We start from the raw sequence: 144,179 nt of genomic DNA on the forward strand, positions 1-144,179 counted from the left end.
TCTTGAGATTTGGAAGGGAGTTGGTGATGGTTCTTGTAATTTGTGTTGTTGCAGAGGAATTCACGTTGCTTATTGATGTTTTTGGATCATGTTCTATTCTTGTTGCTAGTCAGCATTGATCGTTGTGCGCGTTATTAAAGATTTCATTGGTTTGGTGGTGTTCTTTGTGTTATGCAACATATTCGAGGTGTAGTGTTTTGTGGATTATCTTGGCGAGTTATTTGGTGGTGTTGTGTATTTGAGGTTTTGGTCTAGGTCCATACTATGTCCTTGTTGACATTGTATTGGTCTGGTTATTGATTTATGTATCATGTGATGTAATTTTGTAATTACGTCTTATGAGTTGAGTTGACCTTGAGGTTAAGGTTGATGATTTGTATAAATAAGTGTAATATCCATGAAAGTTGGATATCTACATTATTAGAGAGTATTGTATGTGTGAACAAGCAAATTGATATTTCAGTAGTGTGAAGTGAAGAGCAAATAAGTGTTGCAAAGCAAACAAGTGTGCTTAACTGAAACTATGATTTGGCATTTGGAGATGCTATTCTTTTCGTTCATGTAATCTGATTGGTGTCTAATCTTTGTAAGGCAATGGGAATTCCCTGGGTTTTATCCCTCTTGTTATTTTGAGTAGTGAGCTCTAGGCAGTGTGCCTGAATGCATGTGCATTCCTCATTGTAACATTTTCACATACTAGTGTAGAGTATCACCAAATTGTGGGTAGGCTCCCATCGTGGTTTTTCCCTTAACCGGGTTTTCCACATCAAAATATATGTGTTATGTGTCTTGTTGTTGTGGTGTTCATCTTTGTTCTTGTTATTGATGATTAGATCTAAAGTTGTGTTTAATATGTTTAAGTTTGATGAAAAATGATTCACCCCCCCTCTCAGCTTTCCTTCATTGTTGTTGTCAACAGATATGTTATGGATCGTCTCCCCTGATGTATTTGGTTATTCTAATCTCTCTGTGCATTTTGGATTCTCTCACCCTTTGACATCAATGGAAAAAGGATACTTAGATCCTTCCTATAAGACTTTCTCTCCCCTTGCCTAGTACAAACCATGCTCTATAACATATTATTATTTATTGCAAGACCTTCTTTTCTACTTGTGGTAGGGAGTCAATAGTACCAATGAATATATACTTTATTTTGAAATAAGAGTAGGGATGTATCACTCCCAAATTATACCCAGGAGGTATTCAAATATTTCCTTTGAAAGGGGTTTTGTGAAGATATCCACAATTTGTTCCTTTATCTCAACATACTCCATCTTCAATTATTTATTTGTTACTTTCTCTCTTATTCATTATCCTTGAATGCATCACTAGATTCATATAAATAAGTGTAATATCCATGTAAGTTGGATGTCTGCATGGTGTCTGCATTATTAGAGAGTATTGTATGTGCGAACAAGCGAATTGATCTTTCAGTAGTGTGAAGTGAAGAGCAAAGAAGTGTTGCAAAGAAAACAAGTGTGCTTAACCAAAATTGTGATCAGGCATTTGGAGATGCTATTCTTTCAGTTCATGTAATCTAGATTGGTGTTCGATCTTTGTAAGGCAATGGGCCTTCCCTAAGTTGTATCCCTCTTGTTGTTTTGAGTAGTAAGCTCTAGGCAGTGTGCCTGAATGCATGTGCATTCCCCGTTGTAACATTTTCACATACTACTATAGAGTATCATTAAATTGTGGGTAGGTTCCCATCGTGTTTTTTCCCTTAACCAGGTTTTCCACATCAAAATATGAGTTTTATGTGTCTTGTTGTTGTGGTGTTAATCTTTGTTCTTGATGTTGATGATCAGATCTAAAGTTGTGTTTAATCTGTTTAAGTTTGATGAAAAATGATTCACCCCCCCTCTTAGTTTTCCTTCATTATTGTTGTCAACAGATATGTTATGGATCGTCTCCCCTGATGTATTTGAGTATTCTAATCTCTTTGTGCATTTTGGATTCTCTCACCCTTTGACATCAATCAAAAACGGATACTTAGATCCTTCCTCTAAGACCTTCTCTCCCCTCCCCTAGTACAAAACATGCTCTATAACATATTATTATTTATTGCAAGACCTTCTTTTCTACTTGTGGTAGGGAGTCAATAGTACCCCTGAACCTATACTTTCTTTTGAAATACGGGTCGGGAGGTATCACTCCCAACTTCTACCGAGGAGGTATTCAAATATTTCCTTTGAAAGGGGTTTTGTGAAGATATTCATAATTTGTTCCTTTGTCTCAACATACTCCATCTTAACTTCTATTGTACATAAGAACATTGGGGCCTACTTCTTGCTCAACTATGACACAATACTATCACCAGGAAAGAATGCATCATCACCTGTGCTCTTCTGATCATCAACACTTTTGGCCTAGTCAACATCTATGTAAGTTGTCAAAACGAAAATTATTTCTTTTTGCATGTCACAAATCACAATTCAAAGTGGCTTTCAGATATTTGAGTATTCTTTTTACTACCTTCATATGAGTTTCATTCGGTGTAGCTTGAAATATTGCAACCATACATGTTACTTGCATTATATATGGTCCATAAATAGTCACATACAACATATTTCCAATCATTGATCTATAAATAGTTTTATTTTCTAGAGATTATTTACCATCCTTACTCAACTCACACCCTATAACCATAGGCATGTAAACCAGTTTGCAATTTTCCATCTTGAACTTCTTCAACATCTCTTTTGCATACTTGGTTTGTAATATGAATATGCCTTTATTAGATTGAGAGATTTGTAAACTAAGGAAAAATGAAAATTCAACAAGCAATGACAATTCAAAAAAAATTGGCATTTCATCAACAAAATCCTTACACATTTGATTACTACCACCTCCAAAAATAATGTCATAAACATAAACAACAACAATTAACTAATGAGCACCTTTAGTTTTTTTTGTAGAGGTTACTATTTGTAATGCCTTTGTTCAATCCTTGTTGTTGAAGATGCATTCCAATCTTGAATACCACACCCTAAGGGCTTGTTTGAGTCCATAAAAGGCTTTCTTTGATCTATGTGCACATTTTAGATCTTTTGACAACTAAAATCCTTCTAGTTACTCATTGTATACTTCTTCCAATTAGTCATTCAAAAATATTGACTTAACATCCTTTTGATGTATCTTAAAGTTCTTAAATGTTCATAAGGCTAAAAACATTATGACTTCTTCCAATCTGGCTACCAAAGCAAAATGTCTCTTCAAAATAAATACCTTCTTACACACAACCCTTGCATACTAGCATGTTCTTATTTCTAATTACCTTTCCATCTTCATTCAATTTGTTTCTAAAAACCCACTTTGTAACAATAGCATTCTTGTCTTTGGGTATTGGAACAAGTTACCAAGTGTAATTCTTTCATTCCCCCCAATTGATTCTCATCTTTTCAATCTTTCATAAAATCTCCTAACTTGATCTTAGATAATAATGCAAAATACACCTATTCATTATTTCTTGCTAACTTCCTCCTATTTTGGACTTTGCTATCTTTGTCTCCAAGGATTTGTTTTTGAGAATTATTTCTCTAAACATACCTCATCAAAGCCTTTGCAACTATCCTATCCAGTTCACTTTCATAGTATTATTAATTATAAAGATATGATCCATCATTGTCATCATCATCATCATCTGAAGCTTCATGATAACTTGCAATGTTTAATCAATCTTCACATTAGAACTTTTGACAATTCTCCACAACCTTTTCTCATCACATTTACATGGGCCTTGATTCTTGTAGAATAACAAATAAATATACCTTCATATAATATTGAGTCAAACTTACCCAATTTTTCTTCATCTCTTTTGATACAACGTTTTCTTCGAGAAATTATAAAGTGTCCAACTGATGTTGATCTACCTTTTCAAAATTCATATGGTTTCTTACCCTATAGATTGGAACATGGACAAGTTGGTGATATTAGTACAACATAATAAAGTGGTAGCAGTTGTGGGCCTATTTTTTAGAAGATCTTTCCACCAAAAGTTCACCCATCCAAACAGCCTGAACCCAGACCTATAAGAGGAAACATACAAAAATATTTCATACATTATGAAACCTTACACGAAAAATATGCTTCAAGACAACCCCCAGATGGATCTACACCCCTCTGCATCAATCCATGGTGCTTCATCATCTATTTTGGGCTGACACACATGCTTCATTGGACATTGGGCTTGTGACTAGGTTGAGGCTAAAACAAACTATTCCTAATGCTTAGAGCTATTATATATTCATTCTCTTGAGTCACTAGATGGTAGCTAAGTATTTATGGGCCTAAGACCTAGTGAATTGGACTCTATAACTAATTTTGCATGCAGTAAACATTAAGCCTATGGTAGCATGTGAGCCTGCATGTGTGGCCAATGGGTCTTGTTGTAATCTACATATGATAAGGCTTATGGGAATTTATGGTTCCTATTTTTAATTAATAAAATTGCATATTTCATTCATTTATTTGTGTTGTATTGAATTATAGTGCAACACTAGATAATCCATTTTGGACCCTCCATCTTGCACTACATCATGTGGTATCAGAGAAAGATGTGAATCCTTGGGGAGAGCGAGAGAGTCTCGAAAGGCCCTTGTGTAGTAATGTCTTGCATATTTGCAACCCTCTAGACAAACAACCAACATGAGGTAGTTGCACTAGATATGAAGGGAATATTTCATCGAGGAGGATGCCTATAATGGCCAATTTCATTGAAAGAGTAGAGGAAATTATGGACATAATGAGGGAAGTAAAGAATTGGTTAGATGTTGTTGAACATAGGTGGAAGGGCCTAACACTAGATGAGAAGAGGAGACTGATGATGAGGAGTTGAGGATCCCCAAGCAGAATGGAGATAACCATGAAAACAAGAAGTCAAACTAGATCAAGATGATGAAGGCTATCACAAAGATTGGAAAAAGACCAAGGATAGAGATCTTTAGTTATGTTGATAGTTTGATTCTAGAGGAACTAATCAATTGGATAAATGAGATGGAGGAATAATTTGAATATGAAGAAGAAGAAGATTTGGAGTGAGTCAAGTTTGCAAAAACCAAATTGAAAGGGGAATGTTGCTATTTGGTGGAAATAAGTTCAATTGGAGAGGAAACTAAGAGGAAAGGAGCAAATCACAAAATGGGAGAGGATGGTGGTAATATTGAAGAATCAATTCATACCTATTTACTATAAGTTGGAAATACTAAAGAAACTTCAAAACTTGAGGTAAATTAGAAATCAATGAAAGAGTACATAGAGGATTTCCAGAAGATGATCATAAGAGCTGGGGTATGGATCTAGTTGGATGTAATAGTAACTATTCATGGTTTCTATTTCAGCTATGGCGATTATTTCTCCATAATTATTGATGCATAATTGTCACCATTAGATTGAGTGTTTATGTTTTAAGATATCAATCTGAGGCAAAAATTATGCTTGCATGTGATAATTCTAGTGTGGCATTCTCTTTGGATGATTTTTTTATCTTTGTGCATTGAAGTGATAGAGGATGTTCTTTAATTGTCTAATATCTATGTCTCTATTGCTCTTCAATCACATGCATGCTTTAAATTACTCTCTTGTTTTTCCTTTCACTCATTTGTAACCAATTATTAAATAACTTCAAGGCATGGCATAAATGTTTCAATTTACATAGAAAATAGGTAAGTTAAAAACCCACATTTGGATTAAGTGGCAATCCTTTCCCTTGTTAGATCCATCATATACTAATCATATCAACTCAAATAATATTTATTATTTGCATAGAGCATGGCAAGCAATAATTCTTATATGTTCTACCATTTCCATACTCAACTTACAATTTCAACATTCTCATTAGGACTGATCACATTTACATCTTTCAATGAGTAATTTCAATATGGAAACTATTCTCCTCACTTGCTTGATTTAGTGTTCCCCTTATTATTAGCTGCTAAATGAGTAGTGGAATCTTTGTACACATCGAAGCCATTTTTAACATGTGAATAGAGACCAAGCTCAATAAGTTGTTTATTTCATAGTGCAATTACCACTATGCTATCACATGTAGTGGATATCAAATCTATCAAAATATATCACATATTATATTGTTTCAATTTTAGAATTAATTTTAGGATAGGTCTCATGGACTTCATTAAAATCTCCAATGTTAAATAGCTACGTCTCTCTTTAAATTTTGACTATAAATTTAATCCATATATTTACTGTGCTTTGAGAAAATTGAACGAGATTGTTTTTGTGTTGAACTTATCTCTTCTTATAAATCATTTGTATTATTACATATAATTTGGGTCTTTAATCATGAAACATAACTTGATATAGGCCAATCAATGTCCTTATATTCAATTTAATACCTTGTGGTACTTGATATATACTTGTTGATGCTCTGCGAAATGGACAAGGTTAGCAAATGACAAACAACACAAGACACAAGAAATCGTTAGTGTTAGTCAATCAAAAACTAATCTAAACAAGCATATCAAAAGAGATACTAAAATCATGCTAATATATCTAACAAATGAAACAAATATAATAAGGCATCTCCAAATGCCTCTTAGCATGCTCTTAGCTCCTTTTCCCTTGTTCCTCTCCTCTCCAAGTTCCAAAATAGTGTAGCTCTCAGCAGCTTTTGCACTATGGATGCTTATGGAGGATTGAGATTTTAGTATTGTGCTCCAAATGTAAAATGAAAAGCTAAAATACTAGATGCTATAAAATGATTGATTTTAACCAAAATAACAAGATTTTAGTTTGCTATGCTAAATGCTCTCTAAAATGCCTATAGGTTAAATGCATACAAGTTTTCAGGATCTGGATTATGAAGAAATGAGCTCTATTTATAGGAAAAATGGAGCAATGGATGGTTGAGATTGAGTAATCTCAACAAGGGTCAGGATTGAATGGTATTCAATCCATGTGAGGACTTTCAACCCAATCCCATGTTGACAAGTGTCACCATGAGGAGGCTTGAGAGGAGAGATAAGGAGCATTAAATGCTTGAGGGGACATGATGGTTACCCTAGTCAAAGAAATAAATGCTTTGAAGAGACACATGGGTTACATGAGGGTTAAGTTAGGGGTCAAAGTCCTTAACCATGGGTGCAAGTGGAATTAACCATTAATGGTCATGTAAGAGCCATAAGTGGTTTGGAAGACTTTAGAGGTTAATTTGTTGAACACACAAAGCATTAATTGCTTTTCAAAGACTTTGGAGTCTTTGAGAAGTGACTCCAATTTGCTTAGGAATGTGACAATATTTAGGGGATGGATTAGGTTAATTAGGAAGGGTTTAGAAGAATCTAGAAGGGGTTTAGGCATGCAAGTGGATTTTGTAGGAAAATGCAAGTGGGAGGAATTTTGGTATTTTCAATTAAAATAAAATCATTTATTTCAATTAAATGGTGTAAGTTGCATTTGGATAAATATTTAAATAAATATTAATTTATTTACATGAGAAAAAGAAGATAAAACATTAAATGCTTGAAGACTTTGAGGGAAACCATTAAAGGCTTAAGAAGAATATTAATTTATTTAAATGTGAGAGAAAATTTAATTAAATAAATATGATTTATTTATTTAATTAATGATCTGAATTTGGTTAAGTGAATTAAATCAAATAAATTGATTAATTTATTTAATTAATAGGAGAAGAGGGTTAAGATGAATTAATTAAATATATTAATTTAATTAATTATTGATTGATGGTTAAATAATCAAATGAATACTAAATATTCATTTAATTAAGTGGACAAATTTATGTGACTACACTTGCATTCACAATTGGAATCTTTGTTCTATAGATATACTTTGGTAGGAAAACAACAACATCTACGAGTTAACGAACCCCCCCCCCCCCCCCCCCCGTCCAATAAAATTTAAACCTCTCACTATAAAAGAAGAAATAAATATTTTTTGATGATTTAATTGTTGAATGGTAGATCGCATCTATGCTCCATTAAGAACCCTTGTATATTAGTTATCCAAATATTATTATTTAATTTTGATACTTATCTCAAATTAGAAAGCAATACATTTTTTTAAAATCTCTTATAGTGATATTTTTATAATTCATATGTTTTTTTTTCACCAAACATGTCACTTATCAAACACGCCCTTCATAGGAAATCATAAGGTACCCAAACTCATTTTTCTATGCAACACTATATACAGGTAAAATACATGCATTGAAAAAAAAATCAAGAAACTCTTGCATATCATAATTAAGAAGTTAAATGGACTAATGCATGCATCACCATTAAGTGAGTGTGCTGAGAATGAGAAAGTATCTATTAGGTCATTAATAATCATCCTTAATAAAAAAAGACTCCAATCATAAACTACCACACATGGTTGAAGGCAAATCATAACCTTGCCAAGATTTACTAAGAAAATATAAAATTTTCTTATCAATCTAGATAGACCTCTATCATGAATCTATCAACTAGCAATAACATCTTGATAGTTGAATTTTCTAAAAAGATTAGAATCAATGATTTGAATTCCAAGGTGAAAATTCTACTTATACACTTGGATGTCATTGTCGAATCTTGTAGGCATTTCTATACACATTGGGTCATGTTGGAAATTTAAGGTTTTGATGAATAGAATAAACAAGAAATTTAGTACTGGCAGAAGGAGAAAAATAAACCAGCGTTTTCAAATCTTTAAATGATAGAGAAAAGCATAACAAGGTCTGAACTTTCATTTATTTAAAAAGTAATTAAGAGTGTTTATTATATAATACAATTGTAGAATAGGGAATCTAAATACTTTACATTATTTACCCACAATAGGAGCTTGAGTTGGTTTATAATGGTTTCACCATTGAGTGTAACAAAGAGGGCGGAAGAGGAAAATAAAGGGTGGCGATCGTAGTGATAGTGTTTCAAAATTCTTTTAATGGAATTTTCATGTTCTGGCTTGACTGAAGTAAATGTTGCTAAAGTGGCATCACCAAAGGCTGTAAGGGGTTGTAAACCCTAAACCCTAACCCTAACCCTATATGTAAACCCTATCCTCAACCCTAAACCCTATCCTCAACCCTAAACCCTAACCCTCAGCCTAAAATTTACGGTTTAGGGTTTAGGGTAGATTTTGTGTTTAGGATTTAAGGTTAGGGTTTAGAGTTTTAGGGTGAGGGTTAGGGTTTAGGGTTTATGATTCAGGGTTATAGTTTATGTAGCGTTTAGCTTTAAGGTTTTGAGTTAAGGGTAGGGTTTATGTTTAGGATTTAGGGTTGGGTTAATGTTTAGGCTTTTTAGCATTTAGGGTTAGGGTTAGGGTTGAGGATAGGGTTTACATATAGGGTTAGGGTTTAGGATTTATGATTGGGATTAGGGTTTATGGTTATGATTAGGGTTTACATCATGGTTTACCCTAAACTCTAAACCTTAACCCTAACCCTATATGTAAACCCTATCCTAGCCCTTAAACCCTAACCCTAACCCTAAATGCTAAAAAGTGTCAACATTAACCCAACCCTAACATGGTTTACCCTAAACTCTAAACCCTAACCCTAACCCTAACCCTATATGTAAACCCTATCCTAGCCCTTAAACCCTAACCCTAACCCTAAATGTTAAAAAGCATCAACATTAACCCAACTCTAAACCCTAAACCATAACCCTCATACTAAAACTCTAAACCCTAATCCTAAACCCTAAACCCTAACCCTCATACTAAAACTCTAAACCCTAACCCTAAACCCTAAAACTATATCCTAACCCTAAACCTTAAATATTTAAACCCTACCCTAAACTTGAAACCCTAAGCCTGAACTATAAACCCTAAACCCTAAAAGACTAAACCCTAACCCTCACTCTAAAACTCTAAACCCTAACCCTAATCCTAACCCCTAAACATAAATGTATACCATAAACCCTAAACCCTAAACCCTAAAATTTAACTCAGAACCCTAAACCCTAAAACTCTAAACCCTGAACCTAAACCCTAAACCCTAAAACACTAAACCCTAAACCCTAACCCTAAACCCTACATAACAATAACCCTCAACCATAAACCCTAAAACTCTAAACCCTAACCATGACGTAAATACTAACCCTAATCCTGAACCCTAAAACTCTAAATCCTGACCCTAATCCTATTCTAAACCCTAAACCCTATATGTAAACCCTAACCTAAACCTTAAACCCTAAAACTCTAAACCCTAACCCTAAACCCTGCATAATCATAACATTAAACCCTAAACACAACCCTAACTGTAAAATCTAAACCCTAAGCCTAAACCCTATACTCTATATGTAAACCCTAAACCCTAACCTTAACCATAAACTCCAAACTCTAAACCCTAACCCTAAAACTCTAAACCCTAACTAACCATGATGTAAACCTTAACCATAAACCCTAAACCATGACCCTAAATCCTAACCTTAACCCTAAACCCCAATAATAATCATAAAGCTATATCTTAAACCTAAACGAGTTAGGGTTAGAGTTAAGATTGGATTTAAACCCTAATAATGCTTAGTATTAAGGTATGGTTTAGAGACATAATTAGGCTTAGGGTTGGGGTTAAGATTATTATACTTTGTTTAAAAGAAGCTCCATAACAATACCAAACAATTTAAGGAAACACAATATTTTAACATATAAAAAACATTATTTAGAAATATATGTTTCTAGTTTAAAAAATATTATTTATTTTGCCTTTGCAATCACAAATTTCTTTTTACTTAGAGAATTTCAACATGCAATTAACTACCTTGACTTTATAAAATACGATTTATTTTAAATTAAAATATTTACAAATAAGCTTCTCTTAGTTTCAAGAATATTTATTAAAGTATGGGATTTAGGGTTACAATTAGGGTTAAGGTATAGAGTATTAAGGTTTATAAATTTAGGTTTTTGGGTTAGGGTTAGGGTTACGATTCAGAATTTTAGGGTTTATGATTTAGGGTTAAGGTTTACATTTAGGGTTTAGGGTTAAGGAGAGTGTTAAGGGTTAGGGTTGAGGGTTGAGGGTTATGATTAGGGTTTACATCTTGATTGGGGGTTTAGGGCAGTTAGGGTTGATATCTAGGATTTAGGTTTAGGGTTTAGAGTTTTAAGGTTTAGATTTTAGGGTTGTTATGGTTTAGACTTTTAGGGTTATTGTTTAGAGTTTAGGGTAGGGTTAGGGTTTCCAATTTTGTCATCAACCCTAAACCTAAACCTAAACCCTAAGCCCTACCCTAAACCTTAAACCTAACCATGAACCTTTAACCATAAAACTCTAAACCCTAACCATACCCTAACCATGATGCATGATGTAAACCCTAAACCCTAAATCCTAACCTTAGCCCTAAAATTATAAACCCTAACCATAAACACTAAACCCCCTAACCGTAAACACTAAACCCTAACCCTAAACCCTAAGCCCTAAGCTTAACCCTAAAACTCAACCTAGTCTTAGTTAGGGTTTAAGGTTTAGGATCAAGGTTAGAGTTTACATTGATGTTTAGGATTAGGTTATAGAGTTCTAGGGTTTAGGGTTAGGGTTAGGATTTAGATTTTTAGGGTAAGGGTTCAATTTTTTAGGGTTTAAGCTTAGGTTTTAGGGTTTAGGGTATAGGGTTAGGGTGGGGTTTAGATTTCTAGAATTTAGGGTGAGGGTTAGGGTTTAGAATTTAGGATTAGGGTCTATATATAAGGTTAGGGTTAGATATTATATTTTTAGGGTTTAGGGTGAGGGTTAGGGTTTAAAGTTTTAGGGTTGAGGGTTAGGGTTTAGGGTTAGAGTTTACATTTATTTTTAGGGTTTAGGGTTAGGATATAGAGTTTTAGAATTTAGGGTTAGGGTTAGTATTTAGATTTTTATGATTTAGGGTTTTGGGTTTAGGGTTTAGGGTTTAGGGTAGAGTTTGTGTTTAGGGTTTAGGGTTAGGATTTAGAGTTTTCAGGTGAGGGTTAGGGTTTAGGGTTTATAATTCTGGGTTATAATTTATGTAGCTTTTAGGGTTAGGGTTTTGAGTTTAGGGTAGAGTTTATGTTTAGGATTTAGAGTTTTAGGGTTAGGGTTAGGGTTTAGGGTTGAGGATAGGGTTTACATATAGGGTTAGGGTTAGGGTTTAGGGTTTATGATTGGGGTTAGGGTTTATAGTTATGATTAGGGTTTACATCATGGTTTACCCTAAACTCTAAACCCTAACCCTACCCTAACCCTATATGTAAACCCTCTCCTCAACCCTAAACCCTAAACCTAACTCTAAACGCTAAAAAGCACATTAACTTAGCCCTAAACCCTAACCCTCCTCCTAAAACCTAAAATTGTACCCTAACCCTAAAACTCTAAACCCTTACCCTAAACCCTACCTTAAACTTGAAACCCTAACCCTAAACCCCAAATCCTAACCCTGAACACAAAACCCTAAACCCTAATCTTAAAACTCTAAACTCTAACCCTACCCTTAAACTCTAAACCTTAAACCCTAAACCCTAACCCTCACCCTAAAACTCTAAACCCTAACCTTACTCCTAACCCCTAAACATAAATGCAAACCCTAAACCCTAAAACTCTACACCCTAAACCTTAAACCCTAAAACTCTAAACCCTAACCCTAAACCTAATGATGATGTAAACCCTATCTCTACTCTAAACCCTAAACCTTATATGTAAACCCTAACCCTCAACCCTAAACCCTAAAACTCTATACTCTAACACTAAAGATAAATGTAAACTCTAACCCTGACCCTAAAACCCTGAACCCTAACTCTCAACTCTAAAACCCTAACCCTATACCCTATACCCTATATGTAAACCCTAACCATAAACCCTATAATATGAACCCTGAACCCCAAACCCTAAAACTATAACCCTAAAACTCTAAACCCTAAACCCTAACCCTACCCTAAACCCTATATGTAAACCCTAAGCCTAAAACTCTAAACCCTAACCCTAAACCCCACATAACCATAACCCTCAACCATAAACCCTAAAACTCTAACTAAACCCTAAACCCTACATAACCATAAACACAACCCTAACTATAAACTCTAATCCCTAAGCCTAAACCCTATACTCTATATGTAAACCCTAACTCAAAACCCTAAACCCTAACCCTCCCTAAACCCTAAAACTCTAAACCCTAACCCTAAACCCTAAAAGTCTAAACCCTAACCCTAAACCTCTAAACCCTAACTAACCATGATATAAACGGTAACCATAAACCCTAAACCATAATCCTAAATCCTAACCTTAACCCTAAACCCTTATAATAATCATAAACCCTAATAATGCTTAGTATTAAGGTATGGTTTAGAGACATAGTTAGGCTTAGGGTTGGGGTTAAGATTATTATACTTTGTTTAAAACAAGCTCCATAACAATACCAAGCAATTTAAGGAAACACAATATTTTAACATATGGAAAACATTATTTAGAAATATATGTTTCTAGTTTAAAAAATATTATTTATTTTGCCTTTGCAATCACAAATTTCTTTTTACTCAAAGAATTTCAACATGCAATTAACTACCTTGAATTTATAAAATATGATTTATTTTAAATTAAAATATTTACAAATAAGCTTCTCTTAGTTTCAAGAATATTTATTAAAACGTTCTCTACTAGCAAGGCCAACCACGTGAAGGTGGAAGCTTGTATGGCCTCCCCTAATTGACCTAAGCCTAATTGACCTAAGACAACCACAAGACAACACCACACAAAACAACACAACACAATGTCACAACACTACCACATAAAACAACAAAATACATACATTGTATTTTATTTATAATACAAATTATTTACATAACTTTAAATGTGATGATTATAATGACTAGATTAAATATCGAGTGGTCATATTTTATGATTTGTTGCGGTGCATTAATAAAACTTACAAATTATTAAAAGCTCTAAAAGCAAATAGTTATGCAAATAATGTTTAAATGTGATGATTGAATAGGGCAATGCCTTTGGTGATGAGCACATAGGCACATATGTTAGCATGTGACAAGTCAAAATACACATTTTATAATTATGGTGACATGCTTATGTGGATGGTTATGTAGTGTTAACTTCATTTATAAAGCGAGTAAATTATATTTTAAAAAGGGCAATTTATAATTATCCTTTTTGAACTATGAAGGGGGATTTGTATTGTGATTCATAATTTTCAAATTTGTGTTTTCTAACTTTAATGTTGAGATCAAAATTAATAATTTTTGAAATAAAAATTAAAAATTAATCAAGATAAGTAAAAAAATGTAAAGAAAACGAGAAATAGATCTTAAAGAATGGCATTGGCCTACCAACCATTCTTTAAGTTGCCACACAAACACACGACCTTAAGGAATAACCATGGCCATTGGCTATTCCCTTTGGTCTTTGGAAGGGTTTTTCATCCCCTTCCAATAATTTTTTTTATTAATCATTATTTTTTTACATATTACAATGCTATTGGGTCAATAATACCTTGACCCTGTTACAATGCCATTACGTCGATACCATTGACCATGTTACACTGCTATTAGGTCAATACCCTTGACCAAAATGTTACTAAAGAAATGATCTAATCACATCCCTTACTACTCTTCTTGTTGTCAAACTGACACCCATTGTTGGGAACTTGGGTGAGTGGCCTTCAACCCACCTGTTCCAAAAGCAACATGTAATTTGTTTTTGCCTGCAACATACTGTGAACTTGAGTCTATCTTTGAAAACATAAACAAATACAAATAATAAATAGATTATACCCAAGAGGAACTCTGAAATATTGGATATAAAACACTTCAGAAATCATTTCAAAATATGATGCATACGTTCTTAACTCTCCGTGCCCCTACACTGCTCATTTCAAAACAATAGTACAATTGTTACTTAAATTTCAGAATGAAAATGTTTCAGGCAACAACTATACATAAACAGTGACGGAAAGCAATTTGCATGCCTTAAACTGCTACCCTTGAAATGATGAAAATGGGCATCCAGTTTTCTATAATCCACCAGCTCCTTATTCCTGCATTTTATCATGAAATCATTATATAAGCCATCATCTATCTTCCCCATCTTTACTAAAAAAAAAAAAAAATCATTCAGTATTTGATACTCAAAATTATTCTAATTTTTTTCGAAAATAATGTGAAGCATATTGAAGAACAAGTATAAAGAACATACAGTGTCATCAGAAAAACAAGGAAAGCACTTCTTCCACAAAACGAGGACTGCTTTCATCCTATCAGTCTTATTTTTTTTACAATTCATTTCTTTTCAAAGAAAAAATGCAATGAAATGCATACCTTCATTTGACCACATCCAACATCCAATGTCTAGAAAACGTCCTTCCTTTTGTACCTACAAAAACTCCAGAGATTGACGCTTGAATTTTACATGACTGATCTAATAACACAACACATGCTCATAAAAGAGAGACAACACAATACATGTCTCTATTTTCAATCAAATAATGGTATCAAAGATCAAAAGACAAATTTGATAGAGATCAAGGAGGGCATTCACTGTTTCTACATGTTTTATTTTCATATTTCGTTTTGCTTACAATCACGGAGTGCTTAGAAGGAAATAGTGGATTTCAAGTGCTTGATACTGATAATAAGAATTGCAAGATGACAGCCCATGTAGCAGCCCTCAGTGGTCATAGTGATTTGATTTTATACTGAAAATATTCATCAAGATAGAACAGACCAAAAAATGTCTGGACCAGACCTCATAATAACAGTGATATCAACATTTATGGCATTCATCAAAGTTTTATAAATAACAACGATATGGAACAGTGACAACCTTTATAAGCCAATTTGAAGACAAACAAAGCACTCTACTGCCATGAACAACCCATGATGTTTCAAAGACAGATGTCAAAGAAAGGCCACATGCCTACAATGTTGCAGTGAAAGCATCAAAAGTTAAGTAGGCAATAACTTTTAAGTAAGTTGCCACCATTAAAGCATCAAAAGTTAAGTAGGCAATAACTTTTCAAAAGTTATAAGTAAGGCCACCATTGAAGTTTAGTGGCTAAGAATTCTAAGGATAGTGCAACATCAACACGAATCAAGGTCCCCATTATTTCTGGTATGTGAGTTATATTTCTGAGAGCCCAACTGTACTAGAACAGTCCCTTACAACCTTCGGTGATGCCACTTTAGCAATATTTACTTCAGTCAAGCCAGAAAATGAAAATTCCATTAAAAGCAACTGGAAACATGATAAATTACAAAGAGTGTTAAAGAATTAAAAAAGAATGACAAATCACAAAATTTAAGAACGAAAGCAAAAAGATGATAAATATTTGACTATTTTTAAAGTTTGCGGCACAATAGCTCAATTACAAAGAGTGTTAAAGAATTAAAAAAGAATGACAAAATGGAAACATGTGATGCCCAAATCACAACTGCTAGTATGGTATTTTGGAGTTTTACATAGTAAGTAAAACAATCATGTTGGAGTGAAATTGATACAAAGAATGGGATATCCAGGTGGCAGATTCTGTAAATATCAATGAGGATTTATTCAGCCACATATTTGAACTAAAAACTAGCAATGCAGGAGATCAGGACAGAAACACAACTTGTTAAACAGAAGAGCAAACCTTACCATCATCAAACTTTTTGAAAATAGTATTGATGGAAAACTATTTACACAGCTGTTAAGGAGATAATAAATTTTATTGACACTGCTGAAATTAGAGGGATAAATATTGCCTTCTGAGGAGATATTATAGAGCATGGTATCAAGATGTACTATTTCTTAACATGAGGAATAGTTATAATCACAAGATTATATGAAGTCAAAGGAAGTGGCAAACATGTCTAAAGAGGCACTAAACAAAAGGTATATTGCACACAGTCTTATGTGGCAATAAGGCATAATCAAGATCCCTGATTTATCCTGTGACAATGTCATGAAAATACCAATGGCTTATTATTACTTATCTCAAATAAAAAAAAGCTAAAGAACAGTTTCAGCATCATACTAGAACCAGGACGACAGGGTATGCACAAATGAATGTATAACAAAGGAAAAAGAGACTTCCTATCTGCATCATGAGTATTCCTAACGATGTCTTTCAATATGTCAAACATAAGAAAATATGGATATTTTGTTGCAGATTTTGATTTTGCTAAAGGGGTTGACAAAAGATCATTTAAAAGATCATTTACTCTATGTGGTGAGGGCATTTGTACCGTAGAATAATGCATTTTTAAATATAACTCACTTTAACAGTAAACATTCATAAAAAAAACAATTTCCTACATAGTTCAATAATACTCTGATGATGTATTATAGAACATGATCTCAAAAAAGTTATGAAATTGATACTTACACACTCAAATTCATAAACTTCATTGGTATTGAGATGTTCAAAGACATTCAATATCTGATTTTATTTTGTATTGAGCATCTTAAGAACACTAGACTACTTGGCACCTGAAATTCTCTTGAATAAAGGCCATGGCAAACCTGTTGACTGGTAATATTTTAAGTGCTACCTTGAATAATGATTGATTCTTACCTGTAAAGACTTGAAAGTTAACAGGACATGATTTGCAGGTGGACATTTGGTGTTCTTGTGTATGAAATGCTTGCAGGATTTACTCCATTTCAGGACAGTGGTTGGTTTGCAGGATTTACTCCATTAAAGGCTGTAGGTTTTTCAAGACTGATTTTTCATGTTTTTGTGATAGTTTTTAACTGATTTTTCGTGGTTGGGTGATGGTAGATACATTCGGTACCTACCAGAAGATATTGAAATGCAAGCTTCGTTTCCCAACCCATTTCTCCTATAAGCAAGAGATCCTTTCATTTTTTTTTCTCAATAATTTAGATTAAACTCTGATTCATCATCATTTTACTTCTCCCGCTTTTAACTGCGGGAAACTAGATGTCTGATATATATTAGTCTTGCAATATATCATAATTTATTTTTGCTTTTACATTTTGGATTGTACAGTGCAAGAGACTTAATCAACAAACTCTTGACTGCAGATCTCACTAAAAGGTTTTGGAAAGAGATAACCTACCATGTTTCTTTAATTTTTAAAACATGAACTAGTTCTAGACCAAAGTTTGTGATTAATGTTGTGCTTAATTATCAGGCTAGGCTTCTTTGCATTTTGCATTTTATGATGTAATTCTTGGTTCCATATCAAGTTTGACAGCATTAAAATGTGATCAGGATTGGATGTCTGAAAGGAGTAGTGAGGGACATTAAGTCACATCCTTTCTTTGAACATGTTGATTGGGACTGGCTGCTTCAAAAGAGAGAAACACCACCTTATAAGCCCATATGTAATGTAAGTGTAATACAGGAAACTCGTAGATACCATTACTAGCTTTTGTGACTTCCTCTGCAAGTGTTGTTTTGTTGATTACATATTTTAAAGGAACGGCAGAATGAGAGATGTAGACTTAGACTTCGTACAGATTTTTGGATAAAATTGTGTGAATATTTTTATTCAATGTTTTGAATCATTCTCTCTAAACATCGAATAAAAATATTCACACAGTTTTATCCAGAAGATTATATCTACATTTCATAGACTGTTGACCTTCATTAGTATGAGACATATCATCCTCCTGAGATTTTTGTGCCACACTAACTGAACTAGTGCCTCAATCAAAAGGCTACAACCCAATATAGGTTAACAGAACTAATTGTGCATGAACCAAAATTAGATTAATAGACCTAATAAATTAACTTAAAATAGGTTAAACCCCATGCAAAGTTAAAGCTTTTTCAGGCATTATAACTAGTTTGCTCATGACTGATTTGCAGGGAAAAGAAGATGTAAACAATTTTGAAGATTATTCCTAACGATGTCTTTAGGAACATTCAAATGTAAAATGCACAGATATTTCCAAACGCTAATGAATTACCAAACACAAGTAGCTGCGAATATTTCCCCAGAAATTCTTATGTATAAGTTTTACACTAAAAGCTCATTACCCATGTTTGAATATGAAAAGTTAAATGCACCTCTGCACAAGCACATTTGCACTTTGGTAGACTTTGTACAGCACGAAGTGGAAACATCAAAAGCACCCACTCTCTTAAAGATGCAGGGTATATCTAAAACTGAAATCTAGGGAAAACATGTGCATACAAGCAAAATGAGATAAACATTATTTCAACCATTAAACTAATCTTATCAAGCAAAACCCATGATTAATCTCACAAAAAATAAGAAGTAAATATTACAGAAAATATGAAAATATTGCAGCATTTGATTTGAATTGATGATGGAAGAAAAATTTGGATAGATAACATATATTGGGGTTGGTTAGGCAGAGAGGCCGACATAGAGATGAAACCCTGAATTCTAAGAGCCCTCTCGGCCTGACCTGTGCTATTACTGCCCTCTGGAGAAAAATAGAAGAAGAGAAATCGAAAAAAGCTAATGCCCTTAAAAGGGCAAAAACTGATTTAATAGCATCGTGAGGGAGAAAATCTGCAAACAACCTAACTTAATAGCATTGCACAAGTGGTGACAGCAGATAATTTTATTTGAATTGATGAAATTGAATTGCAGTACCTGGAAGAAGAAATTGCCCTTGGTTGCTCTACCTCTGCCTCTTCCTCTGTTCTGTCTCTTCCTCCGCTCTGCCACAAAAATTAACACTAAAACAAACAAAAAATTTGAAAAAACACTGAACACCACCAAACAAAACAAACACCTGAAAATAAGATGGACAGAAAAACCAGCGTACGCTGTACACCACCAAATAAAACAAACACCTGAGCAAAAAACAATGTCTAACAGAATTTCAAATTTAAAAACAATCTTAATTTGAAATGCCGCTCCCATTCTCCTTTCAACGGCTATTTTGAAATTTTCATTAATTTAAACAAATTTAAATTAATTAATTAATACTTTAGGTTTCTTTAACTAGGAACTAAGTGATTGGTATCTAAGTTAAACAAATAAATAGTTTTTAGCATACTTATAACATTTGATTAAAATTTATATTTTTTAATTTTTTAAGTAAATGTAATTTAGGTCTTGCTATACTTTTCTCTATCATTTAAAGATTTGAAAACATCGGTTTATTTTTCTCCTTCTACCTGAACTCAGTTTCTTGTTTCTTCTACTCATCAAAACCTCACATTTCCAACATGGTCCAATGTGTATAGAAATGCCTACAAGATTTGTCAATGACTTCCAAGTGTATAAATAGAATTTTCGCCTTGGAGTTCATCATTGATTGCAATCTTTTTGGAAATATCAATTATTAGGGTGTTATTGCTTGTTGTTACATTCATGATAGATTGATTGATAAGAGAATTTTATATTTTCTTAGTAAATCTTGGCAAGGTTATGAATTTCGTTCAACCATGTGTGGTATTTTATGATTGGGGTCTTTTTTTTACTAAGAATTATTATTAATGGCCTAATAGATACTTTCTCATTCTCAACACACTCACTCAATGCTAACGCATACATTAGTCCATTCAACTTCTTTATTATGACATGCAAGAGTTTCTTGATTTTCTTTTTTAAATGCATGCATTTTACCTATATGTAGTGATGCATACAAAAATGAGTTTTGGTACCTTATGGTTTGGTGTGAAGGGTGTGTTTGGTGAAAAAAATGTTTAGATGTGACACTTAACATATGAATTATAAAAAAATCCTTATAAGAGGTTTTAGAAAATGTGTATTGTCTTCTAATTTGAAATAAAGTATCAAAATTAAATAATAATATCTAGATAACCACTATACATGGGTCCTTAATGGAGCATAAATGTCATCTACCATTCAACAATTAAATCATCAATAATTATTTATTCCTTCTTTTATGGCTAGAGGTTTAAATTTTGTGGGAGGGGAGGTTCGTTCACTCGTAGATGTTGTTGTTTTCCTACCAGATTATATCTATAGAACAAAGATTTTGATTGTGAATGCAAGTATTTATCAAGTATCACAAGGTATTTAATTGAATATAAGGTCACTTATTGACCTATATCAAGTTATATTTCATGATAAATGACCCAAATTATATGTAATAATACAAATGAATTGTAAGAAGAATTAAGTTTAACACAAACATTAAAACAATCTCATTTAATTTTCTCAAAGCATAGTAAAGATACGAATTAAATTTATAGACAAAATTTAAAGAGAGACATAGCTATTTGGAATTGGAGATTTTAATAAAATCCATGAGACCTACCTTGAAATTAATTCTAAAATTGAAACAAAATAATATGTGTTATATTTTGATATATTTGATATCCACTACATGTGACAACGTAGTGGTAATTGCACTATGAAATAAACAAAGATGACCTTGGTCTCTATTCATATATTATACAATTAAAGAACATCCTCTATCATTTCAATGCACAACGATAAGAAATCATCCAAAGAGAATGCCACACTAGAACTATCACATACAAGCATAATTTTTGTCTCAAATTTATATCCGAAAACATAAGCACTCAATCCAATGGTGACAATTATGCATTAATAATTATGGAGAAACAATGGCCATAGCTGAAATAGAGACCGTGGCTAGTTGCTATCACATCCAACTATCCATACCACAATTCTTATGATCATCTTATGGAAATCCTCTATGTACTCTTTCATCGATTTCTAGAAAACATGGCATCAATTTGATTACCATGACTTACATCAACAAAATGTTTGTAGTGGACATTATTTTTATTAGAGTCTAAGGGAATGGCATCAATAGTCTAAGGAGGAGATGATACCTACGAAAACAAAAATCATTATTGAAATACCACTCCTAATTCATTTGGTGGAAAAAGGGATTAAAATAAAACAAATGAACTAAATGGACTCGAGTGGGTATTTAAAATCCAAATTCTAACTTGAAAAGAGCTAGAGCTTTCTAGTAATAAACCAAGAGAAATTAGGAGGGTGAAACATAGTTGCTAAGTCAAACATTACAAAGTAGAGAAATGGAGACCTCTATTAGAATGACTTCAACCAAAAGACAAATGGATTCTCTAGGGGAGGTAGGGGACAAAAAGATAAAAGCCATCATGAGGCATAATTGCCCATTAGTTCTTCATATAGCGAGGGTCATTTTGGGAGATGAGTTTTTATCTGCAGATCATAAATATCAAGTCCATAGATATATTATCCACATTTCTAGCGATTTCTCTAGACTTGGGATTTAGCAAAGAAAAGATAAGATTGTTATGTGAGAGGATCTTCAAAGATCGGGTTCTGGAGGGCATTGAAGATGTGTTAATGAATATAGATGCTCAAAATCGTATTCCCATGCCAAAAGATTTTCTACAAAATGCATCTCAATGTCCCCAAATTCCCTTTAGTCCTAATTGAAGATGAGGAGAAGTATGAAGATAATTGGCATGTGGCGAGTAGAGGAGTGAAGTTTTTATGAATTAGATGTAGATTGAGATGAATGAAGACCCTAAATTGATAAAATCATATGTCCAGTTGGAGGGGCTTAAGTGGGAAATGCAAGTAAATGATATTCTTCCAAGCAATATGGTTGAGGGGATAAATGGATGACTTCAAGATTTTGACATAGGTCAGATAATATTTGTTATAGGATGTTAGGTTTATGTTTAAGATGCAATGGTTTTCACTTGTGAATGTCCAGTCGGGGTTTGGTTGATAATAGTTTCAACTTTGTATTGCTGGGAACTTTTTCTTGTTTTGCAAGACTTATGATATATGGACTCTATAAATTTTATTCAAATTAATATAATGGGATCTGGCCTAGCTAGCAATTTATTTACCAAAAAAAATAAAATGATCACTTGTAGGATTTAATAAGAATAAACATATAATCTTATAGTTAGACTTAATTTATAGATGTATAAATTAAGATAATACATATAAATAGTCAAATTAAACATAATCAATTGAATTATACAAAAGTATTTAATAATATCCCAAAGAATCAAGATATCACCTCAAGATTTTATTTTAAATTATTATGGGTACATTCTAATATAAAAATATTAAAAAAAATAAAAACAATTTCAAAATTACTTTGTAACCACTTAAAAAAAAAATTCAATTCAATTCAATTATACATCTCTATTAAACCTTAAGCATTCTCCTAATATGATCTTGAAATATGTGGTGCATTTATATTCTTTGAACTTTTTATCTATTGGTGGATTGAAATTCTAAAAATATCAACATAAGATCTAAGATCCGAAAAGAAATGGAGGTCAAATAAGCATGATATTAATGGTGCCCCATTTTATTTTAATTCTTTTGTGCTTTTCAATGTTGTTAACTACTAGTGAGTCTCATTGACAATTTGACCAGTAAACATTATTAGAAACCCTCATTCATTCATATCCACTAAAATTATTTTGAAAACCTTATCGGCCATGGAGTTGTGATTATGTAATATTCTAAACAAATCTATTTATTGTCGATTTTGAAAAGTTTGAAACTAGTTTATTCACCAAAAATGTTGTTTGCTACTAATATAAGTGTTTTTTCAATCTATCAAAACTTTTCAGCAAGATTGGTCACCCTTAAACATATAAAAGAAGGAAAACTTGGGGTTTAAGCAGTACACATTGCATGTATTGGTTGGTGAAGTTTGTTTTTCCATCTACGAAAAATGTGTATAAGTAGAATTTTCCTTATAAGAGGTTTTAGAAAATGTGTATTGTTTTCGAATTTGAAATAAAGTATCAAAATTAAATAATAATATCTAGATATCCACTATACATGGGTCCTTAATGGAGCATAAATTCCATCTACCATTCAACAATTAAATCATCAATAATTATTTATTTCTTCTTTTATGGCTAGAGGTTTAAATTTTGTGGGTGGGGAGGTTCGTTCACTCGTAGATGTTGTTGTTTTCCTACCAAAGTATATCTATAGAACAAATATTTTGATTGTGAATACAAGTATTTATCAATTACCACAAGGTATTTAATTGAATATAAGGACACTTATTGACCTATATCAAGTTATATTTCATGATAAAAGACCCAAATTATATGTAATAATACAAATGAATTATAAGAAGAATTAAGTTTAACACAAACATTAAAACAATCTCATTTAATTTTCTCAAAGCATAGTAAAGATACAAATTAAATTTATAAACAAAATTTAAAGAGAGACATAGCTATTTGGAATTGGAGATTTTAATAAAATCCATGAGACCTACCTTGAAATTAATTCTAAAATTGAAACAAGATAGTATGTGTTATATTTGGATACATTTGATATCCACTACATGTGACAACCTAGTGGTAATTGCACTATGAAATAAACAAAGATCACCTTGGTCTCTATTCACATGTTAAAAATGGCTTTGTCGTGTACAAAGATTCCACTACTCATTTAGTAGCTAATAACAAGGGGAACACAACTTATTAAGAAAGGAAGGAGGATAGTTTCCATATTGAAATTACTCATTGAGAGATAGAAAAATGATCAATTATTATGAGAATGTTGAAATTGTAAGTCAAGTAGGGAAATGGTGGAACATGTAGGAATTATTGCTTACCATGCTCTATGAAAATCATAAATAGTATTTGAGTTGATATGAAGAGCAATAAAGACAGATATTATACAATTAAAGAACATCCTCTATCATTTCAATGCACAACAATAAGAAATCATCCAAAGAGAATGTCACACTAAAACTACCACATACAAGCATAATTTCTGCCTCAAATTTATATCCCAAAACATAAGCACTCAGTCCAATGGTGACAATTATGCATTAATAATTATAGAGAAACATAATGACCATAATTGAAATAGAGACCATGGCTAGTTGCTATCACATCCAAATATCCTTACCACTATAATTATGATTATCTTATGGAAATCCTCTATGTAGTCTTCCATTGATTTCTAATTTACCTCAAGTTTTGAATTTTCTTCAGTATTTCCAACTCATAGTAAATAGGTATGAATTGATTCTTTGATTTCACCACCATCCTCTCCCATTTTGTGATTTGCTCCTTTCCTCTCTATTTTCTATCCAATTGAACTTCTTTCCACCAAATAACAAGATGTTCCTTCAATTTGGTTTTTGCAAACTTGACTCACTCTAGATCTTCAACTTCTTCATATTCAAATTATTCTTCCATATCATTTATCCAATTGATCAGGTCCTCAAGAATTCAGACTATCAATATAACTAAAGATCTCTACCCTTGGTCTTTTCCCCATCTTGGTGATATCCTTCATCATCTTGATTTGGTTCTCTTTTTTAATAGTCTCAATATTGATCAATACAATGTATTAATAATAATTTATAGTATCTCCTAAAGGGATGCAATTTACCCTCTTAGCATAAAAAAAAATCAAGGTACTATGTGTGTGTGTGTGTGTGTGTGTGTGTGTGTGTGTGTGTGTGTGTGTGTGTGTGTGAGAGAGAGAGAGAGAGACCATAGTAGATTCACGATCATTATACATAAAATAGAGCAAACAATCTAAAGCCCTACAAATTGATTACATCCTTGTATAAAAAAAATTTTGACTTATGAGAGACGTGATTAAAAGAATTAGAAAATATGGCATCACTTTGCTTACCATGACTTACATCAACAAAGTTTTTGTATTTGACATTATTTTTATTAGAGTCTAAGGAAACATCTTTGTTGAAAAAGACAAAAAAAAAGTTTTGAATATATATTGTGAGACTAAGAATCATAATGGTTGCGTCTCCTTTCCAAGGCTACATAAAGACAATAATATATATCACCATATTAAAGAAAAGTAAGTCTATTTTATCAAGACTGACCTTAAACTTATTAAAATATTAAAGTAATATCTAAAGGAAATGAAGTATAACTTGCAATAATATGACTGCTTGTCCCCCTGCCAATGGAGTAGAGGCTATTGAGCATCTCATTGGTGTTAGGAAAGATGTTGAATGACAAGCCATAGATCTAGGATGGATTAAATAAATTTTGATGGGGAGGCAAAGGGCAATCTAGGTCCAGGGGCTATGGGATGTGTGGCTAGGGACTCGAGTGGAACCATCATTGCTGAAAGATCTTTGGTCCTTTGGTAAAATTCTAATAATTCGACAGAATTCAGAGTAGGGCTTTTAAGGTTTCAATTGGCGATGGAAATAGGTGTCAAGAAAATTCATCTAGAAGGAAATGCATCGATCACCATCAATGCATTTAGAAAAAATCAAACAAATACCATCAAACTCCATAACCCAGAGATTTCACTTGGAAGCATCTACCAAAAAGATAATCACTAGGACTTGGAAGGATGAAAAAGATAAACAAGAGCTGAAGCAAACATTGAGGTTAATGGTTGAATACATTAAAGTAATTCATAATCCCAACCCTCAACCAATAACTCAACTTCCTACGTCTTTTGACCCCAAATCCCCAATCAATCAAAAGATACTGGATTAGATTCAAAGAAGCAAAATGGTAATTGAGGTATTTCTTGATTGGTTAGGAGTGATTCAAGTAGGTATAAAATACATTCGAGATTTGAGCCAAGTATATGAAGATATTGTGGTGGTGATCAAAGAGTTGGAAACATAAATGGCCTCATGAAAAAAGGAAGAAACCAAATTGATGACAGTGATCGCTCAGATGAGAGAAATTCAAAAGTATGGTGTAATTAAATTTTTGGCAGAGAAGGTTGTGCCTGGCTTAGATGATAATGTGTTATATGTATGCAAGAAAAGCATATAATGTAGGAATTCAATTATGAAATAGGGACATGAGGAATTTGTTAAGTTGTTGAAATAATTAACAGAACTCACTTTGTCAATGAAGAATGATATAAAATATATTGATGTCAAATGTTTCAAAGATGATGGTAAAACCATAGAGGCTACAGATACCATAATTCAATCTTTTAAAGAAAAGATTGATTATGTAAAAGAGGCAAAAATATTAACAACAAAAGATTTCTCCAGGGTGGAAAAAATAGAATCTCTGTTAACCCTCTGCATCAATTACCTGGACAATCATGCGAACAAGGTGGCACAAGTTAGGTGGGATAAGGAAGTATGGAAGCAACAGATTTCTCATATTAGGCTTCCTAACTTTGTGATCATTCAAAACTTATCCACAGCTCATCTGGAGTGGAACCGTTTCATTTCCGCAGCACAGAACCAACCTGGAGGTTTCACATCACAACACCAACCCTAATCGTGCCAGCAGATTTCGGCCTCTTGTTTAGTTTCTTTAGATATGTTCTTAAAAAGTTTTAGCTATGCAAAAACTAAATTTTAGTTAGGGCAAAGTTAAGTGACTTCGTGTTTCAAAGACAGTTAGCCTATGATTGGCTATATATATGTTTTAAAATGACTTTGAAAAGGTCTGAGAGTTTTTGGGGGGCTTATAGAGTTAGTAATTATATTTTGATATATGATGTTTTTAGAAAGACTTTTTATTTGTGAATAGAATAAATGGATGATTATCACAAGCTTAAATGTGTGTGCTTAAGTTGATGGAAATAAATTTTTGTGTGGATTTATCTTCCAGTGTAATAATTGTTTATTGCTTTGGAAATGCATCATATATCTGAGTGCAGTTGGCTGGTTTATAAGCTCATTTTTATGAATTTTATCAGAAGTTAGACAAAGTCTGTGTGCTTGTTTATTGAGATTGATTTCATGAATGATCACATTCATAATATGTCTATGTATGAATGGTAGTTTGACTTTAGTACTTTCTAGTAAAATGTATGCTTGCAAGTTTATTTTTAGTTTAAAATCATTCATTGGATATCATAAAAAGAGAGTTTTACCTTAATTCAAGGGAAACTGTTTCAACTTTACCCAACTACTTGTTATTGATTTGATGCTTAGAAAGGGGTATAGTGTCAAAAAATCTCATTATTGAGGACAAATCTGTTAACCAGCAAATTTTTGGAAACTCTGTTGGGAACATTATCTTGCATATTGTTAAGATCAGCCGCCTGAACATGGGGAAAATAAGTAATTTCCCATGAGATCATCTTCTCTGTTGTGCAACTTAATCTTGAATTGTAAGACAAATAGGAAGATATAGTTGTCTTTTATGCTTCAGCAGACTGGAGTCTAGAAGGTACACCATATCTTTGAGGAGAGGAGTAGTAGATCTTGTTTTTCAAGCATTACAAAATCTTTTTTTTTTTCATTTAACCCTACTAGTTCTAAACAGGCAAGAAGTAGACTTCCTCCCCCTCCCACACTTTTTACATCTCCCACCTGCCAAGCCCTCATTTTGCACGGTTTATCCTGCCCATTGTCATCAATCTCACACCTTTTACTTTTCCATTGGCTTAGTCGTGGGGAGTTGCTATAGGACGCCTAAACCTAGGAGCTAATTTGAATCATTTACCTAAAGGAGCAAGGGAAGATTTACCTAAATTTAATGGTGATGGGAAAACATCAATAGATGAGCATCTGAGTGCTTTCAGCGTAGCATGTGGTGTATTAGGTGTTCAACATGAAGATGTGGCAATGAGACTCTTTGTACAATCTTTTAATTGATGTCGCAGCAGAATGGTTCTATCATTTACCCAATGGTTCAATCACCAATTGGAATGATATGAAAACAAAATTTGAAACCAGGTTCAAAAGTGCAGAAGATGAGCACCCTCTTCTTGCTCAACTAACTCAGTTAAAGAAAGAAATGCATGAACCTATGAGGGAGTTCATGGCCAAATATAATAAGATTATTAATAAGATCCGAATATACAAAACACCTTCTAATGACAATAAAAAATGTTTCTTTCTGATGACAATAAAAAATTTAATAAGATTATCTCAGGGACCAGTCCATCATTAGTAGCATAAGATGACGAAAATCACAGTAAAAGGCCTCATAGAAGCAGTACATCCTCTAATGATCAGCCTTATGCATGTATGACATAATTTTATAATGAAGTTAAACATTCTTTTCAAAAACCCCAAAATTTCCTTTCAAAAAGCAAAGATACAGAGGAAATTACAGATTTTCATTTTTAGTTTTCTCAGCTTGACAGGGAAAAGTTCCAAATTTTTCCAGAAGATGCAGGGAAGAACCCACAAATTATAGATATAGCAGAGATGCACAAATAAAAATCAGAGTTTTTCCTGCTTTGGAAATATTAAAAATTTCATCTATTCTGCCCAATTAGCAAAGAACCCAGGAGAAGTTCCAGAATTTTCATTTTTCGTGCCAAAATTCTTTTCAAAAAAGCCCAGAAAATTCTCTGCATTAAAAACCTCTTCAACAGATTTTTCATCTAAAGAAATTTATAGTTTTTTCATTTCCAGAAAGGTGTAGAGGTAACGTAACAAGTGAATTCTTTTCCAGAAAAACGCAAAAGCCCAATTTTTCCTTTTCGGAAAAAGCAGAAATTTTAGAAATTTGCAGAATGTCATACCTAAACAATATTTCTTATGCGAAATGCTATAGAGGGTTCTTATTTTAAGTTTCAAAATGCAGATTTTCAAAGAAAAAACGAAGTTTACAGAATTCTTTTTTCTGGAAAATAAAAAATAAAAAAAACCTCACTATCAGAGCTCATGCCAAAGAAAAAGAAATGGCGAGTTCACATAGTTTCAAAGTGCAGAAGATAGCAGAGTTTTCTAAAGGAAAAGATAGGCGATTACCAAAAATGCCAAAATTCGCAGTTTGAATGCGATAAAAATACCTCATTTTCTGCCAAAATGGGTGATGTCGCAGTTTTAAGAAAAACCCCTGTGTTTTCCAAAGAGAAGCAGACTAGCTAAGCCGTGAATAGCTGCCATAGAAGGACGAATCAACGTAGTTCCAAGTTTCTATCAGCAAACTGAAAACCCTAGTGGCTCGGCATTTCTTCCTCGGCAAGTTTCAAAGTGCAAAATGAATATCATTTTAGGGTTTTTGCATCTCTTTATGTCCCCCTTTCATTTCTCCTTTTTCCTATGTAATGAGATCGCATTTTATTAAAACAAGGAGATTAAATGCATGGTGGTCGAAGTTTTTTATAAACTCCCACTTACATCTTTATTAATAAACTTTGCCTAGCCGTGGGGAGGCTCTAAAACCCTTAAGTTTTATAAACTTATCATAGTTTAAAAGATGAACAATTAATTAAATATTTAGTGATTATATCAATGTTGAAATAAAACTATTATTATTTAACAACATTTTTATAATTAATAAATATTTAAATTAATTACTTTTTGCATGTTAAAAATTTCCTAACAATATACTCTTAAAGGAAATTATAATTTTTTGCATCTTTTAAACTTAGGATTCAATACTTTCTTCCACATACACTGGAAAATGTAAAATGAATATTTAATTGGATGGTTTATAAATCCAATTGATATTTATTAAAATTGTGTCTTAAGGAAGATATTGAACCTTAGATAGGTGAAGTTGTCACATAAATTTGGGGGTCGAATTTGGGCTTAGAATGCAGTTATTCATGAGTTTGGGCTAGTTCTCCAGTAGTTAGAACCTGATTTTGAGTATTTCATGGGTCAACCTTCAGTTGACCAAGAGTTTACACCTGATTTCACACATTCATGCAAAGTTTGAAGCCTTTTTGTGGGGGTTTCTTTCCCTATTCGGAAATGGAGATATTTTTCACTTACAGATGACTCATGGAGACTTTCAGTTGAACACTAGTCATCTCTTCCTTGCCTTTGCAAGGCTTTTTTGCATAAAGGAAGAAAGGTTTTCAGTTTCAAGGAGGTTTTGGATTTTTTCTCAAGCCTAGCTGAGTTATTGTATCTTGTAACCCATTTTGCAGTTTTGACAGAAGATTTGAATAAAATATCAGTTCATGCCTTATCATTTTCTGAGTTATTTTTCATTGTGTGATTGAGAGTAACTTTCAATTTTGTGTTATTTGTGAAATAACCTTTCTTGAATTTTTCTGTCTCATGCATGAATCACAGGTCATGCATTGTAGTTTTTTTTTTTATCAGCAAAAAATTTGTTTGTGAATGTCATTTCCTTTCAAGTTTTTGAGCAAGAAACCTTTGTATGAAACACTTTTTGTGATATGAATTCAAAGATTGTCATATGTGTAGAACAGGTGCTTTAAAAGAGTTTTTTTGTTATCTTTCAGATATTTTGGTGTATCACCTTGTTTATGTTGTAGCATTCCTTTCATCCTTATTTTCTTTTTCTCTCTCCCTTTTCCTCAAAGGTTTTCTTAAGGTCTTGTTAGAGTAGATGATCCATCAACATCAGGAACCGGCCTAATCCGGAGGTCCAATCATAATAATAGTTTACCCACAGACTCATGATTGTTCCCATGTTAACCAAAAGTGCTAGGTTTTAATAGCTTAGTTTTTGGGTGCACTTTTGGGCCTTAACAGTTTTGGCACGCCCGGTGGGACCTTTTCTTTAAGGTCAGAGATTTTTATTGTTCTTATTGATATATTTTTATATCTGGCGACTCTATTTGTTAAAAGAGTGGAGAAGATCAATGTTTCTCATATTTTATGAGACAGATCCAGACTAGGAGCTCAAGTTCTTTTGAGTATTTGCAGCTAGAGCCTCCTAGGAGAAGAGGAAGAACACTTGCAAGGGCTCAGCCTTTGAACCGTTTTCAGTCATCAACACCTGATTTTCAAGTGTACAGTAGGAGAGAAAGACCATCCAAAGGAAAGGAAATCAGACATTCAGCAAGTCCAACTTGCAGATCGGCAGCATCTGATCCTCAAATTTCAAGATTTCCATTGTTGACAGTAAGTACTACATCTGCTACAGCAACTGTTTTACCTACTGTTTCTTCATTTACAGTTGTTGTTCCTCCTGTTTTTCCTATAATGGCACTCCCAAGAGTACATGCATTTGTTCCTTTTGATCAAGGTAGCCCCTTGAATTTTGTACAACATCATGATGTGCCATTGGCAGCACTTAAAAGTTTGCCTGATTTTACTGGTGAAAGTCAGACTACAGCGATTGATCACATCAGAGATGTCACATCCCTATGTAGTGTACATCATGTCACTGAAGAAGATGTGGCTGTTAAATTATTGGCAGCATCATTCAAGGGTAAAGCCCTAGAATGGTATAGAACGTTGGTTGTAGCCTCAATAAATTCATGGGATACGCTTGGTGAACAATTTACCAAACATTTTGAAGACAAATCAGATCACTTGTCTTTGGTAGAACAGTTGACCACCATCAAACGTGCTCCTCAAGAACAGATGATGGACTTCAACAGCCGTTTTCAAAGGACGTGGAATAGGATTCCTGTTTCGGTAAGACCTTCAGCTGATCATGCCTTTTTATATTATCTGAAAAGCTTAAATAGTGATATATCAGTGATGATACAGTCTATGGGGGGTGTATCTTTGCCCCAAGCTTTTGGCATTTCTGTGAGAGCTGAAAATACTCTTATCCAAGTGGGTAAAATAGCACCCAGACCTCCAATGCCTATTTTTCCCAATATCCAGTCTAACATGCCATTAAGTATACCACCATTCAATCCTTTGCCAACTGTTCCTAGCCAAGAAATAGTGGTTGCAAGACCTTCTCCTGAGCTTCAGGATATTAAGAATAGCCAACAAAAGATTGAAGGGTTGCTGCAAACTTTCAGCAATGAGCTTGTAAATCTTAAAAAACAGCAGTTTCAGCCTAGACAAACTTATCAGGCTCAGAATCAAGGTGTAAATCAGCCTTTCCAGCAACCAAACCAAGGCCAATACCAAGGTAATAGGCAACCATATCAAAATAATAATGCTGCTGGAAATAGGCAGAATGTCAATCAAAGACCTTATAGGCCTTATGCACCTGCACCTTTGAATGCAGTAAGAGATATCGTCCCTACTCAAAATAATCTAGCCTCAGAATTTGACTGGTGTTATCCTTGCAATCAACCACACAATCAAGCTAGGTGTTCAAATGGAGTTATAAATCGGGCTCTAATGGTTCAGGGTACTTCAACTTCACAACATGTGCCTGAGACTGAACGTGAACAGCAACAGGATATAATCCCAGCTGATGCTACTTACATAAATTGGCAAGAAGATGAGTGTTGTGCTATAGGCACAGATGATCCTCATGTTGCTGTATACAACAGAGCTAAGAAAAGAGCCTTAGATAATGATTTTGCACATAAAAATAAAAATACAACAGTAGCAGACTCAGCTGTGCCTAGAGTACAGCATATTCTACAAAAAACTCATCCCGTGACAACTCATGAGCAACAACAACAGCAATTACACCCTGTTGTTGCTAAGGTCCAGCCTAAGGTACACGCTACTGTTCCATTCAATATAGTTGAAAATATGAAAAAAAATGAATGTGAATATGTCTATGTGGGATTCTTTAGCTATTCCAGGGCAGACTGACTTGCTGAAGCAGGCCTTATAAGATGAGGGAGCTTCTAAACAAGCTGCAAATGAACCCCGCAAGGTAGTGTTGACCAATCAAGAAGCGGCACCTCAGAACAGCGACAAGAAAGGGATTAAAACACAAGGTAAAGATGTGAAACCTCCTCCTTTTTATGTCTCTTTGATCATTGGGGATAAGCTGGTTCATAATTGTATGGTGGATAGTGGAGCTACGAGCTCAGTAATGCCAAAAAGGGTAGCAGATCAGTTAGGATTAGTATATGAACCTCTTGAGAAAGGAGTAGTGCAATTAGATGGCTCGTCTGTTAATACTGTTGGTCTCATAAAAAAAGCAAGTTTAACCCTTCACGCTTGCCCCAATTTCTCCATATCTCAAGACATTTATGTGATTGATTTACCCCCATACTTTGCTCTTTGTTTATCAAGGGAATTTACAGCTAAAATAGGGGGATATCTTTCATCAGACTGGTCTCATATGCTTTTTCGAACCAGATATGGTACAAAGGTCACTATAAAATCCGAAGTTCTTGCTAAAGATCACATTGAACCTTATGTGCCCAGTCCGATTAATGCTAACTGTTTGGCCTTTGAACCAGAAGATCTTTCTGCATCATCTCCTAATACACAGATTGATGGTATTCCAGACATCCTTTTGGATGAATGGGCAGTTGAAGATGCTCATTATGCAGAAAACAGCAAGGTGGAAGATGTTGGTTTCGGGATTTATATGATTTGTGAACCAGATTCCATTATGCCTAATCTTGTAAAAGACACAAGCCAAGCTTCTGAACAGCAGAATCAAGTGTGGAAATTGTTCTTTGATGGATCTAAAAGCAAAAATGGGGCAGGTGGAGGTGCAATGCTTGTATCTCCACAAGGTGAGAAATATTTTTCAGCTTATCACTTTGTTTTTCCTTGTTCTAATAATAATGTTGAATATGAAGGCTTGATTCAAGGATTGGAGTGGGCTAGAAAAAGGCAAATCAGATGTTTGCAGGTCTTTGGTGATAGTGAGTTAATTGTCAATCAAGTCAGAGGTTTGCATTCTGTTAAGAATGATGTTTTAAAATTGTACAAGAATAGGGTTTGGGATATTATAGAAGATTTTGATGCATTTAACCTGATATCCATTCCTAGAAGCAAGAATCAACATGTTGATAGACTTGCTGCTGTAGGTGCACAGTTCAATATTTTAGAAAGTATGGAAAATACGCAGCATCATGTGAAAGTTGTTGTTAGGCCATCAATTCCTGATAACAAGTTTAATTGGCAAGTTTTTGTTAGTGATGAACAGATTTTGAATTTTTTCAAAGAAGAGGATGTGTTTTCAGTTGCAGATCAGAACAGATTGAATCAGCAATTCAGTGATCAAATTATACAACTAAAATCTAATAAGTTGCCAAGAGGATTGGTCACTTTGGAAACAATCTTTAACCCAGATGACCAAGCAAAAAGGAATAAAACCAGCATACTGATTAAAGAGGAGCATTATGAAGTAGTTGAAATATTCCAAAATAAACTCCTCAAAATTGGTAAGATTAACTCTCATGAAGAAAGAAAAGCTTGTATTGCTTTATTTCGAGAATTTAATGATGTATTTGCTTGGGACTATTCTGATTTAAAAGGGTTTGATCCTCAACTTACCCAGCATACCATTGAGTTAGAGCCAAATGCCAAGCCAATTAGGCAAAAACAGAGACCTATTAATCCCAGATTATAACCCCTTATGCTTAAAGAATTGAATAAGCTCTTAGATAGTGGTATTATTTTTCCTATCAAACACACTTCATGGGTTTCTAATTTAGTTCCAGTTAGAAAAAAGAATGGAGAACTCCGCCTTTGTGTGGATTTTAGAGATTTGAACAGGGCTTCTCTGAAAGACAGACACCCATTGCCTTCCATGGAACAAATCTTGCAGTTTGTTTCTGGATCTGAAAGGTTTTCCTTGTTAGATGGTTATTCAGGCTATAACCAAGTCCTTGTAAAAGAAGAAGATCAATTCAAGACTGCCTTCACTACCAAGTGGGGCACCATGGCTTACAGAAGGATGCCTTTTGGGCTATCAAATGCTGGTGCTACCTTCCAAAAGGCTATGGATATGGCTTTTTACAATCTTATGTATGATTTTGTGCTAGTTTATTTGGATGACATCACTGTTTACAGCAAGCAAGTTGATGATCATATCGATCATCTCAGACAAGTTCTTCAAAGATGCAGGGAGTTTGGTATTTCTCTAAACCCTAAAAAATCTGTATTTGTTGTACATGAAGGGAGACTTCTGGGTTACCAGGTCTCCAAATATGGTACTACAGTTGATTCCGAAAGGATTCAAGCTATTTTGGATCTGCCTTTACCAAGCCATAAAAAGGGGTTGCAAAGTTTTATTGGCAGAATTAATTTTGTAAGGCGCTTTATACCTGATATTGCTGACTTGTTAAAGCCTTTGACAACAATGTTGAAAAAGAATGCTATTTTCAGATGGTCTAAAGAGGGAAGAAATACTTTTGAGGAAATTAAAAAGGCCTTATCTGCTGCCCCTACATTGGTAAATCCTAATTTTTCAAAAGATTTTATTTTATATGCTTATGGAGGATTTGATACTATTTCTGCTATGTTAGTTCAGAAAAATGATGATGAGCTTGAACAGCCTATTGCCTTTTTTAGCAAAGGATTGGAAGAATATGAACAAAGGTACAGTTTTATTGAAAAGCATATACTAGCAGTTGTTAAAAGTCTTAAAAAATTCAGACATTTGGTCTCTAACAACAGAATTCATTTAATGGTTACCCACCCAAGTGTCAAAGATTTCTTACTAAGCAGGGATTTAAATGAAAAAAGAGCAGGTTGGATCACTAAAGTAATGGAGTATGATGTCAGTTTTCATGTTACTAAACTGGTAAGAGGAAAAGGTTTATGTATGCAACTGACTGATGAGCAAGGTTCTAATGCAGAAACTGATAAGGAAGTTGTCTTGGTTCAAGATGATCCTGTTGATCAGAATCAATCAACAAGTTGGGTAACTGACATGACCAATTTCCTTCAGACTGGAGAGTGTCAAGCTGGCCTTGACAGAGTAAAGAGAAGGTATTTTCGTCTCCAATCAGTTCCTTATGTTTTAATCAATGGAAATTTATTCAAGAAAGATTATAGTGGAATGCTTCTTAAATGCATTGATACTGCTGAAACCCAAAAGATTCTATTTGAATTCCATGATGGGTCTTCCGGAGGACATTTTAATCCAAGAACCACAGCTTGGAAAATTAGAAGGGTTGGGTTTTATTGGCCGACATTATTCAAAGATTCTCACTCTTGGGTTAGAAAATGTGGTAAATGTGCTATGTTTGCAGGAAAAGAAAGATTGGTTGCATTTCCTTTGCAACCTATTTTAGTTGAACAGCCATTTGTGAGATGGGGAATTGATTTTATAGGCCCCATTAACCCAAAATCTAGTGCTGGTCATAAATCGATTTTAACAGCAACAGACTATTTCACCCGTTGGACTGAAGCTATAGCACTTAGGGAGGCTAATGAGTTTGTTGTCCTGAATTTTTATGAAGATATCATAAACCAGGTTTGGTATACCTGAGTCGATTATATCAGATAATGCCTTGGCGTTTGTTGGTTCTAAAGTCACTGAATGGGCTTTGAAAAATGGTATTGTTTTGAATACTTCTTCTAACTATTACCCACAGGGTAATGGGTTAGCTAAATCTACCAATAAGAACTTAATCAAGATTATTAAAAGGACATTACAAGAGAACCAGAGAGATTGGCATTCTAAACTCAAATCTGCATTATGGTTTGATAGAATTACTCCTAAGCAGATTATAGGTAATTCTCCCTACATGTTGGTATATGGAAAAGAAGCTAAACTGCCTATTTCAACTGAGTTTCCAGCATTAGACCTTGCTAACCAGCTAGTTTTGTTTGAAGAAGGAGACCCCTTGCAACAAAGATATACACAATTACTTCAATTAGAGGAAGAGAGAGAAAAGTCTTTCAAGACGATGGAGTATCATCAACTCCAGACAAAGAGAGCCTTTGACAAAAAGGCAAATTTCAGAAGCTTTAAAGAGGGGGATGTGGTTCTCAAGTGGGCTGTTCTCAAAAGCAGACCAGGACACCATACGAAATTTGACAACATTTGGACTGGTCCTTTCATGATTGTAGAATGTAAGGAGCATAACGCATTCCAGCTCTCAAAGATGGGTGGAGAAATTCTACCAATCCCAGTCAATGGGATCCACCTCAAAGCATGCTTTTGAGCCAGGTTTTCATAATAAGTGCTTTGCACATTTTTTCCTTGTTTCCTTGTGTTTTTCAGTTTTGTTTTGTTTCAGCAAAAGCCCTTTGTTAGTGTTTCAAAATCTGTTACTATACCCCTCAAACCATTCAGGTTCAGTGTTCCTGCTGAATGACTCACTGATGAATTATCAGTGTGATCACACAGCAAAAAAACTAGATCTGAGTGGAGTCAAAGATATAAAGTTTTAATCAAAATTATTTAAGGGACGGAATTGTTAATTCTGAAACCTTATAATTACCAAAAGAGTCAAATTGTTAAAGATAGTGTGGGGGTTATATAACAGATTTCTTTTGATGCCTAAAGCTAAAAATGACTTTTGAAAGGGACACGATTAATTCATGAAACCTTTATAGTCATAAATGTGAAGGAGATACAACTGGTTTTCTTGCTTTGTCAGTTTTTTTGTTTTTGTTTTTTTTTGTTTTCCCAAGAAGTGTACTTACACATTTAAGGTTTTGCCTAAAACCTCCTTATTTTTTCTAGTCTGTTGTTTCATTTTTGTTGTCAAGCTGTGTCTTGAGTTCATGAGATTTTGTTGATTCTTAAAGCTGAAATATGACTCTATCCGCCCAATAGACTGATTAAGGCACTGGTTTTTCTATGACTAGCAGGCAGACATAAAGCAGAAATCGCCAAAAATGTTACTAAAATCTTCATTATATTTACAATTCAATGGAAAATTTTAGTACCTAGGCAAAGATTACAGTCACATAATTGTAATCTTTCAATTGTCATTAAATGCATCATATTTTATACAGTTGAAATGATTACGAGAAGTAATCTACAGAAAGGAGGAAATGATTACGAGAAGTAATCTAAAATAAATTATCTCTCACACAAGACCGTGAGAGTAATCCTTACTTTCTTATGCAAAGGAAAAAACTGAAATAATAAGGCAAATGCATAGATAAAACAAGAAAGGAACCAGCCATTGCCTGGGGGTATATGGCTGGTGTAAATCTGCTCTCGACGTTGTAAGTCTGCATCTGTATCCCTCCAGTTTCCTCCTTGTCCTAGAAAAAATAAAAAAAAAGGGTAAAGTGGGTTAGATCAAAAGATCTAAGCAATGACTAGATATCTACTTATCTTACCTATACACTTGCATCATTAATCAAGCTCCCCTCGACACAGAAAAATAAACATCTTGGAAGACAACAAAAAAAAAAAAAAAAGTTCACCTTCATTCCTTGAAGAATTAGTGTTTTTTTTCTAACTGTTTGTTTTATGTGCAGAGACAGGTAAAGAATTGCAAGTTTCAGAAGGTTTATTATGAGTGGGGTTAAATGAGGCTCCCACAAGGGTTGAGCCCAGCTCATGAAAACTATCTGATTGTTCAGAGGATATTTGAAGGTGTACTCAGGAAGCATAAGATGATGAAAATCACAGTAAAAGGCCTCATAGAAGCAGTACATCCTCTAATGATCAGCCTTATGCATGTATGACAGAATTTTATAATGAAGTTAAACATTCTTTTCAAAAACCCCAAAATTTCCTTTCAAAAAGCAAAGATACAGAGGAAATTACAGATTTTCATTTTTAGTTTTCTCAGCTTGAAAGGGAAAAGTTTCAAATTTTTCCAGAAGATGCAGGGAAGAACCCACAAATTACAGATATAGCAAAGATGCACAAATAAAAATCAGAGTTTTTCCTGCTTTGGAAATATTAAAAAATTCATCTATTCTGCCCAATTAGCAAAGAACCCAGGAGAAGTTCCAGAATTTTCATTTTTCGTGCCAACATTCTTTTCAAAGAAGCCCAGAAAATTCTCTACGTTAAAAAACCTCTTCAACAGATTTTTCATCTAAAGAAATTTACAGTTTTTTCATTTCCAGAAAGGTGTAGAGGTAACGTAACAAGTGAATTCTTTTCCAGAAAAACGCAAAAGCCCCATTTTTCCTTTTCGGAAAAAGCAGAAATTTTAGAAATTTGCAGAATGTCATACCTAAACAATATTTCTTATGCGAAATGCTGCAGAGGGTTCTTATTTTAAGTTTCAAAATGCAGATTTTCAAATAAAAAACGAAGTTCACAGAATTCTTTTTTCTAGAAAATAAAAAATAAAAAAAACCTCACTATCAGAGCTCACACCAAAGAAAAAGAAATGCCGAGTTCACAAAGTTTCAAAGTGCAGAAGATAGCAGAGTTTTCTAAAGGAAAAGATAGGCGATTACCAAAAATGCCAAAATTCGCAGTTTGAATGCGATAAAAATACCTCATTTTCCGCCAAAATGGGTGATGTCGCGGTTTTAAGAAAAACCCCTGTGTTTTCCAAAGAGAAGCAGACCAGCTAAGCCGTGAATAGCTGCCACAGAAGGACGAATCAACGCAGTTCCAAGTTTCTATCAACAAACTGAAAACCCTAGTGGCTCGGCATTTCTTCCTCGGCAAGTTTCAAAGTGCAAAATGAATATCATTTTAGGGTTTTTGCATCTCTTTATGTCCCCCTTTCATTTCTCCTTTTTCCTATGTAATGAGATCGCATTTTATTAAAACAAGGAGATTAAATGCATGGTGGTCGAAGTTTTTTATAAACTCCCACTTACATCTTTATTAATAAACTTTGCCTAGCCGTGGGGAGGCTCTAAAACCCTTAAGTTTTATAAACTTATCATAGTTTAAAAGATGAACAATTAATTAAATATTTAGTGATTATATCAATGTTGAAATAAAACTATTATTATTTAACAACATTTTTATAATTAATAAATATTTAAATTAATTACTTTTTGCATGTTAAAAATTTCCTAACAATATACTTTTAAAGGAAATTATAATTTTTTGCATCTTTTAAACTTAGGATTCAATACTTTCTTCCACATACACTGGAAAATGTAAAATGAATATTTAATTGGATGGTTTATAAATCCAATTGATATTTATTAAAATTGTATCTTAAGGAAGATATTGAACCTTAGATAGGTGAAGTTGTCACATAAATTTGGGGGTCGAATTTGGGCTTAGAATGCAGTTATTCATGAGTTTGGGCTAGTTCTCTAGCAGTTAGAACCCGATTTTGAGTATTTCATGGGTCAACCTTCAGTTGACCAAGAGTTTACACCTGATTTCACACATTCATGCAAAGTTTGAAGCCTTTTTGTGGGGGTTTCTTTCCCTATTCGGAAATGGAGATATTTTTCACTTACAGATGACTCATGGAGACTTTCAGTTGAACACTAGTCATCTCTTCCTTGCCTTTGCAAGGCTTTTTTGCATAAAGGAAGAAAGGTTTTCAGTTTCAAGGAGGTTTTGGATTTTTTCTCAAGCCTAGCTGAGTTATTGTATCTTGTAACCCATTTTGCAGTTTTGATAGAAGATTTGAATAAAATATCAGTTCATGCCTTATCATTTTCCGAGTTATTTTTCATTGTGTGATTGAGAGTAACTTTCAATTTTGTGTTTGTTTGTGAAATAACCTTTCTTGAATTTTTTTGTCTCATGCATGAATCACAGGTCATGCATTGTAGTTTTTTTTTTATCAGCAAAAAAATTTGTTTGTGAAAGTCATTTCCTTCAAGTTTTTGAGCAAGAAACCTTTGTATGAAACACTTTTTGTGATATGAATTCAGAGATTGTCATATGTGTAGAACAGGTGCTTTAAAAGAGTTTTTCTGTTATCTTTCAGATATTTTGGTGTATCACCTTGTTTATGTTGTAGCATTCCTTTCATCCTTATTTTCTTTTTCTCTCTCCCTTTTCCTCAAAGGTTTTCTTAAGGTCTTGTTAGAGTAGATGATCCATCAACATCAGGAATTGGCCTAATCTGGAGGTCCAATCATAATAATAGTTTACCCACAGGCTCATGATTGTTCCCATGTTAACCAAAAGTGCTAGGTTTTAATAGCTTAGTTTTTGGGTGCACTTTTGGGCCTTAACAATAACTGGTTTGGACATTATAAGATCGTCACCTTATAATGTCTCCATACAAGTGTTCATTATCTTGAGAGATCGTCATCTCTTAGATATGAGTCCAGGGGATAAAATCCAGAGATGTCCTATCATGACAAAGATGTTTACACATTAAACATCTTATAGATATGCAAATACAGATTACAAAGAAAATTACCTTTCTATCATACCTAAACCTTTTCTGAAGTGATCAACCTTCACTCTGGAAAGTGGTTTGGTCAGAATATCTGCAGATTGATCTCCTGTACAAACATATTCTAGTTAGATTGCATTCTTGTCTACCATATCTTGCACATAGTGGTATGGAATCTCAATATGCTTGGATCTGTCTTGAAACACTGGATTTACTTAGAGCTTTATGCAGCTCTGGTTGTCACAACGTATAGTAGTGGGTTTCATAGGTTCTCCAAACAACCCCACAAGCAAATTCCTAAACCATACTGCCTCTCGGGCAGCCATAGAGGTTGCGATGTATTCTGCCTCGGTGGAGCTTTGAGCTACTGAAGACTGCTTCCTGCTGATCCAAGATATCATAGTTGAACCTAGACTGAAGCAATACCCTGAAGTGCTTTTCTTGTCTGTCACACTTCCAGCCCAATCTGAATTTGTGAATCCATGTAGGTCTATATCAACTTTCTCATATTTGAGACCAAGGTTTAGGGTACCTTGTAGGTATCTCATAATGTGTTTTACTACAACCAGGTGTATCTCCTTTGGTTCACACGTAAACTGACTTAGAGCATTAACTGCATAACAAATATTTGGTCTTGTATTTACTAAGTACATCAGGGACCCAATCATCTGTCTGTATTGAGTAGGATCAGTGGGTGGTGACTCTGCTCCTGCTTCTTTAAGTTTATGTAAATTGGTTTCCATAGGAGAGATCATGGGTCTACAGTTTAGCAGTCCAAATCTCTTCAAAACATCCAAGGTGTACTTTCCTTGGTTTAGTATAATGTTGTCAGAATTCTGCCATACTTCCAATCCTAGGAAGTAATGAAGGAGTCCTAAATCCTTCATATCAAATTATTTGGAAAGATCATTCTTGCATTGATCTATAAGGTGATCATTTCCTATGATTAATAAATCATCAACATATAAAATCACTATTAGCATATCACCTTTATTTCTTTTGTAGTAAAGATTAGGATCTGCATCATTTTTGGAGAAGCCTAGCCCTGAGAGATAGGTGTCAATTCTTTCATACCAGGCCCTGGGAGCCTGTTTGAGCCCATAGAGAGCTTTCTTGAGTCTACACACATGAGACTTTGCATCATGAATTTCAAAACCTTCAGGTTGCTCTAGGTAGACTTCTTATGAGATCTCACCATCTGGAAAACTTGTATTAACATCCATTTGGTGTACCTTCCACCCCTTTGCTGTTGCAATGGCTAATATAGCTCTTACTGATGTATATCAAGCAACAAGTGCAAACGTTTCTTCATAATCTATTCCTTCCCTTTGTGAGAACCCTCTAGCTACAAATCTGGCCTTGTGTTTTTCAATACTGCCATCTGCAACATGTTTGATCTTAAAAAGCCATTTAGATGAAACCACAGATTTCTTAGTTGGCCTAGGAACAATCTCCCAAACATCATTTTTCATAATGGACTGATACTCTTCAGACATGGCATCCTTCCATACTTGATGTTCAAGTGCATCTGATACATTGTTTGGTTTGGCTTTAGAGAGATCATTCATAAGGGCAACATAGCTAGTGAATTTATTAGGCCTTTTGCTTTCTCTGAAGGTTCCTAAAGGAGCAACAAATTTCTGAGCTTCTTCTACAGTTTTGGTGGCCCATAGTGGTCTTTTCTTGAGGTTTTCTCTAGGTGGACTTTGAGTTTCACTCATAGTTTCCTCAGGATTCTCCCTTTGAAGCTCAGGAGTAGGATCTCTATCTAAGCTAGGGGTGAGGATATAGACTTCAGGGTCTAGAGAGCTTTGGGCTCTTTTGAAGGCTAAGTTTTCTTCAAAGATCACATCCCTACTTAGTTCAATTTTCTTTTGACCGGGTATATATATCCTGTAGGCTTTGGAGGTTTCACTATATCCTACAAAGATTCCCCTTTTTCCAAAAGGCTCTAATTTTAATCTTTTCTCCTTAGGTACATGAATATAGACAGGGCATCCAAAAATCCTAAGGTAGCTTATATCCGGTTTTGATTTAGTAAAGACTTCCTCAGGGGTCTTATCTTCAAGATGAGAGTGAGAACATATGTTTTGAATATATACAGCAGTGCTAGTTTCTTTTGCCCAAAGATTGATATTTAGATTCTGATCAAGAATCATAGCTTTGGCAGCTTCAATGATTGTCCTATTTTTTCTTTCTGCTATCCCATTTTGTTGAGGGTTGTAAGGTATTGTTAACTCCCTCTTAATCCCTGAATTTTTACAAAACTCTTTAAATAATTCTGATGTGTATTCCCCCCATTATCAGTTCTTAGGGTTTTAATTTTGTTTCCTGAGTAGTTCTCTGTTAGTGATTTGAATTCTTTAAACCTATTAAGGATCTCTTCTGATTCTTTACATTTCAGAAAGTAGATCCAGGTTTTCCTAGAGTAGTCATCAACAAACATTATCTAATACAAAAATCCCCCCAATGAATTTACCGACATTGGTCCACATACATCAGAATGAACTGACTCTAAAATTTTACTTGTTTTCCTAGTACTACTCTGAAAAGCACCTTTAGTATTTTTACCTAGGGCACATCATGTGCATGCCTCTGAATGATATTGCTTTAGTTTAGGTAGACATGTGACAAGGTCTCCCATTGATGATAAAGCTCTAAAATTTAGATGGCCTAGTCTTCTATGCCAGATTTCATTGGCATTTGTAGTTTCATGAATTAGGACTAAGTTGGGCTCTGTGCATAGCTCATACAAGTAGCCTTGTCTTTGACCAATTGTTTTAGCTTTCTTGATGGATGAGTTCTTCGACCAAGCCAATACTTTGTTGTCCATAAAGGTCACTCTATATCCGTTGTCCTCTAGTGCTAATATTAAGACTGGATTCCTCTTAATGCCTGGGACATATAGCACTCCTCTAAGTTGTAATGATACACCTGACTTTAGTTTGATGGTGCAGTTTCCAACTCCTTTGACAAGGTGTGTAGAGTCATCTCCGATGGTTACCTCCTCATCATTCTCCTCTTTCATGGAGTCTAGTACTTCTCTGAATCCTGTGATGTGTCTGGATGAGCAACTGTCGATTACCCAGGAGTTCACTTTGTTTGATGCTTGATTTGTGAGTGCTGAATAGAGCACATACTTATCGGAGTCCTCTTCCCTTTTGGATTTTCCTGTTTTGGCAAATGTGGCTTGTTTAGCTCTTTCTGGACATTTGGCAACATAGTGCCCAAATTTGTCACATCTGTAACACTGAATTTGAGAGAGACCCTTCTTGAAGGAGTTCTTGCTATGACGACCTTTTCTCTTCCTAAATTGCTTGTGCTTGCCTTTCTTGTTTGAGTTCGTATTTAGAACTTGTAGGTCTTCATCTATATTCTTCTGTTTGATCCCTTTCTTATTTTGCCTTGATTCCTCTTGGAGACAGTCAGCCTTTAGCCTATCGAATTTACGGAAGTTGTCCCTTGCACTGATGCCTTGGACGAATGTTTCTTAGATGCTAAGCAACCCATCTAGAGCAATGAGGGTCAATTCTTTGCCTTGGATCTCATATCCAAGGGTTTCCAGTTCATCCCTTAAGGTAGATATTCGCATGAAGTAGGCATTGACTGATTCTCCTTTTAACATGGCTATGTGATTTATCTCTCTTTTTAGAGCCAAGGTTCTACTGGCATTGAATATCTCAAAGGCGTCTTCAAGTGCTTTGAACATGTTGAAAGTTGTTTCATATTTCCTTATAATGGGCATAATGTTGCTCCTTACCCCATCAACTATGATTTTGATAGCCTTATCATTTCCTTCTCTCCAAATTGCTTTGTCAAGTTCAATCTCAGGTTCTTTAGTTTCAGTCTTTACAAATGATTCAATTCTATTTTCTTTTAGAATCATTTGAATTCTGAACTTCCATGCGGAGAAGTCGTCACCCCCTGCGAGTCTGTCTTCAAATCTGATAGCGCTAGCCATTGATAGGATTGTGATGTTGAATATATACTTGATTTGAATTTTATGTAAAATTGAACAGCCTCAGGTTCGATTTAACTATAGCTCTGATACCATGTAAATGATGTTCAATTCACATTCAATATGCAAGTTATATTCTACTTTTATCTATTACTGAATTATTATATAAATCTGATTGTCTTCTTTTATGTGGCAGGAGAGGAGGAGCATTTATAAATTTCAATGTTCATTCTCACACATTTCATTTGGCATATATAGTGGGCTGGGTACGGTCAAGCGATGCCTTGACCGGCCATGTCTTTTGGACATGGCTGATCAAGACATCACTTGATCGTGCCCCCTCACGATAATGGTGCATGGCGTTTTATTTACCACCCGGTGCATATTCAAACACCCGATAATTATCGGTGGTGCATGGTTATATTAACATTATCTTTAACACCCAATATAATCGGTGTATGCCAAACGGTGTTATATTAACACTATCCTTAACACCCGATATAATCGGTGTGAGTTTAATATATTACCCAATATTTAATCGGTGCAAACATAGACTAATCTCAATATTAAACGATAGTCTAACCGATAATCATTAAGTCTTATTTGCAAGAGTTAACTCAATTTGTCAATCAGTGAATAAGAATAGATTATCAAATTTGGATACTATGATAATGAATAGTTAATATAAAAGGAATGTTTATCAATTGAATGCTTGAGTTTATTCATTTTAATAATCGATATGATAAATGATTGAATGAGAGACTTCATTTATCTCTCATTCAATCATTTATCTTACCGAAGCTATCTATACATTAACAATATTTAAGTCAGCCAAGTCAGCCTAATTTTCTAGATGCTTCTTGGAGTTCTTTATAAGGAGGCTGAATGGAAGAAGGAAGGCATGCTTGATATGATGAATTTGTCCGATGCTTTGCATTAGCTAATCGCTGAGGACGAAAACCTTCAATGATCAAAACCTAGTTCTTCCAAAACCTAGTTCTTCCAAAAGGTGGATCCGTGACAAAGTTTACAGTTGGGCAAATTTGTAAAGTCTCCATTAGAGACAAATTTGTAAGGCTTGTTTCAGAAATAATCTATATTTGAGAATAAGTATTATTATTTTTCTGATTATTTGATAGATAGTTCTAAAGTATAATATTGGCCGCTTTGATTAATATTATACATAGCCGGATTGATTTCTTGGTGTAAGGGATTAAGGTTAGAAATATTTCGTTAAAACTGAGATCGGCGAATATATCAAAGGCTGTATTATCCCCCATACGTGAGATTCATATTGGCGGTTGCATTTTAATATTCCTTTGAAGACTTTCACTATTTGTAATGTTTGGCTATTTTATTATCTCTATTGGGCTTATGTGTTTTGTCGTCAATATTAAAGCTTGTCCGGGAAAATTATTGTAAAGTGTAGAGCCGAATAAATAATTGATTTCATAGTCCATGGCCAGATTAATAATCACGGTGCTATGCATTGCAATTATTATAAGTCGATCCAAAAGATTATAAATATTGCAGGTTATCAAGAGTGTTTGCAAAGGCACAATGATGAAATACAGAATTGATAGGAGGGATCAGAGGCATCGTGTGGCAGAGTCGCACTATTCTGGGAAAGTAGTCTGAGCATATCATTTGTAAGAGTCACGGTGTGGCCACAGGAAGAAAGGCGATCATATCCCATACTGTATCGAGGAGTCAACAGCGAGATTCAACGTCTCAGATAGTTGCCAAAATAGATCACAAGTCAAAGAGACGAGGATCCCTTACCTTGCAGTGAGTCATATGATATTCTTGGACTAGTTCGAAGCTTACACAAGTGTAGACAGGGCAAAGCCAGAAAACGTTGTGGTCAGAGACAGCACCTGAACATTTGGGATCCAGGCACATGAAAGGAGAATCACACAATTTGGGCATCGATATCAATAATCTCTGATTCGATTAGGACCAGTGTTCAATACTCAGGCAGGAACAATATGTCAATCTTTGATTTTGAGTGTATGTCTGTGTGCTAAGGTGGATAGTCTGCCTTGTTGCTTCTTGTTCCCAATTGAAATATATTTGTGATCTTGATGTCTGAATTTGTTCTGAGACTCAATGAAGAGTTATTCACAGTTGTTACCTGAGTGATTGTTCAATTCTAATTTTATAAAATCCATTTCCTTGATAACACGGGTGAATTCTATTTACTTTGTATAAGTGGGTATCTTTCAAGAAACGTGAACTGTGACAGCATACTTGGGCATTTGTAGTTCTAAAAGGATTGTGTGCATGGTCAAAATGACCTCGTGCTCCTGGGGTGACAATTTGCAAGCTTTTCATCTTACATCTTAGGATAAGGAAAAGGGCACTTTCAAGGATTGAACTTGTCTCATTCTATGGTGGATTTCAGTGCATCTTTTTTTTCTTCAAAAGAATAAGTTGTGCCAAGTTATATGTATTATGTGATGTCCTTAGGAAAAAAATTGCAAAATCTACTCAAAACTTTGTACCTTGGAGGAATGGATAAGAAAAATCCCTTAACATTAAACGTGAAGCATATGATCATTTTTTGGATATCATATCTAAAAACAGAACGAAAATTCAAAAATATACCCTTTGTCCAACTAAGCTGTAAATGTAATAAGTTATGATCTATGGTGCCCAACAACATGAAAATAAGAACCATAAATTGTCGCAATATGAAAATTGAGCTCACTTGCACAAAAAATTCTTATTTTTGGCACTTGGACATAAATGAGTGCCTATACTTTATGCATTGCTTTGGACTTATAATGAACCAATGCAGAGGAAATGAAAGGTCCCTACAATGTCCTAGAAATCAGTCAAAATCTTGAAAACCAAAAAAATAAATGTGTATATACACGTGTATATGTAAACCATGATAGTGTTTATCTTTTGGGTTGATTTGACACGGCCACTATTGATTGTTTGATTCAATAAAGCAGTGAAGCTGAAAGAGTGTTATGATGGAATCCAAATTACCTTTGTTTGACTATAATTAGAGTGGGTTTTCAAGTAGAATACATGTGGAGAATTCTTGTTACCATTATAATGTAGCATTGTAGAGATCAAAATCAAGTTTGTACTTTGAATGAAATGGAAGAGTCATGGAATTTAATGCAAATATTAAGCAGAGGAATTGTTACTACTAGTGAATTGGTATCGTTTTTCATTGGGTGAAGTGAATATTGGGATTCCTTGTTTCATTATTTTAAATATACTATCTTCCCAAGTCTTGAAACTGTGAAATTTTTGGCATAATAAATCATTTTAGGTCCAAGCAGGGTTGAAATCCAATTTAATAGATAATAAAAGGATTTACACTTTTGTGATAGTTTAGTGAAAAATTAACACCATTCTAATGATGCATCAAACAGGAGATTCAGGAATAAGTTGATTTCTGTTTGTATCCTTATGGATATCCTAATCAACTCGTAGGAGGGCTTGCACCCATGTGGAATTTGTTGGTAAAGTTTTGTAAAGAATTGACCATTACCTAGTAGGCCTTAATCCAAAACCAATTTTGCAGCTGTCTTTGATAGTCTATTACACTGTTTAAAACTAATACAAAATAAAATGCCACTGAGCTGAGAAAACCAACAATACCTTGATACGATGGTGAAACATTCTAGACAAAGGACACATGTTTTCTATGATTTTCTCAATTACTGCAGTCTACAAAGTACCTCACAACAAAATGGGTTGCAATAAGCTTTGTGGGAATACATCAATTCCATATCTCTTTTATATTAAGCCCTGTGGTAATACCGAGTTTGGACTTGATTGCTACAACAATTCTACTTTGATGATTACATTGAACAAGTTAAACTAAATGTGACCAGCATTGATCCAGGTAGTATTATTATTAATCCCATCAATCTTCTTGTCATATAAACCTACTGAACTTCACTATCCAAGGTATGCAAAACTATACAATTTCCACCAGTAACATTATCCTGTTATCTAATTGTAGTAAGTCAGGAAATTGTCCTTTGAAGTGTAACATTTCTACTGGAGAAAACAATGAACAATGCAATTTTGGAGATACCCGCTGTTACATTCTTATGAATGAGACACTCTAGCAACATGGAGATTTTAACTTTATGCTCTATTCTCCCAGATGCAGTGAACAGATCTCATTAGGTGGGTGATTTCAAGCATCACCCATAATTATCATGTAGAGTTTGGGCTGAAACTGGAGTGGGGTACTATGGGTAACTGCAAAATTTTTAGATGTGATGCCAATGCAGACTGCTTTACAGCCACAGATGTCAAAGGCAGTGTGAGGCGATGTTTATAAAGGAGACAGATTTGTAGGCGGTATTGTTTGCAGAAGAGGCGACTTTCTTGTTATACCCCAATTTATTTTTGTTGATTCATATCTTATCAATTTCCTAGCTTTGCTTCATAATCACATCTTGCAAAATCATGCAGAGCTTTGAGGGGAAAATACCTTTTGATAAACCTTACCTTGGATAGTTTCCTTAATATTGGAGAAATTAAAATTAAACAGCAGGACCTGTACTAGTGTATGGCATCATGTTCATGCTTCCATCTTCATCATTCCAGCTTGACTGTAGGTAGGAAGTGTAAAAACTAGCAAAATCCTGCATTGTAAGGGAACTAAATGAATTCATTTTTTTCTTATTTATGTTTATCATCTCAGAGCAAATGAGTTAAATATGTTTATTATTTTTGCTTATTTGTTTCATGGCTCATTTTTTAGAGAAAATTTCCCTTTGATAAGAAGCTTTAGTCATTATTGATTTCAAGAAAATAATCATGTAGGCTTGTGAAAATTACTACTCTATGGCTGCTACAGATGTTTATTCAAGTCTTATCAGTGAATTGTTGTGCTAGTTGAGTAAACTATTAAAATCTAACAAATATATTCCAATTGATGCTTGTTATATGTGTGTGATGTCATCTACTGCCTATGGCTCAAATACATGTCTACACTACTGAAAATGGGATATACATAAGAACTCACATTCTTGCAAATGCTCTCATATCAAAAGAACATGCAACTAAGGCTTAAATAAGTGACAAACATTAATGAAACATCTGCAGGCATTCTGAAACAATGTCCCATCTAAAGTGATTTTCTGATTTCCTGTTGCAACATCCTTGATCTTTTGTTGAGCTTAACTTTGAGTTTAAGTTTAGCTCACTATTTGATCTAAAAAGAAGAAAATCAGTCACTTGTTGCTGCCACATCTAAGGAACAAGGATGTGATACAAGGAATATGGATGTCACACAGATAATTGAAGGAATTAATGAGCTCCAAAAGGATTGTGATTTGGAGCCCAGCTACCTTTTGATAGATGAAGAAGGATTTGGGAGTGATGAGGAGTTGCTCAGTGATTGTAGCAGCCCGAATATCATGGAGATTCAACATGGTGATAGCACTAGGGAAAAACATCATAAGTGTAATTTCGTTGGGCATGACAAGAAAAGTTTACATGATGATATATCTTCTATTTTTAATGCAAAAAAATCTTTTCATTATCTAATTTTTAACACCACCTGATTCAAGAAACACATGGTAAGAATAGCAGGACATGGGATCCAGGTGATTGTTTGGCATATTCAACACTAAAAGTCAAAATGCATCAAGCAGGTGAATTTCACACTAGTGGCATTGTGAGGTATACTCATCATTTTTCTTTCAGCCTACATTTAAATTATTTGACAATGTTTCTATTGATTCATAAGAGTGGGATAGATAAGAGATTACATAGAACATTCTGGTATGAGATGCTCCCTTCTATAGAAGAAGAAACCAAATCTTGCAAGTCTCTCAATTTGTTTCTACATGATGGTTATTATGATGAGCTACAAGAAAAGGAAATAGAAACTTTACATATTGGTATTCTAGATGTAATCAGAGTGGCACAGCAGAAGCCATCAGGTATAGGACTAGCAAACTCCAAATTTGGCCTTGGGAGCCAAGAATTTACATGATTGGTGAATTGCTTCACAATATAACTGAGAACGACAAAATTGTTGGGTTGAGTTGTATTAGGATGGTGCAATAGAGGTATGGTGGAGCATTCTTCAGGTTCCTTTGAGATCCAGGTTCTAGCATAAAGGTTCAGATTTCTTGAGGACAAGTAATCTTTGGAAAGGGAAGATTGTATTGTCCCCATTTTTGGCACAAGGTTTTAGAAAAGAAATAGTTTAACTAATTTAATTAAATTGTGTAGATTAATATTTCCAGGCAACTTGTATTTAATTAATAATGTTTATAAGTTAAATATTTTATTTTGGTAAAGTGACTTTAACTAGAACCAAAAATAAAATATTATAAAGTCACTTTTATGAGCAAAAAGAATTAATAGATAAAAATAGATTTTATAATTAAAATTTTGGAATATTCCAAGGAGATTTTAAAAGGAGGTTGTGGAAACTCATTCTTCATTCTCAGTTATTCATTTTGGTGGAAACCCTCTGTGGGAGTCTGAGCATTGGTTCAACTATTCAACTTAAGATGAAAACCCTAAGGTGGATACTAGTTTTGCGGATGGAAAGCCACTTAATCAATCCTTGGTGTATTTATTCAGAATCCACAAATGTGTATAATTTATTTAGGTTTTACAGGATTTGGAGCAAATTAATTATCTTTCGGATTCACAGGTTTGCCAGCATCAGTTTTCCAAATACAAATTTATTGGAGATTTGCAGGCAAATAATAAAAAATTTAGTGATGTTTGTGGAGAATGAAAAAACTAGAAGATTTTGTGTGGTGTGCAAATTGATTGTGGATATAAGATTTTATGTTGAGAAGGAAAGAAAATAAAAATGATAATGAATTATTTATTGGTGCTGGGAACTTGACCCAGCCGTACCAAAGAAGAGCCACACCCTATCCTTGGACAAGAGAAATGATTTGAAGTTTTTTGTTGAAGGCTGATAGGTCATTAAAGACTCCTGTGCAGCCTAGTATTGAGCCCACAAATGCTAGTGCAGCCTTTGCAAGGCATAATTATCATGGCTCCTGCCCATAAAATGTAATCACAGCCTCCTTATAAAGAATTGGGTACCCTTTTGCAAGCTATAAACTTCTTTAGTCTGTCATACAAGTTGTTTGGACCCGTTGAGAGGTGATGTGGCACTTGGGAATATTCAAACAAGGTAAAAAAATCTGCCAAAGGAATTGAAGCTAATGAAGGTGTTCTTCATATTTAAGAGGTTGTCGTACCACTCTTGGAATGAGCCGTAGAAATTGATGGAGGCTTAAGTAGCTACTATTACATTGATTTGATCTTTCAACAGTATAATAACAGGTCAGAAATATTATTTTATTATGTATTCAAAACTGAAATATTTATATTTCTGATTGTATCAGTTGAATCAGCAACTTCAACATATTTATTATAAAGTACCAATCATATGCAATACTCCATATTTTGTGAAAGAAACTTGTCAGAATTAAAATTTGGGAAACAATATTTCTACAGTAACATTTATATCAAAGCAATATCAAATTATACATTCAAATCAGTTGTTTGCGAGCTGTTGGACAAAATGTCTGCAAGTTAAAACCATCCTATTGCAAGCTCGGAACAAATTTTCTTGGTAGGGGTTATTACAATATGTTTTTAAAACTGCAAATAGTAGTTTTATAATATATCTAACATCTGTGTAGCAAATTTCATGCCTATGTGAGGTCATTTGTGTGTAGAACCACCAATGAACAATTAGTAGTCGAAATCCTCTATTAAGCATACAAATCAGTAGATCAGCTTCACATATGCTTGCTACACTTACCGTTAGCATGTATGCAGTGACACAATTATTGTGATGCTTTCATCTTACTTCCATGAGAGAATTGCTAATAGAGTACTTGAATAATGACTTTGCATGCCTTCTCATTTGATTTTCATGCTTGCTTCTGCCTTGAATTTGTTGCCCCTTATTTGTACTTGCCATGTAGAACTATTTGTAAGTATTTTCCTTTACTTGAATTTGTTCACAAAGTGGACCAATTTCCATTTTTTCCCTTCACTTGCTCTCTCTTCAAAATGTATTTTCTACTTCTTGCCTTGTTAATTTTGGCTACCATACAATCCTTGGAATAATCTTTCAATTTTCAAGGCTAATGTTAGAAAACCTTCATTTTTAATGTTAGGCATGCTTCTGTAATAACCACCCTAGACATTTTTTTGAAAATATTGCAATTGGAAATGAGCTACAAATCAACTTCCCTTCCACTTTTTGATCACCCAAGTCTCAAAGTAGCAAGGTGTGAGAATACGGTGTTCAAGATTACAATTAACTGAAAAGCAGCAACTGAAAGGAAAGCACCAAGCGGCAAAGCCAGCCAGTACCACTTATTCAGTGGAGTGCATATGCATTACAGGAAATGAAATTAAGCATCTTCCACTTAATTCAACGGTGAATGAGATAGGCACATCCACTTATTCAGTGGGAAAACTTAATGGGCACTTCCACTTGTCTAGTGGGAAAGCTTATGCAATACTAAAATGAAACACAACTTCCACTTATCCTATGGTGAGCAATTACAATAATACCACTTATTCAGTGGGGTAAGTATCAGCAATAAATCAAGATAAATCTTGCTGGTGCTACTGCCATCCAATTTTACAAAGTTAGCTGACACATAATCATGCCTAAATAGAAGTATATCTGTTGTTACAAAATGTTGATAAAGGAAAAGTACAGCTAATATAAGTCCTGATCTAAAATATAACTGCTGAAAGACCCCTATTAGTTCCCAAAATCGTGAACAAACCTGCCCAACTTATAGCAACAACAACATATTGTTGACGTGACTAAAGTTGCATTGCTGCAATTCTATCCGGCCAATGCAGAATAGAATGATCTCACCGAGTATCGTATCCTCTCTTGTATAAGGAAGCCCTAATGCTGTTTTTAATCGATCGAAGGGGACAACCTCAAGGTTCCAAATGTCAGTTCTTGATTGCGGGATAACTCAACGGTCGATGTGTTTTACTGGGAGCACAAGGGGACTTATATTTTGCAACAAGCTGGTTTGCACCCTACGATGCTGCGATTCTCAAGCTGCGAAATAAAAGCAAAACAGAAGGGATAGGAGACCTAAGGACAACGATAAGAATGACTAGTGTAGTGGGTAGACAGATTTCCATTAACAGATTCTTGTTTCGCCAGAGACACCCTCACAACTAGACAAGAACAATGCAATCTCCAAGGGATGAAGGATTTTCAGACCGAAGACATTCATTTAGGCACCCAATTTTGGCCAACCTAGGACGAACACCTGCAGTTGAACTAAGCATAGTAAGGTTCAAACTAACCATGCACAGTGGCCTACAATCAACAAGCCCCCAATGGTATGAACCAAAAATGCATCAAATACCCTTCCACACTTCACCATTAAAATCTTTGCACTCTAATTCTAACTAGCTGAAAGAAACCATGCAAACAGAAGAAAGCAAAAACAATAAACACCATATTTCAACGTTCATATATTTGCTTCAGCTGCCATTACAACAATTTATGCAGCAATTCTACTCTAGTCCTAAAATCTAACTTTCTAATCTAATCAGAATCTAACTATCTAAACATCTCTAACCCTTTACAAGAGAAAGGCCTCTGCCTTTTATAGAATTTACAATATGAATCGATGGGCAGGATTGATTGCATCCAAGGGCCCTGATCTGCCTTCTAGAAGCTAGCAGCTTTAACTCATGCCCACTCAATTCTCAGCTATCTACCCAACCACTATCTCAATTACCTATCACTGTTTCGATTCAATTTGGGTCTATCCGATAGTTGGAAATAACTGACCTGTGTTCCACTTTGTTTCAAAATATCTTGAGCGGGACCCACAGGCAGCCTTACATTAAACAATTTCAGTTTTTCAAACTGAACTTCTAGAATTAAATCCAGCTATGCATTTCTCGAGAATGCATACTTGCTGCATTCTAAATGTTCTTCGGTCTTTGGTCTCGGTGGTGGACTTCAACTTGTTGTTCAAGGGCACGTTTCCCAATGCCTGATTCCGAATTCGCGCTCCTACATCTTCTTCTCGGTGTCGATTGCAATCACGCCTCCAATCTGAACTCCAGGCTGACGCTTTAGCACTTCTTGACGTCGTCCTACAAACAATCAATTTCACCTTTAAACAATCAATTTGAAAAATTAATTAAATTAATTTGACAAATATTAAATTTTATTTAACGTCTGGCTTCGTCTCAATGAAGTTCGGGCTTGAGAAGCTCTTTGTGAGATGTATCTTCTAAATGCCTCTCTTCAAACGTGAAATCCGATCCTTCGTCTTGATTCACTCTCTTAAACGAAATTCGGGACTTCTACATGCTTTGAGCGATTTAAAAAAAATTTAAGTGAAAAAGGGCCTCCTTTGCAATTTCGGGTCTTGGGGCCATAATGTGAGACTTTTGATTAAGACACCCCTCCAAACTTGGTCTAGCAAAAAGAATCAGCTAATTCAAGCGAAACCAGCGAACTTTCATTTTGACTATTGCACCTTACCACTTTGTTGGGGAAAACTCAACCCTTAAGGTGAAAACACCTTTCAAAAATTCGACTTATCATGCCAAAATGCAAGCATTTTAAATGCCTATCGGGTCTCCTAGGCAAAGTGACAATAAATCGACCCCCCCTCCCCCTCGTATTTTCATTTCATCTTTTTAGTTTTTAAGGGAGAAATTCGAGCTATAAGGGGAGAATGTGCAATTTAAGTTTAACTCGACCCCTTTAATTGATTTGGATGATTTTATTTGGCCCCTTTGGTATTTGCTAATTCGGCATTTTATTGGCTTTTGAAAGCCCGACAAGAAGAAAATGTCTGCATTTTAGGGCAAATGCCCAATATTTCCCTTTTGTGGTGCAATTTGGAAATTTTCGACCTATGAGAAGCTTTTGGAAGTCTTTTATCATTTTCGGCCTTAAAGGATTTTTCGCGAGTTTTGCTCATTTTCGGCCTATAGGGCCTTTTTGCAAACTTTGATGCGATTTACTTCTTTTCACTTTTCGGCCTAAGAGCCATTTTGCACGATTTTCGACTTATGGATATTCTCGGGCAAATGGAGTGTTTTGGACGATTTCTTGAGGTTTGGAGTTTCGACTTATGAGGGGAAATCATGCAATTTTCACCTTCTACTTCATTTTCGGCTTAATGAGTTGAAATGCGAACTTGTCTTCTTTTATTTTCACCTTTTCTTCTTTTTGGGCTCACTAGCCGATTTCGGCCTGAAACCACATCTTGGCAAGCCTTTGTTATTTTCGGCTTAGAGGGAAGTTTTGTGAACTTTTCTCACGTTTCGGCCTTATAGGCCGATTTTCCAATTTGCAGCGTTATTTCGGCTTTGAAAGACATTTTTTAATTGGCATTTTTACCTTCTAAACTGATTTTGCCTTTACTGTTTTGCATTTTGGCTTTGAGGGCCAAGTTTTGAATGAGATTCACGATCTTGGTGTTTGTAAAACTCGGGGTTGATGAGGCTTTTGCACGATTTGTCTCCTTCTGTCATTTTGGCTTCTTAGACAATTTTGAGAGTTTGACATTTTTAGAAAGCCACGAACTTTACACAACGTTCGGCTATCTTTACAATATTGTGAACTAGTAAGTTCAGCATTTTTCTCCTGGTTGAGAGGCTCAGGGTTTCACTGACAAATGCAGAAGGGAAGGCCACTTCACTTTGGTTGCCCTTCGAACACCTAAAACCTGGTCTGAAACCATGTCTTTCTCTCATTCATTGGGCAGACTTAGACCAAAAAATGGGGGTCCCCTGTCATGCGAGCACAACACATACCTTAGTAAATGACGAGGATACACTAGTACAGATCTGGTAATGCTCTGTTGGCACAATGTAACAGGTTTTGGCAGCAAGGAAGACTCCAAGAAATCTTACCAACACACTTCAAACACACACCTTAGCTACAACTTCATTTGAAGCACTCCAAAACATATCCAAACATCACCAAATCACGCTGAAGAAAGAGTATAATAGTCTGGAATTGAGTTTCAAACCTGTACAGATCTGTCATAACATTGGAATGCATGAACAACAAGGCCATGGAGCTATACAACCCCTTTTTTGAGCAAGCTAATAACAAAAGTGCGACCCAAAACTTGTGCAGACCACCTCCAAGGATCTAGGCCCCATTTTCATGATGAAAAAGGCTCCAAAACTCCAGCACTTCACTACAGGAATTCAAACACTCCCATTACAAGCAAAACCCAGCATGTGGTCAGCCTCTAAACTTAAATCTGGCCTCCATATGTTGTACAGCCTATAAAATATATCAAAAACACTCCTTATACCTGCATCTCAAACTTGTATGGCCTGGCATGGAAGGATGGTACAACCAGTCACATATGACTCCACAAGTTACCCAAAGAGTCTTCAACAATCTCAACATGAGCCAAATCAAAATTTTCAACATCAAAACACTGCAAAGATCTCCATATTTACTACCCAAAATTGAAATTTTGATTTGAAGCACAATGGTGATCACTGTATGAAATCACTCAGCTAGCTAGGGGGGCTTTCGTCTTCAAACCAACAACTCTCAGAGGATTTTCATCCTCAATAAGCTTTGGAAGAACTCAGGTTTATTCCAGCAACATCAGAATAGCATTTACCAATCTAATCTCTCAAATGAGCCCACAACCTCCTTATACAGCTTTTTGAAGGGAAAAACAATTATTTAACAATAATAATTCCAATATCTTCAAAAATGACCTTTTAGAAAGATATTAATATTTCAATGTGCAAAAGGAATCCCCATGTCCTAGGCATCCACTTTTCAGCTCACTTTATACCTTTTTAAAAAGATATTACACTTGTGTTGTCACTTTAATAATAAAACATTAGAAATTTAAGTGAATATTTAAAGTATTTATTTGAGTTTCAGAAAGCACTAAAACGGCACCAAAATCAAACTTTGATTACACCAACATGACACTAGAAACTTGGGATGAGATCGAAGCCAACTAGGAAACTTACTAAAAATAGACTGCTCCTCCAAGAAATTTGGAGAGTCCACCAAACGTCAAAAATCACTTTTGAAAGTGTCATGATAATCTATACTACCAATTGAGCTCATTGCCATAAATAGACACCTAATGCTCTCCAAGAACTTTGGAGTCCTTTTTTCCTTACCAATTAGCCTACAAGAACTAAGACAATAGGCTAACTACACATATAAACTGTCTCACATTCAGCAATCTGTTTACAAAACCCTCTTATAACAAATCTAAACAGCCTCACATTTTGCGATCTGTTTACAAGAGCCTATTACAATATTCACAAATATTATTGTAAACTACCTCCTTCGACAATCTGTTTACAACCACAAGAACCTCAACTTCTCAAACCCTCTAAAAATTTCTTTTCTCAGGTTGCATGTATGCATGCAACAAATCTCTCACACAATCCAGCCCTCAAGCCTTGGTGCAAATTGCCTCCAATTCGGTGATCTGTTTACACACTCAAGGACTCCCACTTTGATTGTAATGTCCCCGATAATTAAATAGTCAATTTAATTTAATTTATTGTATGGCCCCGTACTTCATAATATATTTCGGGCCCCTTTTATTAATTAGTTAGTTATAAACTTCTTTGGTGTCGGCCCGTTTGTAACCCTTCGGGAAACTTTTTGGAGCCCATATATATGGTCAAGTTAGTCATTGTTGTAGTTATGCGAATTTGGTATCTTTTCTTGTTTATGCGAATTCCAATTGGAGTTCTGTTGTCCACCATTTCGGAGGTGAAAGACCCTCCCTACTTGGTATCCGCAGTTTCAGTGGGATTCATCCCTCACCCTATTCTGCTTCTGTTTGGAGTGTGAAATCTGTTGTGCGAATCTTATCAATATAATTTCTCCTTATATGTGCGAATCTTCATCTAAGTCTCTTGTGTATGGCATAACAATAATTCATTCCAAGCCTCTATGCAACATCGAACTGACAAAGTATCCACAGAGCTCTGAGGGCGGAACTCGGCGAGTATTCACCCACCGTACGGACCCCTACCGTACACCCCATACGGCCAAACAACATCTACCAGCGGGTATTCACCCACCGTACAGCCACTACCATACACCTCGTATGACCGAACAACATCCACCGTACGACTTTCCCAGCCACTGTAAGGGTGACCAATCATCGTACGACACCAAGCCTTCGGGTGACCCCAGTCATTGTACATCTCAGCCACCATACGGATTCACTCCATCGTATGGCAGACCACTCCACCGTACGGCAGATAGTCTTCATACGGGCTCGGGACATTATAGTGGTATCAGAGCTAATGATCTTGCCAGCCTGTCAGGTAGTGGATGCAGGTGTACACCAGAAGGAGGTACCAATCTGCCGATAGAATGGGGGAACCATAGGATCCTACCAAGGAAGTTATGGCACTGTTAAGGGAGCTAACCAGAAGCCAAGCTCAACTCAACGAAACAATGATCAGAGGGGAACAACGACAAAAAATCATGGAGAATACATTGCGACAATTGGTCGTAGGTAAAACAAATGGAGATCATGGTGATAATTCGATCACTGGAAGGTCAAACCCACAACGCTCCCATTTCCGGCCACTGATGCTGACATTTCCCCAAAGAACAGAAACACCCCGTGGGGAGCAAGAGGCCACTTTCCAAGATTTGCAAGAACAACTGAATCAAGATTGGAAGGATGCAAATCTCGAGAGAGACATATCCTTCAAGGATTATGTTGAACCCCGGATGAAATACTCGGGCGGTAGATGTCATGGCTACTACAACTATGATATCAAACGGAAGGTTGGTAAGATTAATTTGTCATCCATTGATGGGATCAGAGCAACCTTGGCACGAGCTTGGGTACAAAAAGCAGATACCTACTTCCAGCTCAACCCGATGCCTGAAGATGAATCTATCAAATTTGCAGCTCTTCACCTCGAAGGAGTCGCTCACAAATGGTGGCATCATGGAATGGTCACCCTCGGCCATGATCAAATAACTTCATATGCCGAATTCACGGAGAGGCTTATAGACCGTTTTGACAGAAAGGACCAAGAACTCAACTTCAAGGAACTGGCTCAATTAAAGCAATCTAGGCTTGTGGACAGTTACATTGCAGAATTCCAGAGACAGTCCATGTTAGTAACAGATATCTCGAAGAGGAGATTGGTGGTTCTATTCATGGAAGGATTGATGGAACCACTGAAGGGTTGGGTAAAAGGGTTCAATCCCAACACACTTTCTAAAGCGAGTAAGAAGGCGCGTGACATGGCGACCTCATCTTCTTCCTCTGAGAGTTACTCGCATGACAAACCACCCCTAGTCCTGAAGAAGCCATCATTAGATGAAGCCACAAGGCAGGAACTTGGGAGAAGGAAACTCTGCTTTACCTGCATGGAGTCGTGGGGACCAGGGCACCGATGCTTAGCCATTGAAGTGGTGTCCGACAGCGAAGAAGAGAATGAGGAAGATGGTCAACAAAGCACGGGGGAGGCTAAAGAAAACATAGATCATGTAGAGAGAATTTCCACACTGGTCCGTAGGGCAAGTGCCATTGCCGCTCTGACCAACACTCTAGAGTGCAGTGTGTTTTGGGTTCGCGGTACACTCCAAGGGCAACGGGTCATAGTCATGTTGGACAGTGGGGCCACTCTCAACTCTATCAACTCATCACTCATCACCAAGAGGGGTTTGCATATAGAGGAGCATGAGGGGTTCGAAGTCAAGGTAGCAGGAGGAAATCTATTGTCACGTACTCATTTGGTTCCACAACTCAGCATCACCATGGGAAACTACACAGTGACAGACGATTTCTTCGTGATTGATTTGGATGATACAAATGCCATCTTGGGCATTCAATGGATGGAGACCCTCAACCAGGACACACAAAGCTTCAAGAGGATGGAATTCTCATTTGAAGTGGATGGCAAGAAGGTGGTACTAAGGGGAGTGTCCAATGGTCGCGCGAGGGAAATTTCGGCCAAACGGATGGAGGCAATCTTCAGACATGATGAGATTGTCTGTGAGAGTGAACAGATCGGGGAGCATCGGAGTCTGCAATTGCTTGAGGGCAAGCAATTTTTGGGCCGGGAAGAAGACTGTAATGTCCCCGATATAATTAAATAGTCAATTTAAATAATTTATTGTACGGCCCCGTACTTCATAATATATTTTGGGCCACTTTTATTAATTAGTTAGTTATAAACTTTTTTGGTGTCGACCTGTTTGTAACCCTTCGGGAAACTTCTTGGAGCCCATATATATGGCCGAGTTAGTCATTGTTGTAGGTATGCGAATTTGGTATCTTTTCTTGTTTATGTGAATTCCAGTTGGAGTTCTGTTGTCCACCATTTCGGAGGTGAAAGATCCTCCCTACTTGGTATCCGCAGTTTTGGTGGGATTCATCCCTCACCCCATTCTCCTTCTATTTGGAGTGTGAAATCTGTTGTGCGAATCTTATCAATATAATTTCTCCTTGTATGTGCAAATCTTCATCTAAGTCTCTTGTGTCTAGCATAACAATAATTCATTCCAAGCCTCTATGCAACATCGAACTGACAAAGTATCCAGAGAGCTCTGAGGGCAGAACTTGGCGGGTATTCACCCATCGTACGGACCCCTACCGTACACCCCGTACGGCCAAACATCTACCGGCGGGTATTCACCCACCGTATGGCCACTACCATACGGGCGAACAACATCCCACCGTATGGCCACTACCATACGGGCGAACAACATCCACCGTACGACTTTCCTAGCCACCATACGGGTGACCAATCACCGTACGACACCAAGCCTTCGGGTGACCCCAATCACCGTACGGGTTCACTCCATCGTACGGCAGACCACTCCACCGTACGGCAGATAGCCTCCGTACGGGCTCAGGACATTACACTGATACCACTAATATAGAAAAGAAAAATCCCAACCAAAACCACACATGCAAATTGTCTAAAGATTGACTTAAAATATGAAAAATACAATGTATAGCAGCCTTATAGGCTTCATTATCACTCCAAAATCTGATACAAAATTGATATAAATCAGCACATAACAAATAAGAACTACTCAAAAAAAAAAAAATTCTTCAAGTCTGCATTTAGCTACAAAGTAGCTTCTAACTCCAACCTGCAATTTCTTCTTCTTCTTCTTCTTCTTCTTCTTCAAACCTTCAATTTCTTCAAAGAAAATTTTCTTCTTCACCTCAAACTTCCCAAAAAGTTGAAAATGGGAATCCTTAAATGAATATTGAAACTTGCCTTTTAACTACCATCATTACCAAAACCTATTTTTGGTAACCCCCAAAAAGTCGCACCAAAACAAGGTAAAGGAATCTTCCCAACTTAGAAATTGCATTCAAAGATTCTAGATGCTTTGTCATCTCCACCTCTAAACCTGCCAAGAATATCAGGCCACTATGCCATCAACTCCACTGAACAGAACCCCAAAATAGAGACTACCCAATAACTTATTCTTGGGCACCCATTTTTGAATATTCAGCATTAAGGAAAGTAATTTTGAGTCAAGGCAAGTTGTGACTCCCATTTCCTGTGCCCAAAAGGAATATTCCAAATTTGAGGAAGAATATTTAAAATTCACATTTAAATCTCATGTTCATCATGGATGCTCCTACATCAAAAACAATAGCCATGAAAGGAATGATGGAGCCTGGTTATACATGGCTATCTTTGACGAAAGGGCTTTTTAAAGTTGTCCTTGTTTGCCTTTGGAGGTGGATTGTTCTTTTGTGGAATTTTATTTCTCCTCCTTGTTCTCCTTGTTGCGTTCCTTCTTGAGAGCCTTGATGTACCTTTTCGGCTTTTTTTCACTCACCTTTTGTGGTAGATCTGTAGTATTCACACTTGTAGCCTCCTTTGTCTTCTCTTGATTTTCAACAAAACTAAGACTAGTTTTAATGAATGGTGACCTTTCCAAATTGATAATATCATCCAATATTTTAGTGCTTTTGTCAAACTTCAAACTTCAATTCAACTGTTCAACAGATTTCTCCAACTCCTTTCTTAAAGAAATGATTTCAAGCTCCAATTTTTCACAATCAGATTCCTTTTCCTTAAGCTGATCTCTTATAATTTCCTCAATCTGTTTTGCCTCTTCTAATTGTACTTTCAGATCTACAATTATATTATCCGATTTTTCAAGATTGTTTTAGTTTTCCTTGGGCTTCACTATCCTCTTGAATTCGTACCTTTTGTTTCAAAAATTATTTTCTTGACCTGCTTCTCACTTTTTTTATAAGAACAATGGAGTTCTTCCTCAAGATCTACTTCCTCTTCATCTTCATTGCACACCTCTTTTTCTTCTTTCTCTTCATCCCTATCATCCTTTACTTCTATTCCCATGAAGAGTATTTCTTCTCCGTCATTACTTGAACTTTCTTTGCCAATTCCCTCCAATGATGTCATGCCCCTAACCAGGCATCCCAATGCAAATGAATATAAAATCGGGAAAGTCTGAATGGTATCGAGTGCACATAGTTCGCTCCTCAACAACAGTGAGCGGTTAAGGGAAAACAATGTGTCAAGGACTGATTAGACAGAACGATTCATTAAGACAGTGAATTAGTTATGAGGGAAAGGCAGCGATTGAGATTTAGAAAGGGACACCATCTTTCAAGAAAAGGATCCACACAAAATGACATGACTTCTCAACAATAAGAGAAGGGTATATGATGAGAGGACTGGATGGTAGAAGGGGGCCATCAGGAATAATCAAAATCACTAAGGAGTTATTTCCAACAGACTGAGTTCTCAAACAATAATCAGACTGAAACAACATCAAGTTATACTAATAGCATAATCAAGATATCAGCGAAGAACACAAGGCACCCACAATTCCAACATCATACATTCAGATCAAACATCAAAAAGGAACAAATAAATCAGAGAGCAAACAAGAGATCTGCAATCTCACTGTTAACGAATTAAACAGCATTGTCATGCTGATCAGTATTTTGCTATGTTACCCGGGGACACTTCCCCGGGCCCAAATCCCCCACCCCCGTCCCAGTGATGTTTCGGGGATGCGGGTACGGCCAAGGGACGTCCCCCCCTTCCCAAAATTGCAAAAATTCAGGGAAACGTCCCGAAAACTTGGACGGCAATGATTCTCAGAGGGGATGTACCCCCGTCCCCAATATGGTTGGGGACGTCTGTGACGTCCCCTAACTATCCTGGGGACAGCCAGCCGTCCCCCTTTTCCCAACACATTTAGAAAAAAAAAAGACTAAAATGCTCTAAAAAAAAAAATAATTTTATTACAGGTCTGTAAAACTATATTTTCACTAATATGATGGGTAAACATGTCTGAATCACTTCCAAAAGCACTTAGAAATAATGAGCAGCAGCCTGTTAATAAATTTCACAAACACTCAGGACTCAGTAGTGCATAAAAAAGTGGTTGCAGGTCTGCAATATTGGACTTTTCACTGAAATGAAAGGTAAACAGGTTTGAATCATAGCCAAAAGCACTCAGAAATATGAATAACAGCTTGGTAATGAATTTCACAAACACCCAAAACTTGGTAGTGCATAAAGAAGCGGTTGTAGGTCATAATAGTAATCGAATACTATCAAAATATCCTCCAACCAGAAAGAAATAATGAACTACATGCAAACAAGTGTTGGCATATTGACAATGAATTTTCAATTAAAATGCGTATTGAGTATTGACAATGAATTCTGAATTATGAATGCATATTGAGTATTGACAATGAATTCTGAACACAAATGTGGTATGTTAAGGTAATGTACATATACATGCTTTATCCATGTTTTCATATGAATATAATGTATATATACACGCTTTATCTATTTTTCATATGAACATTTAAAATTTCCCTATATATTTTAAAATTTCCCTATTTTTTATATAGCAGTCTCCTTTGCCGTCCCCAAAATTGGCAAAAAAATTTGCCATCCTGGAAACTCGTTCCACCATCCCTTGTCGTTCCCATCCCGAAAACTCGGGGTAGCATAGGTATTTTGGTATGAAGTATAATGCAGGGCATTTAATTGACTGAGTTGATATTTATCTTCCATTGATAGATTGTAGAATATTAAATAAATAATACATTGCTGTTGATATGTATATTGTTGTATATTGTTATTCTTACTATGGTTTTCTTATGTAAAATAGAGAATGCTTAAGTATATAAAGTGTGATTGATTGCCTTGAATCCACCTTGCAAGAGGAAGGGCCTAAGGTGTAAGAGAAGGGTGGAGGGCGGGCTCGTATGTAGGCCGTCCTAGAAGGACCATTGTGGCCTAGGACAAAGAGGGCACTTAAAGAGTCAAGTAACCCCTTACAACCTCCCCCCAACCCCACAAGATGCCAACTATCTTCCGGAAGACGAGACATGGATAGGGAAAGTAGGTACAAGCCGTCGAGCAAGCAAGAGGGTTGTGGTAGACATCCACTCTTGGGCTTGGTGTAGAAATGGCTTTGGGCAGACCCATCATGTCTCTTCCTCCAAACCCTAATATTCTTGAGTTATTGGTAATCTATGAAAATGATGTAGTTGCCTAACCCTAATGATTAACATATATATGTGTATATTTGCATATATGGTCATGTCATGATTGCATGATCCAAATCCAAGATTGCAATACTAGGGCAAATTAGGAAGGGGACATCACAATTGGTATTAGAGCATCTTTCTTGCCATCCTGTGAAAGGTAGTTAATGTAAACTAGCCAAAGGGCTCAAAGGGCTCTAGAAAGAGAAAGAAGAAAGCTTGCATCTGCCAACCATCCTACACCAAGCAAAACCATGGGCGAACAAATGAGCAATGAGTTGAGGACCTTCATGGAACAAACTGCTCAAGCTCTCATAGAACAAACCACTCAAGCCCTCATGGAACAAAACAAGAGGAATGAAAGAACCACTCAGCTTTGCCTTCAATCCATTCAAAATATGAGCAGCAATAATGGAAAGGAAACTAACTCTAATCACTTTGAGAATAATAATATATCTCCAAAGACGTCCAACCCTAGGCCAACAAGACCTCCCTTCCTACCTAGGGAGAAACACGTGGAAGAGGAACAAGCAAACAAACCACCCATGGATAATGTTGATGAGATTGTAAAAGCATACGATAGACTTGACCCCGAATTTAGGAAAAATGTCTCTTTAAAGGATTAATATGATGCCAAAATGAGAGCTGCCCCTAATAAGAAAAGAAAAAGGCAACACAACAAAGACCTAGAGGAAAGGGTAAGATGAACCTTCCTAGTTTTGATGGATCGGGAAAACTTAGCATGTTCATGGGTCCAAAAGTTGGACGCTTATCTTTCACTAAGCCCCATCACGGAGGAAAATGCCATTAAGTTTGTTGTACTCCATTTGATGGGAATAGCCCACGAGTGATGGCACTATGGTCTTATTACTTGAGGTCATCAACACGTAACCACTTATGACGAAATTACACATAGACTCATCAAAAGGTTCGATCAAAAGCATCCGGAATGGTATTTCAAAGAACTGACTCAACTTAAACAGCAAGGAACAGTGGAAGAGTTCACCACTGAATTCCAAATATTGACCGTCATGGTACCTGAAATCTCTCAAAGGAGACTCACCTACTTATTTGTCGTGGGATTGAAAGAATCAACCAAGAGCATAGTAAGTGCCTTAGACCCAACAAACCTGGAAGAGGCAATTCAAGAGGGCATGAAATTTGATACTAATTGATCAAAAGATAAGCCCAAAAACCTTGCATCAAACACACACTCCAAGGATCCTCATAAAATAAGAAGGAACTCCAAGGAAGAACATGCTTCAATTGTAACGAGAAATGGGAACACAAAAACAAATGTCGAGATGGAAACGCCTACAAACAGCAAGATGACCTAAAAAGGAGGAATTTGTGCTTTAAGTACAAGGAACGTGCTGTGACGTTTTCACATATCGCCCCATTGCAAATGGGGACCCCCACTTTTGCTCATAGATTAGTTGTCTTAGTTTAGTCGTCTAGCTTGGCATTTGTTTCCTTAGCTATTAACCTCTTACTTGAGAGGGGATGCAAGGCGAATTCTAGGTCTCAGACAGTTTAGTGGTGGTCAGGTCTCTCTCTTTAAGTTGGAATGAAGTCAGTTTAGCTCTCAGTGCTTTGGTGATGAGCCAGTTAGGATGATCATTTCATTTGATCATCACCATGCAACCTTCAAGTCATAGGATAGGAATGCTAATTTTAAATGTGGAGAACAGTTAAATGAGGTGAAATGCTTCGTAAGAAGCAACCAAGGCACAAGTAATGATGAAGGTACCATGATGATGATGATGTTACCTTAATGAATGGATAGGGAGCTCTTAAAGTGGATGGAATAAGGATCAGCTTAATAAGGCAGATGGATGAGATAAGTGTTAGAATTAGCAAAATTACATAAGTCCTTCACTTCCACTTACCCTTGAAAAGTCCGCCCATCATGGTCATTTCCACTTCATGCCCAAATCCACAGCCATGCTTAGTCACTTCCAATGACCCTCCAAAAGCCCAGCCAGCTTGTTTGACTTCCAATGCACCCCCATAACCCCAGCCATCATCATGCAGTCTTCCAGTTGCACCTCAAAATCCTGGCCACGCATGAAGTTGGCAAGATTAATCCTAGATGTGAAGAAGAGATGTTGAAATTGCTCAATCTAAGATGCTTTGAAGTGAATTGAGTGAAGAATGCTTGAAATCAGCAAGTTTTGGCAACAAGATAGAATACTTCCTTTACACCTTGAAATCCACAGACTATCTTCCTTCAACTTCCACTTGCTGGTCAGATCCACAGACTTGTTTGCTTTACTTCCAGTTGAGGCCAAAAAGTTTGGCCTACCTCCAAGGCTGATGAATCCATGACTTGGTCAAAGAAAGGGCACCAATATGATATCAGGCCAAAAAAATGGCTAGTTTGATGAAGAAATGAAAGAAAACATGAAGGCAAAAAAGGAAGTTATCACTTCCACTTAGGGCTCAAAAGCCCGGCCTACTCTAAGACACTTCCAGTGCATCCTCAAAGCCTGGCCTATCTTGATGACATCTTGTGGCACCCAAAAAGTCCAACCCGCTTTAGTCACTTCCAGTTGGCTACCAAAAGCCTGGCATAGATATGCATGCCCTTCCATTTGCTGAGATCAACACTTGGTGAAGGTGAACACTTAATGTTTTGAAGGAGAATGTTGATTAAAGGTTGGTAAAATCTACTTAGCAGGAGCGGAGATGCTTTGAATGATTTATTGAATAAGTAATGTTGATGTTTTCGAGTCACTTCCAATGACCCTCCAAAAGTTCGGCCTACCTTTCAGCATTTCCACTTCATGGCAACAAGCCTGGCCTGCTTGGCATGACTTCCACTTACCCTCAATATCCCCGGCTTGTCTTAAGGTCACTTCTAGTTGCTAGCAAAATCCACGGCCATCCTCAGATTATTTCCACTTGGCCATGAAAAGCCCGGCCAAGCATATAACATTTCCAGTTGGGGGTCAAAACCACGGCCTACTCATCATCATTTCCAGTTAAGGCTCAAAAGCCCGACCACCTTGGAATCGTTTCCAATGACCCCTTAGATCCATGGCCAAGAGCAGAACAATGAAAAAATCAGACTTGCATAATGAAAAATCAGATCTTGAAGCAATTCAAATCAGAAACTAAAATCAGGCCTTAAAACAATACAAAATCAGACATGGAAAACAGAGAACAAATCACCATTTCATCATCATTTAGAGTGCATATCAGATTGAGGGCTTGTGAAATCTGTCCATATCATATGTGTTTAATGTCTTCTTTGTTTATTTTGTAGGTATGATAAAGGATAAGGATGAAGGTGCAGACTACAACAGAACCAAGAGGAGTACAATTGCAAAAGCAGGCTTGTGGATTGATGAACAAGTGAAGAAGAAGGATATCCCACTGCTGCAAGTGAATCAAAGATCAAGCTCAAGAACATTCGATCAAGATAGTCAAGATATGAAGATCAATTGCAATGAACATGAAGGATATTTCACAACATGTGCAAGGACATCAACATCAAGATTCAACAAAGAAAGATCAATCACCAATGCAAGGAGAAGGCCAAAGGCAATCAAGATAAAGGATTCGAAGGTTGGGAGGTGTAACACATCATAAGGCGAATTCCCATGTATGAAGCAGGATAAGTGAAATGATCAAGAGCAATCAATCACAAACACTTGTGATGAGCTACAAGATGAACAAGTTGAGGTGGTGCTCAGTCATCTTCAACCCAATCATATCCTTCCAAGTAAAGGCATCCAAATTCAATGCACTTGACTCATCCAACGAGGATAACTACCACATGTGGGCACAACGTTCAAGATATCTAACCTCATTTTCTATTGGTTCTCATTCAATGTGGAACATATTTCAAATCAAATGTAATTTTTTCATTGGCCAAAAAGGAATTTGTTGTAACAAACCCTAATTAGGGTTTTCATCTTGTAATCTCGGCCATTGATTATGAATCAATCTGAGCCACTCATTGTAAAGAGCTATCTATATAAGGCTCAGTTTTCTCATTTGTAAAGGTTAATAGTTCAATAGTAGGTAGATTTTTAGCAAATAGCTAGAGTGGAGTAGGAGAAAAGGAGATTATTGCCAAGACTTTGTTGCAAGAAACATATTATTTTCATTGAAGATATGGTGAATTTCATGTATTGATTCAACATTTACATGGTCTCTACTCATTTATTTTCATGTTGGTTAGATGGATGGAAGTTATTGTGAATGATTAGTGGTGAAATTCGTATGTTCATACTACTAGTATTTTGCTGATTGTAAAGTATTGTTGGCGGTAAATTGCCGACATGAATAATACTTTGTTATGTTTAGTTTAATAAATGGCAATGTAACGTTCCCGTAGGGGTTAGTTGGTAGTTATCGACAGTTGATATCTCCGCCAACCACTGGGTGGTATATATATGTTATATTGCGACAGGAACAAGATCGTTGTTGTTGTATCCAATTACATGTTGAAATAAAAGCTATATCTTTCTGCCATAACTGTTCTATGAATCATATATGTTGTTACTGTTCATGTACCCGTTATTTTCTATTTGCTTCCGGTAGTCTGAAAACCCATATTGTAGGGAGTAAACATTATCGCATCGTTGTCAATACAAACTCGAAGATCAATATGGCGGCAAGCGGTAGGCATGTATAATGGACCGACCATTCCAACAATTACTAGTAACCGAAAGTGACACCCAAGAAGAAGTGACACAAGCGGAAGTACAAGAGGATCAATTGACAAAAGACTTGGTAGACCTGTGGGAGGTTTCGGTCACCCAATACGTGCAAAGGGAAGCTCAGGAGAGAGTGGTCCTTGAAGGCACGATGCATAGCGAACTCACAGTGAATACCGCCATCTTTGATCTTCTCAAAAATCTTCCAAGGTTGTTGGCACGGAATCTGATCGAACTACAAGACTGAAGGGAGGAAAGCAACTGTGAACGGCATCAGTAGCAAATATTGCAATAGTACGAAGAATGAAACCGTAGGGAAGAAGAGGAGAGGGATACGAGCAGACGTCGTACCCCTGGCAATTAATGCCCTTACGGCCGAACAAAGACCAATCACGTACTAAGAACACCCGAGAGGTAGGGGAGGGATCAATACAGAGATCTCTCTGTGTAAGAGAACAAAATGAGCAGAGACGACGGTTACGAGAACTTGTTGAAGGCTCGAGGAGTCCGGAAAGAAGAAGTAGGAGTCGAAGTGTGAATTGAAGCCGTAGTCGAGAGAGGCAAAGACCGTGTACGTGGAACCAGTTGGTAGAAGTTGCTAGGAACCTACCACTTCCAGATGTAGAGGAGGAAGATCTTGCCGACCAAGACGCACACTTGATGTCGAGTGAAGAGCCCGGAACCGAGTTCAAGAGAAGTCCATTCATACAGTCGATACGTGACGAAGGAGAAGAATGGAACCTCGAGACCGAGGTTGCCAACAGACGGATTGAAGAAGCGATGGTTTGTCGAGGAATTAGTCCCCTCTCTCAAGAACAAGATGAAAGTTGTTCTTCCAGCATCGTACACCGACGCCTACAATCGGACGATGGATATCAAAAGTGAGAACAAGGCATCAAGGGGGAAGAAAAGGACCAGTGATGATGACAGTATGGATGGAAGCAGCGACTATATGCAGGATCGGAAGGTGGTCTACTGGTTTGCTGCCCTTGAGACTGAGTTTGCTTGCTGTCTTGGTAAGTGAATTCACCAGCTGTAGATGAATTCGCTGACCTTGAAGAGCCCTAGATGAATTCGCTGTCACAGTAGACAAGTTTTCCAGCACTAAACAAGGTTCGCCAACCTTGTATGATGTCCGCCAATCCTAAACAGGAGTTCGCTGACCTTGGAGGATTATCCAAGTGAAATCGCTGACCTCAAGACTTGAATATCTGGAGTAGATCGCTGATCAATATGCAGAAGTATTTCGCTGATGTGATTATTTGATAATTTCGCATAACAATGGAAGGCTTGTATATCTGAATGTGTAGATTGAGTCTTGTTATATACAAGACTCAATCTCTCTTTCATGAGATGGCTGGGCCTATAAGGCCGACTTATAAATATTATCTTTTTATTTTATTTCCTTGCTATTGGCGTCACCTTTTAATTTACAAATAAGGTACAATTGGGGCCACACTTTACATATCATTGACTTAGGGCTCAATTTAAAATTACAATAGCTAATCGCTCACATATTACTTAAATTTTAATTGCCAAAGGCAACATTAAAATTTAGCATAGTAGAATCCGATACTAGCTAGATATTTCAACACTTAGGAGATATTTACAATGTTGAACATATAGTGGGACAAACTAACTATTTACAAAGTGATGCAAAACGAGAATGAAAGAAACTTACAAACCATGCCCACCTAAACAATGAAACCCTAATGAAGAAAAAAAATTCAAAAAGACTTCACAATTTTCTTTATCGATCCCAATCAAACATTAATGTACACAAACAAGGGGAAGAATCTTCAACCATGCAAACCCAAAATTGCTTGAGGACAAGCAACCTCGGGAAGGGTGGACTGTTATGGCCCCGATCGGGCATCTGAATGCGAATGGATATAAAATCAAGAAAGTCTGAATGGTATCGAGTGCACATAGTTCGCTCCTCAACAATAGTGAGTGGTTAAGGGAAAACAACATGTTAAGGACTGATTAGACAGAACGATTCATTAAGACAGTGAATTAGAATTAGTTATGAGGGAAAGGCAGCAATTAAGATTTAGAAAGGGATGCCATCTTTCAAGAAAAGGTTCCACCCAAAATGACACGACTTCTCAACAATAAGAGAAGGGTATATGATGAGAGGATGGGATGGTAGAAGGGGGGCATCAGGAATAATCGAGATCACTCATGAGTCATTTCAAGCAAACCGAGCCCCAAAACAATAATCAGACTAAAACAACATCAAGTTAGACTAATAGCATCATCAAGATATAAGCAAAGAACACAAGGCACCTGAAGTCCGAACATCATACATTTAGATTGAACATCAAGAAGGAAAGAATAAATCAAAGAGCAAACAAGAGATCTGCAATCTCACTATAAACAAATTAGACAGCATTGTCATGCTGATCAGTATTTTGATATGAAGTATAATGCAGGGCATTCTAATTGACTGAGTTGATATTTATCTTTAATTGATAGAAAGTAGAATATTAAATAAATAACACATGCTATTGATATGTATATTTTTGTATATTGTTATTCTTACTATGGTTTGCTTATGCATAATAGAGAATGCTTAAGTATATAAAGTGTGATTGATTGTCTGAAATCCACCTTGCAAGAGGAAGGGCCTGAGGTGTAAGAGAAGGGTGGTGAGAAGGCTTGTAAGTAGGCCGTCCTAGAGGGACCATTGTGGCCTAGGACAACGAAAGCACTTACAGAGTCAAGTAACCCCTTACAACGTCCCCCCAATGCCACAAGATGGCAACTATCTTCTAGAAGACGAGACATGAATGGGGAAAGCAGGTACAAGCCACCAAGCAAGCAAGAGGGTTGTGGTAGACATCCACTCTTAGGCTTGGTGTAGAAATGGCTTCAAGCAAACTCATCACGTCTCTTCCTCCAAACCCTAATATGCTTGAGTTATTGGTAATCTATGAAAATGATGTAGTTGCCTAACCCTAATGATTAACATACATATGTGTATATTTGCATCTGGTGTCATGTCATGATTGCAGGATCCAAATCCAGGATCGCAATATTAAAAGAATATATTTATTGGGGCCAATTCTAGGGCAAATTAGGAAGGGGACATCACAAATAAAGTTATTGCCTTTTCTTGAATAAAGACTATTTTTGTATTTGCGAGAATCCTTCTTCTTCTTTTCATATTGACCTTTCTTGTTCTTCTTCTCTTGATGATGCTTTCTTCCTTTCTTTATGTAGTGATCCTCTTCATCCTTGCTGCTTCCATTCTTATCCTACAAACATTTAGAAGCAAAATGTCCTATTCTACCACAATTTAAGCATTTGGATGTTAACTTACCTTGATGTTTCCTAGATCCTTTCTTTAGCTTTCTCATGAAGTGAGCTTCTTCCTCATCCATTTCACTACTTGAACTCTCACTTGGTTCACATACTTTATTCTTTCCCTTCCTTGATGCTTTAAAGGTAGCCTACCTTTTTGATGGCTTGTCTTCAATCCTCATTTCATAGGCAGTTAGAATACCATGCAACTCGTCCTTTGTCAAGTTGTCTAGATCTCTCATTTATATCAATTGTCAACACTTTGGAATCAAATCTTCGAGGTAAAGACCTTAATACCTTTTTAACAATCACGGCTTCTTCAACTTCTTCACGAAGACCTCTTATTGTGTTCACGATCTCATCAACACAAAGCAAATAAGAGGCAATGTTCTCTTCTTCTTTCATCTTAAGGCTTTCAAATTGTCTTTGATGGGTTTGAAGCTTTTCCTTCTTCGCTTTATCATCTCCTTTGTAGATATTCTTCAACCTATCCCACATGTCTTTAGCTGATTTGCAATGCATAACCTTCACAAACTTTAATTCAGATAATACACACAAAAATTACATGTTTGGCTTTCGCATTGTTCTCACTTTCTTTCTTCTCAGCCTAATCCATAGAGGGAGTTGAAGGGATTGTGTAGCCATTTACAACCGATTGCCAAATGTTATACCCTAGGGTGTTCAAATAGGTTTCCATCCTTATGCTCCAAAAAGCACAATTTGTCCCATCAAAAAATGGTGTCTTGTTTGATGAGAATCCATATCCTTATTGCTTGACCATATGTGCTCCTTTTTAGATCTTCCTTCAAGCGGTTAGGCTATATTCCAAGGAACCTTCTCTGATACCAATTGAAGAGCACTCGGTTATACTGAGAGGGGGGGGGTGAATCGGTATTTTACTTTTCAAAACTTAATTAATCACAATAGCAATACTTCAAAACTTAATTAATCACAATAGCAATACTTCAAAACTTAAAAATCCACAACACTAACGCAAATGCAAGACCTAGCAATTAGGAACACAAAAACACATGATTTACGTGGAAACCCTTGTGGGAGAAAACCATAGCAAAATATTGCTTGTATTAGAAACTTCTTACAAACTTCGTAGACCCCAATCCACTTTAGATGATTTGTAGGCACCAACCCACTGAAGACACCCATCCCCACAACTGAGCACCAACTCAGCAAGAGACACCAATCTCCTTGAATGCTAAGCACCAACCTCCAAAAGAATGATGTAATAAGTACTTCTTCTTGAATCAGACCCAACTCTCCTCCACAAATCTGCTCTAAAAGATTTTCTTTAAATCTGCTTATGATCTTCAATATTTTCCGCTCGTAGGTCTGAAATAATTCACCTTAAAATCTTCTCATAATCTTCAATATTTTATGCTCATACGTCTGCAATAATTCACCTTAAAATCTGCTCATACATGCACCTTAGATAAAGTCTTCTGTTGGTGTAAATAATTATTCATCATGGATATTATTACACTATACTTAAGTTTACTTAGGAAATGCATTTCATAGTAGTTTGGGTATGAGACACTTGGGTGTTTGTGCCACATTGGGATAGTGTGTGTAGGAGAATTTCCACCTTTTATGGTGTTGATCTTGTTACTACTCTATCATATCCACTTATTGTGGAGTGATAATTCCACCTTCGGTGGGTGATCCACCTCATGTGGAATATTATATTATTTCTCCTACCTACCCACACCTATTTCCTACCTACCCTTGTTTCTTATTAAGCCACATGTCATGTTTGTGTGCTCACATATCCATATAGCCTTGCCTATATAAGCAGGATCATATTCATTGTATGTAACGAATGCTTAATGATCCAGTTGATCATATTTTTCATCTTGATAAAATACAGTTTATTTCTATCATCTATTTTGTTCTTTCTTATTTGTGCTTTCCATTGCCTCTTGATCTTGGCAAAATCTCACATCTTCTCTAGATCTGCTCTAAAACGGGAATAATATTCAATGAATGCTTGTTGAAATGAACCTCCAATGATCTTCCTTTTATACATGCTAATGCACCCCTTTATCAACAGATGCAACCCTCCAAAACAGATAGGCCAAGGCAGCAAAAGAATTATTTTATTTTATTTCAATTGCATCCCAAGATGGGGCACTCATCTCTAGGGGGTCGGCCCACTTGTAAAAATAATTTTTATTTGAAAATTAAATGTAAAGGACGGGAACCCAAATATGAAGGGTCGGCCATCAAGATAAGACATGGATCAGCCAGCATAATAAAGCATGATTTTTTTTATTTAAGGCAAATTAAATATCCCACATTGGACGCCAATGTAGGGAGGGTCAGCCCAAATATTAACAAAACCTTTCTTGCCCAAGTTTATTTATTTAATTTATTTTATGATAACAGAGATTTCCTTGCACCTATAGGAGGGCAATCATATGATAACAACAAATTTATGCAATTAATAAACTCCCCTCCATAGCTGGCCTTTGACATCAATGACAACAATTTCCAGCATCTCCTTTCCTTCTATCAAATTGCACACAATGGAGTAGGGAAGACAGTTGAGTTCACATGTAATTCAATGTTATCAGAGATTTGCAAGTAGAGAGATTATTGCAATTGGGACAATTGATCATGCATCTCAATTGTATGCCTTCTCACACTTTGCTCCTGATGATCTTGCAATGCCATTAACTGGTTTACAATCTTGTGCATCTAGAGTGGATCAGATATCTGAGGAGAAGTTTGGTCACTTGAACCTATTTGTCTATGTGTATTTCCATCAACCTTGGTTCTTTAGACTTGTGTTGAGCCTTGCATCTTCAGAGATTAGCTCAATTCAGCAAGATGTTAGTTGTCTTTCAGTTTTAGTTTTGTGGAATGACTTCTTGCAAAATATTACAGTAATATTTGTTGAATCACATATTGCAAATGTTAGGGACATGATTGAGGATATTCACTTCCTCTTTCATGTCAGCCACAACATGCCTGTTATCAAATCATCATTGCCTTTGGAGGATGTTCTGCAGGGATCTTCACAATTGTTTGGATTTGCTTCATCTGATTTGTCATCTTTTGATTGCCTTGTGGTCACTTTGAGCAGTTTTCCGAGGCACTCATCTTGAGACATCTTCTCCTTAAGGAGTTTCTTCTACATTCACCATTGGAATTGTTTCTTACTAAGGGGAGCAACAATGTCTGCAGATTTTGGATCATCTTCAATGTTCTTCGAGCATTCCATTTTAGTAGAGGAGCTACTTTCTTGTGGGGAGGATTCATTGTCTCTTCTTTTCTCTCCAATGCGGGGGATCTTGATTGTACTTATGTGACCGAAGCAGTAATTAGGGGGACATGTTGATTCCTGCTTTCTTTTGTCATATGTACACTTTTATTTCTTTTTTTCTTTTGGAGAGGAGTTTCTTCCCATAAGGTTTTCTCATTTTCTCCGGTTATGAGAGAATTGTTTGTTTGTATATGGGTACCTCATCAGGCCTTGTAGCTGGGACCTATTCTGCATCCATCATTGCATTCATCATTAGTTTTTAGCTTCCGCCTAAAATGTACTTAAGGAGTTATTAGAGTAAATAGGAAAATTTATCTATTAATGCCTCTTTTATCTTATGCACTGAAGCTAAACTTAGGAAATGTTTTTTTATTATTAGATTGTGCTTTTTTTCCTCAACATAGGATAAAGACACTTGTCATAATCTAGTGATATCCTCACCTACGGTTTAATCTAGGGTTTCTTTTTCCTTTTCATATGGATCAAATATTCATTGTAATAATCCTTTCAGGAAATTAATGCATCAATATAATTCTCAAGTTGTTGCGTAGATCGGTTGCTTTGATCTCTCTTTGCGAGAGGTATTTTTCTTGTAGGTAATTTTTGGGAGCCATGGGTTCAACCGTCAGCTCCAACAATCCATTCAAACTTGTGATGTTATGTTTATTTCAAGTCTAATTATGGACAGCACTGTTCTATTAGTTGTATGCCTGTAAATTATTGAGAATCCTTCATTGCAAATTTGAATAAAATTTACATTTTAGTAAAGGATAATCATACTTATTTCTGTGTGAAACGGTCCCAAGATCACCATTTATACAAGGCTCAACCATGGCTGCCTCCGTGGTCTCCATCTTCTCTGCAATCTTCATTCATTTTATCAAATGCTCATCAACGTAGGCAATTTTAATAGTTTCCTTGGGAGTAATGGTAGCACTTAAGATAACATTATCTACATAAGTAACATGAATAGCTTCATTGGGAGTAGTGAAGCAGTTATGACAACTTTAAAACTCAAAGAAGATAACATTATCTACGTAAATAACATGAATAGTTTCATTGGCAGTGATGAAGCAGTTATGATAACATTAAAAAGTAAAACAGATACAGAGACTTACAAAGAAGATAACATTATCTATTTGAGTAACATAAATAGTTTCATTGAGAATAATGAAGCAGTTATGATAACATTAAAAATTAAAACAGATGCAGAGACTTACAAAGAGCTCTCTAGCTTTTTGCCCCTCTACATATGTTTCTTGAGCAATCAGTATAATTGATGCTTCTATACATAGCTCTAATTATGTACGATGCCTGCACAAACATCCATATTTATCTAGTTAACTTTCGGAAATGTTTGTCAATGCAAGTAAGATTATCACCGCATTAGAATAATGGTAGTTGTTAGGATAGCATCTGAAATAAAGTTTACATCATTTAAATACCAAACTTATTTTCCTTTTAACGGATGCTTCTTGACCTATTATGCAATTATATAGTTGATTCTCCAACAAAATAGAATGAATCCGATTGCAACAACTTATGCGGACTAGTTTCTAACCTTCCAAGCAAGTATGGTGATATCATATTGAGGATTATTGAAAGAGGAAGCTGGATTTATAGGAACCCCAATAGCTACTTTCGCTGAAACCTGAATGCAACAGGTTATACCATCCTGCAAGAACCATTTCCAATAAATAGGAAAAGCCAAATTAAAAAGAAATGAAAATGAAAATAAAAATTGGCATGTCCCATCAATACTACACAATTTCAGGTGCCTGTACAAAGCCTATGCAACAACAGTAACATATTTCTATTGGATATTAATCATCCAACAATTAATAGGCATACAATCTCCAATGTACATAAAACCCTGGGCTTAATTGTTGACCAATCCTGGACTATAGTGATTGCACGGTATACACAAAATGGATTTGTCGAAAAGGTTTGTCCGTAACCTTTGCTAGCAGTCTGTGTGCCAGTACTAGAATGGACGCTTTGGAATAGGATATGGGCATACATTAGAGCATAATCGAAGGGGTGTTTTGTCAGCTATTATAGTTGGAAATGCTTAAGTAGACATGTGAGCAAAATGTGGAAGCATAGACAAGGTAGTGAACTATTTGACAGAATGCCTCAAGGAAATATGGTCTCATGGAATCCCATGGTTGAAGGTATGCACAAAATGGGTTTCTTTTAAAGGATTTACAGACTTTCAAGTAAATGCAATCGGGAGGTGCAAAGCCGAACTCCACAACTTTTGTCAGCATCCCGCCCGCCTGTGTCAAAATGGGAGCTTTGGAACAGGGATGGACACCTACAAAAACATAATGGAAGGGAGATTTTTGTTAGATGTTTTTGTCAAATGGATGTCAAGCATTTAAAATTTCACATTTCCTTGTACATTGAAGGGGTAAATTGTTAATCGTCATCTCTTTTGTGGGCATAACTATTCATTATTAGTCGTTGGATATTATTTTATTGTTTAAGGAAACTTATATGGTGTTTCATATGATCTTATCTAGGGTTTCTCAATACTTTTTCTCTCATTTTTATTTTTCTTTTGTAATTTTATATTAAAAGTGAGCAAAAAACCAAATAAATGTATCATATGAAGGAGATGCCAAATATACTGGAAAATTATCAATTCAATAGTAATTTTTAAAAGTTTTGTGAATGTTTATTGTTATTCATTAGAGAAGTCCCACTAATTTTAAAAATATATATATCATATTACATATTAAATCTCTATGTTTCCTTACATTGCAAACAATCTCTATGAAACACCATAGAGATTGTCGAATGATTATATATAAAATCTCTATGTAATTTGATGGTTGAATGATTCTTATAACATTTCATTGAACAATTCAAGTGCATTAACTAGAAGGGTTGATTTCTAGAGCATTTTGTCTCCCTTTCTTTGATCATAGTCATGTTCTTGCACTTGAAATTCTTTAGTTTAATGGTAAATAATATATATGATAATAAATGTCATTTGAAGTTCTATATGATTGTATTTCAATAAAAAAAATTGATGTTGGACATATAGTATCATATATATTATTTACCAAGGCTCTTCACATACTAATTACCAAGGCTCATCATATATATTATTGAAGAAAGTGAGTTTGTTGATATGCTCTATTTGACGGTCTATTGGTTGTCTCTCTTATGTAATCTTAATGCATTCTTTCAATACACAAAAAAAAAAAAAAAGGTATTATTATAGATGAAGAAGAGGATATAAGACAAAAAAAATCGTTCAAATAATCTCACAAAGGGAAAACGTCTAAAGCATTGAATTACAATTGATTATATATTAAATCTCTATATGATAATATATGTCCAGCATCATTTTTTTATTGAAATACAATCATATAGAACTTCAAAATGCCTAAAGCATTGAATATATAATCAAATTATCTTGCATGTTTACAAACATAAAACTAAGAATAACAGTTACCTATAGACATAAGATAAACAAGAGCATTAATATTGTAGAATAGATAATACAATTTTGATTTGTCGATCCACCAACAGTAACAAAAGACAATCCAAATCTGATTTGTGAACCACTAGTAGTGACATAAGCAAGACTAGGAAGAACAACAACCAACAATAACAAAAGTAAGACAAAGGGGAACAACAAGGGGCATACAAATCTAATATACAAGTAATAATATTAGCAAGACTGGAAGAAACAACAATAAATCTTCAAAAGAGGACCTTAAGGGTTGATTTCTAGAGCATTTTGTCTCCCTCTCTTTGATCATAGTCATGTTCTTGCACTTGAAATTCTATAGTTTAATGGTAAATAATATATATGATAATATATGTCATTTGAAGTTCTATATGATTGAATTTCAATTAAAAAAATTGATGTTGGACATATTTTATGATGTATATACGATAATCAAATTTACATAGAGATTTAATATATAATCAATTGTAAAGATCTAATATATAATCAATTGTAATTCAACGCTTTAGACATTTCCCCTTTGTGAGAGTATGTGAACGATTTTTTTGTCTTATATCGTCTTCTTTATCTATTTAATAATACTTTTTTTTTGTATTGAAAGAATGCATAAAGATTACATAAGAAAGATAGCCAATAGACTATCAAATAGAGCATATCAACAAACTTGCAGCTGCACTGATCTTGTATGTTTACAAACATAAAACTGAGAAGAATAGTTACATATAGACATAAGAGAAATAAGAGCATTAATGTTGTAGCATAGATAATACAATTTTGATTTGTTGATCCACCAATGGTGACAAAAGACAATCCAAATCTGATTTTTGAACCACCAATAGTGACATAAGCAAGACTAGGAAGAAGAACAACCAACAATGATAAAAGCAAGACCAAGGGGAACAACAAAGGGCATACAAATATGATATACCAGTAATGATATTGGCAAGTCTGGAAGAAACAATAATATAAGGTCATCTTTTGAAGATTGATTGTTGTTTATTCCTTCTACAAGATTACCATCTACAAGAACTCCAACTAAAGTGAACAAGTCGATGGTGAGAGATTCATGTCCACCCAATTGTTCTAATATTAATAAGCTGTTAGATATTGTTGACATCTATCAAGTCAAGAGACTAAACAAAAACATGTAAGCAATATTAAATCACAAGTCGAAGGACCAAATTAAAATACACCAATGGATTTGCATAAACCAAGAATCCACTTAAAGTAGTTTAAGTCAAGGCCAAAATATATACATACACAAAAGAATTGTTAAGTTTAATACATTCAAAATCAACACAACATGCAATAAGTATCTATAATTCATAAATATAAAAAAAAAAATGGAACTTACCTCCAAGAAGGTAACTCATATTAGGTAAAGACCCCCCTTCTTTGATGAACTTTATTTTCAAGCACACATTTCATCCAACTTATCTTCAAGAATCCTCCTAAAAGGATTGGAAGATCTCTCTCTCCTCTCTCTCTCTCTCTCTCTCTCTCTCTCTCTCTCTCTCTCTCCTCTCTCTCTCTCTCCTCTCTCTCTCTCTCTCTCTCATCTCTCTCTCTCTCTCTCTCTCTCTCTCTCTCTCTCTCTCTCTCTCTCTCTCTCTCTCTCTCTCTCTCTCTCTCTCTCCTCTCTCTCTCTCTCTCTCTCTCTCTCTCTCTAAGTTAAAAACAAGAATGAGTAAATATTGGCCTTCCCAAGCAAAGAGGTAGGTTTACATGAGGGTGTCATGTCATTTATCCTCACCTAGTAGGATGAAGACATGTGACTTCTTCAAAACATCACATGAGCACCTCTTGCATCACATAAATGTACCTTACAGTCCCATGTAAAACTTGCATGGGTTTGTAATGTTAAGACAAGAAAGAGTCAAATCACTCCACAAAATAATAAAAATAAAAGAATGAAAGTCTTAACAAAATCTTCCAACACAAAATCATCATGCCTCATAAATGCATGATATTTTCAAGGCCATAAATAGGCACAAAAATACTTGAAACATACTCAAATTCACCTAAAAATGTATCCCATCCCAAGGTACCCCACATTAGAGGGCAATTTCGATTTTTAGAAAAAAACACTCAAAATGCTCATTTAACAACATTTTGAATTACCACCTAAGTATCCACCCAAAATTCACAAGTTGGAAATAAATTTGAAAAATTTAAATTACTAAGCATTCTTAATAAATACATAGATCAAACAACATCAAGAAATAATGAGAGGTCTTAATTACACTAGACCAAGACTAGCTAGTGTAATTAGGAACTACAATCAAGTCCCCTCTTACTTCATAAGGTAAAGTGAGAATAATTATTGGAAGTTTTGTTTGGTCTATCATTCTCCCATTGGTTAAAATATGTATGCACAAACAATGTGAACATGAATACATCTAAGATACATCATGGATACATATATACAATTGAAACAACATGATTAAAACTACATAATTTATTTGCAATAATTAAAATAAATCATATGTGAAACAATAATGAGATATTACATAGCATATAAAATCATATATTATGACTTATCACAATCACATTTAATAATCTATATGTGCATACACATTAGATTAATAATTCATAACAAGTTTTCCTACATCTTCTTTCACTCTACAGTCACAATTATATCCTTAATTTTATAATTATATTAAATTCTAAACCAGTCATAAGAGCAATAATCCTATAATATCATCATTATTTGCAATGCACTTACACCAAAATAAATTTTAATTTCTCAATAAAGGCACATGTAAAATTTAGGATTAGAGGTTGTGCATTCACACACCCACTTGTAGCATCATAAATTGTCACTGGTCCAATTTACACCTCATGTTTATCCTCCCACTTTAGTGTGTCATATTTGCATCCCCTCTCTAGGTCCAATTTGACCTTGTTCTCCATATTTAAGGCCTTGAACACCCATTGGTGGGTCCCCTAGTGAGGTATCCCTCCTCCTAGCACTTCATTTTGGTCTTGTTTGTAGAGGGACCAAGGCATGGAATGCCCTAGTCTGGACAATGGTACCCAAAAATGCCATGGTCCCTCTCAATGGGGCCCAAATTTGAATTGGGGTAGGTGTTGTATCTCCCCAGTAGGAATTGATCGTCATGGCTATACATGACTATTGGAGGTTGGCCAAATCAATGAATTACCTAGGGAACCCTACATAAAGACATTATATCAATTCATTTTAGATCTAATTCTTTGTCTACTAGCAATCTAAAACTCGTGCATCCATGAAACATTCATCATCAAGCATGTTTAGAGATCTTCAAGGCTATATATTCATCCTTCAAGCATTGTGGAGAAAAATTACATTGATATGATGAAAGCATGTGTGCGTGATTAGGGTTTTTCATGTTCATATGTTTTTCATGCCATTACGTACAACATTTGTGATTACATTCAAAGAGAATTGCATTGTCATCAACAATTGCAAATCTGAGGTGTACTTATTTGACATTTATTTTAGTATTTGCATTATTTCATTCAAGGTTAATTCCTAAATCAGGGTTTGACATAGGTAAACCCCTATCCCCAACATATTTTGAAAATGCCGCCAAAATACCCTAGATAAATATAACCATCTAACATGCAAATAGAGATAATTTTTTTAAGGTACTCTAATGCATCATACATAACTCAAATAAACATAAACAATTAATCTATCTTCATTTAAACATTCACATAAACATCTTACTATCAAAATTATAAGAACATAAGTACGCAAGCAGAAATAAATATCTCATAAACTATCATTCCATATGGTATTTCAACACCATTACTTAACATAACACTAGGAACATAAGCATCATAAACTCTACCATTATCTAATTCATTCTAACATTATTTTCTATTATGTACTTTTTACAATAACATAAGAGATCATTCATTGAACCATACAAACATGAACACATTCTATTATAATCCCAATTACGAATTATCTTTTGATTCATTTAAGAGCATCAAATGCAAATGTTCCTAACCCATCCAAGAATATCCATTCAATTTCCAAAAGGTAACATTTCCTAAGGCTCTCATGCTCTAGTCCACACAAGACTAATCCAATATCCTCATTTCAAGTCATAAGGTACACATATTACTAATCAAAGTAGTAACTTTTATTAATCATGAAACTCAACCTCTAATTACATGAATAATGAATATCTAGGATACATCATAAGTTCAACAAGGATTACAACATCTTCTACCATAAGAATCATAATCACAACCCACTACATCAATATCCTATTACATATGGATACATTATTCTCTTGCATCAAGATACATAGTTTCCAATCTACCAATATGATTATCTCATGATACATATTTATAATAATGTCTTTCAACTAATACAAGAGTACATCATATATCAATTTGCTCCAATAAATCATGAACAAGCTAAAGAGATAGAATATCCACATCCACGCAAATAAATATCCAACAAAGAGGACATCCCAATGGAAGAAGGCATCAAACCGCCTGACCATGTGGAACCAATAAGGAAACACCCTCTGTGCTATGGAGAATGACATAAGGTCCCACACATACTCTAAACCTAGGTTGGCACCTAACAACCAAAGGACATAAACATAACAATAACCATGACTGGAAAACAACTACATGAACAATAATCGAGCTCACAACACAAAGCTAAATCAAAAGCATAAAACTCCCAGAGGCTAATCAACAAACATAGCATAAGGAACAGGGAAACATGTAGGGAAGAGTGCCATTGCATGCTATCCTCACAAAGAAGGAAGAACTATGGGATCTCCACCTGATTACGGGATCTCCACCCATTACCCCTGATAGTCATGTATAATTGACTCAAACTATGAGAGAATCAAGGGAGTTTGGTTTATGGTCTCCATAGCCTTCTCAAGCTCAAACCGAGTCTCCACTCTAGGGCTATGATTTGGGCCACCAAAATCAATTAACATCTTGTTTAGGTGAATCATAATTACCCAATCCATCTAATTAATTATTAAGGTTATCACTTATTTAAACAAGGAAACTTCCAATGTGTTCCTGATGGTCTAGACCCCAAGCATCCTTACAAGGAACCTCTTGGCAACTTATCTCGCATGATCCTGGTCATCACATGAAAGCCCACTCCCCCTAACCATGTTCCAAGACCTTAGGGTAAACAACAACAATACAACAACAAGGAGGCTCATTCAAATCCACATAATAACATCCATATGTAAATATTCAAATATGAATCAATAACCAAAATGCCATAATGTCAAATCACATAATGTAACCAAGAGCCTCATAAGTAATTAATGATCTTGAGCAAGGGATGATCCCTCTTTCTCAGCCATAAGTAATACAATCATCCACAACAAGGCAAATCCATCTTGTTGAACCATAAAATGCTTAATAATTCATTTCAGATCAATATATCAACTCAAAAAATCACAGGGAATTCAAAAAAAAGCCTTTGGTATGAAATGCAGATTTGGAAAAATCAACCCAGACTAAGAAAAAGACCACAAAACAATAGACAGAGCAGTCTAATGTACCTATTAACTAGTCTAGCACCTTTACATAGTAGATTAGTGCATATGCAAAATCGTGTAGCGCACTCAGAAAGCAATATAGTGCATTCACATGGTTCTACATCACATTTACATAGTCAAACAACACATACAAAGCCCAGGTTAGTGCTTTTACTTAGTCCTTCAACGCATGAGCCCATCTAGATAACGCATATTGGTCATAGTCTGGTGCATACACCTAATAGGGTAGTGCATTTACTATAAACATTAGCGCCTATGCCCAATAAAGTAGCACATATACCACAAAGTCAAAAAAGACTTAGAAAACGAAAATAAGATTTATGACTGAGTTCAAAAATACAATAAGTCCATGAAAATGACATCAAGCCAGTCCAAAAAGGGTGCGATACAAAATATAATCCAAGGAACTACACAACTAAATAAATAATCAATCAAGGCATAGCAATGATACTACTCTCGGCACAACAAAACGTAAGAACCTCTATGGTACATAGAGCAAGATAATAAGGCTACTCGAACAAATGGAATGAATAACCAATACGATTTCTAGGCAAGCACGACAAGATTAAGGATAGCAGAGTCTTCCCAGGCAGTCAAAAACCTTTACATAGAAACTCATGGTATCACGCAAGGGACAAAATCAAAAGGCCATTCATGACAATTCTCTAAGAAATAAATTTTCATCTCCTATTTAAAGTCAAAGCTATTGAAATACAATAATCCCAAGATTCATATGTGTGTGTGTGTGTGTATGTGTGTATTCATATTTTAATCATACAGCCAATCCCAATCTTCCATTCCTGCGGACAATCTTTAACAAACAAACCAATTTAAAGAAAAATACAAAAGAGATAAAATTCCTCCAACTTCGAGAAATAGAAGTTATGGACTAAGAAATTCAAAGTAGTGCAAACCCACAATCTAACTAAAATCCAAAGCCAAGCTCCAAATTCAATTCGAAAATCCAAAATCTTTAGACAAAGAAAATTATTCTCCAACAAGAGAACCCCTGCAAATGCTCTGAAAACCAAATTTGTAAAAATTAAGCCAAAACTATACAATCTCCAAGCCAATCAAAATAATCCAAAATATAATAAACTATACATACCATTTGCAAAAATCGAAATGAAATAATATAAAAATAATAATATAATATCACCTCCCAAAAATCACAGGCAATAACAAAAGAGGGTAGGTAGAGTAAATAATAAATCAAATGGGTAAAAAGAAATAATATTAAGAATAACCAATAAATTAAATAACCATGAGCATAAATAAATAAATAAACAATATGTAAAGGCTCACTTAAAATATAAATCCACAAAACAAACCTTAATAAATATTAAACACTCAATAATAAAACACACATTAATAATAAAATATCAAGACTATATATTAATATTAATTTTAATATTAGCAAACTATATAAATTAATTAATTATTAATTAATAAATAATCACAACTCCACAAGGCAACTTGACATAGGGTCGAACAACATACCACATGACGCTAACCAAACAACTCAAGCCAAGACACTAAATTGACAAGGTATTAACTTAAGCCTAAAGTGTGTAGAAGGAACTTGTGTCACCTATGATCAACTTGCCATTGGGATTAAAGACGCGCTCAGACCTGTGAGACCAGGTGGAGTCGATGCCTACTACCTGCAATCTTGCAACCACCAATATCCACAAGACAACATATGCATTACATATAATAATATAACTAGACAAGTGAAAGAGAATCGCAACATCATATCGTGCTCATGACGAGTGGTATTACATTGTCTCTTTCACGAATATAGTGGTAGGGCAACCACGACAATCATAACATCAACATATCCAACATAATCATGAAGTGGAGTTAGTACTAACGAGATGCCATTATATCATCATAAACAATATAATCCACATGAGAGTAACGAATGCATATAGACCTCCAAATGTAAGTTCATCCATCATAATAGTCCACGATATAATATCATCCACATAAATCATAATGTATCATATGTTTATATAGAAATGTCTAGAATCAACTATAAGCATCTGAGATATAAATGAAGCCATAAAAATGAATCAAAACATCATCAAGGAGTCTAAGCAATTATATCGATGCACAAAAGCAAGGTGAATTAGGGAGGGGCACTACATCTTTCCCTTTCTTTATGTGTGCAAGAAATAGGTGTGGAGTTGTACTCAAGAGGATCGATAAAATTCACAGAGACGAACGGGTTCGGCTTTCAATGATGGAAAATTCAGAGGACCATGTCGAATTGATACTACCCAATCTCGAAAAATCATGCCAAACTTCTGAGGACAAATTTCAGACATCTTATTCTGCCTAAATCCAGGTTGGTGGCTCTATGGGACATCTATAGCTTATTGTTTTTGTTAGATCACTTCAATTATCACCTATTTTACCCTAATTTCACAATTTCTCCAATTCAACTTGGAAAGAAGGAGTCAAACCCTAATCTAGTTTAATCTAATCAAAATTATCAATCCTTCCTCAGTATGATTAAGACTAGATCTATTAGGTTCACTCCTCTTTCCCATTGCTTTGGTCAATTTGGGATTGTTTGTGGTTCTAGCATTGAAACCCTAATTTCCAAATTCGCACCATTATATTTTTATGAACCCGACTTTCTACACCATAATTTTTTATTTGTATTCTCATATCTGATTTGTATGTATTTTAATTTTCAATTTGACACTCATAGGTTATATTTTAAATAAAAAATTACATAAATTTAGAGGTTAAATTCACAAAAACCCTATTTTTTTTTCCTAAAATTGACTTGTGGATTGTATAATTATTCAATTATGTTTCAGATCTAATTTTTCATAATTCCAATGCATATGTTGAACTTTGGTTACATGACATGTGAGTTCAATTTGCATTAAATATGTTCATGATGTTCCCTTTTATGCATATGATGATAACTTAGTTCTCCCTTTCATTCATAGCTATGATTTACCCTCTCCTAAAATTGGTCCTACCAATGATGGCACATTGGTCCAAGAAGAGAATATGAACACTTCTTTCAAATATCTCCCTCCTAGAGATGTATCTTTAAAGAATGGTGTTCATCTCTCTCCTAAAATGTACCTTCGCCATAAGGATTATTTGGTGCAAGAGGATAATAATGTGGCTAGTTTTCCTAGCGATACCATACCTTCTTTTTATTTCAATGATCTTCCCCATAGAGATGAAGCATTAATGACATATTATGGTCCCTTACCTAAAGTTTGTCTTAATCATAAAGATACCTTAGAGCAAGATAATGATATAATTTCCCATAATTATAATGTTTCCAATGCCCTCTCTCCCAAAAATGAAGAACCTAACAAAGATAAAATAAATTCCATTAATATTGTTGAGAACCCTAAGGTTGTTGTCCACCTTGATCAAGATGTTTCTCAACCTTGACGAAAACCAAAAATTGTTGTTAAGAGTGGAGTGAATCATAAACCTGATTATCATGCAGTGCCTTACACATATAATAAAGAAGTGTTTACTTTAAAAGTTGACAAGAACATACAAATTGAAGCACAATATACTTTGTTAGTTCCCACAATCTTCTCTCCAATTTGGAAAAATACACCACCTCCTACTAAAGATGTTCCTAAAGAAGAAATCTTGGAGGATGATTGGGGGTCATTAGATTTCACACCTTTTTGTAGAAAATCTAAGTTGCCTAAATTTGATACTCTAAATTTTTATTATAACACATGTCTAGATATTGATTGGAACTCTTTAAACTTTAATCCAATTCCACTTAAGAGCAAACCCTTTCCTAATCCTACACATGGATATAATGGAAAAGTTTTAGGATGTGTGCAACAAAGTCTTGAAAGTCATGAGAAATCACACTTTTCTAATGAAAAGCTAGGTTTCTAACCTCTTCCTTTGTCAACATCCCCTCCATTGTGTAATGAATCCATGTCTTCTCATTTTAATATGGCATTAAAACAAGATAATGTTTTGTCCAATCTTCTTCATGCCAAATTAATTTCTCTTTTTTGGCCTAAACGAAGAAGGAAACATAGACACCATCTTGAACATTCTACTTTTTGCAAGTATCATCAAATCCATGGTCATTCTACTAATGAATGTCAAGATTTATAAACTAAAATGCAACAATATCTTGATTTAGGTACATCATAAAAATAACATGTGACAATGAATGGCATATTTCTCAAAATCATTTCAAATTAAAATTAAAGTTCCTATTATGTTGCTCCTCACTATGTGACATTGTTAACTTAAGTATTGGGGGCTCATTTTCATTCATGGTGGTACAATTTTAAATGCAATCATACTTAATAAGAAACATAATAATCTATTTATTCTTGTCTCTATGCTTGGGGGGCAAGAATAATTTTCTCTCTTTCATCTTTCTAAGGATTCATCTTTTCCTTTATGAGTTGAATTTTCATAGCATGATGTCCTTTCTTGCATAGAATTATCCTTCATGCGAATACATGTGCATTCCTTGGTTAGGACCTATTCCTTGTTTGAAATGGTACATCTCTTATGAATAATCTCTTCTTAAGGATTGTGTGATCCTTCATCATGATCATACTTGTGTCCTTGCTTGGGGGTAGGGATAATGCATCCTTCTTTCCTATTTCTCATTTTTAAGATTACCTCTTCTTTTGTGTTTCATTTTTCATAACATGATGTCCTTTCTTGCATACAATTATCCTTCATGAAAATACATGTGTGTTCCTTGGTTAGGATTTATTCCTTGCTTGATACGGTATGTCTCTTATGAATAATTTTCTCTTTAGAGGTTGTGTAAATGCTTCCAATTGTCCCTACACTTGAGGGAATTGATCTTTCTCCTATCCTTTTTAAGGATCCACTTTTCCTTTGTTGAGTGGTGTTTTCTTACGATGTGATGGAATTCCATGTGTAAATTAGTTTGTTTTCTCAAGGATTATCTCACATGCAAGAGGTGTGTATCCTTGACCACAACCTCTGGCAATGTGTATCTATTGTAATGGTGAAAAATTAGGGTTTCCACCATAGAAGGAAGAAACCACTAATTTTATGACTTAAAGACCATTACATTAAAAATAGGGTTCCAATCCAATAGATCTAGTCACAAACCAACAAGGATTAGGACTCAAAATTCTGATTGGATTGGGGGGGAGCTGATGTGAATTGATAAACCCTCTTTTGTAAGTTGAATTTCTAAAATTAGAGTCAAAGTGTTGGAAATTGAAGTAGAAATGCATAACAGTAAGCTACAGTTGTGGGATTGAGCCATGAACTTGGATCTGAGAAATGTAAGACGATTTGGAGTTGTTCCCAGAAAGAGCTCCTAAAATGTCGAGATCGTGGTGGTGGTCACCTTGGTCCTCCAAACTTTTCACATTCCAATGGGGGATTGATTTGTCACAGTAAATAATGCTTATTCTAAATATCTCAGCTTCGTACATGTTCCCTACACACATAAAGAAGGGGAAATGGGTTGGGAATAGGGGTTTTCCTAAGTCAAACCCTAGTTTTGGAATTAACCATGAAATAGAAATGAAAGATAATTGAATTACAGTAATGGAAATGTTCTCCTTTTGAAGGAGATGTTGAATAATGATTGAAAACACAAATGATATACCTCCTTGTGAAGTTTTGTTTGTCTCCACACAAAATTAGGGTTTTATGAAGTCTTCAACAACATGGAACATGAATGTCAACTCCAATGCTTGAATCTTGACCTTATGGTTGCTTCAATGCTTGAAGGAAGACTGATTGCTTTCTCACTTGACTTGAATGCTTGATTTCTTGATTTTGGATTGAATTTCATGTGCGTGTCTCTTTCAAATGAGAGGTGTAAGCCTCCTTTTATACTTGCCAGTTGAAAAACAAATTAATTTTCCGATATGGGCTGACACGAAGTTGGGTTTCCTGCTCAATTTTTTAAATGGCCAAGGGTCCCAAAGAAAGGCCCTAATTGGGAGCACCAAGGCGTGGTGCCTTGGTCCTATTGGGGACCAAAGTGCCAGGCCCTAGTCCTTCCCAATTTAGGGGCCAGGACGAAGGGTTTAAATGATGCATAAGATCAATGTGAAGTCAAATTTGCATGACATGAGAATAATCGAGTCCTCATCAGTCCTAGGGACGCAAACACCAAGGTGAGGACACAAATATAGTCAAAATTGTAAGGGAGTACAATTTAGGATACTACATTTAGCCTCCACTTTAGCAGGAGTATGAGGTTAAGAACACTCTTGGTAAAGTATAAAGGTTCACATTGAAAGGCTTTCATCAAGATGCTAAGGAGGAAAGCCACACCAAGCCCCTAATGGACTTTAGGTATCTTACAACTTCAAGATCAAGATAAAAGGGGCATCATAAGAAAGAGGAAGAGAACCATAATTGAAAGCCCAGTAAAATTCACTTACCATGAGTCATGAAAAATAAAAATACCAAAATTACAAAGCAAGAGGCTAAGTTCGCTAAGTAACTTGAGTTTCAAGATATGCAAAGAGAGAAACATTGAGCAGAGTGTATGCCCCCACATTAAAGGGACTGCACACGCCTTATTGGGAGCAATTGCTTTAAGGTAGTATACATTCATCCAAAAAGAAAAGCACGTTGTCACAATGGTATGAACACAAGAAGGATACAAATCAAAGGATAATGAACACAAAAAACGTAAGGGTTCTACTTAACTTTGGGGTCAGTATGCTCTTGATAAATAAAGTATATCATTTATATGTTTGCATTGAATTTTCCTCATCCCCCAAAGAAATTAGAACCACTATGGAAGAAGGGCACATGTGTCTTTTGAGTCAACATGGAAGAGACCAAAAGAGATCTCAATGCTTTGCATCATCCTCAAGTAGACAACACTAGGGACAACAAATAGAAGAATTGAGAAACAAATAGAACAAGGTTATGAATGAATGTGAGAGAGAGAGAGAGAGAGAGAGAGAGAGAGAGAGAGAGAGAGAGAGAGAGAGAGAGAGAGGATATACGACATGGATGAAGCTAATCAAGCAAGTCATCCACCTCCCCATCTTTTTGAACATTGTTTTGAAAGGTGGACAATATGCACAAGGAGTGACGTCAAGAACAATAGATGGAGCTATCACAAGTTCCAAACAAGGACCATGCTCTAATGATGGATCACTTTGTTTGTTACTAGGAGCTAGGATTAATGCTTGTGAAAATTGTTTAGATAAATCATTGTTAACATCAGCATATTCATATTCATCACTTGAATCAATATTGTTAGCATGAACATCATTTTCATCCATCTCTTCATCAAGATTAATAAAAATAGGATCTTTAATTGGAATAGAACATGAACCATCATTTTTCTTAAGCATTTTATGTCTTGGAGATTTAGGTTGAACTTCCTCCCTAGGGTTAGAGGAAGGCTAGATAAATGGTATCATCTCAACATTTGGAGTCTTCGGGGAGGAAATAGTTTGAGAAGCAAGTTGACAAGATCTAGCACGACATCTCCATCGACATTCTCTTGCACAACAACTTCTTTTAGTTTTGGTTGAAGGTTGTGAAGGTTTGGGATCAACAGGCATAGGCTTCTTCTCTTCTTTTAAATATTGATGCAAAGGAGAAGTTTTTTTAGGTTGAAAGATAGGAGATTCAGGCACTTTTCTTTGTATGATGTAGGAGGCGGAACCACAACATATAAAGGAGGAGTAGAAGGTGTAGGAAGAAGACTAGGTCCATCATGAGGAGGAGGAATAGGTCTATTATGAAGAAGAGGAATGGGATTAGGATCTCTAGGCTTTCTCAAGGATAGGATCATCTCATTCTTCCATCTTTGATAAGAATGAAAAAGAGCATCACTTCTAGGCTTAAGAGGTTCAAATTGTTTAGACCAAAAGTAATCAAGATTAACATCTCCTTTCCTAATCATGGGTTGCTACAAGATATGATTAATTATTATGTTTTTGACATCAAGAGGAAATTTTAAGCACTTATTAATAGTAGAAGGGATCACTTTCATGGAAGAGAGTCAAGGATGTCCCAACTTCACATGAAATTGTTTCTATGTAGGAATAATAGAAAAATTAACATCTAAAGATTCAGTACCAACCTCAATGGGAAGGGTAATAGAGCCAATAGCGAGAGAAGAGAAACCATCAAAGATATTAATTATCACATTGGATTTATCACATGTCACTTGATGCAATTGTAAGGTATAAAGATATTATTCAGTTATCACATTCATCATGCATGTGGGATCAATGAGGACACCTCATGAAAGCATGTTTTTTATCCTCGTAGTGATGTATAAAGGGCCATCAAGTGATTCAATAGTCTCACTAGGATCAAAGGTAATACATAGGTCCTTAGCAGGTGTAGGTTTATCAATAATATTCACCACATTATTAGACTCAAGACCAAGATCATTAGGAGAAAAGGCAAGATGCTCAAACTCAATCACATTAGTAGAATGGGAAGGCAAAGGATTGGTAAAAAATTGGAGATTTTGATTTGGAGGAGCTATGGATTTGTTTCCTTTGTCATTCAAACTAGCTACATATATGGTATTGTTATCAATAAGGTCTTGGATCTTACTTTTTAGGGAATAACACTTTTTAGTGTCATGACTGGGTTGAAGATGATATTGGCAAAAGGCTTTGGCATCATAATGAGGTGGAAAAGGTTTGGTTGTGTCGATTGGTTTGATGGGAGGAAGTTTCAACAAATTCTTTCTCAACAATTTTGTCATAATGTTATGCAAAGACTCTTTAAGAGGAGCAAATTATTTTTTAAATACTTGGATAAAGCAGGCACACGTGTTGTTGCAGTTGCTACCTAGGTATTGTTACTATCATTGAACTTGATGTATCCTTTATTCACTTTAAACTTCACAAAAGGTTGTTGAGCACTTTCATTCTTATCAACCAAAGCCATTGTAGGAGATGATTCAAATTGACTCACTTGAAGTTGATAATTGTGAGATATTGTGCACCACTGTGTAAAGGAAGTAAACTCAGAAAAGAGAAATTTATCCCTAGTGTCTTTTTGCAAATTAGAAATGAAAATTCTTTGAATATCTTGATCAGGTATAGGATAAGAAATTTGAGAATACAAATTCTTATATCTACCAATAAAAACAATCACTTTTTCTTTAACACCTTGCTTACAATGCATTAAATCAGTCAAAGTAATCTTAGGCTCAATATTATTATGAAATTGTTGAATGAAAGCATTATCCAATTGTTGAAATGATGTAATAGAATAAGGAGGTAAAGAAAAATACCATTTCAAAGCTTTATCTCTAAATGTTCTAGTAAACAATTTAGCCAAAAGTCTTTGATCATAGGCAAAATCACTACACAAAGTTTGAAATGTTTTCACATGAGTCATACGACCACCTTTTCCATTATAAATATATAATTGAGGGAATTCTACATGTTTAGGGAGGACAACATGAAAAATATCATTAGATAATGGGCTTGCTACATCAAATGTGGGCACATTATACTTTGATTGGTTCATGGAAGCTATTTGTTGTTGCAAGGATGACACAGTTTGAGCTAGGTTATTAATAGTTTCTTTGGTGGATGGGTTGAAATTAGACATGTTTGATTGGGATGGAGGAGTAACATTGTTAAATAAAGGAGGTTGAGAATAAGGAGGTGGTACACTATGATAGGTAGGTATGGGAGATGATTGGGTAAAAAATGGAAGAATCACGGAAGGAGGAATGAAAGAGTTTTGATTATTAATATTGCCCCCTTGACTAACATGTGTAGGAATAACATTTTGTGTGGAAGTAGCCATGATGTTGGATGTGAAAGTAGGTACACTAAGCATAGAAGTAGGCATGGGAATAGAATTATTAACTTTAGTAGGAGGTTGAGTGTAACCAAGGGCTTCAACACAAGTTTTCAAAGGCATGATATTAGTGTCAACAATATGAGCAAGGCCACACAATAAATCAACACCATCTTATTACTTTGAACCATCTTTTTTAATCCTTCAATCAATGGGATAGCCTCACTTTATGAGTATTGTTGACTCATCCATTGTTGAAGATTTTCGATTTATTGTCAATCTTTTCTAATTGGTCAATGGACACCCTAATTAGTGATTCACCCGATTCATCATGAGAATTATGTAAAGAATGGGGATAAATGGCATCATTTGTTGGAATAGAAGAACCACCCACATTCTCATGAAATAAGTTATCCAAATTAGGCTCCATATCCTTAGTAATTAAACCTTGGGAAGCCTTAATTCTACACCTTCTTCTCACAGAAATATTATAGCTAGGACTAATAGTAGTAAAACTAATGCACAAAGGAGGCAAATTTGAATTTGAATTTGACAATTATGATTAAGCAATACAATTTTTTGTGAAAATGATTGATTAACCAACTAATTAATTTGATTCATGAATTTGAAAGATAAATGAATCTAGATAATAGCATAGCATTCATAAAAATAAGATCTGAAAATTAAATTGAAAATTCATGCAACTTTCGTGGTAAATTTTAGAATTATAAATCACAGTTTTTGTAAATTCAACCACTAAATTTATGAAATTCATTTAGAAAGTGATATCAAGGAGGGAAAATTTAAATTTTAAATCAAATGAATAATTAGATTTGAAATGATAAATCCAAATTAGACAACCCACAAGCTCTATTTTAGAATTAAAAATTAGGGTTTTTGTGAATTCAACCACTAAATTTATTAAATTCCATGAAAATTTAAACTTACAAATGTAAATTTGAATTTGAAATTGCATAAAAACTCAGATCTAAAAACAAAAATAAAGATTGTAGGTGTCAGGAGTTGGGTTCACCAAAATGTAATGGTGAAAATTAGGGTTTCCACCATAGAAAGAAGAAACCACTAATTTTATGACTTAAAGACAATTACATTCAAAAGAGGGTTCCAATCCAATAGATCTAGTCACAAACCAACAAGGATTAGGACTCAAAATTCTAATTGGATTGGGAGGAGAAATGCATAAAAAATAAGCTACAGTTGCAGGATTGAGCCATGAACCTAGATCTAAGAAATGCAAGTAGATTCAAACTTGTTCCTAGAAAGAGCTCCTAAAATGTCAAGACCGTGGTGGTGGTCGCCCTAGTCCTATGAACTTTTCACACTCCAATGGGGGATTGATTTGTCACTATAAATAATACTTATTTTGAAGATCGCAACTCCGTACATGTTTCCTGCACATAGAAAGAAGGGGAAATAGGTTGGGAATAAGGGTTTGCTTAAGTCAAACCCCAATTTTGGAATTAACCATGAAATAGAAATGAAAGATAATCGAATTGCAGTAATGGAAACATTCTCCCTTTGAAGGAGATGCTGAATAATGACTGAAAACACAAATGATATACCTCCTCCTAAAGTTTTGTTTGTCTCCAAATGGAATTAGGGATTTATGAAGTCTTCAACAACATGTAACATGAATGTCAACTCAATGCTTGAAGGAAGGTTGATTGCTTGCTCACTTGACTTGAATGCTTGATTTCTTGATGTCGGATTGAATTGCACGTGTTTGTCTCTTTCAAATGAGAGGGGAAAACCTCCTTTTATACTTTCCAATTGAAAAATATATTAATTTTCTGACATGGGTGGACATAGGGTTGGGTTTCTTGCTCAATTTTTGAAATGGCCAAGGGGCCCAAAGCAAGGCCCTAATTGGGAGGACCAAGGCAAGATGCATTGGTCCTATTAGGGAGAAAGGCACCACGCCTGGTCCTACCCAATTTAGGGGCCATGACAAATGGTTTAAATGATGCATAAGGTCAATATGAAGTCAAAATTGCATAACATGAGCAAAATCAAGTCCTCATCAGGCCTAGGGGCACAAATGCTAAGGTGGGGACCCAAATACGGTCAAAATTGTAAGGGAGTACAATTTAGGATTCTATATCTATTTTAACCAAACCCTTCACTTTGGGCCAATAGTGTGTCATCCTTCATCAAGAATCCCTTTCACTTAATGATAGGAGGAAGGTATGCATTCTTGTTCTCCTTCCTCTCTTTTGGCTGATGATGTTATTTTTGTTCAAGGAACTCCACTTGGAGGTGGATGTCTCTTGAATAAATATCTCTTCTCCTCCAAGGTTTCCCTTTACACTTGTTGCAAGATATCTCCTTTTCAACTATCTTATCTTTTCTTTTAAGAGCATTGCATTTTTAGCTTAGATTTACGAACAATGTTTCCTAAAAGGATATCTCCTTTGTGTTGAAGGTATGTATCCTTGTTTCTAGCTTCCTTATAATATCAACATAGGGCTATGTTGACATCTTAAGGGGGGGGCATACATATCACTCTCTTTGTACTATATCATACTATATTTTTGCATGTCTTACATGAGATGTTTAGACTCGAAACTAGACAAAACAAAGTCTTAACGAGATGCTTCATGACCAAAACTAGATGCAACATTTATATATGTCTTATATGCAGTTACACATTCTCAAAACTAGACAAAAAAAAATCTTACATGAGATGTTCCCAAAACCAGGCATATATTTATCTTACACGGGGTGTTCAAAATTGATACCAGAGAAAACAAACTCTCATATGAGATGCTTCATTCCCGAAACCAGACTCACATTTGCATTTTCATTTCATGTTGTATACAGGTTGTTGCATGCTCAAAATTAGAGAAAACAAACTCATACAAGATGCTTAACACCTGAAACCAAATAGTTGAATACACAACAAGATGAGTGGAACTAGCAAAACATAACTAGACTATCCTAACTCTCCTCCCCAACATGGATCACCTAGCAAAACACAACTATCCTGTGGTATCCATTTCCTCTCTTTCTCTTGGCGGGCAAATTCCTCTTTATTTCCACTGGCTGACGGCTCCCCACTTCCCCACATGTTTTTTTAGTGATGCAGTTCTATGTTGTAGGTTAGTAGGCATGAAGGATGTGGTGGGGCTTGGGTGATGTGGAGGTCTTCGACCTTTTACTCGGGGCTCGACAAGGGGAAGATTTGTGCTTGGGTGAGTGCCAAGAAATTCCAAGTGGACATGTAGTCTTATGTGGCCCTCGCAATGGTTAACTACTCGAGACTCGACGAGATGAGCTTCCCTCTCCCACCAAGTGTCGAGATCATTTTGCATGTGCCCTAGTGGATAGGTTGATAATGACGTGGTAGGTGCTCGGGTTTCAATGGGGTGAGGTTCTTGGCCTGACTAAGTGCGAAGCTCCTCAAGCTCTCTACATTGCGTCGATGTGGGTGGTGGGCCCGGGTCTACATGGTAGTTTCATGGCAGGTGCTCAAGCCTCAATGAGGGCCCTCTTCTCATGTAGTTGAGTTTCTTGCGGGTGATAGGTGTGATGGGCCCAACCTTTTCCTTGAGCATGATCTCCATCGTCGATGATCACTTGAAATCCAATCGAACGGTGACAACTTAATCTTTCATTGGGCCCTTTGGGCACGCATATGGAGAGATATTTCACGTCCATCTACATGCGAGATCTCCTGATCAATGGCTAGCGTTTGAACCTATAGTGACCATTAGAATTTAATTCCTTCCAGTGGTGGTTGCTGACCAGAGGGTTGAGGCCATTCTTCTATCTCAGTCAGCACCCAACCTCTGATCCTTTTTTGCATTCAACCACCGAGATTTTTTCCATTACTCCAGAAACGACCCTGCAGGCTGATTTTGATGTCACCCATGTTCATTCAGTGTGGAATGAAGACTTTTTTCTCTTACAGATGCCATCTCAGACACATCATTCACAAAGATTTCCCCTTTCTGCAGGGATATTTTTCTTTTCTCTAAGATGATGGACTTTTCTCAGATTATACTTGCACGTCACCAGATCATTCTTTAATTTGACCTTCCTTCTGATGTTTTTGTAACCTAACCCTAGGCGAGGGTTAGGGTTTCTAGCTGAGTTTATTTTGAGTTATGTCTCAACTATAAAGGAAAAATTTGTATCTCCTATCAGGATCTTTTTTCTTTTCTTTTGAGTTGAATACATGTTCTCAGTGATTCGTAAAGTGGCCTTGCCTTCATATGAATAAATTTGCCTATCTTGCTTTCTTTCAGTTTTCACAAATTGTGTAATCCTTTACCTTCTTGTGTGAATGCATCCTCTTTGGTTGTCTTAGGTCATATGTGACTATGTTATTCTCCTCTTTGAATGTCATTTGTGAACTAAGTGCAGTTCCTCTTGCCATCCAAAAGAATCCTATCCTTCACATTTCCTTAGGACGCTAATTTGGATAGAATTTTATGCATATCTGAGGTAGTTCTATTGATATTTTGTGCAGTCATAGGTAGGAAGATTGGAGATTCAATCCAGGTGTGAACCTTTTTCCCCTTTCAAGCATTCCTCCTTCTCCCTTCTCCCCTCTCAAAATCATTAGATTAGGTCCTATTACACTCATATTGAAGAGGAAGCCAACCTTCCCCAGAGACTCAACCTCACTTTTGCAAGTCCCACACTTGGGAGGTTGTTTCCATATTTTACAAGGTTGTTGATAAAGGTTGTTCATTATAGGGTGTAACTTTTATGACAACAATCATCAAGCATTTTTAGAGATCTTCAAGGTTGCATATTCATCCTTTAAGCATTATCGAGCAAAATTAATCAATATTATGCAAGCATGTGTGTGATTAGGTTTTTTCATGTTCATATGTTTGTCATGCCATTACATACAATATTTATGATTACGTTCAAAGAGAATTGCATCTTCATAAATAATTACATATATTAGGTATACTTATTCAACATTTATTTCAGTATTTGCAGTATTTCATTCACGGTTAATTCCTAAACTAACATCTCTCCCTTTCTTTTTGTGTGTAGGAAACAAGTGCGGAGTTGTACTCAAGAGGATTGACAAAGTTCACAAAGATGAATAAATTTAGCTTTTGATGATGGAAAATTCGGAGGACCATGGGCCGAAATTCTAAGGATAGATTCCAGACATCTTATTTTTCCCAGATCTAGGTCAATGGTTTCGTGGGACATCTGTAGCTTATTGTTTTAGTCATATCACTTCAATTACCACCTATTTTACCCTAATTTCATAATTTCTCTAATTCAACTTGGAAACAGGGACTCAAACCCTAATCCAATTGAATCTAATCAGAATTCTTAGCCCTTCCTTAGTAGGATTGAGGATAGATCTATTAGGTTCAACACTCTTCCCCATTGTTTTGGTCAATTTGGGATTGGTTGCGGTTCTATCATTGAAACCCTAATTTCCAAATGTGTACCATTTCACCATTAAATAATGGCATATGCACATCAATACCATTATATCATAAGTCAGTAAATTACCTTAAGGTCATAATTATATAAGGTCTATGTTGGAAACTTAGGTTGTTGTGTTGTGTTGTCATTGATGTCAACCTATCTTGTGTTGTCATCGATGTTACTATGTGTTGAAGATGATTTGAAAGTGAGTGTTCTAGTATTTTTGTGTGGTCTAGTTAAGATGTTGAGGTGTTTCCAAAAGGTTGGTGTAGAGGAAGTTTCAATATGAAGGAAACAATATTTATGCAGGAAATAGTTTTTAATGTCTCGATAGAAGAATGATTTGCATTCCTCTGGTGTGTGAAGATTATGTATTACGGTTTTGGATATAATACTTATGTTCTATGTATATTGCACTATCACGTTTTAAGGTCCTTTATTGCTCATACGGTAAGGTTGGTTGCTAATGTTTTTGATAGTGAGGTATTTCTTTCAGAACTAGTCTCAATGATGCTTGGTGGCTTATGAATATGTGGATTCAAGTATTGTGGTTTGAAGGACATGTTTAATGATTTGTGCATTGTTCTAGTTCATTTTTTTGTTGATGGTTTGATTGGCATATGGAGTTATGATGTTTTGAGTTTAGTGATGTTATGGTGTTTTTTTTCTTCGATTGACTGTGGTAGTGTATCCTACTTGGATCACATTCTTTTGGTATAAGTTTTCTTTGGAGAATGAGTTTGGTTAGCATTTTGGGTCTCACCATGGTGTGTGGAGATTTGAGTTGTGTAATTTACTTTGGAGGATAGTTCTTGGGTCGATTGGTTAACATGCTGTAATGTTTATCTACACATTTCAATTGAGGTTGACCTTGGAGGATGTGTTAGCATGTCTAGTTCATTGGAATCACTTGGAAAGGATGTGTTGTGATGTATTTGTGTCCTCTCTATCTCCTAGAGTAGATCAAAAGGGATATTTTTGGTCTGGGTGGCTGAATTTATATAATATTATTTATTTTGTCTATGGTTGGCCTAGTCAAGGGTTTTAATGATTAATCTTGTATATAAAGTAGTGCAGATGTGTGAGTGAATATGTGGGATGTGTGTCAATTGACAAGCAACAAATGCAAATGGTTTGCAAGAAAATTTGGTGTTGAAGGTGTGCAAAATTTAGCTGTGAAGAACTATGATGATGATATCTTTAGTGTGAATAAAGTAAGATGTCTTTTCCATGATCTTGGTTGCTTGACATAGTGGTCCATGGATGATTTCATGATCAAGAGATCTTGTTCTTTTCAATTCAACAATTCCTTTCTTTGTTAGAAGATAGCGAGTCTCTTGGTAGCTTTATGTATCTTTCCCTAAGATAATTTGTCTTAGTTCTACAAGTCATTTGTAACTTGCCCTAAGGTTGTGTGCCTTAGTTTTGCAAGTCTTGTCAAGGGAAGTAGGTTCCAGAGGAAACATTGTAATAACTTATATTCATATTGTGAGTGTGATTCTCACTATGGTTTTTACCTACATAAGAGTTTCCACGTAAATTTGGTGTTCATAAGTTTGTTGTGCTTTGTGATTTCATGATTTATTACTGATGTGATCATATAGTTGTGGTTTGAAATTTAAAGATTATAAATTAAGTATTTTGAGATTCAAACTGATTCTCCCCCCTTCTCAGTCCTTTTTTATGTTCAACTATTGGCATAAGAGCGAGGTTCCTCTTGAGAAGCTTAACTGCTTGATGAAGATCCAAAATGGCACAAGATTTTACCTACAAGGCTCCAAAGTTCGATGACACAAATTATGCTTATTGGAAAGAAAGGATGGAATATCATTTAGCAACTATGTCTAATGAAATATGAGAAAACATTAAGAATGGCTATACTATTCCTCAAAATAGTCCTAAAAATCTAGATGAAACCAAAGCATATGAGAATAATAAAAAGGCTACAGTTTCAATTGTAACTTGTTTGAATGATGCAGTATTTAGTGAATGTATGTAAGGAAACTTCCATCCAAATTTATGACAATTTCCACATAACCCAATTTTGATTTTAATCAAATCAACACATGGAATCCACATGCAAAGAATAGATAACATACCCATGAAAATGTGACACAAGATATACCCTGGGAAATCCCTCATGAGGGAAAAATACAACCTCCAAAAGCATCATCCACCATGTATTATGAACAATGCAACCATTACAACTATGAAAATCCTTCAAAACAAGTCATTCAACAAGCACTCCATGTGACCAAGCATGTAACGACACATCCCATGCCATGATTCCTTCCTTCACAAATGCTAACCTGGCTAACCCAAACAACTACCCTTTTGGTTCTTTTATAGATACAAGTTCCCACAAAACCACCAAGTGGTATTAGATCAAAACCATGTGGTATATAACCCCACCTACCCTCAATTACTATTGGGTACTTTATTTGATTTATTTCCTCAATAATTATTTACAATAAAATATAATATTTAATGTAACAACTCATCAAGTGATCTCCATGAATATTCCCCAAGGAATCTCTACATGTTGTACGTCCATCTAGGTGCAACAATAATAATTAATTGTTACATTGCATGTCCATGGGAATTACATAATAAATAAAATATTACAATTAAACATTATTATGCAAGGTATACAACACCTATTTTCCCAACATTCTCCCACTTGTTGTATACATTGCATAAGGGGAAATCAACCACATCATGAACAAGGGAACAAACCCTCTTAACACATATACCATCATGGAATCCAAGTGCTCCATGTGCTCCGTCAAGATACCTGCAACAAGAACAAAGTGACCACTATCTCATGCATGAATGCTCCCACCCTCCATCATGCCACTGCCACTGGACATGAAAAGGCCATCCAAAGAGATAGCCACATAATCTATCGCAATAAATGATAAGTCCCATCTTAACTAATATCCAAACACAAACACTCAATCCAAAGGTAACCAATGCAACGGTAGCTATCAAAAAACCCATAACCATAGCTGAAATATCACCCACAACAAGTGCTAGCACATTCAACTATCCATACCTCCAAGGTATACAAATTAAGTGAATACCATCTCAATGATATATATAACCTATAACATGCAACCGTAAGCTCTAAGTGCAATACCTGTCACATATGTACACCTAAAAACTCCCACTGCATAGGTAATGCCAAACCTGAGATGAATCCACTAACGACATATCATAGAAAGTGTAACCATAACCATGTAGTATCAAGGAACATCATCATCAATATGAATAACCTATATACCAATAATCTGCAAGTACAACTCTCACCACAAGTCTCCAACACTCTCCCATGTTCTCCACAACCAACAAAAGAAAAGAGATAAAGGAACCTCCGTGTCATCTCCCACATGACAACACATGAACACATAGCTCCAAACAACCTCAAATCCAATTTAATGTGAATCCAAACATCCAAGAAGATAAACAAGACCAAAGAGAGAAACACTGCAAATCAAAACCTATAGTATGTCCTTCTACAGATACACCTCTAAAATGCCAACTATGTCAAGTATGATCTACTCCATAAAACCCCAAATGAAAAGCATCACAACACCCAAAACCATTCAATCCCTTGGACCAAACAAACATATATATCATGTAATCAATATGGATGTAAGCCTCTCATAACCAAGAAGATCAAACTAATATCCATTCCCAATCCCAAGGGAACATGACCAATATAAACCATCTCCCAAAATTAATATCAATGAGTTCCATCATAATAGTAACTCAAATGCACAAGGAAATAACCAATGCCAAACATCTCTCAAATTGAATCCTCTAGAACTAACCATCTATCCATAGCTCAAGATCCATATCTATGAAAGATAAGCATAAACATAAAGCACCTAAAAGGAACAATGGGAAATGCCTCTCAAGTAGTAAACCACCGAGTAGACCAATAGTGGAGAATGAGAATGCTCATCCAAGATATCCAAGTCATCATGACTCATCTAAGAACAATCTCCTCTCGAGTCTATACCAGGTGAATGCTCCTCAGTCTTCCTATTGTAACCATCAATCATCTCAACACATGTCTCTATTCACAAGAGAATATCATCATCACCTATGTCTCCATGTATCCATGAGTACATATAACCAATCAATCCATTCCAAACTCCAAATGCAACATAGCACCACCATGAAGTAATAAAGCAAATGATCATGTACCCAATACAAATAGAACTACCAAGATCAATGTCAAATCTCCAACCACAGAATTAGGAACATAACATGACAACATGATCTAACCATCTCCTCCAAAGAGATAACATGCTCCATATGAACATATCAAATATCCATATCATGTGAAAACTCTAAGCTATCCATCAAGACTATATCATGACATAATATCAACCATCCTATCACACAAGGCTAACATGTGAAATGAAAGCATAAAACACACCTCAACCAAGGACTCTTTGAGCCCTCAAGATGTCAACATATTCAAATTTCATGAAGATCACCATCTCCTTCTCGTGTATCTGCAAATGTGAAAGACCCTTATGCAACAATAGGATCTAAGGCATCCTCCAAACATATACACACTAAGAAGATCATCCACCATCCAATGGTGAATACACATCACTACTACAAGCTCCCACTGAACTGTGATACCAAGATCTCCATAGCATCGTGATAACCATCTCATAAATTAAGATCATCTAGGTCTACACACATACAACTGAAATGTCAATAACATAAAGTAAACCATGAACTCCAAGCCAAGAAGATATAAAACCACCAACAAACAATTAGGAACCAATCCTACACCACCACATCATCACTATCAAAATCTCCCACTGAAAGTGTAAACAAGCTATCCATAACATCATGATAAAACCATCCTCTAACATGAGAATCAACCAAAGCCATCTAACAATCAAAGAACTTAAAGTGCACATCATGAGCTCCCAAAAGTCAAAGTAACCACGATCTTCAAACAAGAAGATACACTGTCATAACCAATAAAAGCACTTGCAAATCCAACCATGTCATGCCAAATTCCCTAAACACAAGGAACATCAATGACATCATGATCACCTCCACAAATCAAGCATCTAACTCCCAATGTGTCCAACCTATCAGCATCACATAGTCAACACCATAGGTCTTCTACCATGACTGTACTTGGTAACAACATCTCTCATCTTCAACATGAAAATAAAATCAGCAAACCATGTGATTAAACCAAGCCACCAATCTCCAATATGTAACATGTCATAAACTTATAATGTCACCATAGTCAAGAGAACCCATAAACAAATCAAATTAAAATATCAGCAAATAAATCATTTCAAACCTACTCTAAATTTGAACCAACATGTAGTGCTCTCCAAAAGCTTTCTATCAACTATTCGAAATCCAAAATCTGACTTCGTATGCTCAAGTTATGACCTCTCAAAGCCATAAAGGTAACTGCTACTTACAAGTAACATTTCACTGTCCAAAAACCAAAATCTAGAATGATCACATAATCATGAAGTACATTGATTCACCTTTCCAATGATTATTAAAAGTTGAAAAACCAACACCATATGCCCGAGTTATGCTCCTTCGAAGAAAAACAACCTAATAGGCTATATGCAAGCAACTGGATCCCCAAAAATGCCAATATGCCATAATAAAATAAATTTTCTCCAATTTACCAGTAAATAATTTTCAATTTTTTTTCATTTGGGTGGAGCCCACTGGCCGAGCCCACCCACCACATAAATTAGCATATAAAAAATATACATGGCATATTAATATATTCTAAAAATTGACGACATTTAATATTTCAAAGTTTTTATTTAAAAACTTTATAAAAATAATTATCAAAATTTAAAACGGGGCAGATTTTTTATTTATTTGTTTGTTTGTTAAAAAACCTGAGGGTTTAAACCCACCATCGGGGGTGGGCCCATGGTAGGAACCCACTCCACCGATGGGGGGCCCTGACACCTACAATGGGCCAACAATCCCTACACTACAAGGTACTAGCGGTCCGTGGGGACGATAGAACCTGCAACACAGGTACTATCGGTACCCATGAGGTACGGGGTGGGGGTGAGTTTGTGGGATGTAGCTATTCTAGCTCCAAAATGGTAGTGTCATATTGACAACATGAATGGTTCAACATGGGAATACATGCATACCCATGCCCACTTGTAGGTGGTCCCACACACGAGCTGTGACGAGGTGGACACGGTGTACGCAAAACCTCTGACGATGTGGACATGTTGGAGGCAACGTCTAGACCACGTCATGTCGTCGGAGATAAGAGTGCATATAACATGCTATCATTTGCAAACCGCTAGATTGCACAACTAAGGCGAGGACGATTTGGCAAGCGAGAAAGTACAATGGGAGATAATTGTCTCCCACTATACGTGTACTCCCATAATAAGCTACGTACTAGTCAATAATGTCGCATATAACACGCTATCTTTTGCAAACCACTAGACTGTAGAACCATGGTAGGCGCGGGTGGGCAGGCAGGAAAGTACAGTGGGAGACATCCCACTATACACGTAGTCCCATAATACACTGCCTACTAGTCAATAACATAGAGGCCACTTGATAAAAGAAGTCAATAACTTGTGAATCTTGGAAGGCAAGAAACAAGTTAGTGTGAATAACCTATTGGTAGAATCATAGAAGGAAGAACAGGAAGGTTAGTTAGTTGTATTTGACTAGAAAGGCAAGTGATTGAAGAGGAAGGTTATTCACTTGTTTGCAGACACATAATACAAGTGCCAAGGGATTGAAGAGGCGGGTTATTCAGTTGTTTGCAGATGCACATAATACGAGCAGAAAGGGATTTCACACATAGGTTAGTCAATTATTTTGGAGGGAGTAGAAAGGCAAGGGCAGGGACGAGCTCCTAGCGACAAGAACAAACCAGGGTTTGGCGACAACATCGGGTTTCATTGAGCGGACTAGGATTTGGCAGCAATAGTGTGGGCAAGGGTTTCATGGCTGTGGAATTGGGAAGGTATGTTTAAATGATAGCTCTTAACATGAATATATTTTGTGTGGCCTTTTTTTGTTTCAAAAATTTTACAAAAATGAAAGCCGTAGCTAGAAAATTTTGCAAAAATGAAAGCCGTAGCTAGAAAATTTTGCAAAAATGAAAGCCGTAGCTAGAAAATTCCTTTGGTCCGATCGTATTATACATAGAACCGTGCAGTTAGTTGCTTCTGAGCAAGGCTGAGATTTGTAATTTTTAACTTACCCTCGTGTTATGCAAAATTGTGACGTTTTGGTAGCCAGATTATCTACAACTGTGCGCGGTTGTAGATAATCTGGCTGCAAAAACATCATGATTTTCGCAAACATGAGGGTAAGTAAAAAATTACAGATATCAACTGGAGCAACTAGCTATGTCTATGATTTTGTTGTGTGTATAACATGAAGGTTAGTGGTTTTGGAACCCCGTCCAGGCCGTCGCTAAACTAAGGGTTGTAAAACTTGTGTTATTGACTTTTCAGAAAAGTCAATAACACAAGTTTTATAACCTCTTTTTGGAGCCCCTTTAGCCTCGACCCTAAAATGGATACAAAAAGTCACAAAAAATCAATAACACAAATATTAGTAAAAAATTAAAGATCCTTATCATGATCAACAGAACTAGTCGGGGCTCTGATCGATTGTGTTGTTGAATGTCTCTAATGTTTATTCATGTTTAATATATATATATACTCGTGATATTTGACCAACAACACGTGAATAATGATTATAACGTTTTTTTATACCGATTCTTAATATCTGCATTTGGATATGTCTTTAGATGGAATTAAAGTTAATATTAATTGCTCGAAAACAATTAAATATTATAGGTGGATGATTTGGGGGTTTGGGAACTTGCATGATTGCTATTGATTGCTTGGAAAATCGCAGTCATAGTTTGCAAAATCAACGGTGTATAACATGCGACTAACTTTCGTGATATGCATAGACTGTGCATAACACAAAATTTAGTTGCACGTTATACACCATTGGTTTTGCAAACTACTCTGATTTTCCAAGTGGTCAATAACAAGATGTACATTTTGGTTGTTTTGGAGCTAGTTTAGATTCTGTTGTTATATATATATATCTTTATATAGATAGATAGATAAATAGATAGAGAGAGAGAGAGGATACATGTATAGACATATATATACACATAGACATGTGTGTGTGTGTGTGTGTGTTTATATATATATATATATAATCTCCAAGTTGCATGAGTTGAGTGTTGAGGTTGAATTTGATCCAAAATCATGCAAAATATGTTAGAGTATTCGGGTATTTACTTAATTAATTAAACATTATTTGTTTAATTATTTAAGTTCCCTTTATCTCTTTTACACTTAAGCTAACTTTAGGTGCATATAATTAATTATTTTAATTAATTATTATGTGCAAACCTAGGTTTTTCTTTTTAGGGTTTCTTGACCTATTAAAGGTTGAGTTCTTTCTTTTCATTGTATGAAGAAGGATTATTGTTGACAATACATTTTGGATATTATTGAGCTCTCATCTTTTGGAGCATATTTTTCTTGTGTATTCTTTCCTTCTGTGATTTGCTTCATTGCTTCTCCTTGTAACAGATTTTTCAGCTTGCAGAGATTATTTTGGCTCCTGTGGTGTTGTATTTTCTCAACTCCTATATGGTATCAGAGCTTCAGATTTGCAACTGCCTGTTCTTGTTTTGAGAATTTTTGCTTTGGAAGTAGATCTGGGGTTTTAGGAATTTTTTATGTACCTAGGGTTTGACCTTTTTTTGTGAGCACTTTGGGCCTAAACGGACCTCACCATCGTGCTCAGAAGGCCCGAAAACCCCTATGGTCATATAAAATTTGTCCTATTTTGGTTCCTGAGCCTCTGGGTGAATTTTTTTTCTCAGATCCAGGCCATACGACCCTGGCACGCAGATCGAGAAAAAAATTTGAAAAAAAAAAATTGGCCTTTTTACGGCATGTAGGCCGAAATTTTCCTTTAAAAAAAAATTCTTTCAAAAAAGCAAAAAAAAAAAAAATTTTTTTGGGGAAAAAGTTTTTTTGGGGGTCCCCACGATACGTAGGGTACCGTGGGGCCCCTACCTTGTTGTAGGCTCTATGCGTGTCCGTACGGTCTCTGCCACACGTCCGAACCTCGGGCCCCGCTCATCCTCCGGCATTCGGCAGTTTTTTCCTGACCCCTGTCGGTCCTTTGGCTCCCCGACCTCCTGCCGCCGCCGCCTGCGGCCCCCCTACCACCGCCGGCCCTGGCCCTTGCCGCCTTCGCCTGCGGCCCCGCCGCCGTTGGGCTCCTTTGCGCCTGCCACTGCTCCCTGTGACCCCACCACTACCGGCCCTGGCCCTTGCTGCCTCCGCTTGCGGCCCCCGCTGCCCGGCCCGACCCGGCCGCCGCTCAGCTTGGCCCCGCCGCTCAGCTCCCCGGCCCGCCACCCACACCCGGCCGCTGCTCCGCTCCCTGGCCCCTGCTCCGCTCAGCCCCCTGGCACCGCCCGCAGCCTCCCTACATCGCCCGTCCACCGGGGCTCAGCCACCGACCACCAGAGCTTCGCCAGGCTACCACCGGAGCGCCGCTTCCTGGCCACCAGACCACCCACTGGCCACCAGACCCCTTTTTTTTGGCTTTTTCAGGGGGGGTTTGGTTTTTTTGCTCTATCTTGGGCATACAGAGTCATTTTTTCAAAAAAAAATATGCGTCAAAAAGCTGGTTCTGAGGCCGACCTCATGGTGTTGGTAATTTTTTCCAATTTTGCTGTTTGACTATGTTTTTTACCAGTCAAAGTAAGGTCTAGTTTTTGCACTCCGAGAGCCATAGAATGAGCATCCGACCTCCATCTTTCAAAAATTTTATATTTTTGAAAAGTGTGTGTTGTATACTTTCCAGCCATCTAAGTTTTATTTCTAGATTCTGCTCCATGCATATTTTATTCAGTTTTTTACTTTTCAGCACTCTGGTGGATATCGTGGTTGTTTCAGGTCCTGGGATCTCTTCTCTAAGTAGGATGTCTCTATTTTGGTTCATGTTTCTATTTCCAGTCTTCTTATCATTGTAGCTTGTATTTATGTAAACACACTGAGATAAAGTGCCATCATGTATTGTTTACTTGGAATCTTGCATATCTTGTGTCTTGTTGCACATGCACTATTGATCAAGTGCCATAAGGGGGTTGATGTTTTCCTGTTGTTTGCCATCTTCCTTTGTCAAGTGAGTGTTCCTTCCACGACATTCGCCTCATGATGATGTGTCTCAGCACCTTTGATGTTCTTGGTTCTTTGTCATGCAGTTTTTTTTGGCTGTCCTTTTCATTGTTCCTATCCCTCTCCCACTTCCGCATTATGGGGAGGTTTATCCTGTTGGTTCTATTGCTTCCGTGGTTCGATTGATCAGCTCTTCAGGCTTTGGTTTCTCATGCCATCTGTATCTTCGATTTCAGTTGTTTTGCCTTGTTTGCCTCCTGATTCGAGTAGTGTCATTTGAGAGCATTCGTGCAGATTATAGTCTTCTCTACCTGGTCATGTTCTAGTTTAGTGGATGTTCTTCAGATCAGTAGTTATTCTTCAACAGAGTTTGCAGGTTCTTCATGCTTTAGTGATATTCTTTTCCATCTCTTTTTGGAGTAGAGTTTTGTTCCCATGTGGTTTTCTCTATTTCTCCAGTTCATAGAGATTTCATTGTATTTGGGTACCTGATCAGGCCTTGTTGTCAGGACCCATCTTTATTGCTTTCAGTAGCTGTTCTAGGTTTTAGCTTCTCCCTAAGTCTAGCTTAAGGGGGGGTGTTAGAGTATTCGGGTATTTACTTGATTAATTAAACATTATTTGTTTAATTATTTAAGTTCCCTTTATCTCTTTTACACTTAAGCTAAATTTAGGTGCATATAATTAATTATTATGTGCAAACCTGGGTTTTCCCTTTTAGGGTTTCTTGACCTATTAAAGGTTGAGTTCTTTCTTTTCATTGTATGAAGAAGGATTATTTTGAGCTCTCATCTTTTGGAGCATATTTTTCCTGTGTATTCTTTCCTTCTGTGTTTTGCTTCATTGCTTCTCCTTGTAACAAGTTTTTCAGCTTGCAGAGATTATTTGGGCTCCTGTGGTGTTGTATTTTCTCAACTCCTTTAAAATATCTCTCAAAAGTGATGCTAACTCATGTTGAACTACTTTAAAAGTCATCTTGAGTGATAGCTTACCCATTTAGGGTCTTAATCTACACTTGTACTGCTGTAGTTACCTCAAAAGCTCCTCTTTTTCGGGGTAAAAATGCTTTGAACTTAGAATTCCACCTTTTACAATATCAATCGACTCTTGAACTAAGGCAAATGTAAATTCTATCTTTTCCATTATCAACTAGCTCTTGAACAAGTGTTTCCCTTAATGCTTTTGGCTCTCCCTTAGTTGATGCATGAGATATATTGCCCTTAGGCTGTATGATCTGAAGTGATATATGGATCTTAAGTTTACCAAACCTTCATTAGGGGTAGAATTTCCAAAATGTTCTTTATTGAATAGAAAAAAAATGCTATTCAGGAGGCTTGTTGACTGCTTGCTAACACTATCCTTGTCAGAAGCTTGGATTATTTGTTAGTGACTTTTTGACAGTGCATTTATATGACTATGGCAGTGATTTTTGGACTGTACTATGTGATTATGATTGTATTTCTTTCCTGATTTTTTACTGTTTGTACCTTTAGCTGCCTTGAGGACTGCCTTGACCTCTTTATGGCTCAGTTTTGTATCTCTATATAGTCAAGACTGTGCTTTTCTAGGTCTCACCATTATCACAATGGGTTTTGCTTTCTTTTGAATAAATACCTATGCCTTTGAGGGTTTGCACTTACTATCATATTGATTTCTTTAAATCTTTGGCCTGAAGAAGCTTTCAAATCATCTTTGAATTTGCTCCTTTTTTATGGATTACTCTAGTGAATGCCTCTCAAAGATATCACTGTCTTTCTACACTATTATATTGTAGATCCCATAGTTGTGACCTCACTATTTTCTTACCTTCAATGATGGCTATGGCTGTCAAAACCTTGTTTGCACCTTTTCCCTATGGTTGTCAGAAGACTTCAACAAATGACTGTGATTGTTGCTATTCAAGCTTTTGTTATTTGTGCCTTCATTGTCATGGTAGACCTATGTCTCTCAACATGCCTCACTTATACTCTTTTGTTCAAATGATGCAACCTATGATATATTATCATTGCATTCTTGGATTTTGGTCTTCATTCATAATGGAGTGCAACTCTTTGTTGAAGATGACAAGGTTTTTATGCTTTGATCATGAATCTGCTTTAAATAAGTTGTTTCTTATGGATTGATGTCAAGATTTTGATCACAGGATTAGGGGTAGATCCTACTCATTAGATCTCTACAATTACACTGTGTTTGTGCCTAATTGATAGCTCTTGACTGTCCATGACTTGGATTTTTGGACTATCTTCTTTCCGTCTCAGAGCTTTTGTCTAAGATTTGCTTGATTGATCCTTTTATGGGTTTCCATTTGTATGATATGCTCTTTGTTTAAGACTTCTCTTTGGCTTTATCTTGAGAATATGATCTAGCCATATATATTTATGGCATCTTGATCCTACAATATTGCCCATGTAGGGACTTTGCCATTTTTCCTTATCATGGAAAAAGGCAGATTGTTATAGCTTATCATTTTGTAAATTATGTCTCAAATTTCTGCTCTTTTCAAGCTAAAAGTGTTGCTCTATGACCAAGGATTGTATTAGCCTTAGAATTAACGAAGTATTTCTTTGACATTACTGTCCTATGAGCTCAATGCTCTTTCATATGTAAGACTGTCTTCTATGATAGTAATATGGTCCTCTGAATGGTAATATGGTCCTCTGAATGGTAATATGACTTCTTCTAAGTTTTTTTTTGAATTGCATTTTGAACAGGTGTTTGATGACATTTTGATGTTTTCAACTGCCCTATCACTGAGTTTGTTGATAAATCAATCTCTTGATATCATGGTTGAGACTTAAAGATATGATTGTCTTTTGTCTCACATATCCCTTCATAGCTCTTTCTTTATACACTTCATTGAAGGTCTCTTATTGCAATATTGTTTTAATCCATTAGGTTTTCCGCTTATGACTGTCATGTCATTTCATATGATGGTATTGACTTTTGATCTTACTACATTTCTTTATTTGGATTGTTGTGACTGTCTTTTTATGGTCTAGCTACTTAGAACATACAATGTTTTCCTTGAAAGCTCTGTCATCTTGAACTCATTTTGAAGGAGATCTTATGACTGTGAGCTAAGGGTGTCCTCTTTGCCTTGTAGATCTAATTGTTCTTTTCATATTCATTGTTAATGCAAGCTTCAAAATCTTTTGCTTGACTGGGCCTTTGTGTTTTTGGTTGCTATCATCATCATGCTTTCTTTTGTGATAGTCCTTTGAGTTTGATAGGGTATCCTTTTGATATTGAACCTATATTACTACATTTTTCTATCAACACATGATTTTTTGGACTGTCTTCTGACATTTTCCAAACATATATCTGATTTCAACTCAAATATCATTAGTTAAAGACAGTTAAATGACCAAACTCCTCTCATACCATGAGATTCAAATAAATAAAGCTCCTTATTTAAAGATTTGAACATTCAAGGTCTCTTATCATTCTATTGATTGTTCTTACATGCCCCCCTTGGTCTCTATGATTACCATGCTTGACAAGTAAGAACCAATGAATATTCCATCACCTCTCTTCTCCTGAAGATGGATATTTGGTTTTGGTTTTGAGAGCAAATGCTTTTGATTGTATGTGCATTGTCGTTCTAAGCTGCCATGGACTGACCTTGGCTCTTTATTGCTGTTAATGTCTCTATGTCTGTGACAATGTATTGATTCTTTGTCAACTCTCCCCTTTGTGCTTGCCATTTTCATGAAGTGGTATCTAATTTAACAAGATAGTCTGATATGTACATCAATAGGATGGCAAAAAACCAAAAATGGCAACACATAATGGAATTGGATGTTCAAGATGGTGGTGAAGGTTTCTGTCATTTCTCTTCTACGAATATTCAATGGACGCCAATTTGTGTCAAAAATGATTCCACAATAGACCTTTGTAGTGATTCCACTTGGTAGATTGGATGCATTCATCAATGCGGAATCGTTGCTTGAAGGTGTTGAAACCATATTTGTCCGAAAGCGGCACACTGAAGACCATAGTATTGTGCACAACATCCATACAACAAAGACGTACAACTAGTTAGTAGACACATTCTTGCTATTCTCTGTCCACGTTTAATGATATTAGGACTCTTTTTGATACTATGACAGTTGTTTTTGAAGGTATTGGTGTGCATATGGTCTAGAAGACAATAGGAATAAGTCACTGCCTAAGAAGCGTGATAAAAAAATATCAGAAAAAATGAGGTTGTAAATGTCACTTTATTGTTAAGGTGTTATATGGTAGGCTAGATGTGGCCATCTTGACATTCAAGCAACTATTGCATGTAGATAGGAAGGGTGAATCTTGTCATGGAGTGGATGATACCAGCAATGAGTTGCACTCTCAATTTGCGCCAAACTTGTCTGATGAATGCAAAACATATATAGAGAGCTTGTTGGTGATGGATGTTAGCATTGATGCTATAATGGACAAACATCTTGATGATCCCATTTTTTGTAGCATGTTGAGGAAGAGAGATTCATTTGTAACAAGAAAAGATGTTATGAATGTGGTGATGAGGGTCTGCTCCATTCGATAATGAAAGCATGTGCACGATGCCACTAGCATCTTAGAATGGAAAAAACAAGATTAGGCTAATTTAATTTTTTCCAACAGCCACAAGGTCCCAACACACCTTTCATTATGGGAATACAAACATCCTAGATGCTCGACATGATGGTTGAACACTCGCATGACTCAATCATCTCAATGGATTCCATATTTTCCATTAATAAATATAGGGCAAGTCTCCTCAAACTCCTTGTAATGAGTTCATCATATTTTCAAGTTGCCCTTTGCATTTGTAGATGCTAATGATCTTCGTGGTTATTTTTTAAAATAGTACCAATTGTTTTCGTGTCTCATTTTTGATGAGCAACAATTGAGGGTGCCTGTTGAATGGGGTGTGATATTGAGGAATAAGATTAAGGACATTCAGGTGTGGTTGGTGGAGTTGCAGAGACAAATAAAGGAAAAGAGGCCTAATTGGAGGATCAATGCATTTATCACAAATGATGCAAGTGCAGAGATTCAAGTGACACTGTACATGCATGTTTCAATTGTTTGTGTTGATCAAATCAAATAGTATGATATGTTGTTCTACATTTTTTTCTATATGATCAAGCACAATTAATCATTGTGTTCATAACAAGAGTGTCTTTTAATGTCATGTCATACTTTGTATCTATCATGTGAGTCGAGCATGGTTGAAGAGTGTCTACAAGTATTCAACAAAGGAAAGATCAATGAACATTTTTCACTGTTTAGGGCAGATAATGATGGCAATGCATGAAAGTGAAGAGAGCACTATTGACGAAGTACAAACTTTCTTTGTTGAATTTAGTGATCAACCATGTTTTCTAGATTACTTCTACAACACATGGTGTCGAGATGGCGGTATCGATGAGTTCTACGTTACCTTAGATTTGCCTTTGATGATTTGTTAACTCTTTCATTGTGATAGTATTTGTATTCCTTTGTTAGTTGACATCCTATATTTTTTATTTTTAGGAAGCTATGTGGGTGAAAAACTTCAGGAATTTCCCTCATGCTAACTAGGACACAAATAATGCCATCGAATCATACCATAGAAAATTGAAGGCACTACACCTAAGAGATCATAAAAAGACATGCTCAAGGAAGATGGAAAATCTGTATTATATACTTGTGTATAAAGTGGAACTATTCTACAAGCATAAGGAAGACTTGCAACATTTTGAATTTATCAAAAACTACAGGTTGACACCTTTTCAAACTAGTATGAAGAGGGCAAAGAAAATTCCTGATGCTGATTGTGTTCCAGATGACACTCATCCTAGTTGGTACTGGGTGAAAAGTTAATCCTCGTGCAATTGGTATGTGGTTAGGAAATGTGGCAATCACTTGTACATCTGTGACTATCCATGGAGTTTACAAGGAAACATGTGCAAGCATGTGTTGAAGGTTGTTGCAATGATTAACAGGTCATTCAATGATTCACATATTCCGAGTAAGTGGATGTTAAATGTAAGTCAACTTGTTTAGTTTGTGAATGTTGATCTTTGATGATTTAAAAGATGTGCACTTCACTCTAAGATTTTGTTTCATATAGATCCTATTTCTATGTCAACTCCAATATCTAGTAACATTAATGAAGACCCAACACCTGAACGGGTCGTCAATAACATTTCCAATGCAAATACACATATAGAGGGTGTTGACATTGTGATGTGGAATGAAGCCAACACAAATTTAAAGATGTTGTTGCAAACAATTCCATAGTCACGTGAAAAAATAATGAAATTTGTAGGCTGTGTGGAGAGGTTCATGGTTGGTCTTGACAATTATGGTGCCATGGCATTTGATTTTAGTCCCCATACTGATCCAGCCGATACAAGCACCATTCACATGCAACCTTGGTTCAGTGCAAGTAGGGACCGTCGTCGGATTTGGCAACAACATAGGCATACTACTAGCACTGAGATTGTTCATGATGTTATGTAGCCTATCACCTTTGAGCTCCCCTCAAATACTTATAGGAGGTGGAAGGGAAAGAGGCAATTGGACCAAGCACTGAAACTGCATGTCCTTGCCACGAGATTTGTTCCATCTAATATAGGTTAGTACTCAAGTGTCACCTTTAAGTGGTTTCTAAATATGTCAATGGTGCATGAGGTTATTTATTCATTATGTTTTTTAGTTGGTGAAAGTGGTCCACACATAGGCGCGACAGTGTTCACTACCCCCTCAACATCTGGGCAAAGGAGTCCTGGTCAACGATTGGATTTTGAAGGTCCTATATATGAACAAGGATCACATAATGTCCCTCAATGATAGATCATTGGTATTATTTACTCAACTTTGTATTTCTGTTTGTATGTATTTCATATATGTGGTCCATGTTTAGCCTTTCACCATTCAACATGTTGAGTAATATGGACTAGCTTTGTTTATTGTAATGTTGTTGTAATCTTGAGTAATACTGCACCTAACTATTTTTTATAACGTATCTTTTTATGCAGGTCACATTCCTCTATTTCTTCATCTGGTACACGTAGGAATGACATACTCCTACACATCAGGCCATAGATGCAGTTTGTAATTTTATTTCTGCCACTTAATTTTCAGTATTATGCGTTTATATCTTACATTTATTGAATGTTGTAGTCAAATAACTAACACTCTTATTGTATGAATATGTCTTACATTTATTGAATAATTTACTTAAATAACTAACAGTCTTACTGTATGAATACGTCTTACATTTATTGAATGCTATAATTAAATTACTATCACTCTTATTGTATGTATCTGCAAGTTGCTACACACTTTAGCAGAGCAGAGCCAAGAGTCTGCATTACTTCAGCTCCTCAAAAATGATATAATCGAGGATATCATGGAGAGGATAATTCTTAGATGGACATTTGGGTGGTGTGTTTGCATGTCAAGATATTATGGGAGGGATTCGAGGTACACCATCCACATAGATGATGTTTACTTCTTTCTATCCCTTTGGAGGCTCCATTTATATAGGCAACTATGACCTATATATTTGGCCTTTGTGTACTGGCCGGTTTCTCTACCTCGCGTTCACATCGTGTGCACTTCCAAGGACCCTCAGAATGCTGGATGGGTCTCAGTGCCATGTCCCAATGATAGTATCAAGGATGTCACCAACTTTTTTCCTTCAAATCTTGTCATAATGGACTACACCTTCCTTTTTACAAGACATAGTAGTCCTCGTCCACCATCGAGGTTCACTAGGATTAAAAGTAGATTTCCCTCACAAAAGAGGTCCTCTCCTTAAAATTGTATGATTGTACCTGTTTGACTAGGCTTATTTATAAATCAGTTCATATTTATGTTTACATAGCTGATCTTCGTATATTTGCCTGGACTACATTTATAATTTAGGTATTTTCCTTCTTTCTGTGTTTATAAAGTATTACATACATCAAACTAACACAATATGTTAAATTACATACATCACACTAACACGATATGTTATATTGTATCTTTCCTTGAAAGCATTATACATGAAACCACACAAAAGGGATCTGTATCCTCGGATTAACTTAATTCACCATTGATGAACAAATTAATGCAAATAGGAGCAGAGAATCAAACTTTGAGATTATTATGAAACTTAGACGATCAATGCTCAAAAGGACATGTTTTGTTAGTTTGTAAAATTATGAATGAAGTATCCGAATCTTCAAGTAGCTAAAATTTTAAGCCTCTTTGTATTGTGGCCATTTGTAGCTAAAATGATAAAACACAGAACATACATACTAATGGAAAGTTGACTACTCTCAACAAATCATGTCAACCATTTTCACCATGCTGTTTTAGGTTGTAAAAAAATATCTTTTTATTGCAAACTTGAATAACACAAACACGACGTGACATTGGCAACCTTGAATTAATGTATTTATGTATGTCATGCAATGCCATTATTATTGCTTAATGAATGATACAAATGATGATCCAAATTTTTAGAAATTTCAACTTTCAATTACTATTGTGTAATAATGATAGAAATGATGATGCCAAATTTTTATGACTATTGCTTAATGAATGATATATTTTACTGTGGGCATTTGCAGCTAAACTGACAAAAGGCTCGAAATATATAGTAATTGAAAGTTTAATGGACTGAACAAATCATGTCAACCATTTTGACCATCTTCTATTAGTTTGTAGAAATATCTTTGTGTTAGAAACTTGAATAGGACATAGTTTTAAATAGTACCCTTTTGATTATTGTATTAAAGTCTACCACTGTAAAAAATGTACAAAATTTTCTATTGCTTTGTCTATCTTTTTTTTTCGATATCCCTTTTACTCGATCTTGGTTTCTCCCTTATATAACAAAATTGGGAGAAGCGACAAGCTTCAGACCGTTACAATATAACCATTCATAACTATTTAGCATAGTTCTATATAAAAAAGGAAAAAAAAAATTAACCAAAGTTTTATAAAAGGGTTTCATAAAACAAATAAAGTGTTTAACAACATGGAATAAAATAATACATAACACATTGTCAACCATAGTATTTAAAGGCTCTGCCCCTTCTTCCATTTGAGCTTCATATCCATGGGTTTCTTTTTCATACCTCGTTGAGCCCATCTGTGGATGGTCTGAACCTTCATTGTCCTTTAAATACTTTAATGCACTGATGACTTCATCACTGTCCCTAACCGCTTCTGAGTTTTCATAAGGCACCAATGGTTCAGGATCAACTATCCTCTGGTTTTTTTGTGGGGGTGATGTCTATGGAAGTACCTGAGTAGATGCCTCTTCAGCCACATCAAGAATAACAACCCCATGGGGTTTCCTTGGTGGAATTGAGGCGTTTTTGGGTGGGGATTCACCGCCTATACATTTTGCATAGATTATTTCAAATTTATCTAAATATAGATCAATTTTCTTCAATTTATCACTTTCATCATCAAAAAAACCCAGAAAAAAGTAGGATCTCTTTCCTTTTTTATTTCTCTACTCTCATCAAGACATGCCACTTTTTTCTCCTTAGCACTATCTCTTGAAGTGATATACAATTTCTGATCAAATCTTCCGAAGTTAACAAGAGAATTATATATGGCCTTCCGGGTCACACATTCTCTCCACAATAGTTTGCTTTTAAATATGCTTGCGATTTTTCTAAAACATTTGACCCAATAGAAAACTCTGCACACCTTGTGACGTGGGGCATGAATGTTCCCTTTTTTCTCATCTCAATAGTTTCCCTCTCTAGCCACAACATCTATCACATAAAATCTAAGAACACAAGATTGTCAAATACAAACATGGGTAATATATGGGGAGCTCGAGGACACGCATACACCCTGATGATGGTGTGCTCCGCCATATAAAACTAATTTACAAAGTTGTGTGTATGGCCCTTTTTTGAATCGAGATCAAGTGGCCTCAATAACTTCCTCATATCCTAAGACACTTTGTGAACCTGGTGATCCAGTGATCTAAAAACTCCAACAACAAATGAATCATGAATTTTTTTGTAATCACAATCTTTGCACCTCTTATCCCATATATAACACCACAATTGCATTGGTAGCCTATTCCCATTGTCATCCACCATCCCCAACTTTAAAGGTTTAATAAAAGCTTGTCTGTTCTAATACATGATTAGATAACACAATAAATAATAATGGTGCAAGTCACAAATCTTTTTCTGTTTCCACTCCACTAATTGAGTGTGGATTTTTCTTTCTAATTCAGAGGCAAAGTCAAACTCAAAAGTCCAAGGGTTTGACATAAGGACCTTCTCATCTCTGTTGTCATAAAAATACCAGAACAAATCTCATCCTGCTATGGGAATTGAGGCATCCCTACACCCCTCGAATCTATCCTTAAACACATTCTTAGCTCTAGAAATAGCTGAGCTAGGTAGGGAATATAGTAGACATTTTTGGATGGGTCTCTTCGCTAGATTGGATACCCTAGGTTTCTTTTCATAACTCTCACCCCTTTTAGAACCCTCACCCTCTTTAGACTCTTCCTTCTTCCTAGGCATTTTTACTTTATGCTTCTTACTAGAATTCCAACCAAGTTTTGTAAATTCTACACCTTGGGGGGTAATAGAGTACTTACTTGTAAGTTATTGCAATTGATTCTGGCCTGTGCTCGTCTATCGCAAAAAGCTCAATTCGTTCGATTCTCAAGTGTAGAATATAAATTTCAAACACAAACCGACTATTAATGGTGTCTTCTTGCCCTCATATCACTTCATGTTTAATTAATTATGTCCACCTTATGATTTGGCGGTGTTTTATTGTGCCATTGTTGTTTATGTGTGTTACTCACAATCGTTGTTTTGTGAGTCAACAGATGCTATTGACTAGTGCAGCCACAAAACTATGATTGTGACTAACATGGTGTGTTAGTCGCAATCGTTGTTTCACAATTAAACAGATGCTATTGACCAGTGCAACTGCAAAACTGTGATTTCGACTAACATAGTGTGTTAGTCGCAATAGTCGTTTCACGATTTAACAAATTCTATTAACCAGTCGAGTCACGAAATTGCGAAAGCGCATAACACACCGTGTTAGTCAAAGTCAAAATTTTGCGGTACAAGACATTGTGTTGATCATGTCAGCCACGTAATTGTGAAAGCACATAACACACTGTGTTAGTCGCAATCATAGTTTCATGATTAAATAAATTCTCTTGTCCAGTGCAACCACAAAATTGCGCATGCGCATAACACACCCTATTAGTCATAATCTCTCTTTCATGGTACAAGAGACAATGTTGAATAGGGCAGTTGTGAAATGGTGAAAGCGCATAACACACCATGTTAGTCGCAATCAATGATTTGCGGCTGCACTAGTCAATAGAATTTATTGAATCGAGAAACAAAGATTGTGACTAACACACCATGTTAGTCTCACAAAACTACGAATGTGCATAACACACCATTTTAGTTACAATCATTCATTCATGTTACAAGAGACTGTGTTGAAAGGGAAAGCCGCAAAATGATGAAAGCTCATAACACACCATGTTAGTCGTAACCACCGTTTCGTGCTTCAAGAAATGTTATTGTCGAGTGCAACCGTGAAACTGTGCATGCACATAACACACCTCGTTAGTCACAATCGCTCTTTCGTGGTATAAGAGACAATGTTGAATAGGGCAACCCCGAAACTATGAAAGTGCATAACACAATGAGTTAGTCGTAATCAATGTTTTGTGTCTGCACTGGTCAATAGCATCTATTGAATCGAGAAACAACGATTGCGACTAACACACCATGTTAGTCTCACAAAACTGCAAACACGCATAACACACCATGTTATTCGCAATCACTCATTCATGTTACAAGAGATTGTATTGAAAGGGACAACCATGAAATGATAAAAGTACATAACACATCATGTTAGTTGCCACCATAGTTTCGTGCTTCAACAGGTGCTATTGTCTAGTGCAACTGTGAAACTATGAATGCGCATAACACACCATGTTAGTCGCAATATTTGTTTTATGCTTCAACATATACTATTGTCCAATGTAGCCACGAAACTACGAAGGTGCATAACACACGCTGTTAGTCGCAATCGCTTGTTCGTGATACAAGAGGCCTATTGAACGGGGCAACCGCAAAATGGCAAAAGCACATAATACAACATGTTAGTCATAATCACCATTTCACTTCTGCACTAGTCAATAGCATCTATTTAATCGATAAACAATGATTGTGACTAACACACTATGTTAGTCGTAAAAGCATTTGTTGTCTCGCAAAACTGTGAACACGCATAACACACCATGTTAGTCGCAATCGCTCATTCACGATACAAGAGACCGTATTGAACGTGGCAGCTGCGATACGACGAAAGCGCACAACACACCATGTTAGTCGCAATCACCATTTCATACTTCAACATATGTCATTGTCTAGTGTAGCCATGAAACTGCAAACATGCATAACACACCATGTAAGTCACAATCGTTGTTTTATGACTAACATAGTGTGTTATGCACTTTCACAGTTTCAGTGCTACCCTGTTCAACGCATTCTCTTGTACCATGAAAGAGCAATAGTGACTAACATGGTGTATTATGTGCCTTTGTAGTTTTGCAAAATCATTGGTCAATACCATCTATTGACTTGTGCAATGACGTTTGTGAGTAACACGGTGTGTTATGGGCTTTCATAGTTTTGTAACAGTATATTTTTTCAGTGTCATTACCAAATTACATGGGCACATCAGAAAAAATTGTGGGCAACACCGAATATGAATAATTATAAAATGGGCTTCGAAAATATAGACTGGATGAAAGACTACAATGGGTTTTTTATTCATACATTTTTTAGTACAGTGGCGAATAAATTTGTGTGTTTAAAACCCGTCCAAAAAATAAGTTTAAAAAATATGGCAAAATATGCACCTAACAAAATTGGATCATCAAATCCAAAGATTTAACTTAACACAAATGCATAGATCTCAAAGAATAATCGAAGGAATTGCATGGAATGGATGGATCTTTCAAAGATATGTGACTAACATGGCGATTGCTACTAACACAGTGTGTTATGCACTTTTGTGAAACAACAATTGCGACTAACATGCTGTGTTATGTGCCTTTGCGTTCCACGACTTCACTGGTGAATACAATGTGTTGCAACTAACACGAGTTTTATAACCACTTTTGGGAAACCATTTATTGACCCGCGAAATGACTGTTGCGACTAACATGCTGTGTTATGCACTTTCACAGTTTTGCGACTGCATTGGTCAATAGCATATGTTGAATTGCGAAATGACGATTGTGAGTAAAACACCGAAATTACGAAAGTACATAACAGGTCGATAGCATATGTTCAACATGTCGAATCTGCAGAGGCATATAACATGCCGTGTTTGTCGTAATCGCCATTTCACAGATCAACATATGGTATTGACCCTATTGCTAAAAATCTTTGTCTTATTGATTTTTGCAAAAAATATAGATCGTTGATCATGATCAACAAAATTAGCTGTGGCTTTGATTTTTTGATTTTTTTGAAAAATCAATAACACGAGATTTCACATGCTGTTAACATGCCATTTTGGAGCAAGTTCAACTGGGAAGGTACCTAGCTGTAAAATGCAAATGTGGACTGACAAAATAAGAGAAATTCTATTTGAGTTTGAGTATAACATTTCCCACATATTTAGAGAGGCAAATGCAGAGGCAGATCTGATGTCCAAAATGGTGGTACACTAGAAAGAACCTTGTGTCTTATCATAAAATCCCGAGGCATGGGAAGGATTAAGAACGAGGAGAGATACAAGTTTCATCGAACAACCAATATCCAGTAAACAAATCTTTAGAAGGATAAGACAAGATTTGAACAAAGATTATATTCTTTTTTAGCATACGGTCTCTATTGCCTTGAAGAATGAGGTCTAACCAAAATGGACTAATGAGGATTATAAATAAGGGATGTGCTTTGAAGTAGGACTCACATAGAAAATGTCTAAGTAGTATATCAAGATCATTGGATGCGATCAAGCATCGATTGAGGCCCAACTTAAGCAAGTTTTTGTTTATGGAGATGCTAAAAATATCCTGAAGAACATTAGAGGCATGGAGAGGATGAACAACGAACAAATACACAAGAAAGAGCTTTTGGAGAAGTTTTTCTACAATATTGTGAGATCCACATAAAACTTTGAAGCCATGGAGAAAGTGATTCATAGGATGGTGACTCCAAATATGGTAGAATAAGCAGTCAAGGCTTTGTATGCCCTGTACCCGATAGCAAAGGAAGGCCTGATTGTAGCTGTGTTTGATGTGAAGGTTGTGCTAAAAAATGGGAGCATGGTGGATATCATCAACATCATGAGGACTGGTATTATGACCAATAATATGGAGACTTTTGAGTGTATGATGACTATTAATGGGCATATGTTTAAATCCTCACAGATTGAAAGAGCCAATGAGGTGGCTAAGGCCATTAGAGTCCCACTTTTCTCAATCTATGACTGAATGTAAATCTATTTTCATGAATTAATGAAAAGGTAGCTATCCCTAGGTAGCAGTTTGCATAAAAATATATTAATAAAATCAGTTTTGTTTAATTTTAATAAAAATATATTTAAAATAATTTCCCCGTTCAGTTGCACTGCATAAGTACTCTTTTTGAATCTATAAACTTATGTACATATCATGAATTTTTTATGTCTCATATTACACGTTAGTAGTGTATAATTCGACAACCACAATATTGTTGATATGACATCCATTTCATTCCAAAATATTAGTTTGGTATGACTTTATTCCATACATCTTTCTGTTCTTGTCTAAGATACTTTGTATTTCCTAATTGAACAAATCTTTGATCTTGTCTAATATACTCGAATCTACTGAAATCAACTGAAGAAAGTTTAGAATACCTTCCAAACATATATATGAAAGAAAAGACATATGAGAAGACCACATATAACTATTCATAATATGTAACCATTGTAGCGTCCTAAAATTGCGACACTTGCAATTTCAATTGCATTTGGGTCTTCACGATGGTGACGCAACACTGAACCTGAATGGAGACCCCGAAACTTGTTCATGACACCAAAAACTGCATTTTTCTGCACCTTGGCATGATCCCTCCTTGCACCCTGCTGTCCTGGGAGGTGGGACCATGGCGCCCAGCACCCTGGTCCCCTAGAACCATGGCGCCCAGTGCCCTGGTCCCTAGCCCTATTTTGGGCCCGGTCTCTTTTGGGCCTCAGGTCTTTATGTTTGCAATTTGGGAAATAATGTTTCCTGGTCGGCCTAAGGTCAGAAAAATCAGTCTATCAGCAAGTATATAAACTACATTTCCCCTCTCTGAAAGGGTAGATGAAAGGAGGAAGGACATATGTGTGCAAGACGCGAAAGCGATATTAAAACACTCAAACATTCAAGCATTCAAGCATTCCTTCAAGCAATTGAGCATTCTAAGTCTCCATTCAAGGCTAAGTGTTGCATTCAAGACAAGGATTCAACCATTGAAGAGGAGATCACTTACAACATACAACATACAACAACATTTACACCTTCGCATGTAGGAATACAAACATTCTTACAACAAGGTATCAGTACTTGTTTACATTACAATCATTTACATTTACAACATTCTCATTTCTTGGTTAATTCCAAAACTGGGGTTTGACCTAAGGGCAAACCCCTAATCCCTAACCCCCCAATCGTCCTCTCTTTTCTGTGTGTAGGTTGCAGGTACGTAGCTGTAATTGAAGATCTGGAATCCTTGTGCAGAGACGAATAGATCCCCCTTCGTTTCGCGGATTTTTCGGAGGACCGTGTGCACGCCGGGCGCCATCGTCCCATCAACTTTCACTCAAATTTACAGGACAACATCGTCTCGACATTTTACTACTAATTCTAGGTCCGCAGCTTCATCCTATATTCCTATCTCTGTTTATAAGCGAATCTTTCTCACTTTACATGCATTCCTAGCTCGATCCTTCTATCTACATTCTTTACAAAAGAGGGTAGCCTTGCTGTCACAACCCTTGAAACTCATTTAGAATCCAATCTTGCATTGTGTGGGATTGGATCTTGTGGGTTTCAACCCCTCTTTTGAATGTAAAGTCTCCCCTAAGTGAAAACCGTCAACCCTAGTGACCTCCTTTCTCTCTCCTTGGAGTGGTGGGGGGAACACTTAGGGTTCGATCGCGATTTTCCGCTTTACAACCATGTATAACCCTATAACCATGAAAGAGGCACATATAACCTTGTACAACCATTCATCATATAAGACATATACAAAAGCCACATATAACCATTTAGAAGCCATGAAAAATTGTACAAGGAACCAGTCAAAAACAATTCAAGTTATTTAAATGAAGCCAACCTGATTTATTGAAAATAACCATTCATCAAGCATTAAAGCTATTTTCTTGAAAAATAAAAATTCAATATCAATCTAATATGTCTGATTACAAACACTCTACATCATTTCTGACGTTTTATTAAATAGAGGTCAACAATATAAATATTGAAAAGTTTCATAAAAGTATAAGCCTCTTATGAAGGCAAATGACAACAAGTAATTGAAGAACTTTTATTTCCCCTAGTGCTCGGATTAAGGAGAGGCACACCCTTCCCATCATCTTCATCAGTTACCAACCCAGTAGCCTCCTCGAACCTTCGTTTCCAGTGCACAATGTTTTCCTCACAAACATCTAGCATGCCATTGAACTGGTCAAAGATTTTTTGGTGTTTATGGCTCTCCTCACACCCTACCTTCTATTTGTCAATCACCATTTGTTGTCTATGAAATTTGAACTGGAGGTCCACATTCTTATCAACGAACTCCATGACATCCTTAGTCAATTCAGTGCATCTCCTTTTCAGCTCAATAATCATCCCCTTCAACCTTTCATTTTTTAGCCTAGGTCCACTTGACCTTGTCCATTAGCCTTTCATTTTTTTCATGCCATCAAGGCTATAGGGACCCTCCTATTTGGAAAGGTGGGTGGTTCTTCTCTTGTGGAATTCCCTAAATCATAAAAGGTGAGAACATTAGAGGCCCCATGCCCGTGTGAACTCCTCGCAAGATTTCCTGCCCCCTCAACAAATGTTTTGGTGCCCTTTCTTTTTCCTGTCCCTTCTTTTCCCATTGTCGTCCCTGCAAACAATGGCAAAAATCTATATTAGTCGATAGAAAGGAAAGATAATGTACAAGAGCATGAAAGATGCATGAAACAAGAGTGTACGTGAACATGAAATGAACAGGTTTCTATTGCATTATTGCATGAATTACATTATGTACAATCCTGAAGTTGAAATGTTTAGTAAAATATCAAATGGGGGGACACATGGGTGGCATGTTACCTTGCAATTGGGAATCCACGTATTTATAAATTGACTCCATCACTCACTGTTCCTCCACCTGTTGTTTTCCATTGACTTATTAAACATATTTTTCATGAAAGTATTATGTAGGTCTGATCTTTTAATTGATTTTTATTGTTATTTATAATTATTAATTCATTTTAGATTCTATGTTTAAAATACAAATAATAACAATGGTATATTGAAATGTCGTAGTATATTGAACTGTCATAAGTTACAGTGGAAACAAGACATACTTGGTTCACAATTACAATCAAACATTTGGATAGAACTGTATACATAAAACAATTGCAGAATCACTATTGAAACTAAATAACAAAACCTATGCATATGCAATAAGTAAGAGACCTTTACTAAGATAGCAATGAATTAAAGAGATACAAAATTTATGAAATCTTTAGTGCAATCATAGTAGAAGATGTGGTAAAAGGAAACCCATTGTGGTAATCAAATTTATATGAACAAAATCTATAGGTAGCACTATAATCTATAGGAAAATACTATACGTAGTACTGTAGACTACACATAAAATCTACAAGTACTCAGATTATGTGCAATAATTCCCAGGGGGTTTTGAGGCAAAGTGAAATAAACCAAAGTAAATCCACACTATTATTTTACCCTTAGGTATGAACAAGACTGACATCAACTCTTTTTTGACACATGAGCTTGTATACAATAATGACAGTAACTTGCATGATCAAATGCCAGGCGGTTTCTAGGTCCCCCACCCATATAGGCTTACCTAAACGGGTTACTCCTTCATTGGATTCCATATCACTAGCCAGTTGAATCAACTACAAACCTTGACAATAATTGATTAAATTTAAAACAAAGTGATAATGAAGATAAGAAACAAATTAAGAATAAACTTGTACCATAATTTCAGCAACATCATTGTTTTACCGACTATCATTATTAAAATGTTTTGCACCAAACACATGTTTATAAATTTATTAAATGGTATTTTTTGGTGTAGGATCATCATGAAACAATCCAAGAAATCAAGCCCTTATAGTTAGCTTGCTTAAAATAGCTGGAAAAGTTGAAAATAAAGTACATTTAATTTGAAAGGAGAACAATTATTAAGAGGCTTTAGAGTATAAGGTAAAAGTCATCTAAAAATAAGATCTCCAAATTCTCTCAAAATAGTTTATGGAGAGTTATATTCTACCACAGTATTTGGCTATAGGTAAAAGCACAAAAATGTCACTTTTCAGGCCAACTTATCAGCACAAGTGAATTTGAGTAAATCTGACTAAAATTTAATTTTAGTCAAACATATGATCTATATAGATTAATTATAGCCAAGTTGTATATGGGACACAATTTTTCCAATTGGAAGTGCCTACTAAATATATATTTTATACCACTTTGGGTCTAATTACCAAAAAAAATTAAAAATTAAAAAAACTCTATGTTTCAACAACTCCTACTCTTATAATTTTTTTTTTTTGAAATGTAAAAATACCTTTTATATGTTGTTTTTCTATGCTCATTAAACCACGTGCACTGATTTTCCTTTTGAACCATAGATAATACATGATTGTCTCCCCTAAGCACTGCTTATTCTCAATATAGTAGATTGTGTGTTATTTCTGCAATTGTATTTTATTATTACTATCCCTTATTGAATGAGATCACATATCTCATTATATATGCGAGAGGTGTCTATACACCAAGGGTCACCACTCTTCCAAGTGGCACCAATTATAATATTATAATATAATAATTATAATATAATTATATTATCACATAATAATATAATTATATTATCTCATAATAATAATATAAATATAATCACAACCTTTGTGATATCAATGTCGACCTATGGATTTCGACCACAGCTACAATAAAATCAACACTCCCTCTTAGCTAGGGAGGAATCCTACTCAATATTTATATTCAATGAAGCACTTCTTCATTAGGTCGGCCCAAACAAGGATTCAACCTTAGCTAAAAACATCAACACTCCCTCTTAGCTAGGGAGGAATCCTTCTCGATATCTAAGTCACATAGTGACATTCACCATGGCTACTCCTAGAGGATGGATCCATCATGGCTACACCCATGAGTGGAAATATAAATGAACACAACCACCATGGATACTCCCATGAATGGTGAAAGAATAGATACCACCTCAACGTGACATCAACTTGTAACGTCATAAAATTGTGACCCTTGCAATTTTCGACGCATTTGGGTCTTTGTATTAGCGAATGAATCCCTAAGCCTGATCAGAGACCCAAAACATGCTCAAAACACCAAAAACTTGCATTTTCCATCACCCTGCACTACCTTTTTTTCACCGCCTATCCTAAATTAGGGTAGGATAGGGGTGTGGCGCCCCTGTCCTAGTCCTTTTTGGGCCTCCTTTGATCATATCTTGCATTGGGCTTGTCAATTGTTGAGCGGGAAAAGTTTTCCTATGTCGGCCTAAGACGGAAAATTAGCTAAATACCCCTAATTGGCAAGTATATAAGGAGCATTTCCCCTCCTATTTGCATAAGTTCAAAAGCGAAATTAAGTTGATAAGAAAAGAGACGATAATCGACAAACAAGTTGATCATCAAGTACAAGCATTCAAACATTCAAGCATTCAAGCATTGAGCATTTCAAGTCTCCTTTCAAGGCTAGGTATTGCATTCAAGTCAAGGATTCAATGATTGAAGAGGAGATTCCTATCAACATTCAAGACATCCTATTTCACATATCCTTTCAAGCAAATTGATCAACATTCTCAATTGCATCCCCTTCTTGAGGTGGATTTTACTTCAGACATTTCCTTTCATTTACTTGCAACATTTTTCAATCACTTAGTTAGTTCTAAAATGGGGTTTGACTTGAAGGAAAACCCCTAATCCTAACAACATTTTTATCTCTTTTATGTGTGTAGGTTACAGGTGTGCGACTGTAATTGCAGGTTTAGGCTTCATTTTTAGGGATGGAAAAACCCTTTTCGACACACATATTTTTCAGAGGACCAGGTGCAACTTCAACCCGGTCCCTGCAACTTATGCTCAGATTTACAGGGAATCTTTGTCTCGACATTTTATTGCTAATTCCAGGTGCACAACTTGATCTCGCATCTCTATCTCAAGATATAATTGCTTCTTTGTCATTTCTACACTTAGTCTCAATTTGCTTGATTCAACTAGTCTATTATAAAAGAGGGTTAATTTACTTTTCGAATACATTCTAAATTCCCTACAATTCACTTAGAATTCAATCTCTTTCCATTGGGATTGGATCTAGTGAATTCAACCCCTCTTTTAATGTAATAATTGTGAAAAGTTGAAGGGAATCCTTCGTGAAACTTTTATCCCTCTTTTGAGGAGAGTAAAGCTTTCCACTTGATCTCCCCTCATCACTTTTCACCATTTCATACAACCATTATGGCTTATCCATAGATATCACCTCACATGATATCCACCATTATGGCTTATATATATATCTCCTCACGCAATATCCACCATTATGGCTTATCCATAGATATCACCTCACATGACATCCACCATTATGGCTTCTCCATAGATATCACCTCACGGGATATCAACCATTATTGTGAGATCGTCACCTCACAATGATGGTAAGATGCACAAGTGTTCATCATTATAAGATCGTCACCTCACAATGATATTCACAATGGCTCATCCATAGGGTAAACACACAAGTACAAGAAAATAATCATGGACTCTCTCATGTGATGTTGTCATCGCATCACACACATGAAATCCACCACGGATACTCCCAAAGGGTGGATCCACCATGGCTACTCCCAGAGGGTGGAAACAAGGGCTTTCACCTCAAACTTCTCCCAGAGAAGAATACATTACCAAGGGCTTGTACCTCAAACTTCTCTCACATAGAGAAGAATGCATTAAGGTACATATAAGGAAATCACTGATGTTGGGACTCCCTCTGAAGCTTCAAGTACTAAAATCAACCTCTTGACCTTATCATCCAAGGTTGCCTCTGTAGGTTTGTCAGACTCCCTCTGAATTTGTTATTTCCTTTTTTAGAGGAAGAAACCTTTAGAACACTCGCATGTACTTAGCAAATCCACCACCAGTAGCATCTCCACTAAAGTCCCCTCCATATTCCTCCTGAATTTCAATCTCTTCATCACAAATAGAACTTAAAAAAAACTCTATATCCTAAAGAGAAACAGGTTGCTTTTACTATGATTCTAAAGATCTCCTGCATGTAAAGGACAAGTTTCTCATAGTAAGTTGAATAAATTGAAGCAAGACATTCAAATGTAGTTTGTCGTATGCGGACACCTGTAGACAAGGTTATTTCACAAATAACATGCATAATGTAATTGCATGAATTAATTACTACATATGAAATTCATGAACATTAATCAAACATGGACTACTTATCTCTTTATAGTAGTTTGAATAATCAGCAATTTCACTGTATGTAAAGCTACTCCTGATACACATTCCAGTCAACCTTTCGTGCTGATGATGACCACTAGAAGTTGAGACTCTAGAATAAACGTTGAGTAACATTCAGACTCCATATATGCTCACCGCACCTGATAACTACTTTTGACACATGTATACAGTCAGAATCACCAAATATAGTCTCAAAGTATACTCCATGCATAACTCTCAAGGATCCCGAAGAAGATATTTGCAACACTATCCATAAGACTCCGTTAAAGGTCCTCGCATCCACCTATTGGAATTTGTCAGTATCTATCTGCGGTTCAAAACTCTCGATGTTGGATCATGAATTTTCCCTTAAGAGAAAAACTTCAAACTCTTGTGATTAAACAAATTTCAGAGGGGGCGTTCCAACTTCTTTCCGGCCAGCAAGAGTACCACATCGCACTACAAATCATAATATCCTCATACTCATGGCCTTTCTGGATAAGCCGAAATGGGGAAGACAAATATTTTAAAGCGATATAAGTGTGCTACAAATAACATTGGGTGACGAATATATATTCGGCCTCCGCAGTTTAATACACAACCACTTAATCTCTGCATGAAAGTCTATATTCTTTGTCTCCCATGATTTGTAACCTCCATTTGGAAATATATCTCTAATAAATATTTTTTGACATCATATGGATGGAACCCACAAGCATGATGGAACTCGCAAGCATGAAGATAGAGTTCGCTTAGAAGAACCACAATCAGAGAATCACCCGATCAGATCACTAAAGACACGATCCGACTGTAGCAGCCATGTGCATTGTGCATGACATCATACCTCAATGATCATGACAATGGACCTTCTAAAATTTACCGCCAATTTCACCAATTGAATTGGCTTTGAAGTAAGAAGATAGGTGGTCTCAAACTTTGATTCAAATGCCAAGATATTAGAGATACCAGTTGTAAAATAATAAAGTTGAGGCTGAAGCATCGCCTGTATTCTTGGGCCGAAATGTCCTTCTATCAATTCCCTCCGGCTTACTACTTCTTGTCTCTTCTACGCCGCTCTACATGGACCCAGTGGTGCCACCTCGCCTGTGAGATAGGGTTGGTCACTGTGTGTGGAGAGCGCATGGTGGAGGAGGTCAAACCATGTATGAACCCACAATTTGGAATGCCACAGTGATAAATGGCCCGCCTACATGTTGGTGATTGGCGTTGCTAGTGCTCATAACAAAGCCGTTGTTGTTGACTTCTCTCGTCGATGCATTGAGGCGTCAACTCTGTGGCCCGCTGTTTAGTCGAAACAGATACATCGTCCATGGAAAACTAAGGCAAATCAAAGGCGCGATGTTCAACACTCATACCTCAAGTGACCTGTGTGACCCGACTCCCACATGCGACGGTTACCTTGAATGGCATGCTGCTTGGTCAAAATAGGTCGACCTTCATCGACATGACTTGATTCGACCACGACCTGCCAGCAGGTGCAAAGCCTACGTGGTGGTTGCATGGGTGAATCGTGGGTGCTGCTGTTGGTAGTGGTGAGGCCTACAGTGGTCGCCAACATAGTACATGATGTGATGGTCAAGGGCTTTTCCATCTAGGGTGCATCAACACAAAAGGAGCACGCCTTATGTGAGCACCCGACTATGGCTGATGCCAATTCGTCGTTCTTGATTTCTGTTGAGAGGATTCGATCCTGAAGGAGAGCCACCTTCAAAAGGATTCGATCTTGAAGGAGAGCCACCTTCAAAACCTGCACTGATTATAATTTTTAATAATATCCTTTGCCACGATCGACCCGCTCTGATACCATGTTTTTTTTTTCTGTGCTTGTTTAACCATGGGCACTGATTTGCCCTCCCAACCATAGACAATACATGATTGTCTCCCCCGAGCATTGGTTATTCTAAATATGGCAGATTGTGTGTTATTTCTACAATTGTATTTTATTGTTATTATCCCTTATTGAATGAGATCATATATCTCATTATATGTGAGAGGTGTCTATACACCAAGGATTGCCACTCTTCCAAGTAGCATCAATTATTACATTATAATATAATAATTATTGTATTATCATATAATATAATAATTATACATTATAATTATAATATAATTATATTATCACATAATAATATAGTTATATTATCTCATAATAATAATATAAATATAATCAAAGTGATAAATATAATGCAAGTCATGTGAAGAACGACTTGCATCAATTCAGAAGACAATTGGATGACCACATTGTACACAGAGTCAAAATCAAAGTTGGGGCTCTAATGGGAATCTCGAAAATAGAAAATGTTGACCCCTGTTTGCAAATATCACAACCTGTGGAAAGGGGTCAGACTACAGATAGGGTTCCAGACCTCAACATACCAGCACAAGATGAAGTCACGGGATTGACCACTTCTCTTCTGCCCGCTTTCGATGCCCCTGCAATTCCATCCCAGGAAGACACCGCCATGAATGAGTAAAGTTATTCTGGTTTTGTTTTTTTCTACCCAAAATATGCTCTTTTTTGATGGGCGGAAAATATAACGGCAACTGAACCGGTAGAGGAATCATCTTTTTTTTGCTTGTCGACTAGCATCGGTATTGGAGGCTTTTCTTTTTATGAACCGGTCACAAGGACATCATACCGGTATCAAAGCACTGGTACAACATAATCGGAAACCGGTTGTCGCAGCTCATCAGTGCTCTGTCAATCAGATTCACGATTCACAGTCGCCACGGTAACCGGTTAAGGGGGTTGGTTATTTTTGGTTTCCTCCGGTCCCGTCCTGACCGGTTCCTCTCTTTTTGGCCCCTAAGAGACTCATTCTATGGGCAGTCCCTATTTATCTCTTTGGATGGGGTGGCTTCTTCTCATAGCCTCCTTCCTTCTTCTTCACTGTATCTAAGCAAGGATATAGGGTTTTCTTTCTGGTTCTTTCCCTATTGAGCTCTTGAATCAGTTTTCTTATATATATATATATATATATATATATATATATATATATATATATATATATATATATATATATATATATATATATATATATATATATATATATATATATATATATATATATATATATCAGTGGCTTGCCACTTTTGATTAAAATAAATAAATAATATAAATATAATCAAATGAATGATGGGCTACGAAGGAGGGCCATGGCAGGAGCACAATTCAGAGGTTGGTCCAACGTTCAATCCAGAGGCAAAATTGGTTTAGTCATGGGCTAAGTCAGAAAAAATAGATTGAATAGTTTCTATGGAAGGCAACCCTCGAACAACTACGAAGGAGGGCCATGGGTGGGAAAGAAATTTCAAAATCCCATCCATGGAAAGAGCACAGTTCAGAGGTCAGTCCTGCAGTTCGTCCAGAGGCAAAATTGGTTTAGTTCAGGGCTTAGTCAGAAAAAATGGACTGAACAGTTTCTATGGAAGACAACCTTTAAACAATTGGCCATTGTCATACTTGTACCCTAAATTGCCTTTTAAATGTATGAACAAACAACAAGAAGAAATCTTTGACATTTGTGATGACTCTATGCTTGAGTATTTTTCGTACTCTAGAGAAAAACAAAGGATTTCTTGATAAAATATTTGGAGACTCAGAGGCCGATTTAAAGTCCACAAGCATAAATTATGGACAACATGATAAAGGGCTCCCATCCTTTGTCTCATGGCCAAATACACTCCCTGTAAATCTAAAACCTAAGAATACCAATCGTGGACAAGATGATATCTAGCCTCCTTCATACGTGTCATGGCCAAACACGGTTCCTCTAAATAAAGCAAGTTTTCTATCAAACTCGAACAATATTCCTTTGCATAATGAGCACAAAGCAACCCTCAAGCCAAACACCTTTTCCAAGGAAAATGGGCAGGGAAATTTATTGGTTCGGAGAAAGAAAGCCTAGGACTCAGCTTCTAACAAAGATAGAACAGATACAACACTTTTAGAGAAAATTGGTTGCCATCATAAAGTTATGCTACCAGACCACTTAGTTCGGCTACAAGTCTCACAACTTTGGGAAAGCAGAATCATTGGTAATTTCTGGAACTTTATCCCATCTTTCCCAATTTTATCATCATGGGTGAAATTTTTGGAAAGGGCTTAAAGATATTTTTTACACTGATAATGGGTCTTGGTTCTTTATTGCTACTTTCCATTTGCAAGAATACAAAGATTCGGCTCATAGAAGTAAGGGTTGGTTCTCTATGGGATATGGTCTCTTTACTATTCCTTGGGTTCCAAATTTTAAAATCGATGTTGAGATTTGCAAATATACCTCTTTTTGGGTGGTTTTTCTTGGATTGCCTCTTGAATATAGGGATCTCGATTTGATTGAAATGCTTGCAAATAGGATAGGCATCTTTATCAAACATGACCTTATCCCTTTTGAACTTACACATCTTAGGGTTCGAGTCTATGTACCGATAGATGTCTCTAAGCCATTCCCTTCAGAAATCTCTATTCTTTCAAAATTCGGTACTTGGAAACAAGAAATTTGTATTCAAAATCCTGAAGTTGTAAATCATCATTCTGAAGCTTTGGGTCATTTTAGTTTCCAATGTCAAGGGATCAAATGCTCAACAACTCAAGTTTTTTAGGACCATTCCTCTGATCCTAGGTGATGTACTTATCAATCTGAGCCTCTTTCCTCATTCCATAATGCCACTAAGGGGTATCGGGAAGAAATGTTTAACTTGCACAAAAATTTAGATTTATTGGTAGCTCCCTTTGAATCCCAAAGTTTTTCGTGTGCTCTTGCTAATGACAAACCTGAATTGTCATTCAACTTTTTTCACCATCTCATAGGTACTTTACAGAGTTTTTACCGTTTTGTCCAGAATTTTAATTCTATCTATGTTCATCTGCCACTGCCCAAGCTCTCTATTTTAACATCAACATACTTATGTTCTCCTATAGTTGACCCCCTCACTATTATGTGAATCCAAATATGGGTGATTCGAAGCAGAATCTTATTTTTTATAAACACTTTATCAATATCATGGGCGATCCAAATAGAGCACAAGATTTTAAAATATATTCAGTTAATATTGAACAACTAGCTTCAAATCTGTTGACCTCAATGAGATCCCAGTTATTTGATGAAATCACAAAACAAATTCTAAAGGAAGATGATGATATTTACAAAGCCTCAAGATCACTCATTAAAGATGTCCTCTTACCTATTCGGGTCAATAATCCAGATACTCTACAGTAGTTCCATTCAGTGAAGATGATTGCAAATAACATTTTATTGTATCTTGCTCTGAGTATCTTCAACAATATGGTGGAGGATGCAAGGTTTATTTCTTTCAACATCCCTCTTATAGATAACATCCCCAAGATGCATCATTTACCTCCTTTGTTGTTAATGGAAGCTGAGATGGATGACTTCCAATCTAGGGATTTTGAACCAACATCCGATCGTTTCCCCCCTAAGGAAGTTGTTATAGAAAACATTGAACAAGATACTAATACCCGGTCTAAACCATTTTTTGACTTCTCTCAGTCTCTCTCAATTACTCAATCTCCTTTACAGATCCAAAACCATATTTCAAAGAAGCTGAGAGGTAAGAAATCAAACAAAGCAAAAACTAAGGAAGAAATTGAGGTAGGTATCCGAACAACTCTTGATGGTAAATTTTATTCAACTAAAAGACTGAGGAGGGCATGCTTCTTCCCTCGACAATCATGAAAATCATCTCTTGGAATGTTAGAGGCATTAATGCCTCTAACAAAAGAAACAAGATCAAGAAGCAACTTGATTCTTTAGAGACAGATATAATTATGTTAGAAGAAACCAAAACCGCTCAAGATACTTTTGAGGCAATAGTTCACAAGTGGTCTAATTGGAAGTATGCACATATTCTAGCATTAGGTGCATCAGGATGCTTAATTACTCTTTGGAATCCAAAGTCTTTAGTTGAGGTGATTGCCAATGAAGGTAACAATTGGCAACTTCTTAGTGTTCATTGTTTTGATCTCTCATTTATGCTCTTAAACGTTTATGGGCTGACACCTACTCATGAGAAAAAGAAATTATGGGATAGCTTAAGAAACAACATTTAGCAGTTCCTAGAACAAAATGTTAACCTAGGAGGGGATTTTAATGCAATTACATCTAATCATGAAAAAAAGGGTGGTATATGCCATCCCTCTAAAACCATTGAGGATTTTGTTTTCTTCATTTCCGATAATGATTTTAAAGATGTAATTCTCAAGAAGGGGCAGTTTACTTGGACTAACAAAAGAAATAATTTCTCCCAAATTGCAGAAAGGCTAGATAGATTTCTCATCTCTCAAAACCGGTCTTTGTAGAATTATAATTTGGAATCTGACATTTTACCCCTCATTTGGTCAAACCACTTTGCTATTTCACTGAACATTACCAGTGCCAATAAATGTGAAGTTCACCGATCCTCCTTCAAATTTGAAAAAATGTGGTTTAGGCATCCACATTTCTTGCTCCTCTTGCGTCAATGGTGGGTTAGTGCTCCTTTTCATCATGCAACAAAGATGTTCCAGTTTGATAGGAAAATGCAACATATCAAGACCCAGATCAAAGAATGGAATGTTTAAGTCTTTAAAAACATCTTTGTAGAGAAAGACACAATAGCCAAGAAACTAGCAAATATTCAGGAGCACATAATTCTTCATGGTTTGGATCCAGGTACACATGAACAACAAAAACAATTGCAAGAGACATGGGAAGAGTTGTGCAAAAGAGAAGAAATTTATTGGCATTACAAGTCTAGGGAGTTAAGGTTAAAAGAAGGAGATAAAAATATAATTTTTTTTTATGCTACTACCAAAGCTAAGAGAGCAACATCATTTATCTTCTCCATTATTGAAGAAAACATAGGAAATAAGCTTACAAATGCCATTCAAATTCAAGAAGAATGGGTCAGGTATTTCAAAAATCTACTAGCTCTTGATAGAATTAAATTCCAATTCAAGATGAGCAAGATGTTCTGAATAATATTCCACATCTCATTCTCAACAAGATAATGAGGCCTTAATGAAACCATTTGCCATTGATGAAATTAAAAGAGTGGTATTTTCATTTGCAGCAGACAAATTACACCCCTATTCTTTCAAAAATGTTGGGATGTTGTAAGTTTTGACTTATTGGCATCACTTGAGGAGTCCAAAAAGAGTTCTACAGTTCTCAAAAACTTTAATACCACCAAGATTTCAATCTTGCCAAAAGTTAAAAGATCCAAAAACCTTTGCAGAGTTTTTACCCATATCATTATGTAATACTTTTTATAAGATTCTTACTAAGGCTATTTATCTGAGACTGCAGTACTTGATAACACAAATTATCTCATTAGAGCAATGGAGTTTTGTTCAAGGTAGAGAGACAAGGGAAGGTTCTTTAATTGTTCATGAGGTACTTCATTCAGTACGTACCTCCCTCTTTCCTTTCTTCATTGTTAAACTTGATATGATGAAGGCTTATGATAAAGTAAACTGAAGTTTCTTACTCATATTCCTTCATAGATTTGGCTTTTCAGATAAATGGTGCAAATGGATCAAGGCATGTATATCAGGAGCTCATTTTTTAATAATTATAAATGGGTCTCCAATTGGGTTTTTTGTTGCTACTCAAGGAGTCCGACAAGGAGATCCTCTATCTGCTTTTTTGTTTATTATAATGGTAGAAGATTTTAGTAGGTTGATCAACCTTAATCATGATAGAGGTGTCTAGCAAGGCATTCACATCCCTAACACTCTTATTTTTGTTACAAACTCTTTTTGCGGATGACACATTGTTATATGGAAAATCATCATATCAAGAGGCCATTAAAATTAAGAAAGTGCTGACACTATATACTTTAGTCTCAGGCCAACATATCAACCCACTCAAATACAAAATTTTCATTTTCAAAACTAAGGCTATCATCAGGAAAATAATCATTAAAACTTTGGGTTTTCAAGTAGATTCCTGCCAAGTGCACACTTGGGTATTCCACTTTTCATGGGTCTAAACAAGATTTCTTTTTGGAAAAATGTTATTGATAGAATCAAGAATAGGATATCAACATGGAAATTTAGACAGTTGTCTCTGTCTGGTCGTATTCTCCTCATCAAATCAGTCCTAGTTGATGTCCCCAATTACTATATTTCAGTGCTCAAAGCTCCCAAGTCTGTTCTACTTCAAATAGATAAAATTATTAGGACTTTCTTGTGGAAAGGAAACTTATCAGAAGAGAACAAGATCCCTTTGCTCTCCTTGAGTTTGATGTCAAGCGGGAAGAGAACAGGAGGAGTAGAATTTCCTGCTCTGACCAAGCGCAATATAGCTTTTGGAGGAAAACTTGTTTGGAAAATGTACTCAAAATTAGATTCAAAATGGTGTCAAATAATGCAAGCCAAGTACCTTGATTCAAGTGACCATACTAGGATTTTCACATTTCTAATCCATCAGAAGGCTCCGTTATGTAGAACTTCATGATGTCCTCCATAAATGTGGTAACTCAATACATTTCTTGGAAAGTGCATAATTGGAAGTCTATCAACTTTTGGCTTGATTCATGGAATGATTTTACACCATTAGCCCAAACTCCTCAATTACAGTCAGCAATACCAATTTTCACACTTAAATGGGGTTGAAAGCTAGTAGACTATGTGAGTGGAATCAACTTATATTCAGGGTCAGTCATATGGAAGGATTTTTCTATTGATGGGATTGAAGATGCAACCTCTAGACTTATTCAATAACTCATTTCCTAGAGAACGGTTTTTTTGATGAGTAAAGAGGACAAAATCATATGGGCTCCCTCCAAAGATGGAAATTTATTAGTCAAAAATGGTTATATAGATTTACAACACATAGAAAATCAACAATAGGAGCAACGAGCCTTCCTTTTCTATTGAAACAATGTAGTCATGCCAAAAGTAGGTACCTTCTCTTGGTTAGCTTTGAGAAATAGAATCTTAACCAGTGATAAATTAGTAAAACTCGAAATATCCCAACAGTTCAATTGTGTCTTATGTGATCAAGAATCTGAAACTGTTGATCACTTACTCATTCAATTCCGCTTTCACAACAATGTTGGAAGTTTGTTATTAATAAATTGCATTTACAAATGCCTCTGTCAAGCACAATATGGGATTTCTTACAAGCCTGGCCTATTCTCTTTAAGTCCTCCCTTTTTTCTTGCATTTGGAAAATCATCCCAGCCCCAGTTTTATGGTCTATCTGGTGGGAACACAACAAGAGATTTTTTTAGAAAAGTATCTTCCTCTGCAGAGAATGTTTGTATGGAAATTGAAAAATCAGTCTCTGAATTGGTTAATGTCTTTGTGCAAAGTCATCATAAATGTAACTCGCCCTTCACCTCTTGGGATGGGTCTTTTCTAAAAGAGTGGAAATCTATTTGTATTCCTCCCATTGGTAACATGCCCCCTCACCCTTGCAATCCTAAAAGTGACAGATCACTCACTATTTGGCTTCCCCCAGTTCAAGATTATGTCAAACTCAATTTTGATGGCTCATCTCGAGGTAACCTAGGTATCTCTGGAGTAGGAGCTTGCATTAGAAATCACTTGGGAAAACTAGTAGCTTTTAAATCTTTATCATTGTCACAGGGTACTAATAATATTGTAGAAGCCCAAGCTCTATTTCTTGGCTTATCATTGGCCAAGGAATTTGGTTTTAAGAAAATTCATGTTGAAGGAGATTCCACTTTGATTATCAATGCGTGTAAAACTAGAATGTCTTACAATCGGAATATAAGCTATCTTCTATCTCAACCTTGGGCTCTACTAGACTCCTTCAAAGGTTTTCTTCTCTCCCACACGTTCAAAGAAGGGAACAAATTGGCGGACAAATTGGCTAATATGGGCTGTGACAATTATGAAATTGAATCAAGCATTGAGGTCGTAGACTTAGGACTTAGATTCTTTTCCCCATCTAAATAAAATTGTTACTAATGACATTCAGAAGTTAAATAGGGAAATAGAGACATCACACTTTTGAGGCTAAGAAGTTGCAGCAAATGATGAGTGTCCCTAGATGTGAGATCAGACTGGTTAGAGGTTGTTTCAATTTGACTGAAGTGGCGTTGCTAAGATGTTGATGAAGAGAAGATTAGTTCATGTTGGCAGAACTGAGCAGGATGCACAAGTGATCAGATTGGGATAGCTATACCAATAAAGTTTTGTGCTATTTTAGTGATCATATTGGGATAACTTATCTCGATCAAGTGTTGTGCAGGTGATAACTACTCAGGTGGTCATATCGGAATAGCTAGGCCGATGCTGAGTTGTGTGGAGTAAATTGCTATTGACAAAGTCAGGTTGATGTCGAGCTATGTGGAGGTTCTGTTATGTTTTGTTGGATCAAGATAGCAATGTCTAATGTCAAAGAAGAGTCACTTATCAGGATAATTGAACATAGGCAGTGTAGCGATTTTATGTAAAACCGATAGATCAAACAACTCGGATATCAGTATATCAAAATAGCCATGCCAACCAGGAGACTGAGGATACCTATCAGAGTAGCTATTGAAAGTAGATTAACACATTCTTGCTATGTCGATAGTGTAAACTATTTCGACAAAGGAGTATGAAGAGAAGTCCCCTTGGTAAGTTCATTAGAATAACATATGCCGATATGTTGAAGGACTATGGGTATGCAATTTCAGAGTAACTATGCTGATGGAGGTTCAGGTTGGGTCATCGGAATAGGTTTGTATTAACAT

General features: G+C 35.9%; 1 protein-coding gene and 1 long non-coding RNA gene across 4 annotated transcripts; both read right to left on the reverse strand.

Annotated features, from left to right (window-relative positions):
* Nucleotides 1-14,700: 14,700 nt before the first annotated feature.
* LOC131857582 (uncharacterized) lies at nucleotides 14,701-19,761 on the reverse strand. The gene is made up of 3 exons (XM_059210264.1): nucleotides 19,489-19,761; nucleotides 15,235-15,289; nucleotides 14,701-14,954 (listed from the first exon to the last, which is right to left on the reverse strand). The coding sequence occupies exons 1-3, from the start codon at nucleotides 19,759-19,761 to the stop codon at nucleotides 14,887-14,889; spliced, it is 396 nt and encodes a 131-aa protein (XP_059066247.1). The 3' UTR covers nucleotides 14,701-14,886.
* Nucleotides 19,762-38,132: 18,371 nt separating this feature from the next.
* LOC131050629 (uncharacterized) lies at nucleotides 38,133-79,719 on the reverse strand. Of its 3 annotated transcripts, XR_009106985.2 has the most exons (4): nucleotides 79,233-79,711; nucleotides 78,836-78,949; nucleotides 78,495-78,588; nucleotides 38,148-38,512 (listed from the first exon to the last, which is right to left on the reverse strand). It is a non-coding gene; the product is annotated as an uncharacterized LOC131050629 (long non-coding RNA). The 3 variants fall into 3 exon arrangements; XR_009106984.2 differs by having other exon boundaries at nucleotides 38,133-38,512; nucleotides 78,836-79,713; XR_009358818.1 differs by lacking the exon at nucleotides 38,148-38,512 and adding an exon at nucleotides 50,005-50,118 and having other exon boundaries at nucleotides 78,836-79,719.
* Nucleotides 79,720-144,179: the final 64,460 nt, after the last annotated feature.

The sequence above is a fragment of the Cryptomeria japonica genome, chromosome 8 (assembly GCF_030272615.1).
Source record: "Cryptomeria japonica chromosome 8, Sugi_1.0, whole genome shotgun sequence".
Classification (NCBI taxonomy): domain Eukaryota; kingdom Viridiplantae; phylum Streptophyta; class Pinopsida; order Cupressales; family Cupressaceae; genus Cryptomeria; species Cryptomeria japonica.

Coding starts and splice junctions, on each gene's coding strand:
- LOC131857582 (XM_059210264.1), bottom strand. CDS start 19,761: ATGGGAGCGGCATTTCAAATTAAGATTGTTTTTAAATTTGAAATTCTG. Junction 15,290..19,488: donor AGGGCAATTTCTTCTTCCAG/GTACTGCAATTC, acceptor GAGTTTTTGTAG/GTACAAAAGGAAGGACGTTT. Junction 14,955..15,234: donor TTGGATGTGGTCAAATGAAG/GTATGCATTTCA, acceptor GATAAAATGCAG/GAATAAGGAGCTGGTGGATT.